The 144,179-nt window shown below is 39.5% G+C and overlaps 5 protein-coding genes across 5 annotated transcripts; 2 read left to right on the plus strand and 3 right to left on the minus strand.

Annotated features, from left to right (window-relative positions):
* Positions 1 to 47,403: 47,403 nt before the first annotated feature.
* Positions 47,404 to 57,082, minus strand: LOC139474457 (TSC22 domain family protein 2-like). The gene is made up of 5 exons (XM_071257493.1): positions 57,047 to 57,082; positions 52,167 to 52,238; positions 50,723 to 50,810; positions 49,974 to 50,135; positions 47,404 to 49,373 (listed from the first exon to the last, which is right to left on the minus strand). Exons 1-5 carry the CDS (start codon positions 57,080 to 57,082, stop codon positions 47,404 to 47,406), a joined length of 2,328 nt encoding a protein of 775 aa, XP_071113594.1.
* Positions 57,083 to 67,573: 10,491 nt separating this feature from the next.
* On the plus strand, positions 67,574 to 69,624 carry LOC139473847 (perlwapin-like). The gene is made up of 4 exons (XM_071256618.1): positions 67,574 to 67,597; positions 67,886 to 67,951; positions 68,684 to 68,780; positions 69,323 to 69,624. The coding sequence occupies exons 1-4, from the start codon at positions 67,574 to 67,576 to the stop codon at positions 69,622 to 69,624; spliced, it is 489 nt and encodes a 162-aa protein (XP_071112719.1).
* A 2,514-nt stretch (positions 69,625 to 72,138) lies between these two features.
* Positions 72,139 to 77,298, plus strand: LOC139473843 (perlwapin-like). The gene is made up of 4 exons (XM_071256612.1): positions 72,139 to 72,162; positions 72,622 to 72,687; positions 74,260 to 74,359; positions 76,994 to 77,298. The coding sequence occupies exons 1-4, from the start codon at positions 72,139 to 72,141 to the stop codon at positions 77,296 to 77,298; spliced, it is 495 nt and encodes a 164-aa protein (XP_071112713.1).
* A 17,909-nt stretch (positions 77,299 to 95,207) lies between these two features.
* On the minus strand, positions 95,208 to 103,709 carry LOC139475849 (organic cation transporter protein-like). Its single transcript, XM_071259053.1, has 10 exons — positions 103,564 to 103,709; positions 102,950 to 103,187; positions 101,295 to 101,398; positions 100,350 to 100,504; positions 99,658 to 99,823; positions 98,827 to 99,030; positions 97,573 to 97,799; positions 95,924 to 96,105; positions 95,501 to 95,652; positions 95,208 to 95,277 (listed from the first exon to the last, which is right to left on the minus strand). Exons 1-10 carry the CDS (start codon positions 103,707 to 103,709, stop codon positions 95,208 to 95,210), a joined length of 1,644 nt encoding a protein of 547 aa, XP_071115154.1.
* Positions 103,710 to 124,157: 20,448 nt separating this feature from the next.
* LOC139475049 (organic cation transporter protein-like) lies at positions 124,158 to 142,567 on the minus strand. The gene is made up of 10 exons (XM_071258277.1): positions 142,422 to 142,567; positions 139,164 to 139,398; positions 138,866 to 138,969; positions 128,478 to 128,632; positions 127,838 to 128,003; positions 127,390 to 127,602; positions 126,476 to 126,702; positions 125,955 to 126,136; positions 124,879 to 125,030; positions 124,158 to 124,295 (listed from the first exon to the last, which is right to left on the minus strand). Exons 1-10 carry the CDS (start codon positions 142,565 to 142,567, stop codon positions 124,217 to 124,219), a joined length of 1,659 nt encoding a protein of 552 aa, XP_071114378.1. The 3' UTR covers positions 124,158 to 124,216.
* Between the last annotated feature and the right edge of the window lie 1,612 nt (positions 142,568 to 144,179).

Consider the following 144,179-nt stretch of genomic DNA (forward strand, 5'->3'; position numbering starts at 1 on the left):
ATATTACTGCTATAGACTGATGAAAAACAGGTAATTGCCTGCCACAACATTTTATATATATGCTAGATGTAATTCAAAAATAAACGTAGGCTCACTGGCTTATTTCAAAAATAAATCTGGTCTTGCAGCTGCAACTGAAAACATATCTAGTCTCCAAACAATATCCCAGGCACGTCACCCCACCCTCCCCACGTCACCCCCCAATCCTGATTATCAAATGGTCGGTACCTGTTAAAACCAACTATCGTATGCTGGAAATAAATCTCACATATCTGGACTAAATGAGGTCTAACAATCACATCACCGGTTCAAGGCTGAGATGAATAGAGCGGTTTATTGCCATTCGGGAGTGTTTATGTTTTTATTTAAAAACTTGGATTCCAATCGGCATGCTCTTTGCATATTCTAAGAGTGACTCCGTAGAAATCCGGGTTAGATTTGGTCTTCAGGAACCCATGCTAATTGTAAGTGGCGACTAACGGGATCGGGTGGTCAGGCTCGCTGACTTGGTTGATACATGTCATGGTATCCCAGGTGCGTAGATCTTAGATCGATGCTCATAATGTCAGTCACTTGACTGTCGGCTCCAGATTCGATTATATATCTGGAACATTGCTGAACACAGCGTTAAACGATAAACAAGCAAACAAACAAACAAACAAACAAACAAACAAACTCAGAGTGGCCTGTCATGGCATCATTCACATGACCGTACACGAAGGCGCAGTGTAGATAGGAACCCGCTTCATCATCTGGTTTAACACTTAGCTCGAAGGCATTAACTGGGCGTGTCATCTCGTGCAAACATCACAGGCCGGAACTGGGCATAAATCCGTCCAGAGTATGCACGTTGTTCAGATAGCAGAACATCTAAAGAGGAACTCTAGTAATTCTTTAAATCATCGGTTTTTACGAACAGTTCGGTTTACTCATAAAAAAATAAGAATTTAGAAATACCTTTCTAAATGTTATGTAGTGTTTTTTTGCAAGCAGACATTTAAAACAAAATGATAATTGGATTGCAGTAATATCTCAAATGGATATCTAAAAGTAGATCATTTTAGTACAACCCTGGTGATTTATGAATTCTGAAGAACTGTTCAAAGCGAGAACTGCATACCATACATAGTTGGACGTCGCTGATTAGATATGAGTTTGTCCTTATGAAGACGTTGAGATAAACGTTGTTGTGAGATGGGAAAAAGGAACATATGCTTCTGGTGCGGTACAAGAGTATAGGCTAGCTTCGACATAAGTGCCTTGTCGATTAAACCGTAAAAGACTTGGAAGTCGAATTAATATCGACAGATTAGCTATTGCTAAGTTATCTGCATTGATTTAATTCCATTATTCCGGCGTATGTGTGCGTGCGTGCCTGCGTTTGATTGTGTGTGTGCGCGTTTGTGTGTGTTTGTGTGTGTGTACGTGTCTGTGTGTGTGTGTACGTGTGTGGGCGTGCGTACGTGCGTGTGCGCGTGCACGCCCAGCGTGTGCGTGCGTGCGTGTGCGTGTGTGTACGTGCGTGTGTGCGTGTGTGTGCATGTGTGCCTGCGTGTGAGTGTGTGTATGCATGCGTACGTGCGTTTGTGCGTGAATGCCTGCGCGTGTGCGAAAGAGAGAAGGGGAGAGATTCATTGTTGAATGAACAGTTCTTTACACAAATCTTTTGTGCATGGGGGGCACTGGTGGCCCAGTCGTCTAAGGCGCTGCGATTCGCTGTGCAGAGTTGCGTCCCCTGGACACGCCAGAAACCTATGATTGGGGGTTCTAATCCCCGTTCTCCCCGAATATGTTTCTAGGTTTGTCAGCAACATACCCGTGCTCGTGGGTTTCACCGAAGTGGTAAACGTCTGAGACCTGCATCACTTCGGGCTTCCCTCACACATTAAGCTGACACGCCGTGATATAACTGGAATACTGTTAAAAGCGGCGTTAAACCCAACTCACTCACTCACTCTTTTGTGCATGTGTGTGTTAGGTAGAGACAAGACCTTTTGGGCCACTGCTTCAGAACACGCATTTGATCTATGCAAGGATGAGCACAACAATGTACTATTTTCTTCACAACACATTTTGGCAGGGTATCCAGCATGTCCAGCAATTTGTTTTTTTTCCGATTCTTCTGGAACTAATTATTGTTTTCAAAAACACCCAAGCCCCCTCACGCATATCGGTCCCTACGTGTGTATTCCAGGGTATTTATTTACTATTTGGTCTAGGACTGGGGTTATTGAGTCGCTCCTGAATAGCGCTCCCGATCTAATCCCCGTGATCCGTCCTCTGTCACGGAGACCAGGAAATTACAGGGGAGGGAGCGCGTTATTTATGACAGCTTCTTTCATATCCGTCAGTAGTGACAGCAATGTTATTATGTGCTCTGACTATATTTACATACGGATGACCACCGTCTGACCATGTCACTGAGGTCAAGGAAGGTGTTGTAAAGAGAAAACACCTACGATTTGTAGTTCCCTTGTCCAATATTTTACTTTGAAGTAAGAACCCGCCGCCGTGTGTTTCTCGAGCTTTCCGCTTTCAAGTAACGCGGATTGATTTATACGTTTCCGACGTTACCGCTGTAAAATATGACTCCGCGCTGTTTCCTAAACAGTATCAGACTGCTGGGTACAAAGAAAATGATATATATTAATTCTAATCTATCCACGGGGTGTCATGGGGACGGACACAAATGCCATGCAACGGAACCAATTTCACGCTTACTTCACCCGCCCCGCTAAAACGAAACCGCATCACAGATACAGAACGGGGTGTAGGAATACAGCGGCGCGCGTGTCCTCCGTGGGTCTGCTCACGCCTGTGACAGGTAAGAGAGTGTCAGCCCTCTCCTACCCTGAATGCCGAATACAATGTAATCTTTCACTCTCATTTGCTCAATCCTGAATCCCGAATACTACTTAACACAAATCTCAAAAGTGAAAAAGTAGAAGTCACTCTGCAAAAGCAGAATGTCAGTTACAGGCGAAACCCTATAGAACACGTTCTTAGGTCTTAAAAGGGTTAAATTAAATTACTGAAAGATATATAGACAAAAATGTGTTATATAAAGGAATTTATTACACACACCAGTATTGCCTTTAAACGATTTTATTTGCGTCCGCGTAACGCACTGGTGAGCCCCGAATGCCCTCAAAATAGAACCCCGAATCCCGGGTACTACAAAAGGGGTTTGTCAGCCTCAGGTGACAGGTTTGGGTATGGCTGGTTGTGACTTATGTGTTGGGGGAAGGACTGGGTGGAGCTGGTGGTGAAATGTGACGCGGTAATACTGGACACACAAGAAGGGGTGGGAAGAGGGTGGGTCTTGGGCGTGGGATGGGTAATTAGGGGTGGGTTGTTGACCATTGACGGTCCTTTTTGGCAGCAGAGAATACTCTGATACTAGTATCACATTCGGAGATCACGCTGATGATTACATTGCTTTATTTAAATTTCAGTAATTGTATAGGGGAATTAGAACGTGGAGGAAGGGCCATCTAAATGACCAGGTGACAGAAGGTCAGAGTTGGTTTATTGGGATTAGTCCTCGATTATCTAGTGTATTATCCAGTTAATAACGTTCATTTCTAGCAGGATAACACCCTGGATCTATTCGACATCACAGCTTCGTTTTGAGACTGATTCGTATGATACGCTGCTAAAAGTTACCATCCAATCATTATCTCCTGAGCGAGATAGATTCCGTACTCAGTTAGACATACAATGTAGGAGCAGTGAGTGAGTGAGTGAGTTGGGTTTAACGCCGCTTTTAACAGTATTCCAGTTATATCACGGCGTGCCAGCTTAATGTGGGAGGAAAGCCCGAAGTGATGCAGGTCTAAGAAGTTTACCACTTCGGTGAAACCCACGAGCACGGGTATGTTGCTGACAAACCTAGAAACATAATCGGGGCGAACCGGGATTCGAACCCATAATCATAGGTTTCTGGCGTGGCCAAGGGACGCAACTCTGCACAGCGAATCGCCCCAACAATGTAGGAGCAGTGGTGGTGATAGACTAAAGCTTAAACTGAAAATAAAGTTTTTATAGAAACAAATAAACTCAATTAAACTGAAAAGGAGCCATAGTGAGATAGGAGATGAACCTGGGTCAAATCTAGACTTGCCTTTTTAGAGCCCTTTCATTACTTCAAGGGATGGGCGGAAGGGAAAGTAATATGGTTCAGGGACTGTGGAACAGACTATGGAGGTGATGGTGCCACTGCCAGCGAACCTATGGTGACGAATGGGTCCATGACATTTAGCATGATAGAATGGAGATAAAGGAGATAAAGGGCTCTTTATCATGGAGTCTCAATGGGATCTTGCGGAGCAATACAAGTCGGGGAAAGCTGTGTGAGTCTGCCATAAAGACCCTGAAACAAATATATACAATACAGACCATGTAAGTCTCTATATAGTTGATAACAACAGTTTATATGTCTTGGCTTCTTTGTATTTATTTCAATGTTATAAAGATTTAACGATTGTTCTGTTTCTGTCAAATATTTTCATTTCAGAGACTTGAGGTTTGTCTCGTGAGTTCTCTTTCCCGGGGAATTATAAAGTTGAGCATATGTTATACGTTTCCGAGTGAATTACGAATTTAAAGTGTCATTTCCGGGGAGTGTGCTGACCAGAAGGAAGACCTGAACTGTGACATCGATGATTCAACACCAGCATTACTCAGTGTTGGATAACACACATACAACAGCAGGTTCAACGCCACAGTAACAGTCCGTACAATTCAATGTTCTGGGAGCTCCTTGGATTGTGTCCTGAGACAGGATATTTCTGTTTCAGCGTTTCTAGACATACATTTTTCTCTCTAGAATGATGGAGCTAAACATCTTTTCAACTTTTACAAGAAAAATATTATTTTTCCGAGTGAGTGAGTTGGGTTTAACACTACTTTGAATAGTATTCCATATCACGGCGTGTCAGCTTAATGTGGGAGGGAAGCCCGAAGTGATGCAGGCCTCAGACGTTTACCACTTTGGTGAAACCCACGGGTTTGTATGGTGCTGACAAACCTAGAAACATAATCGGGGCGAACCGGGACTCGAACCCACGATCATAGGTTTCTGGTGTGCCCAAGGGGCGCAACACCCATGCTCACTTAGTTTCAGAACATCAAGCATGTCTAGTGAACGATGTTTGTTTGTTAAACTTAAGGACAAATATATGTTCTAGCAGTTTCAGTACAATAAAATTAATGTTTTTTTTGTTGTTTTTTTTAAAAAAAAGGTCACAGAGAACCCGAGTGATGTAGACGAACGCTATCAGAGTGATGTAGATGAACGCTATCAGAGTGATGTAGACGAACGCTATCAGAGTGATGTAGATGAACGCTATCAGAGTGATGTAGATGAACGCTATCAGAGTGATGTAGATGAACGCTATCAGAGTGATGTAGATGAACGCTATCAGAGTGATGTAGATGAACGCTATCAGAGTGATGTAGACGAACGCTATCAGAGTGATGTAGATGAACGCTATCAGAGTGATGTAGATGAACGCTATCAGAGTGATGTAGATGAACGTTATCAGAGTGATGTAGACGAACGCTATCAGAGTGATGTAGATGAACGCTATCAGAGTGATGTAGATGAACGCTATCAGAGTGATGTAGATGAACGCAATCAGAGTGATGTAGATGAACGCTATCAGAGTGATGTAGATGAACGCTATCATAGTGATGTAGATGCACGCTATCAGAGTGATGTAGATGAACGCTATCAGAGTGATGTAGATGAACGCTATCAGAGTGATGTAGATGAACGCTATCAGAGTGATGTAGACGAACGCTATCAGAGTGATGTAGATGAACGCTATCAGAGTGATGTAGATGAACGCTATCAGAGTGATGTACATGCACGCTATCAACAAGTCATCACCGTACATACCACATAAACACTTCTATCTCACGACTAAATTCCCTAACGAGTGAATATAATTTTATGCCAACTCTGGCTCCATTTCAACAATAGCACGTCGGAAACCAAAAATAAATGACAAACATTGCACCCAAGTAGGAAATCGAACCACGGTCCTTTGTGCTAGGACAAACACGCTAACCATTCAGCTACAATGCTCTACCACTCGTGGAGACGTTCCAGCCACAACAGCATTATTTCCATTTCCATAGGACTCTCCCATCCTCATCTCCTGACCGATGCCGTCGGTCCTCCATTATCTTGATTGATACATTACCACAACAAGTCCTACATTACCCAACACCGGCAATAACTTGCCTAGATGGCTAACGCCTCGTCGCGAGTGCCTTCTACACCTTGATTACGTTGAGAAGACATGTCGGGACCGACGTTGCCTTGGATGGCGTTAGGTGCGGGAGCTCCAGGGGGCTGATAATGTGCCTTTCCGCGGCATTCTCTTTGAAATTCCGGAAATCAATTTAGCTTTAATGATGATCAAAAGCATTTGCTGCTAACCCGCGGCTCGCCTCCGAGCAGCCATTATGCCAGAACGCAGCACGTGTTGTGACGTCATTGACATTCGCGGAGATTCGGCCTGGATGGTTTTGGGTTCCAGCATATCAGAGATTTGTAGAGGGACTCGGGGGAGGTGTCGGCAGGGTGGGGTTGGTGATCGTGGTGCTTGGGAAAGGCCAGGAAGACAAAAAATCTTTTACAACACAACGTGTTTCGAAATTTGTTTTGTGTGCGGTGAGGAAATTACACCAAATGTCCTTGTGCATAAACTCATGGAGGGTATTGATTATTAATTATTCTAAAAGTATTGATAATTTATTTTTTTTATAGTTGAAAAGGACAAATTGATAAAAAGATTTTTTACCATTTAAACAATCCAACTATTAAAACTGAATAAAAAAACATTTAATATCACATTCAGATAAAAGCAATTTTTTACCATATATTCTACTTACAAAGGATCCTTGAATAACGTTCCATGAAGTTAAGTTGAATCTGAATACTACGATTAAAAGAGCTATTGTGTATATTTATGTGATGGATCTATCACGTATACAGGTTGGTAACATGATTCCTAACTGAGATAATCTAAGCCATACTAAATGTCGAGTAGACAAACATGTCCACTATAAATGGAAACAGAGATGGCATAGAACCAGATCAAACGGTTGATGTTTTCAACAATAGGAAGACAAATACAAATTGGCGAACTACAGAAACAGAGCAGGTGCAGAGAAACACCTTCCAAGTCTTAACTCGTGCTTGTCGTTACAAGCCGGTCGTTACATGTTAACGACATTCTTTATCAGTATGAGTGGTCTCATCAATCCAGTAATCGCTAACAGATGGAATATCTAACGCTTCTCGGAGATTCTGCCGTTTGGCATTAGGATGTTCACATACAGAACCCATTGGCTAAACATATAGCTTTGTCGTGGAGCACTACTAAAACTAGGAACATTTGTTCGTTTTGTAATAAATAAGTTAACGTTTCTCGGGGATTCCGAAGTTTGGCATTGGGCTTTTCATTTACATTACCCACTTACTGTACGCGTATCATTGTCGTTGAGTACTATTAAAACTAGGAACATTTGTTCGTTTTGTAATAAATAAGTTAACGTTTCTCGGGGATTCCGAAGTTTGGCATTGGGCTTTTCATTTACAGAACCCACTGACTGTACGTGTATCATTGTCGTTGAGAACTATTAAAACTGGGAACATTTGTTCGTTTCGTAATAATTTCTACTTTTTTACTATGGCATATGATACAAGATGGCGATGGCATACTTTCGTCCTGATTTTCAATCATTATATTGACTCCTGACATTTATTCCAGACATTTCTCATCATAGATATGTCATTTTGATTAATGGCGTGATCACGTTTCAGAGATATAGCGGCATGAAACAATTAAATATGTCCCCTTCTTGCATCAATATTCAAAGATATATACATAAATGGCAAAAAGTAGAAATATCAATTAAGGTAAGATGTTGACGTCATAACAAAATGAGTCACGATATGGCTGAAATATTGCCGATGTGACTATAAATCTTAACTCACTCACTCACTCATAACAAAATGATATGGAGGAGCGTCTTCTATGTTACAATCGTACCGACGTTTCAGTGTAGATTCTATGATGTTTATATCACTTTCCTGATAACGGTATTAGAATCGATATGGTGTAAGAACGGTGTCGCTGAACAACGATGTCAGCATATATAGTGTTTTGTAACGGAGCGGGTATGTGCAGCGCTTAACAGCGGTGTTCGAGTCTGTTTGCCTAATAACAGTGTCAGAATTGATGATTCATAACAGTGTCAGTATCTGTATAGCTTAAAAAACGATGTCAGAAATTATATCGCATAAGAACGGTGTTAGTATCAACATCGGATGATAACGGTGAAATAATCCACATTAATAACGATGTTATTATCGATTAAGCTTAATAACGGTGTTAATTAGTATCTACATAACGGTTTCAGAACCTCTATCGAAACGTTACTACAATTATCACAAATAAATTGACTATTCATTCTATCTCCAGATTGCATCAGAGAATAATTCAAATTCACCGTTAGTATAGTCATATATTTATAACGTTAATGAGAAATTCAGCATCAAAACAATCAAAACTTACACCTTTGTTCGAAATGTAACAAATCCGCATTTTCTATAAATAGAAACATGCACAATATATTGTTTGAAGAGAACGTAGTTTGAATAATAATGAATTAGTGTGACAAACATTTAGAGATCGTTTAGGCCGATTGTTCGGCTCAATTAGCAAACGAACGCTTCACTGTGAGCTTAGGGGGTCTTTGATCTGCCCGACATGAAAGAAGGAGCAGTATTTGAATTTGTAAATGGAGAACAATTACTCTCGCTGTGTCCCGTCCGCGAAGGGAAGGGAGGCAAACAGAAGTTGACGGACCAGCATGCTTGCCAGGGAGACGTCATATGTTAGCAATGTCAATGACATCGAGACCGACCACGGCAGTGTATTTGAACAATTCACCGGACATATCCCCCTATCGCTAATACATACATGTAAGCTCTTTGAACTTTTCATAAATGATGGTTTATCTGCGAGATGTCTGTGTGACAATGGGTATTAAGAATTCGACTTGACACAAGATAAAGTTGAACAAGTAAACATTCAACTATTTCGGGAACAGTGACCAAGGAAGTGGACATATGTGACCCGTTGACGAGGGGAACAGCTTTTGTAGTCCGTTTAGATTATTTACTCATTTCTGGTTTGACAAATGTTCAAACCAACAAAGGATGCTACTGTGTCCATTGAGATCGGGAGCAAGCATCGCATAGACATTCCCTGACGAAGTCTCTCAACATTTGAATGGACAGAGGAGAAGATGATTTGTCAAACGTGACGGCTCACTCCGTCTCCTCCCAAACACACTAAGGACCCCATGTTTACCGGAGTGACAAAAAGACCTTTTTCAGTATGACCTTGTGCTTGAAGTCGAGCTGTGCTTGCAGAGATTAGAGTGAGCGGGCTTGGTTTAACGCCCCTTTGAAAAGTATTTCAGTTAAATCACGACGTGTCAGCTTGATGTGGGAGGAAAGTGTTGCAGGTGTTTAGACATTTACCATTTGCTGAAACCACGAGAATATGCGTCGTGCTGACAAACCTAGAAACATGATCCGGGTTAATCTGAGTTGAACCTACAATCATAGGTTCCTGGCCCGACAAAGGGACGCAACTCTGCACAAAGAAACCGGGCCACCCGTACACCAGCAGATATCTTAGCAGAGCTTTATTGAAAAAAACCCCAATGAATCAGAGGGTGTATCGTCGTTACGTTTAATTATACATAACGTGGAATGGTCTAACGTGGTATACGCAGTTTCAAATAATTTACTATTTTCTTGTCGAACGCCGCTTTTAACAGTATTCCAGTCATATCGCGGCGTGTCAGCTTGACGTGGGAGGAAAGCCCGAAGCGATGCAGGCCTCAGTCATTTACCACTTCGGTGAAACCCACGGGCACGAGTATGGTGCTGACAAACCTAGAAACATAATTCAAACCCACAATCATAGGTCTCTGGCGTGCCCAAGGGACGCAACTCTGCACAGCGCCTTAGACGACTGGGTCACGCGTGCTCCTTGTACCCATGTATAATACCGAACCAGGGCCACAGGCCACTTAATTCCTGCCTAAGTGAGGATTTACGTCGTCTTTTATCAGTAAAGCAAAATGCTCATAATTAATACCCAATCTGGTGTTCGAACCTACGACCTCGATGTTCCGAGTGGCCTTGAATGTCTAAGTAATTGAATGTTGCTTTCCGCCTTACAGGAATATCAAATTTATTTCACACTAATGATATTCGACAATCCACGGTTGATGTCATGAGCACCTATCCACGCCAGTACATTGACACACACTCAATCAGGTTATACACATTGTGACTGCACGAGACAAGTAATTTTCTTCGGCTCCTAAAAGCATGGCCTGAGTGTGTTCATCTACACTGCCGGCCAAAGGAAAGTATACACCCATGTTTGATGGCGGCTAAAATGAAACAAGAAATGATTATGCAAACAAAGGTGATGTAAAGCGTAAAGTGAAGCAGACTTTGTAAGGACAGTTGGAGGTGCTTCACGAATACCAGACATTCAGCCTAGAAACGGTTAATAACGTTTGAGTTTCTTTGGTAAAAGCCACTTTGCAAGTGTATACTTTCTTTTGCCCAGCAGTTTATAGAGAAATAACTCAAACAACATAATCACAGACAGAGTCCAAGGACTGGAAACGAGCCTGTCATATCACTACAGAGTTATATGCAGGATGTATAGTGCTTCCTGCCGGGGATGAACCCGAATTCTATGAATGCAATGCGAATAAAACACTACAAAATACATTTCATACATTTGGTTTTTTTTCGGTGTAGCTGTCGCGTGTTCCCATATTTATGTAAGCTAGAATTCTGCTGAAAACCAAGTGAAAACTAAACTAAAATTATTACAACATAATAAAAGATACTTCATGTTACTAAGCTTATACATACAATGAACCCTTACTATAGGCTTACAGGGGGCACGGGTCGCCCAGTCGTCTAAGGCGCCGCGATTCGCTGTGCAGAGTTGCGTCCCCTGGACATGCCAGAAACCTATGATTGTGGATTCGAATCACGGTTCACCCCGATTATGTTTCTAGGTTTGTCAGCACCATACCCGTGCTCGTGGGTTTCCCCGAAGTGGTATCACTTCGGGCTTTCCTCCCACATTAAGCTGACACGCCGTGATATAACTGGAATACTGTTTAAAGCGGCGTTAAACCCAACTCACTCATTCACACACTATAGACTTACACATGTCTTTAAGGCAATAATGTTTAGTTGAAATAATAATTTCTATATCATATAAATGACAAGAACAAGTTGTCCCTATAATGACGTCCACAGATTGTACTGCCAACTTCTCTAGACTTGCCTATTAGGAGGATAGAATTACTACACAGCCATGGACCTATCTTTCAGTAAAGACTTGGAGCAAGGCTACCCTTACTACTGTGCTACCCTCAACGACCTGGTCGTGAATGGACTGTCTGTTGCAACATCCAAACATTAGCGATAAAGAAAATGGACATAGCAATGTAACAAGATATTCGTGACAGGTGGAGTTATGCTGTACTGTTTGACTGATGAGCCGGATGTATTGAGATAACCACATATCCGTTAACGTCACCTTCGTCGGCCCAGGTGTACTGCCAACAGAAAAAAACTCAACTTCAAATGATAAAAATTTAAATAAATTTTCACCTCTTAAGCTTAGGGGCAAAGTGCCGCAATTTTGCTAAGCAGCGTTGCGCCCCTTAGACGTGATAACATCTATAATGATGGGTTCGAATCCAAAATTCGCCCTGATAATGTGTTACTGTTTGTAAGCACCAGACCCGTGTTGATGAGTTTATACTAGTAGTAAACATCTAAGACCTGCATCATCCGAGCTTTCCTCCCTGACACGCCACGATATAATTGAAATACTGTAAAGCGGCGGTTTACCCAACTCACTCACTCATTTTTCATTCGGACATGAGAACCCAACACCCTATGGATGCTAACCCTACGGCGAGGCAAAAACAGCTGTAAAATCCGTCTGAATTCACTTATCAAACGAAAACATGTTGGTTAAACTTTATGTACTTGACCACAGTTTACAGAATCATCAAAGAGAAATATTGGGCGTGTATAGCAATGGTTGAATATGAACTCATTATTAGTGTGTTTCAGAAATTGTTCTTGGTACACCGTATAGTTGACCTGAGAAATGTGTGTGTCTGTGAATCATATAAAATATTTCAAATGAGGTTCGAGATAAAAATGTAAATTATACAGTATATAAATGAGTAGGGGTCCAATTCTAGGTACACAACATGTGAATCTCGAGTCAGAGAGTGAGTATGGTTTTACGCCGCTTTTAGCAATATTCCAGCAATATCACGGCGGGGGTCACCAGAAATGGGCTTCACACATTGTACCCATGTCGGGAATCGAACCCGGGTCTTCGGTGTGACGAGCGAACGCTTTAACCACTAGGCTACCCGACCGCCCTGTGAATCTCGAAGATCGAGATATATGTACAAATGTCATGATAGTTGGGTAAGGAGGCGTTTTGGACCGAAGGTTTGGTTCGAGAAGGTTTGGTTTAGTGTGGGTCGCAATCCTTCGTCAGCAAGAAACATCAACATTGACGTCAGGTGTTCCTGTTGAAGCCCTGTCCTCTCTTTCGGGGGACACATTTTCCGTTTTGTTTAAAACTACTTAATTAGTTTCAATGAATATACACTCAGCATTTTTAATGATTTAATAAGCGATTGGTCACTACACCATTAATCCGGATTTCTGTCAGCACCCAGAGACTATATAATAGACTTTTATATGGTCTCTGCAGCACCGTACCCATGCTCGTGGGTTTCACAAAATGATAAACGTCCAAGGCCTGTATCACTTCGGGCTTTCCTCCTCCTTATAGGGGCGGTGGGGTAACCCAATAGTTAAAGGGTCGGTTCGATTCCCCACATGATGTCCCCGCTCCGTCGTGATATTGCTGGACAATTGCTAAAAGCGGCGTTAAACCATTCCCACTCACTCGTGCTTTCCTCCCACATTAAGTTTACACTATGATATAACTGAAATAATGTCCAAAGCAGTGTTAATCCATTCACGCTCACTCGGGCTCTTCTCCCACACTAAGTTTACACCATGATATAACTGAAATAATGTCCAAAGCAGTGTTAACCATTCACACTCACTCGGGCTCTTCTCCCACATTAAGTTTACACTATGATATAACTGAAATAATGTCCAAAGCAGTGTTAACCATTCACACTCACTCGGGCTCTTCTCCCACATTAAGTTTACACTATGATATAACTGAAATAATGTCCAAAGCAGTGTTAACCATTCACACTCACTCGGGCTCTTCTCCCACACTAAGTTTACACTATGATATAACTGAAATAATGTCCAAAGCAGTGTTAAACCATTCACACTCACTCGGGCTCTTCTCCCACATTAAGTTTACACTATGATATAACTGAAATAATGTCCAAAGCAGTGTTAAACCAAACTCATAAACTATTTCCATATTTAAGACTGTTTAAGACCGCAAAAGGAATGATCCGTAGTGTGACTGAAGTTCCAGTCGAAAGTGCCGCTGGGAGACGCCGGTCTTGAAGCGGTGAGTGGTCACTGTGTACACTCAGTAGCCAGATGTCCGCGGGCCCTACTCGGAGGGAAATTGATCGCCATCAGTTATCATTAATTAGACATGTTAAGTAGCTAATTGGTGAGAGTCTAGCTCTCTGCCTCCCCGAGAGTCGAAAGTCATCTTTCATCGCATTGAGGCACTGACAGCTTAAGGAACGGAACCATGCATGTAGAAAATCAAATAATTGTAAATATTTCTCGCTTATGGTGAGTTTCTGGTGAATTTGTCACATGAGAAATACTTGTAAAGAAGACAGGAGACCTGTGCAGCGAGCGTGTGTCCTTAAACCAACATGTACCTGGGTAAAGCAATTGTACAAAGAATGAAGGAGTTTATGCGTGTGTGCAATGTGACGCTCGTGTTGTGGATCTTAACAAAATAAAAAACATCACTGATTGGTGATGCATTCACATTCGCGCACCTGCATACACTGGTTAAACATAGATTGTGTGGTATTTTAACGGGGTCAAATCCCGAACCATTTTGTGGTATGAAGAAACAAAATCTTTTATGTACATTTATTTGTTTGTTTTTTCCAACCTTGGTGGCCCCTTTTCTCCGGAGACAGGATGGGAGGGATCAGTCGTCTACAACACCGCGAGTCATTTTGCGTAGTTGCGTCCTTTAGTCGTACCAGGATGCGCTGAGCAAGAGTTCGGATTCCAGAATCGCCGCGGTTAGTTTTGGTTGTCAGCTATAAAACCCGAGCTCGTCTGTTTCAATGAAATGGTAAACGTCTGATACCTACATCCCTACCATCCCAGATGAAGTGGGCACGCCGTGATGGGACTCAAATACTGTTCAAACTATCTCACACTTTGACCCTGACTCGTCATCTTAAAGCATAAAGATGCTTTTCCATTTTCATTATTTCAGTCATTTTCAGATTTCAAACCAATTGCATTGCCATGTTATGCTTGAAGATCCAAAGACCACACAACTCAATATATAACCTCAATTTGATAATACATTGCCGGCAAAATAAAGTATTCACCTGAAAACTGGATTTGACCAAAAAGTTACAAAAGTTTTCAAAATGTTACTTGGCAGAAAACAGTCACCAAAAGACTACAAACTAGAGGTAAAAAAACACAACAATGATACCCGTATCAAATACATCACGATCGAATAACGTTTTATTTCGTTTCATTTCGAATAGTTTCGTTTCATTTTTAGCCACCATCGAACATGGGTGTATGCTTTAATTTATTTTGCCCGGCAGTTTATCAGTGTTTCCCGACCAGGATTAGAAAGAACATTTTTAATGTCTATATTTCTTATCATGATTTCTTGAACAAGAAACATGTTATTGTTATTTGAAACTTCTAATTCATCCATCAGATTCAAGCATCATGAAGTCATGCTAACCTGCTGGTTTAATGTTGTGGAATACAGTGGAGGAAATAATGATAGGAAATAACCATCTGATCTCTTTATTGTGCTCCTTCATCATTCAACAACTCGACAGAGGTATCAAACTTTCATTGATGCCATTTTGATAAAAACCAATACCGTTTTCGACTTAATAGGCGCCCAGGGGGTTCTAAAAACTTGAAATAGAGGGCTCTTATTAGAATATAATTTTTGTGAAAAATAAACCAGAGTTTAAATATCGTAAATGTCGTGGTTTATGCTGAAAGAAAAGTATGTGCGTATTATACACGTCAGATATATTTTTCCAGAATTTAATTGCCCATAATTAAGGGTGCATACAACACACGAGTACGTATTATGCACAAATAAATAAGTCTTGTGTACATTGATCAATCGGAAGGGGTGCTAATTGGGATTGTCCACTAGCCAATATATTAGCACATATCGCCGTGAGCGCTTTTTAGAATGGGGAGCTTATCACGTCGAATACGGTACTTGAAATGACTGGTCTTACAGGGCTTCTTTCATCTCGGCGTGAAGGTCGAGTGTAACGTACCTCTATCAGTATATATCTTAACGTACAGGACACCACGATATGGTATTGACCGTAATAAGATATCTTCGATGCAGGCAATGTCAAAAGATAAACTGTATGGAGTTACATTGTAGGAAGTTTTAGTGTGCAATCGACTACCGGGAGAAGAAAGTATACACCCATGTTTGATGCTGACTAAAAATGGAGCAAACAAGAAATGGTTATTTAACGGTGGTGAATTTGATATGGGTATCACATTTAGGTTATGGACCGTAAGTTTTCAGTGTTCGGTGACTGGTTACAGACTAGTAACGTTTTGACAACTTTGTAATTTTTAATTATATGCTTTCTTTTGCCTGGTAGTTTAGATAAGCGAATAGCCATTAAGTCATTTAAAGGTAAAAAAAAGGTATGTTGTATTATGGGTATTTTTGTGTGTTCATCCCCATATTACATGTGAGCTCCAGGAGCATGTACCAACTACATGAAAAAAACACAAGAAAAACATGCAAACAGTTCTATACCTTTCAAGACACTAAATGTAAAATGCATATGATCTTCAAACGATAGCTTCAATGACACAGCACATATTTCCAGTGTCGTGCTGACAAGTTTAAAATTAGGTTCCAATAGATAGACACCGTCAGATAGGGCTGCGATTTCACGCTAAAACTGGCACGATAGGATTCTCTGTCGCAGCTCAGGTGAGAAAGCGGCGACATCAAAGAGCAGGAAACGCCACCCGCCGCCGTCAACCGTATCCCAATTAAAGTTGTTGCTCCTGTAATGTGATAACCTCTAATTACTAACAATCGGTTTCCAATCAGGCTATGAATTTGAGCTGTTTTACGACTGCCCATTGTGCGCTGGTAAGGTGATCATGCTAAATAGACATGTACATTGTAGTTCTCTCTTGCCACCATTGCCGTAGTGCTGTCCGCTTGAAACAGCCATTGGTTACATCTACTGCTGTATTTGAGCATTGAAACAGTCATTGGTTATATCTACTGCTGTGCTGGAGCATTGAAACAACCATTGGTTATATCTACTGCTGTGCTGGAGCATTGAAACAACCATTGGTTATATCTACTGCTGTGATGGAGCATTGAAACAACCATTGGTTATATCTATTGCTGTGCTGGAGCATTGAAACAACCATTGGTTAAATCTACTGCTGTGATGGAGCATTGAAACAACCATTGGTTATATCTACTGTTGTGCTGTAGCATTGGAACAACCATTGGTTATATATACTGCTGTCCTACTTGAGCATTGCAACAATCATTGGTTATATCTACTGCTGTGCTGGAGCATTGGAAGAACCATTGGTTATATCTACTGCTGTCCTACTTGAGCATTGGAACAACCATTGGTTATATCTATTGCTGTGCTGTAGCATTGGAACAACCATTGGTTATATATACTGTTGTCCTTCTTGAGCATTGAGGCAGCCATTGGTTATATATACTGCTGTGTTGGGGCATTGAAACAATCATTGGTTATATCTACTGCTGTACTGGAACATTGAAACAACCATTGGTTACATCTATTGCTGTGCTACTTGAGCATTGAAACAACCATTGGTTATATCTATTGCTGTGCTGTAGCATTGGAACAACCATTGGTTATATATACTGTTGTCCTACTTGAGCATTGAGGCAGCCATTGGTTATATATACTGCTGTGTTCCGGCATTGAAACAATCATTGGTTATACTTACTGCTGTACTGGAACATTGAAACACACATTGGTTACATCTATTGCTGTGCTACTTGAGCATTGAAACAACCATTGGTTATATCTATTGCTGTGCTGTAGCATTGGAACAACCATTGGTTATGTCTACTGCTGTACTTGAGCATTGGAACAACCATTGGTTATATCTACTGCTGTACTTGACCATTACAAACAGCCATTGGTTATATCTACTGCTGTACTTGAACATTTATACAATCATTGGTTATATCTACTGCTGTACTTGAACATTTATACAATCATTGATTATATCTACTTCTGTACTTGAACATTTATACAATCATTGGTTATATCTACTGCTGTACTTGAACATTTATACAATCATTGGTTATGTCTACTGTTGTACGTGAGCATTGGAACAACCATTGGTTATATCTACTGCTGTACTACTTGAGCATTGGAACAGCCATTGGTTATATCTACTGCTGTACTTGAACATTTATACAATCATTGGTTATATCTACTGCTGTACGTGAGCATTGAAACAGCTATTGGTTATATATACTGCTGTACTTGAGTATTGATACAATCAGGGTTATATCTACTGCTGTGGTGGAGCATTGATAGAATCATTGGTTATATCTACTGCTGTGGTGGAGCATTGAAATATATAATGCTACTATAAAAGGAGCATGTGTGATTCATACAGATGCAGCTGCAGGCGTCACAGATTGCAGTGTTCTTCACTGTGTGGCGAATGTCGTGGCATGTCTTGTTTGAACTGCCAACAGCCTGAGGCATTTGAAGTGAACTATGATGTGCATACCTGTTACTATGCACGTGTGTGCTGTATTGATAACTTAATGGGTTGTTTCGGTCAGCATATGACCGTTTAATGCTGTTTGGAACGCGATAGATTACTATTATTGAAAGCTGAAAAGAGATTTTTGCTGATTTCTTTGGATCAAAACAAGACAGAATATGGAAGGTATAACATAATGAAACCTGTATTAGTAGCTTTCATTTGATATGTAACATAGTTAATTTGGAGTAAATTTAAAAAATTGAATATTTATATTTTTTCTATGAAAATGCTAGGTAATCGCTATAGTAAAGGTGACTGAATTTGGAAATGTTCCCAATTTAGATTTTTCTAGATATTTGATATGATGTTAAGGAGGGCTTGTTAAATATGAATCAACTAAAAACAATTATGTTGCAATTTGTGGTGGGTCTATCGTTATTTTGACCAGACAAAGCAGATATCACGGAAACACTTCGTGGAAACCTCATGTCAGGTTGCTCCTGCTTCAGAGCAATGTGCCAATGCACACGTCAGAAGTGGCAGTGGCTGCAGCTGCAGATTGTGGCTTGAATTAATTCCGTGCCCCTCACTCTTCTGACCTAGCACTAGTTCTACAACTATCTGCGGCGGTGGGGTAGCCAAGTTGTTAAAGCGTTCGCTCGTCACACCGTCGATTCCCCACATGAGTACAATGTTTGAAACCCATTTCTCGTGTCCGCCGCCGTGATAATGCTGGCATATTGCTAAAAGCTGCGTAAAATATAATCACCCACTGTACAAATATCTAACAAAGCGTTAGCATCACTTTATCAAGTGTATTGAAGCCAAATGAGATTTTATAAAATAATTTATTTACCGTGATACATTACCAAAGATGTATAACATTGTTCCATTCAACGCGTGTCTGTATTTAAGATATGTCTGCACGCATGAACTGTGCAGCGTTAAGATGGGACAATTGTGAGTGTGGCCTCGACTGCTGGGAGGTGGCGTGCGGCAGGACGGACGATGCTATCTCCCTACATTAACATACTAGCGATAAGATGCGACAATCACTCGCGTCAAAGCGGTTCTTATCTCCATCACACAGTACTACACAATGTATAAGTGAATTCAAAGCAGAGCACGTACGAAGTTTGCCCTTAGGCAAGGAGTATTATGCAAATGTAATCTAGTATCTTAAACTCGTTTACTTGTTATATCAAATATTGCTCATCACCAATGTACGGCTGTCAAAGACAGCGAGAGATGCTAGTGATTGTTGTTTTAAGACTCATTTTCTCTCACAAACTGACTTTAAGAACTAAAAAGGTAGCTTTAAACATCTGGTCGCTTTAGAGTATGTGAACAGCCAGGTCCGACTACCTGTACGAAGCGGAACCAGGAACTGGGCCAGCTAAACCAGTGGTTGATACCATGAGCAACGATCCACGTACTCCGGGCACCGCTCACCGCTCACATTTTCGCGAACACCTGGTATAATCCCTAATTGGGGCGGTCAGGTAGCCTAGTGGTTAAAGTGTTCGCTCGTCACGCCGAAGACCCGGGTACAATTTCTGGTGTTTCCCGCCGTGATATTGCTGGAATACTGCTAAGGGCGGCGTAAAACCATACTCAATCACTCACTCATCCCTAATTGATTCATTTACGGGTAATGGTTATGATATAGTCTAAATCGTAAAATGATTCTTAGGATAATGGAAATAAGTTTATCGCTTTGATTTTCAGACAAAATCGAAAGTTTGTACCCGAACGTATTTATGAAGTTAATAATCAGAGGATTCGTTCACCAAGTAATACAATTACACATTTTTTAAATCTGAGAATGGAACACCTAATGTCGTACATTCAAAACATTTCTCAGCTTTTTCGGGAACGGGATAATTTTTCAGAAATATCCCAGCCACTCCTCTCCCCGAAGATCAAATGCCCGCCCCCCACGCGAGTACTCCCACAGAGCTAGCGGGTCGTAGCTCGGTACATGAGATGCTCCGTATGTATCGCGGGGTAGCAGCAGCAGCAGCAGCACAGGGGATGCACGTGGGTGTTTTGTTGTATGATGTTACCACTGCGAGATACATATACTCCTCGTGGGTTTGTAATTAACATGAACTGAAATTAATTTAGTGTGAGAGATAGCGGTAAAGGACACACTGATTAGGCACGGCACTTGACACACGGTGAAAACAGCTGCGGCAGGTTTTACCTTCAGGTTAAACATAGGCGCATTGAATGGTTGCGTTGAGCTAACTTAAAAGACAAAAACACATTTAAAGGAAGCCACAGTGTTTGACTTAATTACCTCCTCATAGTGATAAACACCCTCATCAGGTGCAGATACAAAAGTACATTTCATCCCCGAATTGACTCCCATTGTGACGTCATCTACATAATGGCCAAGCACGTGCAGCACGCGCGCTTTAAGAACTGATCATCAAGAGTCACAAATATCCCGTCAGAAGGCAGGTGCGGAGCTGGAACCACTTCGTTGAAGCATCTTCAAGAGGCTGAGGAGGGTGGGTTGTTATCGCTGTAGCTAAGGTGATGAGAACATTCTAGGGGGCGCGTTTTCGCCCGGTCAATTTGTGTTGAGAGTTGCGTTGTCCTTACAAGTTGGGAATGTTGAGCGTTTGTTACAAACTTGGGGAAATAAACACCCCCTTCAGAGCGGGGGACTTGTACATAAACAGTGACTGGTGTTTCGGATAGATCCTTGTCAGGATTTGCTGGGGCCGCCTAACCTATCCATGCAGGTGGAGCTCCCTCGGGCGTTCTCACATTATCAGCGCGTATCAGATATTTCGAAGAAGGGAAATTGAAATCTGTTCAAAACAATACACATCGGCTGAAATGTCACCTAATTAAATTTGCTTAAAAACTACATCAAAAGCTCAACGTCAAAAGCTGGCAACTGTATTTTAAACGAGTTCAAGGAAGTGTCACAGTGAGAGTTGAATAAACACGTGCAGTATATCATCCGGTTGACAGAGAAGAGGGCGTCTGAATTTAAACCATGTTCTCTTTCAGAGTCAAGAACACAAAAGACCGCCTCTGTGGTCTAGTGGGTCGAGCGTCTGCCCGGAGTGCGGAAGGTCGTGGTTTCGATCCCTGGCTGCGTGATACCAAAAAACGGTATTTGTTGTTTCCCTGCCCATTAAGGGGCTTAAACAAGAAATTGTCGGCTCGGAGACAGTATACTGTGTCTGAGTGGGGTATGCATGTTAAACTGCGGCATGGTATCTCAGTAAACTAGCACTATAAAATCGGCATTGGTCTGCACTAGCAAAGCAGCCACACACATTTTACCCCCAAGAACAATAATCGAGTCTGGACCAGACAATCCACTGATTGACATCATGAGCATCGATCTACGCAATAGGGATACGATGGGAAAGGGCTTCACACACAGCAACGTTTGTAGTCTCTCATAAAACCTGAAACAAAAAATACCCTATTAACCAAGCAAGTTTACAACAAGAAGAACATTTCAGCTTCAAACTGGCCCCTTTCTATTATTCATAAAAACAATGTGGCAAAGAAATGTTAAAATATTTCTTTTCAGAGATGTTTAAATGCTACCATTTGGGTAATCGAACTCATATCCTCGCTGTGACCAGACTTAACCAAACAATTACATGCGTTAGCAAAACGTTACCCGGCTGAAAACAGTCGCCGAGACAATGCACACTTCAGGTCGAAAACACAACTATGATACCCGTATAAAAACATCACCTTTCAATAACCTTTTCTTGTTTGTTTCAGGTTAGCCACCATCAGACATGGGTTCTATACTTTCTTTTGCCGGGCAGTTCAGTAACAGACATGTAATGTTCTGTCAGGACTTTCCTGGATCGTTCTATTTGTAACGATTTGGGGAGAGGAGGGGGAAAGTGTTTTTCCATGCATAAAAATGGGATTTTTTTCTGTTCCATCAGTGGAGGAAATATGAAGTATTTCCGAAGCCTTAGTGTAATTATGGATTGGTTATTCCTTGTTTGAATCTAATTTAGTGATTGAGAATTAGAAAACGGACATGTAGAGTAAAATACTTTGTGCATGCGACTTTGGCTACAACGAATTGGCTTAATGATTCAAACAGCCATTCTTTTCGTGCATCCCAGGAGAGGCGCTGGGCAGATTAGGTGCGTTCATTCTCAATGTTTATGGGTACAGGTTTCTGTATTTTGTGTTCGTGAAATCCTGATAATATCCAGCATCAAGTTTGGGTAATACAGTTAATCTACCTTACAACACCGTCAACACAACGCGGTCATAAACAACACTTATGGGATTCGTTCCACAAAGCGATCGTTGCACTGAGGTGACCCTAACGACCATTCTTCAACAAAGGCTTACGGAAGTCGTAACGCAACGATCACTTTGATTTGTTTGTTTGTTTGTGTGTTGTTAACGCCGCACTCAGCTATATTGAAGCTCTATGACGGCGGTCTGTAAATAATCGAGTCAGGACCAGACAATGCTATGATTGACATCATGAGCATCAATCCACGCCCTTGGAATACGATGACATGCATCACCCAAGTCAGTGAACCTGACCACCCGATCCCGTTAGTCGCCCCTTACGACAAGCATAGTCGCCTTTTACGGCATGCATGGGTTTCTGAAGACCTATTCTTTCCCGAATCTTCACGAGTCACGATCGCTTTGATGAAAGGGGCCCTGCTCTTTCTTGTAGACTGGAAGCAAGCCCGGTTTCCAATATCAATTTAAAAAATAATCTAATTATCTGAATTTAAAAAAATAAAAATATAGCACTTTTTAAAACAATGTTTAAATATTTTTCTATTTGTTTGTTTGCTTGTTTAAGATTATATAAGACATTTTTTACATGTTATTATAATAAAACGGAGACGGATCCAGTCTGCTCTACTTCACTTCATGTAGATGAAGAGAACGTTGTCTTAATAGCCCGAACGTGGACTGAATTAAACAAATTGGCTATGAACTGCAGTTAAACTATAAAACCAGACTTTCACTACAAGTCTCGGTAACTGTGTGTGTGGCCGTATATTAAAAGGAGGTAATTGTAACACATTGTAAGTCGGGCATTCCCCACATATGCACAGACAGGCTCCCAGATGCACATAGTTGTTTGAAGTCTTTAGAATTCTGGAATTTTAAACAAAGAATCAATGACAAAAAAGGGTTTTAATGAACGACAGGAATTCGTTCTGCGAGGTATATTACGTCGGCGAATTCATTGACACTGGAATCAGAGGAATTAAAGAAACGTGTTTTAAAGTCTAATAGTCTTAAAGATGGGTAGCTTGGTTGGATTGTGTTTCAGAACATTTGGCTGGGGATTTCTAGGTTAGGCGAACAATAACAGCCGACCTTTACCAAAGCAAAAATAATATGTGTTTGTTATTTATGAGGCTAGCAATGACGTGTGTTTGTTTGTTTGTTATTTAACGCCGCACTCAGCAATATTCCAGCTATATGGCGGCGGTCTGTAAATAATAGAGTCTGAACCAGACAGTCCAGTGACTGACATCATAAGCATCGATCCACGCAATTGGCATCGATGACATTCATCAACCAAGTCAGCGAGCCTGACCACCCGATCCCGTTAGTCGCCTCTTACGAAACGCATAGTCGCTTTTTACAGCAAGCATGAGTTGTGAAGACCTATTCTACCCCGGATCTTCACGGGTCCATTGCCTATAGGTAGACTGGTACCCTGTCCTAGCGGCTACAGTTGTAGTGCGGTGATGCGAGCTCTAGGGCAGGCAAACCATTCTGGCCTATGTGCCATTTACAGATACTGAAACTTTATAGTGTGTACGTCCACGGCAAGAGTAAGTACTTGTGAGACGGTTTTTTTGGCCACTATGAACATTATTTGAGACATATAACAACGGATCAGCTTATTATTGTCAGTCTAGGAAAACCCAAACGGAAGTGGGTTTCGTAGAGAGTACAGTTTTGTAACCGAGGTACACGTTTGTGTTTTGCAGTGAGTGAGTGAGGGTCGATGTTTACATTTATTATGCAAGGAGCCATACATTGTGTTTTGTTTGATCTCTGCAAATTTGAGTTTATGTTACAATTGCTGTTTTCTTTCTTTTTCAAAATCTAGCCACATAATTTACTATAATAATCCAGCTGTCACCACGTTAACGAAACAAAAATACCTTCCACAAAAGGTAGTTACTCTTTCCAAGAGATTGTCACTCGAATTATCTTTTTTCGCATATGACCACCCGTCTGAAAAATATCGAGTGTTTTTATATATACTGCAGGAATGGCATTTGTACATTTCTTTACTTTCCACCTTGTAGGTCAACCATATTTGGACTCCAAGAAGAACCTTGTGGTTGATAGCATGAGCAGGAATCCCATCTTCATCAAAACCAATCCACTAAATTACACACTGTAACCACCCGTTCCTCACTGTTCGACTCCTGCGACAAATACGGGGTACTGGAAATTATTGACAGAGTTCTGTGTCACAACCTTTCTGTCAGCAATCTCAAATATTTCGATTTTAAATAGTAAACATTCTGAACTTTCGAAAAATCACTCCTAAGAACAGAGTTCAATGCGTTCAAACAGTTTTTTGGTACAGTGGAAATAAAACCCCGTTCCTCCCTCTTCACTTTTGTGAAGTTCAAGTTAGTATCTTGAAAGTTCAACATAGCATTTTGAAATTTCAACTTATTAGTATCTTGAAATTTCAAAAAGAAATAGCAGATGGCCCTAAAGAGATTCTGTACTTTTCTTTTCAATAAAGGGGGCACGGGTGTCCCAGTCGTCTAAGGCGCAGCGATTCGCTGTGCTTTTTTTTCAATAAATTGAAAAAACGTTCCATCTCCCTTGGCTTTCTCACAGTCCCTGAACGAAATTATTTTCTCTTATTTTCTCGCCCAGCCCTTCTATAATGCTAAAGCTCTAAATTGGCAAGTCTAGATTGTCCTCAGGTTCTGAATCTTCCATTTCCCTGGGTCTCCTTTTGAATTAAATGAATATATTTGTAACCATGAGAATTATATATTTTCAGAGACTATGCGTTAGTTTACCACCTCCCTTTTGAAAACAATGTGTTCAAGAAACATTATTTTTTTTATGCAGCCAAATAGTATTTCCTAAGAGAATGTACATAACAATGTGTATTTACAATATTCTTTCAAAAACATATTTGAAAACTGGAAGCAGATAAAGCTACGAAATAGAACAACTTTCATAACAAAGGTGTACAGAGTTGAACTTTTGGTCAGAACGTGACGGACACAACATGGCGGACATCGGTACCTGAATGACAACGACTGATGGATGGCCGGTCTGGTCATGGCATAACGAGGCGAATAGCCAGGTACAAAGAAGCGGAGACGACGTAAATTGATGTTTATGGCTAATTCTGTCTTCTTGCCCTCTCGCCCTCTCTGCCATGTAAGATTTGACCCGTCTAAATTCCTCGCTTCTGCTGGTACGACTTTACCAGACATCGACGATATGCCAATCGCGTCTCTGACATCGCCAGTATGCTGGATGCTCAGAGCTTATACTGTTCTTGCCCGACAGGAGCGATAATGTATGTTTTGCTTTAATTATCCAAGTACTATTTTTACAATTAACCAACGATTCCGCATTGCCTGACTTCTTGGCATTCCCCGAAGCAGAAAGGAAATATGTGTTTTGTAACATCATGTTTGGGATGTCAGTGATTGAATTAAACTTGTTTTTGAAACCTGAAATTACATATCAAATATATTATTGTTTTATAAAAACCTTGATCCACAGGCTTATGTATTTCCACACTAATGATACATGACGTTTTGAAAAGTATATTACATGGAGATATACTTTTTGATATGAGTATGCCAGGTGCCGTGTATACAAAAACCGAAATTAAAATTCTCTGTTATACTAAATATAAAAATGGACGTATTGCTTGTAGAAAGAAGTTCAACACCATGTATTAATAGTTCTTAACATATCAGAAGGGATGAATGTGAGTGTTTAACACATCTTACATATCTACAGTGTTTAACATCTTGCTGACGACACTCTAGCAGAACAAATGGGTGTGTTGATCACATCTCACACTTATACCGTATGTTACATTTTGCGGACGCTTTTAGCAATATTCCAGCAACATCACGGCGGGGGACACTAGAAATGGGCTTCACACATTGTACCCACGTTGGGAATCGAACCGGAGTCTTTGGTGTGACGAGCGAGGGCTTTAACCACTAGGCTACCCGACCGCCCCCGACACATCAGAAGGAATTTGGTGTGTTTAACACTTCTCACACATCTATTGCGTGGTACATCTTGCGGACGACACATCAGAAGAAATAGATTGAACACTTTTCACACTTGCGGACGACACATAAAGACAGCCGGCTGCCTACAACGTGTTTCGGCTCAGAATACTGACTCCATCCCTGCATCGATACAAGCAGCATTATAACTTGCCCGCTGACCCATCCGTGGGGTAATAACATACCAGTGTCAATACTCGCGACATAAACAAACTTCAAAGGAAACCCACCACAGCTCTGACGCCCTAGCTGAGACAATACAGCCGTGAGTTATGCAATTATGACCGTTTTAGTATGTCTGGTGCCTCTGAACGCATATCAAGGCCGGGGATAGGGTCGAGCCACCAGAGAAACGCAGTATATATGGACATGATATACGCGAAGGAAAACTCAAGTAGAATGGCGTCCTGTGTTTTTTAGCAATTACTGACTCGGTTATACAATCTACACCATACATGTATTTGATGTATTGAAATGAGTGGGAGAATATCTTACTGTTAGTGTTATGTATACATGCCTGGCATTTCGCTGAGGGAACGTATTTGTTGGAAAATGAGTTTAATGTAGCAGCGAAGGTAGCTGTTGACAGTTGGCAACAAAAGGGTCATAAGACTTTGCCCCAACATGTCTATAGTCTACCGCTTTACTTGATGTCTTGTTTAGGTTCCGGGAAGTAATTGAAGCCCCGAGACCGTATGTTTCTCGTAACAGGAGCTTAATAGGGATCAGCTCGATCACCGCAATGTCGGATGTGTTCGAAGACGACTTACTTACAGAGCCGCCTTGAAAGCCTGGCTGGGTTCCTGTGTCGTTGTACACGACTGGGTGGATCGATCTCACTCTTGTTTCTGCCTCCCGTGTAGAAATTACACGTTATCCTGATGTAATAATCGGATGCATTCTGGTAAACGGTAAAATGAGACTATATCTGTGTGAGATGGTGGTCCTTTGTAATCTATGTATAAACGTTTTATAAATATACACTTGATAAACTGATACTCTTTTTAATTAAGATAATCCTTAACTGCTAGAGTGATATACATAATAATGTTTATCACTACCATAATATACCAAACAAAGCCTCAGGATTTACTCGCAAAAAAGTGTTCACTGACAACCCTCGACTAACATCTAGTCTCTGATTTCAATGAACACAATTTACATATGTAACAGTGGTTAAATTATAGTTATAAAAAATATAATAAAAAGGAGCCCAGGGACTCTCTTCATTCATTAAGACCACAGTAATATAGACTTGCCGAAGTATAGACTTGCGTAGGCAGTGTTGGACATATTTGTTTCAGGGTGTTTGACAAAGCTTGAGGTCATGAGAAAATATGTGTTGTTTGTCTTAAGACATTGTACGCTCATATTAAAATGAATTTGAATATGTTATTATTTAATATATTTATTATTCAATTTAAATTAGCGGACAGAATAGTGGGTCTGAAACTCTAAATTCAAACAAGCCAGGTTTGCCAACTGGCCCGAGCCAATAGTTAGTCTTCTTTATTTACACCACATCAGAAATTCATCATGTGATCCATCATAGGTCTCCAATTAGGAGTATCAACTAAGCAACATTTACAATCAATGAAATGTATGTTCTCAAGGAATTAATGTTTCCGGATTGTTTACAGTTCGGCCACAAGAAGACGATGAAAAAGAAACCAAAACCGCTTGATGGCCCAGTAGATGCATCAGCACAAGCGAGGCTATCGCTCCATTTTGAAAGCTGCCGGTTTAACATAAGAGTGTAGTCTTCTCGGCGATTACACACAGCAGGGCTTTGGGCATATTGAGCGGAGGTCTATCCGAGGCGGTTAAATATGCTATAACTCAAACGTCCGTATCAACTCCCCCGCCATGTTAATGCACCGGTTACATGTTCCCTCGCTCTCATGTCATGTCGCGACAAGCACGGGAACAGATTGGAGACACACGGGGAGATAACTCCAGGCAACCTTCGCTCTCCGAATTACCACGGGAACAGTTTGTGTCGGTTTGGACGATAAAATACCCACTTTAAGCTTAAGCAACCAACGGTTTGATATTACAGTCGTCCTCATGTCCGGTGTTTGGCTGCACGGTGTTTGATTAAGATTATTGTAAGATTACGCCCGACCAGGAGACGATTGCATGACCTTCACATTGCCAGGCACACAACGTTAATTTTCCTCGTTCAGTGAATACTGTTGCTAATTGCCGAAACACAAGCAGTTGAGTTTGATAACTCATGAGAAGACAGAAACCGGCGATTGCGTATCTGGGTTTAGTGTCGCTGTGTGGCGGGGGTGAGGTGTTTATGTGGCGTGGTTCGCTGGGGAACATTACCTGCCCGACCTCTGGGAATCAAATACATTAGCAGGTAGAGATACAGACACATCGCTTCCCGTATTGGCTTCGTAATGATGTAATGCTGTAATGCCGTGAATTACTGGAAGATAACCACTATCTATGATGACTGATTTAGTTGTGTTTAATTGCTTAGCGAGTGCAGAACGCGCTATTAGTGGCAAGATTCCTTTACGGAGTATCTTTGGGGAAATGTTTTATACCATGTTGGTGTTTTTGATCACCAAATATCATAATTTTTAGAAAACCCGAACGTGTCAATATTGAATATACTTGTCTGGGTGTTTGTGATCCGAGAACACCGTGGCTGAGAACACCACGTGGAAATACCAGTGGGGAACAAATCAGCAGGATGACTAATCTTAAATGTTTGCTCGTCACGCCGAAGATGTGGGTTCGATTCCCCAAATGGGTACATGTATGAAGCCTGTTCCTTGTGTAGCCTGCTGTGATGAATTTGGAACATTGCTAAAAGTCGCGAAAAGATTTGTTCTGCTTTCGTTATCTCTTGCAATTCATTTATTCATATCGACGAGTGACCGTAAATAACATAGCGTATCCACAAAATCACTGCTTCAGTTTATAAATATTTTATTCAAACCTGAAGAGTGGTGAATTTTTTCCAGTTTTTATCAACTCTGGATGACAACTCCAGAAGAAAGTGATGGAGTCAGGTAGCAGTTCTGTGCTATTTCCAAGTTTCAGTATCTGTTCAGTAAATGGCACACATAGGCTAGAATGGTTTGCCTGCCCTAGAGCTCGCATCACCGCACTACAAGTGTAGCCGCTAGACAGGGCACCAGTCTACCTATAGGCAATGGACCCGTGAAGATCCTGTGTAGAATAGGTCCTCACAACCCATGTTTGCTGTAAAAGGCGACTATGCTTGTCGTAAGAGGCGACTAACGGGATCGGGTGGTCAGGCTCGCTGACTTGGCTGATGAATTAGGTTGATCCTAATTTATGCTCATGATGACAATCACTTATTTACAGACCGCCGTCATATAGCTGGAATATTGCTGAGTGCGGCGTTAAACAACAAACAAACAAAGCAAACAAAACCTATAGGCAATGTCAGCAAAGCCTTACATTTTGAGCCCAAATGTCTCTTAATTTCGTTTCGTTGTTTAGTTTAACTCTTGTTTCTTGTTTCCCAATTTCAAATGTACCAACACGGCAGGCAGTCTTCAGCCAGGAGTGTTGACCATGTGCAAGACCTCCGGAAACTACACACAGTCTTGTCCGTTTAATATTGCCTTGACGTCCTACATCCACTACAAACCGCCCTTTCCTCACCAACACATCTAAGCAGCGTGTTTTCACCTACAATGGCACAAGCTGTATGCACCCGGATCGAATGTAGGTGTTACAATAGTCCTCGATGCCGGTGTTTCGACATTGTACTTGGCTTTGTGAAAGGGCGATGTATTACAAGGGCCCACCGGATGAATTACTCAATCACAAAATTATCTAATTATTTTGAAAACATAAATTATCACTGGTCCATATGACTGATAACTAGTTTCTTGTCATCATTCACAAGTTTTGGACAACATTAAGGACAATATGCGGCTGAATAGTATGAAGATTTTTTATTGTGAATAAATTATTGAAACTAGGTACTCTCTTTTCCAACATATGCTAAAAAGCATCTTGGATTAAGAAATTTGCTTATGCCCTCTTAACATTAGGTTACTTCTAGCACAAGACCGATATTCTCAACTAAACTGCCGAGCAAAAGAACGTATACACTTAAAAATCGGATTTGACGTGATTTTCTTCAACACGTTTGTAGTTTTCAAACACAAACAAAAATAATCCCGGTAATACAAATCTAAATCCCCGGGTAAAAGAAAGTATGCGCTTGAAAATTGGATGTGACCAACAAATTACAAACATCAGGACGTTACGAGGATGAAAACAGTCGCCGAAACACTCGAAACTTTAGGTCCAAAGCACTGCTGTAATACCCGTATCAAGTACGTCACCATTCAAAACCCATTCCATGTTTGTTTCTTTGTTAGCCATCATCAAACATGGGTGTTTACTTTTTTAACTTCCACGGGTATACACATCGCCCAATGGTCTGTGTTGCTCATTTCTGCTCTGAAGATATTCTTTTATGTGAAAACAGAAGTCAAACAAATAGCCAGAGGGCTTTTGTTGACTTACTGTAATCTATGTAAGACAGTGATTTAAACAGCTTATTAGACTTTCCCAAATGTTTATGTTATTCTGTGAATGGCGTTATTGTCTTGCTTAATACTTAAAGGTGTGTACAAATAGCTAATTGCTATTAAAATGTTGTTTTTACGTTAGTTACAAAATTAAATTGTGCCCCCCCCCCCCCCCCCCCCCCCCCCCCCCCCATATTGCTGGAGAGGGTTATTAATAAAGGAAGGAGCATCATTACAATGATAGGTTCAAACTTTCGGTGATAGATTATGAAATACTGGGAAACAGGTTTATTATAATTATGATATAAAAAATGCAGTAGGTTGCGTAGGTTAACTGCTTGAAGACTATCCTGGATGAAAATGTCAGATGCTATGTATGTTTGTTAACAAAAATGTTTACACTCTTGAGTATTTGAAGATACTCTCAATGTAGCCTAGGTCGGGGGATGAAGTTGTTTCCATACTGATTGAAGTCAATGGCGACATGATAATACTACAGTGCAAGTCTGGCACTCCCTGGTTTTCTAGCACTGTTCTCATCACGAGAGTTTATCATTACAGTTATGTCACGGCCTGTCAGCTTGTGGGAGGAAATCTCGAATGGAAGTCTTAGACGTTTACCACTTTGGTGAACCCAACAATCAATGGTATGGTGAAGACAAATGTTGAGACATAATCAGACAGAAACCGAGATTCGAACCAACGACCAGGTTTCTGGTAAGGGATGCAACACAACATCCTGTTGATGACTGGACCACCCATCCCCCTGTTTGTCATGGGCGAACTGGAGACGTTTGGGACACAGGGTGTATACTGTGTTGCCAGAATGGTATCTCTTAAGATCCCGTGACAGAAGAAGGGCGAATAAATACACAAAACAGATGTTTCCCGAAAGCAATTCAGAGCAATGTATTACTTTGGAAACGAGTTTCGTCGTGAGGTCAAGGTGTCAGACTGATATCGCCTTACACCGTGCAGTGAATGGTCCCAGTGGAGACTGACCCCAAGCTGGAGTTGTGTTACACGGGGATTTTGTGTGTATGTTTGAAAACAAAAACTGCCGAGTAAAAGAAAGTATACCAATGTTTGATGATGGCTAAAAATGAAACAAACAAGAAATGGTTTTCGATTGCGACGTATTTGATACGGGTATCATAGTTGTGTTTTGGACCTGATGTTTGCAGAGTTTCCGCGAATGTTTTCAGTCATGTAACGTTTTGATAATGTTTGTAATTTGTTGGTCACATCCAATTTTCAAGTGCATACTTTCTGTTGCCCGGGATTTAGATTTGTGTTGAAATACAAACGTGTTGAAGCAAAAGTACGGACAGAAGATGCTTAAACACCTTTCATCATTTTACAATAATTTAACATGATAATAATACAGTGAATTTCGTCATTTAGAGTGTGTGGGGCGGTCGGGTAGCGTAGCGGTTAAAGCCTTCGCTCGTCACCCTGAAGACCCGGTTCGATTTCCGACATGGGTACAATGTGTGAAGCCCATTTCTGATGTCCCCCGCCGTGATATTGCTGGAAATTTCTAAAAGCGGCGTAAAACCATACTCAGTATGATTTTACGCTTTAAGCAATATTACAGAAATATCACTGCGGGGAACACCCCCCCCCCCCCCCCCCCCCCACACACACACACACACACACGTGTGTGGAGTCGTCACAGGTCACTTTATCATTACCATAGTAACTCACAACAGTTTCTTAGCAACCTGGAGGAAATGGTGAATACACTGCTCAGTAATGGTAAAATATTTGTTTTACCCTGTATGTCGTTACACGCTAGTCATCCACACACATCAGTTGCCATGTATAGGGGAAACAGGTGAGAGTTCAAGATGCTTAGCAATTTGGAAACTTATAAATGCTTGTTATTTGTTTCACACATAACAAAAGTTTCCTACACAGAGCAATAACGACGCTTGTTTCCACAGTTTACTGAGTATTCCTCAAAACCCAAAACGAAAAGATGGCAAAGTGATGATGCAATCTTAAACTGTTAAAGGCATCAATTTCATATCAGACGTGTGCTCTAACCGATAAACAATAGTACCTTGCGAACAAGAACTGAGGATTTTACAGGCGCTTTATACATTACGGATTGGCATGATAACTTGAATGTTGTAGAGAGAGTTGGTGTGCGTGCCTACGTGCGTGCGTGCGTGCGTGCGTGCGTGCGTGCGTGCGTGCGTGTTTCTTGAAACATGGTGGATCATAAAATCAGTGTAAAAAGTTGTTGGCAATATACCGCGTCCATTGATAATTTAACCAAATGTAAACCAAAAAAATCTGATTTCGTAGTGATTTAATGTTTTAGTGGGCAAGAATTTTACAATTTAGCATGTATCAGATTCTATTTCACACACGTCTCCTTATGACTTGTAAATCTTGAAATATCTGTGATGTTACGTGCGTGAATTTATGAAACATTAATTGACGGTGTTCTCATCAGTATATTATACAGTATATCAGTATCCACTGCATATGCCATTGTTTGTATAACCACCCAGTGCACTTGACACTCATTAATGAACCTTCTGTTATTGTATATGTTAAATGACCTCTCGCCATTGATGAGCCATATACATATACTACATACATTTTGGTATCTTCATAGGGAAACAGAGATGGAAACGATTAGTGAGTAAAGCTCTAAAATCTCAACATGTCTTGCTGCTGATCCAGAACTCCAGATGTTTAGTCGAATCCATCGACTATATGATGTCCATCCAGCCTGGCAGATCTCCTTAGACGACCCAACTCTGAGACTGAACTCTAACTTTGTGATAAGGACGTGTGCCACCGCAAAGGACATGTGTGATACAGGACTGTGCCACAAATGTGGTCTTGTGTATCTGATCCAGTGACACATGCAGTTGTTGAGTGCGAATGTACGTGTGACATTCGGGATCAGCTCTGGATGGAGTTGATCAATATCGGTGATGGTGACTTTAGCTGCTACCTGCATGGTATGGACTGAATGCATGTTGTCTTGCAGGACAGATTACAGACTATGTGACAAAGATGCTAATGACTTTGCAAGAGTGTGTGTAAAATATGTCAAGCCAATGTTTAAAATGGTGTTCAACTAACTCTCAATATATCAGCATAACCATTCTGCATATTAATGCAAAATAATATGTTGTTCTGTTAAATGTATATCTATTATTTTCTGCTTTTTTGTACTCTTCTTTATGGAGGAATAAAAGGTTATATATCGTTACAGCGGAGACAGTCTCACTGTCGGCGAGGTCGGACGTGTTGTCACTGCCAGAATCAAATATTGTCTGCCCTATTTGCCATTGTTTGGGTATTATCGTTGTAGCAGGGACTTCTCGCACCAAGTGTCTGGTATCAGGTTTCGTTGGCTGTGTTTTGGCGAGCTCGTCGTTGGTTTTAAGTCGCTTTAAAAATAGATAGCGATAATAATTTGACTTTGACGAAACGTCTGCTGATTCGGAATTTGCGGAAAATTATGTTGCCATTGTTTAAAACCCCCCGCAAACATTAAGACATGACTCAAAGTGAAACAACTATGTTCTCATCAAATTTGTGGTGCTGTTTACGACAGCTGACCCGAGACTGGACTTCTAACAATTAAGTCCCATATCTTTAGCTCGTGGTATTCAGAAAAGTATTGATGATGTTGAATTCAAGAAAAAACTTGAAATAGGTGATCTTGTGTTTCAATGTAAATCTTTGTTCAAATGAAAGTAACCTTGAATGTATCCACGTTTGTGACATCCGTGTCAGGGGTCGGGTTCCAAAATGAGTGAGTGAGTTTGGTTTATCGCCGCTTTTAACATTATTACAGTTATATCACGGCGTGTCAGCTTAATGTGGGAGGAAAGCCCGAAGTGATGTAGGTCTCGCACGTTTACCACTTCGGTGAATCTCACGAGCACGGATATGGTGCTGACAAACCTAGAGACATAATCGGGGCGAACCGGGATTCGAACCCATAATCATAGATTTCTGGCGTGCTTAAGGGACGCAACTCTGCAGCGGCGCCTTAGACGGGTGTCCCACCCGTGCCCCCTCGGTCCCAAAGAGCTTGACTCAAAGCAAAAGGGTTATATATAACAATGAAATTGTTGAGCAACTGAAAAATCAAACTTTAACACATGCCAAGCGTTTATTGCTATGCAAGGAACAGGAATTCACTACCTCTGTTTTGTTGACATTTAACACGCCTCATTTTCCTAAACGCGTCAAAATGTATTTCCAATCATTCCGTGTTCGTTTCTTTGTCCCACCAGCTAATAGGTGCAACAATTGGTGTCAACGGTATGATCACGTGTCATCTCGTTGCACACAGAAAAAAACCCCAGTAAGTTCAATATGCAGGGGTGGACCCGGGGTAGAATGTATCCCCAGCACCCAATTGCTGGTTGTAAAAGGCGACCGAGTTGGGCAACCTGATTGCCGTGGATTGCGTCCCTGCGTCGGTGGAGGACGGGAGACTGGTGGTTGGGGGCTTAGGTTCCAGGAACAGTGTTCTTTTGTCCAATACACCACTTCGACCCCTCCTTCTCCAAGACAGGTGGTAGGATGGACCCGGTCCTATCCATCGGCTGGTCATGCCGAGCCCTGTGCATTATCTTATTTAGCACAGATTTGATTTACAAATTCTGTTAAAACTGTTTACGACCCAAATATACATTAGTATATGTTTGTGTGTTGAAATATTTGGAATATTTGCCCAGGGTCTTAAAGCCAAGAAGGCGGTGGCATGGGCCGATCTGGTAGTACACATACTGCTATTGTTTCTCCTTGAGTATACTCTCTCAGTATACTTAGTGTCGCCTGTTGGAGGCCCACGGGCATTTGGCATCGTTCTTGTTGACACTCCATGGTGAGTGGGGAGCCAGGAAGATGAAACACAAACTACACCACCATAGCTGCTCAAAACACACCAAACTACAAAGGCGTTACCATACTGATGATGAGGAATGTCTGGATAACCAGACAGTGTTATTCTGAACGTGAAACCTGGCATCGATTAATTGTTGCAGAGTCAAGTGAGAAAAAGTTGACTTCTTGTTCTCCATTTCTATTGGAGAAACCAATTCAGGTATTGCTGGAACTGTTGAGAATGTAAGCAAAATTATATCTGGTGCAGTTCACCATATCATTGCTCAGGTTCACATATGTCCTCCTCTAAAGAGTGTCAAGTTTGGCAGTTTGAAATGATGACCACCCTGCGCATAAAAACAGAGAAGGATATTAGTTTTTCAGATGGAAGGAAGTTGGCTATTTCAGTTACACCCTCCACCAACATTTACTTGAGAGGTAAGTCAACCTACGCTAAGGCCATGAAACCTTCAACAAAATCTATTGACTGTCAAACTGAAACCAATGAGCGTTCGTGATCTCACCTTTTCAATACACTACCTCAATCTTCCTAACAAAAATATATATAAAACAACAGAAAGTCAAACAACATCATCTCCACTTGATAAATAGAAAAACGTGAATGTTGACTACTCAAAGAAACAAGAAAAAAGTGATCGTATACCAAAAGAACAAAGAGATCCCGCGTCTATTTTCAACAGGTTTGGTATTCTAGATGACATCGGAGTGTCTACCCAAGAAGAAAGGTCGGGAGTGTTCTCCAATAACAAACCCCAAATGACTAATACACTAATACGATGGAATCAGAATTCTACGAAGAATTAAAGCTAATTTTGAAGAAATCAAACTTCTAGCCAAATATTTTAATCCCGTGGCATTCAGGCTCCTGGAAACGTTTTAAAGAGATGATCACTCTTTTAATTTACGCCAGTATGATACCTATAGTTCGTTTACAAGGATTACCAATGGTAAGGCCTCTGGTGACATACGTATACAGAGTACACTACATACCCCTATTGCCCTAACTACTAACTTACAAGCTGCTGCAGTGCGAACAACATTACATATTGCAATAACTCTGTGCTCCTTAATATATATACCTCCAGCACCTGCTCTCCAAATCAGGGAACGTGATAATCTCATTGACCAGCTTCCCAAACCATTCATAATTATGGGAGGCGTAAATGGTTCCAATCCTTTATGGGGTTCACCTGAACATTATGAGAAGGCAAATTATTTGGAGAAATGCTTGATAAGCAAAGTCTATGTCTTCATAATGATGGAAGTAACACCTACCACCATCTTGCATACATACTCTGAGTTGGATTTGTCCATTTCTGATCCATACCTCTTTAATGATTCTTTTCTTGATCACTTTCCTACCTTGCTTAAAATATCTATCCCTTTGTAGATAATTCCCAAATGACAATTTTCCGAGTATGAGTGGCTGTCTTTCAGTTCTTTGTGCAGTACCAAATTGAAAGCTGATAATTTCATAAACAATCATGACCGAATTGAACTGTTTCCTGATACCTTACTGAACATTGCTACTGGAACTGTCTCTAAGACCTCGACAAATGTACGTGTTAGTAAAGCCTGGTATAATGGTGATTGCACAAAAGCTTAAAAACGGAATAAGGTTGAAAGAGTTTTCAATAAACATCCGGCTCAGGATGACTTAAAACACTTAAGAATATCAAGAGCAAAGGCTCGTAGAACAATCAAGCAAACTAAACGTAGCAGCTGGAGTCATTTTGTTTCACTCCACTCAATAAAGTTAAAACATGTTCAGGAGAATAAAAGGAAAAGGGTCCACCAGCAGTGTTCAACACTTAAAAACTGGTACTGATGCATTAACATAAAAAACACATCGCTAATACGTTGGCAGAAACAATTAGTAAACATACATTCTATGTCGATTATGGGTCTAAATTTCAAAGGTATCAAAATCAGCCGGAAAAAAAATATTCGGATAATTCAGAAGATTACAATGAATCTTTTCACTCTCTTGTTCATATTCAGGGGGCACGGGTGGCTAGGGCGCCGCGAGTCGCTGTGCAGAGTTGCGTCCGTTGGGCACGACAGAAACCTATGATTGTGGGTTCGAATCCCGGTTCGCCCCGATTATGTTTCTAGGTTTGTCAGCACCATCCCCGTGCTCTAGAGTTTCACCGAAGTGGTAAACGTCTGAGACCTGCTTCATTTCGGGTTTTCACCTCACATTAAGCTGACACACCGCGATATAACTGGAATACTGTTAAAAGCGGCGTTAAACCCAACTCGCTCACTCATTTTCAATAATATTTGGGCAACGGGAATCTTCCTTCTTCTTGACAAAGAGGCTACTATCATTCCTGTGCCAAAACCAGGGAAGGATCACACGAATCCTTCTAATTACCGTCCAATTATCTTCACAAGTTGCAAATGTAAAACCATGGAACGAATGATCCACGGGCGTCTTGTCTGGTATTTTGAATCTAGTAATGTGATAACTGATATTCAGTCCGGTTTCCAGAGGAGCACCATTGATCATCTCGTTAGATTAGAGTCACGTGTACATAATGTTTTTATTAATAAATAATACGTTGTATCCGTCTTTTTTTTTATTTAGAGAAGGCATAAGATACAACATGGAAATTTATCTGATTATTATTAGAAGATTATATAAAGTTATAATGGGCTCCGCATTATTTGAGATATATGATCGAGAAATTGGGGTCTTTCAGGGCAGTATTCTATCAGTGAAACTTTTAAGCATAAAAATCAACATCCTTGCAAAAGTTTTAAATGATAATATCGATGATTCGTTATTTGTTGATGATTTTAATATATCGTACCGTGGAGCAAATATGAATACCATTGAGAGACAGTTGCAGCTATGTCTCAATATAATACATAAATGGTCTCTTGAAAACGGTCTTAAGTTCTCTGCTGTGTTCATTTTTTTACAATAAACGGAAATTACACAAAGATCCACAATTGACTTTGAATACTATTCCAGTAAAACTGGTCAAAGAAACCAGGTTTTGGGGTATTACCTTTGATTGTAAGTTATCTATTATACATAATATAAAAAAATCTTAAAGTTAGATGCTTGAAAGCACTTGTTATTCTTAAGGTGGTATCAAATGCTAAATGGGGTTGAGATGGGGAAACACTTCTGCATATCTTTAGAACTTTTATCAGGTCTAAACTTGGTTGGACTATGGTTGCTTCATTTACAGTTCAGCTCGGTAAAATATATATCCATTCACTATCAGAGTCTTCTGCTGCGTTTTGGTGCATTTAGGACGTCAACCATTGACAGTTTGTATGTGGAGGCAAATGCAAATCCCAAACCGTACCATACCATTATAGCCATGTCATAGCTTTGTATTGCAGGTGCCTGTTCGACAAAGCTTCGTGCCTCGAAGCGAAGTTAAGACAGTTCATACGTCTCTCGTTGTTAGGAAAATGACATCTTCATATGATAAAAAACAGTATAGTTGAAAACACTGACTGTATTGGCACGAATGAAGTCAAAAGTGAATGATGTTTAATGCCGTAGCTATATTCCCTCCGGGCTTTCGGGCTTTCCCTCCACATCAAGTTGACACGCCTAAGATAAATCTGGAATACTGTTCAAAGCGGCGTTAACTTACTCTTTTGTTAAATAAAACGTTTTTCAGCACCGTTATTATGGTGTTTACAGGATTATTGATTTGTAAGGTATATCCGAAAATAACGTTTACTTTTGAAATATGAATGTTTATTTGCCCTTTATTGAGAAGCAAGGCTGGGGTACTTTCTGATATTCCTTTTGACAACATGCAGAAGTATGTGATATTTTGGATAAGAAAGAAACACTTATGATATGTAAACACTGGCGCTTAACCACATACTCCAGCCAACACCCACACAGGACAACGATGAAAACTTCTGCTGATAAAAAACATGTCCTTGTTTCAGAAGTCACATTCAAGCTAATCAGGAAGAAGGACATATCAGTCATCTGTCAATTAAGTGCTGTGTGGTACAATGGCCATTTGTGTGTAGATCAATCATAATGTCTCGTCATAACACTGAAGTCTGCCACATAAGGCAGGTCTTATAACGGCAAGTTTGGGTTTAACGACGCTTTAAGTAAGAGCTTAGTATCAGGGTGTGTCGGGAGGAAAACATCCGTGAAGATCTGGTTTAAAATAGGTCTTCAGCAACCCATGCTTGCTGTAAAAGGCAACTTGTCGTAAGAGGTGATCGGGTGGTCAGGCTTGCAGACTTGGTTGATGCATGTCATCGCATTCCATTAGCGTTGATCGATGCTCATGACATCAGTCACAGCTTTGTCCTGTCATGTTCATCACTTTGGTGAAACTCACCAGCACGGGGATGTGCTGACAAACCATGAATCTTATCAGAGGCAATCTGGACATTAACTTATGACCGTGAAGTATTTCACGGAAATCAGCGGATCGTTTACCCTGCTATTCAAAGATGAAAGCAGCAATGGTGCGGCAACAAAATATATGGGTCTTTGCTCGTCCAGCAGACATATTCGATTCTCTGATTGGGTTGTAGAGTGCTGCACCTTACATACTCACTCACCCAAACACCTACCGTGCAGTCAATATAAACATGTAATACGACTAACGTTGCAGCGTGCATTCAATATAAACATGATAACGGTTTTTATCTAGACAGAAATGTATTGTAATAAAGAAGTTGTATATCCATAGAACTATCTCCCTTGTTCAACATACCGACTTCTAAAGGCCACTTAAAGAGTTCCCTGGTTTATACCGAGATACAAGAGATATGTTTTGATGTTTTTCAAATATCAGAGTCCCGTGGGAATACCGGGTCAGAATAGGTCTTTAATATGTGGTCTAGTGGAAGAGCGTCCGCCCGGAGAGCGGAAGATCCGGGGTTCGATCTCCGGCCGCGTCATACCAAAAGACGTAAAAAGAATGTACTTGTTGTTACTCTGCCTGACGCTCGGCATTAGGGGGTAAAACAGAGACTGGTGGACACACACACACACACACACACACACACACACACACACACACACACACACACACACACACACACACACACACACACACACACACACACACACACACACACACACACACACGTGCACACACACACATACACGTCGCTATATAAGTGCAAAAATCTTGAACGCGACGTTAAATCCCATTCCACCTCACCTCACCTCACCCAAATATACTGAACCAAATTAAAAACTTCACAATCCTAAAATTTTAACATTTTGACCAGTTATCATTGTGGGCCCTTATTGTGTATTTAAACAGTAATGGCCACGTATTGTCTTCAGATAACACCCGTTTTTGTGCAGGTGAATCGATCAAAATCATGTGTACAGCACTATAGTGGCAAAAGTGTTTTTTCACGTGCAACTGGCCATAATACCGCACGTGTTTTCAGCCATACTTGTTAGCAGTCATTAACAAAAAAAGACAAACACAAGAAAACAAAAGTCTTTACGGCCATTTGTCATGCCACGCCTTTCAAATGAGCAACGTGAACGTGCCATCGGCATGTTTTGTAGTCGACGGACTGTTTATGATTTACAGACGCGTCTACAGCAAACGGGTACCACCGCTGATCGCCCTCGGTCAGGTCGACCACGTGTGACGTCACATGCAGAGGATCATCAGATTGTCTTACGTCACCTCCGTAACCGATTTTTGACGGCTACATCAACCAGAAATGAACTGATTAGGGGTAGCCTGAGTGCGCAAACTGTTCGAAACCGCCTGAGAACTGCTCACCTTCAAGCACGACGGCCATACTGCGGGCCGATTCTGACTCAATAACACAGACGTCAACGTCAATTGTGGGCACAGCGACACTTACGATGGGCTCAAAGGAATTGGAATCAAGTCGTCTTCAGTGATGAATCCCGATTTAATCTTCGATTTGCTGATGGTAGGGAGAGGGCGTGGAGGCGCCGTCATGAACGTTACGCCCAGTGTTGTGTACAGGAAGTTGACAGATTCGAGGCGGAAGTGTCATGGTGTGGGGTGCTTTCTGTGGCAATGCACGTTCCAGGCTTTTTGTCATCCGTGACAACCTCAACGCTGCTGCTTACCGCGACCAGGTACTGGCACCAGAACTTCTGCCTTTTATGGCAGCCCATGGACCCGGTTTGATCTTCAAACACGACAATGCCAGACCCCACACAACGATTTTGACAAGGAATTGCCTTCAGAATGCGGGAGTTAACGTCATGGACTGACCGTCAAAGTCTCCCGACCCCAATCCCATCGAACACGTCTGGGATGCTCTTGGCAGAAGTCTGCGCACTCTCCAGAACCAACCACAGAATTTGCAAGAACTTGGCACCATTTTGCAACAACAATGGCGTCGTCTTCCCAATCATGTGTTCACAAGCATCACAAGGTCCATGCGGAGGCGTTGTGTGGCAGTTGTCAACGCACATGGTGGCCATACACGCCACTGAACTTGTGTGCAATCAGATTCTCGTGCTTGGGACTTATGATTTAAACTGTTGATGTTATTACCGAATACCGTAGGTGCTTGGAACAAATTATGGTTACCACCGTTAATTAAAATCCTTCTTTGGACATTAATGATTAAAAATTACCTTCTCTGATACATTTGTCCGTTGTATATCATATATGGGATTACTTTTAAAAATGTGAAGTTTTTAATTTTAATTGTATATGTAAAAGCCGACTGAAGAGCCATTGGATGGTCCAGCTCGGTGTCTTGATTGCGTGGCATCGTACATGTTAGTAAAGGGGCTGTGTGGCCCCGATTCAATCAATTACAGGTTGTCGTGAAACATCGGACAATGTTGTGTCACTGAGGCGTCGAATTTTAAAATGCGAAAGCTTCACTGCAGCCTTGAATGTTGTATCCCTGTACCTTTCAAGCAAGAGTCGTATGACGTTCTTTGGAATCTCCGTAGAAAGACCATATTCGTTTGCACCTCAAAAGTTTGAAATGTAGACGCCACAGGCTGGTATTATGCTTGACTATTGGAAAGTTGAGGCCATCCCTGTTATCATACCGTTTTGTGGATACAGGTTTTGTCGTTCTGAATCTGTATGCATGTATCTGTATATGAAACAAATGAGGCGGTTTCACTTTTCTCTTTTTTCTAGTTCAGGTAGGAGTAGGTAAATGGCTATTTGATCAGTGTTGAACGATGTGCTAACAGTTGCAGTATCAACGTTATGTGTTTATTGGTATTGCGCCTACAATCCGCTGATGTAAGATTGAGAAACATGGAGCGTTGGGGCAACACACTTCTGACGTGTGTCCACCTGCAACATGCCTGCAGCACGTAAACGTGCAGCAAACGCCGCATGATCAACGCTGTTGCTTCCTTAGTGATTACATGTGTCAAAGTAAGTGTCTTTGAGCGTTTGCTCACAACATGCTTCGGGTCACAACCGAGTCTGAGTGACAATGGTAAATCTGGCATTTGACCCCTTGCACGTCTTTTCTGATGTCACGTCCTTCATAACTGTCACAATGTCGCGTTTTTGGGAGCTTTATATCTTCGGAAATATTCTTGCCACATAAGTCACTTACATTCATTGCCAGACATTGGTGTATGTTCCTGTCGTTTCACCTCAAAACCAAATACGCCATACTTTTTTTTGCATAGTATATAACATTGTGTTACAGTCAGAATATGGCTGAGATACTACTGATGTGACTTTGCATTTGAACTCCTTCACACACGTCAGTACATGGTTCAGGACGTTATAAACAGGTAAAATCTTCAAAACCTTAAAATGAATGCAACGAGCGAAGTGTTGAAATGTGTTTAGAGGCGAACAACTATTTAACGCACTCAGCATTATTCCAGTTGTATGACGGCGGTCTGTATACTGATTTAATTTGGTCAGACAAACCTTTCAATAAATTATAAGTGCATTTGAACGGTTCTTTTGAATATGTGACAACCTGTATATCAGGTAGTTAAGTTTCTGAATCGTAGGAATTTACGATTACATCATTTCAATGTGCATGTAACGTTGACCGCAAGCCTGAATGAAACATAGTACAGAAGATACATAGTAAAGTACCTTCTCATGTTTTCCCACTCATGTAGGCAAGTGTTGTCACTGTTAATCCTCTACTGTTATTCCTCCACCTACTATATACATTCTGTACCATGTTCTTCATTCAGTCTTGCTTGACAACGGCATAAGGATCTTACCGAAACGCTGCCTTTAAGTAATTAAAGAAGTTGTTATCCGAAACTTGTGTCTACTTTGTCATCCGTCTAATTCTAAGTAATGCCTAGTACCAAACAAATGTATTTTGGAAGCCTGTTTGTGGTGGTTGCTGAAGCAATGACCATGCATGCTAAATCAAGTTCAACCTTTAAAGTACCGTGGCTACGACCTGGTAGTGACACATTAATTCTAAATCATTTGTGGAAGCCGAATTTTTGAACCAGGAAGAATATTTTCATACGGTATGATTTTTTAGATGTTTGTTCGTGAATCTACAGCTGGGTGAATTGATGATCAGGGGAAGTTTATTCAGAAATGTTGTGTTTCCGGCAAGCTTATAACATGGAGCGTTTGGGCAACACTATTCTGACGTGTGTACACCTGCAACATGCCGTCAGTACGTAAACGTTCAGCAAACGCCGCATGATCAACGCTGTTGCTCCCTTAATGATTACATGTGTTTGGCTCACAGCATGATTCTGGTCACAACCGATTCTGAGAGACAATGGTAAATCTGGCATTTGACCCCTTGCACGTCCACGACCAGACAATCCAGTGCATTGATCTACGCAATTGGGCAACGATGACATGCATCAACCAAGTCAGCGAGCCTGACCACCCGATCCAGTTTGTCGCCTCTTACAACAAGCAAAGTCGCTTTAAACGGCATGTAACTGCGGAGTTTATATGGTGTTGGGAGGATTATAACCACATGTACGTTTATTCTTTTAGGACCTGTGTGTAGAACAAACACAGAGATGCAAAACACAACGCGATAATATAAGCCTTGTTTTGGAGCACGGGGTGATCACCTTTAAGAATCTACACGAACATGCATTGTTTATGACAAGACGAGCTTCGGTCAGAGGGCTCACGAAATATCACCAATTCACCTTGAACTCGATGTATAACCGTCTCTCCTCTCCTCATTAATAGTAATGTCAAACATAACTGTCAGAGCCGGTGTCAGAATACACATAAGAGCTTGTCGAGGGCAGACGGTCAGCGGGAAGGCTCACAATGTCATTCAATGGCGAGATACAACCGCAGAGTATTATCGACACTCGACCTTCTCCATTTGAGCTATGTGACGACCACATATCCCAAGCTCGTCTATCTTCCAGTAAGACATACTGTTTGATCCCCGCGGAGATTCCGTGTCAGAACAACACATGCTGGTCGTAAGAGGCGACTAAATGGATCAGTGGTCAGGCTCGGTGACTTGTTTCATTGCGTGTCATCGTACCCAGACGGTGAGGGGCGTCTCTCATAACATCAATCACTGGCCCAGATTCTATTATTTACAGGCCATCGCCACAGAATATCGCTGACTGTAACGTTAAACAACTAGTAAATATATGCTGCAAGCATAATACGCATTATGTATACGCTACATGGGCACCTGGGAACTCTTACATGTATCTGACTAAATGGGAACGTTAGGCAATAGATAATTTGGAAACTAGACATTTCATTGAGGATTTGTTAGTTGTTTCAGCAATATGCCAGCTATATGACGGCGGTTTGTAAATAATCGATCTGGACCAGACAATCCAGTGATCCCGTTAGTCGCCTCTTACGACAAGCAAAGTCGCCCAAGCATGGGTTGCTGAAGGCCCATTCTACCCCGGATCTTCACGGGTCGCAGCATGTCCTGATAAGAATTTCTGCTGGGTTGATACATGTCATCGTATCCTAATTGCGTAGATCGATGCTTATGATGTCAATCACTTTATTGTCTGGTCCAAACTTGATTATTTACAGACCGCCGTCATATAGCTGGAATATTGCTGAGTGCGGCGTTAAACAAACAAACAAAAATAACATTTGTACCTTACTGATACTCTCCATCTCTATTTCTGTGATCATTTTAAGAATGCTTGAGGTAAACTCTTCGTATTCTCTTTATTAGGACAGACATTGTAGGAAAGGTGAGATCATTGTAAATAGTTATTGTAATCTCAGTATGGAGAGAATTCGATGCCTGTTAACTTTGTGTTTTCTAACATGCATCAAATACATACAGCAATATCATACCAATGACGTGCTAGAATAAATATGTATGGAACAAAGTAACACATTGACATTTTATTGAGCTTCAGAGATTGTATAAAACTGGAGATACATGCCCTCTTCACATCTCATAAATACAGAAGGACATAGACTCACGAATGAGAAAATCTTCAATGACAAGTCTGAGTGACGTGTGTCGCCCGGGCACTTAAAATGTCGGTACCGGACTACAATAACATATGCCCCAACCCGAGAATGACCTTGTTGCCTTTGAAATACATGGACACAAGTACTGTTGGGCAAAGCCAGCTTTACATTGTAGACGATATGCCAATAACAACCTCATACATGGACAGCAGTACTGTTGTGCAAAGCCAGCTTTACATTGTAGACGATATGCCTATAACAACCTCATACATGGACAGCAGTACTGTTGTGCAAAGCCAGCTTTACATTGTAGACGATATGCCCGTAACAACCTCATACATGGACAGCAGTACTGTTGTGCAAAGCCAGCTTTACATTGTAGACGATATGCCCATAACAGCCTCATCGGAAATATTAATGATATAAACACAAGGGACAATACTGAGTATACCGAGTTTGGAAATTGAAAGAACTGTTAGTTATATCTATTTAACTGTCACTCATTCCTGCAAAACTTTCGAAAAAGTAATCTGTAGCTGGGTAATCTTGCGTTAAAATGTATTGGTTCAGTGAAGACTTGGATAAGAAATAAATTTTCAAACACACGCCCCCTACCATGTTTGAAATTATGTAAATTTGTGCCAAAAAGGCAAATTTATTGATTTTCAGATACGATGTCTAAGATGCACACCAGCAGGTGTGTATTATGCAAATTTGTTTTAATCTTATGAGTTTTAAATATAATTATATTTTAAAAAATAAAGCCACATGTAAAAGTATTCTGTGTGTGCGGACTAAGAGGCAAGGCAGTTCAAACAGGATAAAATCAACTTAGAGATGTAGTTTCTTTTGCCCCTGAGTTCAAGTCACTTGTGAAGGTATACAGGCCCAATATCAAATGCATGACCACTCCAAAATTATCAAACCGCATGTTCCTGAACTGTCAAAGACATCCAGCTATGGGAAATGGAATCTGTTCACATGCGAGGGCACAAAATGAAAGCAAACACTGATTAAGTGCCTAAACAACGGGGATTTATATCGATAACATTTTTCAGGTGTGTACACATGTTATATTCATGATGCTAGATAAAAGTCTATAACAAAAGCAAACTCCTCAAAAGAACACATCTACCCAAATCATTTCAGTGGAAATGCAGTTTAATTAGCATAACCCACAAGACACCAGTATCAGCAGGACCGGTCTATGTACAGGAGTAAGATCGTTCGAATAGAATCTAACATCCACCAATCATCCTCTTTTCCCAGCTGCAAGTAGTAGGGGCCATGTCGGGGTGCATGCATACAGTGCATGGTCCAATGTCACAACATTTGTAATTTGCCAAGCAGTTAACATCGACCATGCACGTATTCTGACATGTTCCCACGGCAGACATCACAGGACAGGTGCCTGGCTTCGGGGGTCCTCCGCTTTGGGGCATAGCTGTGAAGGTGGCCGATGGCCTATCTGGCTGGGTTAGTTGGGCTACTGGCGTAGGATCAGCTGAACTTGCCTGGGATGAAACTGGACTATTTTGTGATGGTGGCAGAGGTGTCGCTAGGGTAGGGTCGCTAGTTGTTTCGGTTTGAGAACTGGTAGACGTTGTTGCAGGCTCAGCTGTTGATGTGCTCGTTGTTGTATCTGATATATCAACAGCGGTGCTGTTGGTCTGTGGTGTCCATTCACCTGCAGTTGCAGTTTTGGTAGGATCTGTTGTACCCGTTGACGTCGGCGCTGATGAAGTTGCTTGACTGGTGGGTACTTCTGTTGGTGGTTCTGTTGATTGTACTGTTGGTTGTTGAGTAGAGGTTGTAGCTGGTAGACCTGGTTCAGTTGATTGACTTTTGGGCTTGGGATGATTTTTAGCCATGATGCTTTCCAGGGCAGTCTGAAGTGCAGTCTGCTGGTCTATGTTGGAATTAGGTTGAATGTCTATTAAGAATGTTGGTTCTGCTGATTTGGGAGTTGACGGTTGTTGGTTTGTAGAATCGGGTACTTGTGTATTGCTTACAGTTTGGGGAGCAACTTGATTTGGTTGCTGAATTCCTGATGGCGCAACTGTTTGTATTCCTGACTGGGACCCTGTGGCGGGGATAAATCCAGAAGGCTGATTCGATTGAACTCCTCCTCTCTGAGCTGGTTGTGCAAACTGTTGTTGAGGTTGTCTTGAGAATCCTTGCTGAAAGTTATTTGGATAACCGAATGTCGGTTGAGATCTTGTTGGTAATCCCATCTGAGCCCCGAGGAATCCCATCGGCGAGAATATGGATCTGTTTTGAAATCCCTGCTGGGATATCATGGGATATCCTTGTTGAGATCCTGTTTGATACCTTGACTGGGATCCTGGTGGAAACATAGGCTGCGATTGCATAGGAAAACCTCCCTGAGGCCCTGACGGGAAATTGGATTGACTTCCAGTTTGGAACCCTTGTGGAGCAATTGTTGGAGGTCCAGATTGAGTTCCTGAAGATAATCCAGACTGAGATCCTGTTGGGTACCCTGGTTTTGATCCTGTTTGATATCCTTGTTGGGATGCCTGAAAACCTGGTTTAAGTCCAGTAGGATATCCATTTTGCATATTGTTTGGATATCCAGATGAAGGTCCTGTTGAATACCCTGACTGGAAAGGCTGGGGACTATTTGCCATACCTTGACTATAACCCGGTGGCATTCCTGACATTTGGTTTTGTTGCATTGATCCAGATTGACCAGGTGCCTGCATTCTGTTAGAAGCTTGCTGTTGCTGCCATGATGTTTGACTTGGGGGAGAATTCATTGGACGAAAAAATGAATCCATTTGAGAAGGTTGAATTATTCCTCCAGGATTTTTATTACTGAACAGGGATTGAAGGCGTCCGAGGAAGTTCTGAGACGGACCTGAAGGAAGACCTCCGAGAGACGTCATTCCGGGAAGGCCCATTTGTGTATTAATACAAGTCTGACCACACGAGCTGGGACAACACTTCATCATGCCTCCACACATGAAGTCACCCATGCACATCGAGGAACAGGGGCCATTTATTGTCGGTGGCATCATGGGGCAGTTGCCAGGCTTTGAGTCTGACATAAGGGGCATGCGGTCCATACACTGAGTTCCACATCCGTTGCTGCAGCATTTCTGGTCACCAGGACAACCACCGTCGTCCTGGCACATCCTTGCACAGAACCCAGGACCTGTGGGCTTGGGGCACTGTCCTTGTTTGTACACTGCAACATATATCAGGGAGTATCGTAGCCATGGAATAACATTATATTTGTATAGAGTAGCTTCTTACAATAGACTACTTAGGGACCATATGATATCGCTGAGATACGGTTCAAAGGGAACTAAAGCCCATTCACTTACTTACAATGGATAAGAACAAGACTGAAAAATTTAAGTATTTCAATATTATTTTTTAAAAACCCGTTTGATGTTTTGTGTTATTCCAGATGCTACGGTTTTAGAGCATTATCATCTCATATAAAAGTCATATAAAAGATGGTGATAATGCAATCATCAAGTAAAACCGTTATATAATGAGGAGCAAAAGAGACTATGCCTTTCTGGTGATTTTATCATTTTTGATTTTCATTTGAAACTATCTTAAGTTATATCATATTATATCCAATAAATGAATTGTATTGGCACTCTGTCAGCACTAGAGGAATACTTCTACGTGGTTTTCGTATTTTTTAGATGTAGTTTAAGCAATAAATAATACGCAACTGGTGATCGTTATCTTAGACTTCTTATCATAAAAAATCCATAAATGTTCTTTTTCGGTTTAATGTGAATGAAGTGATCAATACATGTACATGTCATACCTTTCCAGCAACACACAGCGGTGCTTTCGGAGGCATCAAAGAAACACGTGGACTCCTTCGGACACTGCCGTGCCCCGGGGGTGCAGGTCATCTCCGTCCGCCGGTCAGCGGCCATCACAGGGAACCCGGACGGACATGACGCCAGTGCCGTCTGAGGGGGCTCTGGTCAACACGAGGACAGACAATACATGTACTCAGAGATGTCACATTTCATGACAGATTCAAATTGTATATTTCAAGCACTGTCGATAAGTACAGTAAATACGATGTTACATTCTACTATATAATGTATAACCATCACCACTACTACTACTACTGCTATTACTACTGCTGCTACTACTACTATTCCACAACAACCACCGCCACATTACCACTACCACAACTACGTATACCGCTGCTTCGACTACTACTATTACTAAGTACTTGTACTATTGCTGCTATTACTAATACTAATAATACTGATGCGAATGCTGCTACTACTACTACACTACTGCTACTACTACTGCTACTACTACTACTACTACTACTACTACTACTACTACTACTACTACTACTACTACTACTACTAGGCGTCATCGATACCTTAAATAGGCTTCTTGCAAAGTCATATGGGACAATATAATATGTTTCTCATAGTTGTTTGTAGGAAGTAACGGCAATGCCCTGTTCTAAATGCCATGACCAAAATGTTTCAGCAACTACAAAATGGATTCTGTTAAAACAAACAATACCAAACCATATAGCCTTACCCACACACGCCATAACAGCATCACAGGGTGGATTGAAACAAGTGGTTGCCACCATCCGGCAAACCATGTCTCCTTGACACTGCTTGTCCTGGGCGATGAGAAATAGGTAGAGGAGTCGTGACATCATAATATCGTGATGGCAACGTTAGGAAAACAAGCTGCAGTATATAGGTTAAAATAAGCGACAAAACCCGTTCCATAATCATGAGAAATTTCTGCTAAAACCGAGTCTATTGGACGATTCCGACAAAATAATAAGCATGTGTTCATGAATCACTGTCAGTGATGATACCATTTGTTCTTGGATAGGTAAGCATACCCTGCCCCACCGGTGGAACCTGTCAAATACTACTAACACAGGAACATCATGGTATAAGCCAAAATAGGAAATTGCATCGGACATCATATTTGACACTGGTGAGTTCAATATTGGATTGAACGGAATTATACCAGTATTTATCTATCTCAAACACTACATTACTTTATGAGGATTATAATTAGTTATGCAGGTTATCGAGGCAATGATTGCGTTTGACGTACCAAGTTAAAGGGAATTATACAATCAGTTATATAGGTTACCGGAGCAATGATTGTGTTTGACGTGCCATAATATATGACAATTATACAGTCAGGTATATAGGTTACTGGGGACATGATTGTGTTTGACGTGCCATAATATATGACAATTATACAGTCAGGTTTATAGGTTACAGGGGACATGATTGTGCTTGACGTGCCATAATATATGACAACTATACAGTCAGGTATATAGGTTACCGGGGACATGATTGTGCTTGACGTACCAAGGTAGTGGGAATTATACAATCAGTTATATAGGTTACCGGGGCAATGATTGTGTTTGACGTACCATGATGTGAGAATTATACCATCAGTTATATAAATTACCGGGGAAATGATTGTTTTTGACGTACCATGATGTGAGAATTATATAATCAGTTATATATATTACCAGGGCAAATATTGTGTTTGACGTACCATGATGTGAGAATTATACAATCATTTATATAGATTACCAGGGCAATGATTGTGTTTAACGGTCTATGATGTGAGAATTATACCATCAGTTATATATATCACCTGGGAAATGATTGTGTTTGACGTACCATGATGTGAGAATTATACTATCAGTTATATATATTACCAAGGCAAATATTGTGTTTGACGTACCATGATGCGAGAATTATACAATCATTTATATAGATTACCAGGGCAATGATTGTGTTTAACGGTCCATGATGTGAGAATTATACCATCAGTTATATATATTACCGGAGTAATGATTGTGTTTGACGTACCATGATGTGAGAATTATACAATCAGTTATATAGATTACCAGGGCAATGATTGTGTTTAACGGTCCATGATGTGAGAATTATACCATCAGTTATATATATCACCTGGGCAATGATTGTGTTTGACGTACCATGATATCACACGGATAACCTTGTGGCATGGGGAAGTTGGCGGGCATGTTGAACATGGCATCCACCGCCCCCTGCAAAAGACAAAAAAGAAAAGTTGTGTGTTTGTTAACATACAAATAATGCTATCTCCAATATACTTGAGTACATGAACTACTTGAAGAGGTCCGCGTAAACCTTCAGATGTTTTCGTAGTAAATTCAATACCCCATCACCAGAGAACATAACTAGTTATCTGCCGTCACAGATTCCATTTAACGGTTCAACGCCGCTTTGAACAGTATTTCAGTTATATCACAGCGTGTCTGCTTCATGTGTGGGTAAAGCCCGAAGTAATGCAGGGCTCAGACATTTACCACTTTGGTGAAACTGACATACCTTGAAACATAATCGGGGCTAACCGAGATTCGAACCTACGATCATAAGTTTCTGGCGCGCACAAGGGACTTAACTCTTTATAGTGAATTGCGGCTCCGTACACAACTCGGCGAAAAATGCCCCTTAAAATATAAACTTCAACAACGCAACATTAGCCAATCACTTCTTTTAGAATAATGTCTGAGTTGTATTTCTTCAAGTTCAGTCATTAGTTTAATATCCCCAAATAGAATTATACATTTTCATAAGGAAAAGATTATATTTACCGGTTAACATATTGTTGAGATTTCTCGAAAACTCGAAGGAATATTTCTGAAAATGTATCGTTTTTTAAACTGTTCTTACAAGAAATGATTGTACATTTTCTTCGGGTGTTTTCTTCAAAGATAAAAATAGTTGAGAACAAGATGTTTTTTAAGTTGCTGAAAATTTGAAAAAGCCCAACTTTCCCTTTATCAATGTATGTATAAAACATACAACAAAGCAGTTTACAGACAAGGCTAACAGAATATTATCTTTCTGAAAATAGATGGCCATAAGGAAGACATTTCATGCCAGGATTTCAGTAACATGTTGAACCGCACACGTCCCGTGCCCGAGTTGATTTCCATATGGCGAGGTCACACACAGTGTAAACGATCCAAAAAGATTAGCGCGAAGGGCATGAACGTATATTTTAGTAATACAGTCATATACCTTTTTTCATGTTCATTTTACACAAGAAATTTTTTCACTAACATATGGTTACAATAAATATGTCTATTCTACCGTAAACCTTATTTCCGGTATACAATGTATTTTATAACAGGTTTTCATCCTATTACATTTTTTTTGTGTTTTAGAGTGGAAGAAGTTTCAACATTTTTTATGATTTTAAAATACACCAAACGTAGTAACATTTACAGCATCCCGACAGAACAGCAACGTTAAGTATCAGCTAGAATGTAGCATGCAGCTATGTTTAGAACATCGTGACATCGTGGGCCTATTTCTATTACACATGCCTGTCAAAGGAATGATGGACACGCGTCACCAGGAATGAAGTTATTGTATTCTAGCTGTGGAGTTGCCTGTAGCAGGTAATTAATTTACAGTGAGTGAGTGAGTTAGTATGGTTTTAAGTCGCTTTTGGCAATATTCCAATGATATCACGGCGGAGACACCAGTGGGCACATTTTACAGACCGGTAAGACCTTATAAACGATAGAAATCTTATGGCTAATGGGTACTTTTATTTAGATAGGAAAAGGTGCCACATTCGAATACAGTGATAGGTATTATTTTAGTCGAAGAATGTTATATATTATTTACGAAATGTATTAGCTTGGCTAAATAAAAAGTGAAACAACTACAAATTAGGCTTCTCAGTTGTCAAATTAACTCAAGAAAATAACATCCACTAAATGTCCTACCACCACCACCACCACTGATGATGATGCGAGGAAATGTAAACTGGACTAGCCACAGAGAGACCTGTGTAGCGAGATTTAAATAAAGAAAGCTTATAAAAGACACAATATGAAATAAATACAACCGTCCCCAATTCAGTGTTTCAACTTTTTCACTGAACAAATAAAGAAGACAATATATTACACTGACACACTCGCAATTAACCACTACGCCTATAAACTTTTCACAGCGTCTTCACAAAAACAATCCATGCTATAAACCAACCCCAATATTTAATAGTGCGTATGGGAGTCCTAAGCCTATAGTCTCGAGGAAGAAAGGAACGTGTACAATGTCCCCCGGGGCACAAAAACCTCCTCCTGTGTGATACAGTGTTGTGACAGTGACGTCCCGTGTTGATGGATACTTGTCCCCCATAATGCCGGATCTCGAAGCCACGAACTATTATTTATGTCGACGACGTTCACATATGTCTCAGCCATGTGTATCTTCTACGACGTCAAGATGAACCATAAGAACTGTACAGTTCATGTTCAGGGAAAAACCTGACATGTTATTGACAAGTAACATATTACTTTTTAAAGCATTTAAACAGTTTACTTACAATATCAAATTTAGAGGAATGTTAAAAATGAATGAAAAGGCCAATTATCAGAGATTACGGAGAGTCTGTGATGCAACCTGATTTTTTTCTATAGAGATGTAGGCAATGACGGTGTTGCCATGTGCAAAAATATTCAATATTCAACATTGGTCAGGGGTTTAGTCATAGTTTGATTTTCGTAATGTGTCTTTTCACACATATTATCCACGAAAATCATATTATAATTCATATAAGCAATACAGCTCCGAACTGCTTCCCATATTTCAGACCAACTGTTATTCCCAGCGTTCAAAAGGTTGGCCAAACAAAATCTGCATCATACCTCGTCCTTTGTTATGTTTCATAAGCAAATTGATAAACAGGTGCCTAAATATGTCTAAATGTTTTGTCAAATGATTAGTTAACATTGTATTAGCTGCATACATGAAATCAAGTATAGAGCAAATCAACTAATGATAATGAATGATCGCGTAAATGAAAACCCAATCAACTTTTATATCTGTATCGGCAAAAACTTGTAAAATCTGCAAAGGTCGACAGAAATCATGCGAGTACGTTTATCTCTGGTGGTGACAAAGTACTGGACATCAATATTATTATTTGGGTTTGTCCTTGAAGTACATTCCATACGCTGTGAAGTTCAGATATATCATAGCCAAAGCGGTTATAAAACTGGGAACAACAAATGCATTACCATTATTTATCACGGGATGATGGATAGTGCACTCATCCATTCACTGTGTTAAACTCATAGCTGGTGAAAAACCCAAACCCCCGATTGTGCTATTCCAAATACCTCCGAGTATGATAAAAGATAAACTAAGATGGATGAAATTTGCTGTATTCATAAATTGAAAAAAACAACACTTTCTATATTAACAAGAAATCTCTGCTTAAGGCATAGTCCATTGTACGAGTTCGACTATATCATGTTTATGAATCACTCAAAGTCTGGAGCTGCTGGAGCTGCTGGAATATTGTTCGACAAAAAGGGAAAGTTAACAATTTGAAAAAAGAAGTCATCACTCTTGACAAAATCTTATATTTTCTTATATATTTTTTACTCTGAATTTGAATGTACACACTACAGATCTAAAGCAGGTTAGGCAGTTTCACTGGTTTCTCGTTCATGTGGGTAAACCAGTGGCCGAGAATGGGCTATTTACCGTTATTGAACGATACCTGATCAACGATGTACCTGAAGATTAAGTTTAGGTTTTTGGCCCGAATTCCCTTCTTTTCTATTTGACAATCCGAGCAAAAATTCCGACTCGTGTGCATAAAGAAACAGATCGGCAAGGAGTGGGACACAGCACAGGAATGCGACGACGTCTTGATTCAATCGATGACATAGGCTTACGTAAACCGCTTGTTTAGCAGAATATGAAACAAGCCCACTAAGTCGAAGCTGTCCTGATAATGTTGATCAAACGGAATGTTGGCTGGGGGGGGTGGGGGGTGGGGGGGGGGGAGGGGGAGGGGGAGGGGGGGGGACATATATATTATATTATGAAACAATCAACTATACTGGCGCTTAGTCAGCACTCAAAGAATACTTCTACATGGTTTTTCTTTTAATTTCTTTAAAAAAAACCCATCAAAACAATATATTTGTTTTGCATAATACACAACTGCTAATGGGTATCTCAAACAAATTATCTTTCAAAATCAATAAATTTGCTTTTCTCGGCAAAATTTTACAGCATTTCAAACATGGTAGTTGCATGTGGTTGCAAACATGTGGTTGCCAATTAATTTCTTACACCAGTCTTCATTGAACCAATCAATTCAATTTACACAACATTTCTCAGCCACAGAAACTGTTGCAGGCATGAGTGATGATTTAATGGACATAATCAAATTCAACGAAAAATAAATAACGGTGTACTTTCTTTATGTGGCATCCATTTCGCAAAGTAGAATGGCACGTTTTTCAAATTTGAGAAAATTAACGAAAAAAGATACCTTTACAAAACAAGTTTTGGGGTTATTTACAAAAGTTGACCCGAGGAACACATTGTTAGAAACATGGTATATATTTGCCTAAGGAACCCTAGTCTATATGTTGTTATGAAATGATTTAATGAACGCATCTTTACAAATGTCCAGCGGTAAAAGGCCCGTGCGTATTTCGGGTCACAATTGGCCCCTAGCAAACCTTGAAACACAATCGGGGCTAACCGGGATTCGAACCCACAATCATAGGTTTCTAGCGTTCCGTAGGGATGCAACTCTCCACTGCGAATTGCGACGCCATAGACAACTGAGTCACCCGTGCCCCCAATAAAACAAGTTACATTAAGTTACAGCCAAAATAAACAGATGTTGATGATTAATACATAATTTGTTTTGAAAAATAATCGAGTTGTATTTGGCTTGAGATGAATGTCTTGGGGGTTACGGCAATATTAACCTTATTAAAACTCATATTCATATTCATGGTATCAATGACACCCCCTGATGACACATCAACTTATCGTGCATACGTACCATCAGTAACACGCTTGCTAATACGCGAATGTCCATGCTTATTCCAGAGGAGACCCGTGTAGTCCACTAGTCAAGCTTGGGACTGTCCCGAAAGTGATGGCTGTGAAACAAATATCCACTTAAAGTTGACGTCACATGTCTACGCGTCATCTCATTACGAATGGGCAAGCGGGAGGGACGGGGAGGGACTAACGTCGGGGTATGGGGAGGTGACTGGTCACAAATAGCTTTAACTGGAAGTGATGGAGAAGGGAGATCATGAAGCTCACCTGGGCATGACATGTGACCGGTTGACTGTTGTTGGTATGTTGTTCTTCTGACGATGACTAGGGAATTATTTATGTCTGGGATGACCCCAGTATACGGCTTTGTGATTCCAGAACCAACGCATAATTTTAGACCCTGTCACAACATTTGCGACGAGACTGACAAGAGGAGAAAGGAGCCATCTTACCTTCTTCACTACTTCCTGGATGTCGGTACGGTTTTAGTCATGGTATGTGTACATGGATCACAGGCATTAGCAGACACTGACATGGATACTGAGCCGGCAAATATCCCCAATGTATATGTATAGCAAGCATGCTCAAACATAACCCCTTACAAATAAAAAAGAACATAAAACAAATATGGAATATCGCATCCAACATGTTTCCGAGATTTTGAAGAGTATTTCCCCTCGGGTTTTAGGGGGTTTAAAAGCCAAGTTTGTCCATTTTCGATAATGTAGGCATCCCTATTACATAAATATAGCTGTTTCTTATTAATCACACACCGTATCATATACACCACTCTCAAAAGAATATCAGATGCACCATACTAAAAAACAAGGCCCCAATCGAGATTCCAGGTTACAATTACAGATCCTGGTTTCTTAATCTAGTGCTGTATGTACGGACGACTACTTTGATTGGGTGGAAAGACACGGCACCTTGATTTGTGTTACATTACACCTACGATGTGGGGTGTTGCTCATGATATTAATTACCAGTTTAAACTATCCAATGCCCGGGACTGAAAACTGAATTGTAGTCTTGGCTACCAACATAGCCAAGCAAAATTCCAGAGCATCTTAAACATATTAACGGTTTTTTCTCAAGCTTGCCAATGATGTAATTAAGGGCGGATGACAATTTCAAAATCTTACATGTACGTGTTCTAAAGTACATCAAGAACTGAATGGGAACACTTATGAGTTTGTCGAATATGACACATACAGGAACATACAAATTCAACGAGATGGAGAAAAGGTAATTTATTTCATGTCAACTGTGAACATTTCAGTATTGGAACACAGATCCATCTAATGTTTCTAATAGAAATGTAATTCTGTCTCTTTCAAGTTTGAAACAAAAACGTTTTATTACTTTTTTCTATCGTCCATACCTCTTTCTTTGCATTTTGTCTTGACATTACATAAACATATGAACATGATATCTGTCACTTCGATGAATTACTACAGACATGCCTAAATTAAAGGTTGGTACGTTAAAAGAATTGGCATCTTTGGCAAGTTTTTCCTTGGAATGAAGGTAAACCTCGTCGCCAACTATCTTTATAACGAAAATGTCCATTCAGCACAAATCAACCTTTTTGAATACAGCCTGGACGCAATGGCTTCGAGTCATGCTGCCGTTATGCCATAGAGGTAAACACTCTCTCTATGCCCATCCTGGAAGAGTGTCGGTAAATGCGTTGATGAATGTGCATGTGGCCTGAAGATAGTCAACATAAAAGCCTCTGGGTCAGGCATTCCAAATGTCCCAATGCACACTACCTTGTTACAATCAATTAGTGCCCTCTAAGACATCTAAGTATACATGTCGCACATACATACAAGCTTATGTTCCTGGGCATTGTTTAAGGGTATCAGTGGGTTAGCATCTATTAGTTAACGTCCATTTGCTATACGCCTGACACATGTGTGTACCATGTGTAGAGCTCCAGGCATAGGGCAATATGTTATTGAGAGAAGATTGATGATAAATCTTCAACATGACGTTCTGACTAAATATACCTTTAAACGACAATGAATTAATCGGTTGGTAAGATTTAGGGACCCATTAGAACAAGTATAAGATAAAAGTGGATTTCTAATTTCTTCGTGACCATATTGGAGATTGAGTGATGATAGTTTTACGCCGTGTTTAGCAATTTCCCAGCAAAAAAACGGCGGGGGACACCAGAAATGGGCTTCACATTGTATCCATGTGGTGAACCGAACCCGGGTCCTCGGCGTGACGAGCGAGTGCTGTCACCACAAGGCTACCCCACCGCCCCCTCATATTGAAGAAGATTGCCTAAGCATGGTAACGACAAGTTTATACATTGTTATTTCAAGATATTCTGCGAAATAATATTTACTTTCAGTACTTTATCACCAGTTGTACACAATGAAACTGTTTTCTTCCAGTTTGAAACAACGTGTAAAATATGTATTCGGTGGATATTTGGCCATTTGCACACATAATAGATAGTGTGGTCAACTATTGCAGGAACTACTTACAAGCACCATGATTCAACAACTGCTTTTCCAATTCACGACTGACTTACCTTTCCAATGATTCAACAACAGTTACTGCTTTTCCAATTCACGACTGACTTACCTTCCCATTGATTCAACCACTGCTTTTTCAATTCACGACTGACTTACCTTTCCAATGATTCAACAAATGCTTTTTCAATTCACGACTGACCTACCTTCCCAATGATTCAACCAATGCTTTTTCAATTCACGATTGACTTACCTTTCTAATGATTCAACAACTACTTTTCCAATTCACGACTGACTTACCTTCCCAATGATTCAACCTCTGCTTTCACGATTGACTTACCTTTCCATTGATTCAACAACTACTTTTCCAATTCACGAATGATTTACCTTCCCAATGATTCAACCACTGCTTTTTCATTTCACGACTGACTTACCTTTCAAATGATTCAACCAATGCTTTTTTCAATTCACGACTGACTTACCTTTCCAATGATTTAACCACTGCTTTTTCAGTTCACGACTGACTTACCTTCCCAATGAGTTTAGATAAGTGTATATATGTTTCTGCATCTTGTCAAACGTTATTATCACTTCGTATGGTTAATGATCAGCTCGGCTCCATAAAAGATTTACTAGTATAAACAAATGACAGGAAGGGGTGAGTGACTGTGATTTTTCGCCGTTTTTATTCCAGCAATATTCCGGCGGGGGCTTCACATAACATTGTACTCATATCAGAGATCGACAACGGTCTTCAGTCTGACGAACTAACGCTTTAACAACTAGCCATAGGCTACCCCTATCTAAAAGAATCGGGTGATCCTTAACTTCTTTTGAGTAGTATATATACACCCAATGTAAATACATGCTTCAAATACATTGCTTAACGACTTGACAACATCTTCATTGTTAGAATTCAACAAATTTATCGTTAATTGATTGTGTGTGTAATACTCGTATATTTTTTACAAATAAAAAGAACATGAATTTCGTCTTTATTCTCCTGGTTGGCTAGAACATATAAAATTTACAGAATCAATATCCTTGGTCTACGACATTTATTGACATGTTATATCGTCTGCTTGGAGACCTAAAATGTGGAATAAAAGAAGTGATAGACCTTGGCAACTGATCCACATAAAGATACTCCCTTGGTATTCATAATAATGTGAAAAAGTGGTTCGTTTGGAAATATTTAATGTTAACGCCAGGGACAAACCAGTATCCCTTATCCACCAAAACAGAATCCATTGCACGTTAAAGGCAAAATAGCGGTGAAAATTATATGAATAAACTGTTATTCCTTATCAGCAAAATGAATAAAACATGATTCAAGTATTATTTGTGAAGTAAAAAAAAAATACGACCCGCGTCAATGAGGGCATGACAAGTCGCCGCGAGCTTATGTTCTGACACTCGTACATCTGTCGTAGACGCAGGTGGTCTTTGAGACTGTTGTCAAATACAGTCGTCAGCACTCACTGAACCAAATGTCACTCTGTATTTATGAAACATTGACATTTAGTAGAGTTGATTTTGATAGATATGTTAATATAAACATACATACGATATTATATCATTATAACACTGTCACTTACCATGGCTAATTTAATTTATTGATATAAATTTGATAAGGAATAATACCTGCGTTAAAAGAAATGACAACTTGTTGATTCTTGTTCTTCCCTTCAGCTCTCACGTACATTTGGAGGTAACATGTTCGATGTCAGAGATGGAATGTGTTTTCTCTGCTTTCAATGAATTACACGGGGAAAAGACATTTACGTGAGAGAGATAGAGAGAGAGAGATAGATAGATAGATAGAGAGAGAGAGAGAGAGAGAGAGAGAGAGGGAGAGAGAGAGAGAGAGAGAGAGAGATATTCTTTATTTCCTCCAGAAGTTAATCCGAAGATTATACATAATTAATCAAACGTATTCACACAAACTCATATTACCTGTACATATATACAATACAAGACAGTAGCACCAGTGTTATGCCATTCACACAGTACAAAAGGTTAGATCAGATGACATAATCAAGGTAAGGCTTTTGTGTAAGTACATAAGCAGAAAATATCAGTTTAACAGATTCCCATGTAACTATATCAATACATTGTGAGAAGTGATTATCAGCACCAAAGAAAAATGACAACATATCTTCTTCATCTTGTAATTCATACTGGACATAGGTTTCAACATCACGCAGATCAATAACAGTTGAAACAGTTCATTTCTTTCCTGCAGTAGAGCTTCACAATGTAATATGATGTGATTATCATAATCAAAGGCATGCTTGTTACACAATAAACAGTCCCTTGAAGTCTTGTTTCGTGATGACACAAAATTTAAAACTTGACCTCTGTTCGGGGTACAGATATGCTAGTCGCCATAATATATGGTGAGAAAGCTTTGTGTGTATAAGCATGAAGCGTGAAAGACCTGTATTGACAGAAACTTTTCTGCGCCACATATTTTCGTCATATTCATGAATGGTTTTATTAACCAGTTGCTTCCAGTTTCTCTTTGTAGGAAATACATCACAGATTCAGGATTAGTTGGATTTGCAATGTATGCACAAAAAAGATGTTTAAAAGATCGTTGTCAGAGATGGAATGTGTTTTCTCTGCTTTCAAACAACGCGTTTTGCTCATTTCATGATATACTTTGTCCAGCGTGCTGGCATTTGGAGATGACCGGGAATAGTTTTGTTTGTCCGTGTCGTTTGTTTAACGCCACACTCAGCAATATTCAAGTCATATGACTATGATTCAAGTACATAATCGAGTCTGGACCAGTGATTGACAACATGAACATCGATCTACTTAATTGTGTACGATGACATGCATCAACCAAGTCAGCGAGCCTGACCACCAGATCCTCACACATCAAGCATGCCTATTGGGTTGCTGAAGGCAATTCTAACCCGGACTCTTCACGGGATTCGATTGGTGATGTCTCTGTGGCGGTTGATAATATTTTATCATATTTGAAGTCACTTTAATCATAGATCAAAAGACATATGTAAATGTAAATGTAATTTCAACTGCTGTTCAAATGAACCTAGGCATCTATAGGTGTTTCAAACTAAATTATTGATAAAAGCGATATGATAATACTTAACGATTTCACGATCATTTTCATTTTCAGTAAAAATTCCAAATTTAACAAATCTTATTTTGAAGTCTAAAATGTTTCAGCATAAGTATTTATGGGTATCAGCCAAATAATACACACAATGACTATATGAAATATGGCATGCTCATCTGTTTCGAGTTTGAATACGACCATCAAGATCTGCTTTCGAGGCTTATTCTCCAGTGAAGGGGGCAGTCGGGTAGCCTAGTGGTTAAAGCGTTCGCTCGTCACGCCGAAGACCCGGGTTCGATTCCCGACATGGGTATCATGTGTGAAGCCCATTTCTGGTGCCCCCGCCGTGATAGTGCTAGAATATTGCTAAAAGCGACGTAAAACCATACTCACTCACTCACACCAATGAAGGGCGAGGTCACTTTACGACTGACAAGTTATACCACGATCCTCCAACTCCGGGAAATAGTTGTCTTTCAATCAATTACAACTGACAGGTGCATCCCGGTCCCTGAATTATCATTGATTAGAAGCGCCGTATGTCTGTGCGTTATTCAACAGCCCTGACATGGATGACAGCGCCCTTGAATACAAGGCGTCGTCAATTATTTGATGAAATAAACAAAGGGAGAAACGACACACCGATATTCCGATGGCATCGCGATACTTGACCAACGATACGATACACGTGGGTCTATTTATCGATACGCCAGTATACGGAATGCACATCTTAGTAAATGTTCCCTGGCTATTGCACCATTCAATATAGCGCTAACTTTGTTATAGAGCTCGGTAACGCATGTCTTCCATAACTTTCTTACATTTTAATAAGCTCAGGTTTCTTCACTGACAGGATGTTTTTTTCCCAATCACAAAAAACGTTATCAGTGCAATAGCAATCACATAAATACATAAAGTAACACGATATTGAAATATGTTATTCCTGATAAAACAATAATTTCAGATACTATTTCCGACCATTGCATCCAAATTCTTCGAAGTTATATCACTGGGTACTTTTTAACTGAATCACCGGTATACCACGAAGGTAGACTACACACATTTGTTTACTGTAAGTGAGTGAGTGACTATGACTTTACGTCGCATTAGCCATTTCAAGCTATTACGACAGGGGACACCAGAAATGGGCTATACACATTGTACTCATGTGTGGAATCGAACCCAGATCGGTGGCGTGATGAGCGAACGTTTTGGCCACTAGGCTATCCCACCATCCCTTACTGTAAGTAGTAATATAATTGAATATATTGAAATATGTACTGGTAGGGAAATACTCATGCAGAACGACAGCTTTGAGGTGATTCAAATAACTGTCAGGCCTCGATATGGGGAATTAACTATTGGGAGCTACCCTTAAAACAAGAGAGGGAAGAGCTGTGAGGTCCTTAGGGTTTATTCAAGCAAGTGTCTCATATCATTCAAGTCACAGTAATTAATATAAAATAGTGAAGTACAATGATAATAATGATAATACTATCCTAACAGTTTCAATCTAAATCTTGGAATAAAAGCATTGTATGTTATATTGGAGTATGTACGGTATGCACGGATGCAATATTTACGAGAGAAATAACGGTCATGCCAAATAACATTTCTTAACAGCTAAATTGAGTAATTGTAACAATTTAATAGAGCATGTACGGTAAAACCTACATGACAATTCTATGTGTGGTATGTCGCGCCTTTTTTGGGTAACTACGGTAAACAATTTATTGCTATTCACATTAAACGAAAATAAATTCGTAGAGCATATACGGTAGACTTCGCAAACTGTTCAGATGAGGAACATGACATATACTTATAAAGACGGTAAACATTCATATTTGTAGTTTTAGTAATAATTTTCAAAACATATTAATTTCGGTAAATAAGGAAGGTAAATATTTGATCCAAATAAAGATATGAATGTAGGCGGTAGAATATATAGCGGTTTTAGTTGGTGTAACTATTAGTTTGATTAGTGATTATTTTGGTGACTATGGTAATGTATCAAGACGGCTAAGTTGCTACTGACTACGCACATTTCCATAAAATCTACGGAGCTAGACGATAAGGACTAATGGATTGAAAACGGTAATTGTATACTTAAACGGTGCGCATTTGAATGCACGTTGTTATGTAGTATAAAGGATGCCTATAAATGTATTTAATTGACTACGGTAATGAAATTGTTGTGTAGGCTGTGTTGTACCGTATACAACTGTATCATTGACGGGTCTAGTTACAATATATTCAGATAGTTGCTTCATAAGGATAAAACCTAAGAAATATTAAATGCGTCGTTATAGCCTATTCTGTAATCGCGCAAGGAAGGCAAAACTGCTCATATAACCTTTGATCGGTGGACTGTCTGAAAGTATGGAATAACCGACCTACGTATAAAATAAATCTTGATTGAAACAGTTGTGTTAACTCTAGGAGCCGTTTTCTGACTAAGCTACATGTACGCTACGCTACTGCACGGAAATATAAACTGTATATGCATCTGGTATGTTGAAAGATATTGAAACAAGAGAGAAGAGAGCTGTGAGGTCATTAGGGTTTATTCAAGCAAGTGTGCCGAGGACCATCACCCAAGGAGTTATTTACCCCCACAGCTCTACTCGTATCACATTAACAATTACTTTGAAGTTGTAATTTCCGTCTATGTTATCTGCCATAGGCTGTCAAAGTTGACTACACAAAACAGGTGGTAACAGAACAATTTCAGTATTGGGTAACAAGTGTTGATTTTGATTACAGTTTTAGACGATGGTCAAAACCTGCGCCAGGTGGTAACAAAACATTTATCAAGAGAATGGCCGCGGCGGAAGGACACGCTGAATTTATCTATGATTACGTACTCTAATGTTCGCGTGAATGAACTGACCAAGGGGCAGCCGTCATGGCAGACAATAAAAACGAGAAAGACATATTAGAAATTCCTAGGTGAAGTTTAATTTGTGAAAAATATAAAAAGGTACAATGAAATATATGCACTGTAATACTAGTATCCTGCGGTAGCTCCGCTATCCAGTTGCTTCTAATATTATTACATTGCAGTTGCTAAGATCCTGCAGAAGATCTAGACACACACTTCAAAGAAAAACAACAACATCTGATTCACATGCAGTCTGCATGTCTGTATGTATACTGGGACATTGTAGTAATTAGCATGTTTGTTACAAATGATCATACAATGACGTTTGATAGACTCTTAGAAGTTGGAAGAACGTGAATACATGACATTTTTTATAATATCTTCTTTTATTCATTATAACGACGTTTCAGAGCTACTTCTTGACCAATCATAAGATGAATAACGAGTAAGCATATACATATGTACAAATATATGTGCAAAGATCAAAATATAATGACGAAGCCAATTAAGTCTAATGAGGGTGTGGTGATGGGGCTGGGTGTCAAAACAAGGCGCTGACTATGGTAGCCCTAACAGTCACAATAAGGCAATCAAGCTTTCCATTTGTGGTAGATCATATGATTAGAGCACAGTGGAGTACACGCTGTGTTGGTATATCGCGTTTTAATGGTTGTCTTCTCTGGATTTCATTAGTTTCATACAATGTATATTCTTAATCCCAAGGGGAGCACGGGTGACCCAGTCGTCTAAGGCGCCGCGATTCGCTGTGCAGAGTTGCGTCCCTTGGCCACGACAGAAACCTGTTGGTTCGATTTCCGGTTCGCCCCGATTATGTTTCTAGGTTTGTCAGCACCATACCCATGTTCGTGGGTATCACCGAAGTGGTAAAAATTCTGAGACCTGCATCACTTCGGGCTTTCCTCACACATTAAGCTGACACGTCGTGATATAACTGGAATACTGTTAAAAGCGGCGTTAAAATCAACTCACTCACTCACTCTTAATCCCAAGAGTAACACTCATTAATCGGTGTCATGAATCATAGTTTACATCATAGGTACCAAGTTTATATTTAATATGGCAGAGAAGACAACTGGATTAACAAATTGGTATGATTCAGACACTGTTTCATTGAAGTCTTTTTCTATTATTTTGAAGCAGGAATTAGTGAGAACCGTTCCAGTTTGAAAATATGTAATTTCCTGGTCAATCTTGTTAATATTTGCTAAGGTTTGACACAATGATTTACTTCAGAAAGGACATTATACGTTGTAGCAGCATCACGGTTTTATGCGTCCCGCGTTGGGTTTTATACCACGAGTCGTAGGCATACAAGGCTACATCCCGCGTTATACTGCCACAATATTGTTTTCTTACCGACATGTTTTAATATGACATTGTAAAAGAATTTAAAGCAATTCAAAATTGATAGAAAACAGCTGTTCGATTGTGTGGTTAAGTCTGCCACTTGACTTTCATTGACTTTTTGCTTAGAAGCGGGGTATTAGGGATATATTCTCCCTCTCAGAAGTCCACGCGCAACCCGTCTTGTTCGTGGAGGGGTGTAAGGGATATATTCTCCCGCTGAGAAATGTACATGTATGTTATCAAGAGCACGCAAACCAATCAGATCTCATTATTCTGACATGGAGGAATGATAAAGTGTATTACACTACATAAACGAAAGCCTCTTCCGCCACAAGTCTACATCCAGTCCCAATTCTATCCTTAAATAAGGACAATCATACAATAATACAACAATATAACTACGAACTAACAACACACATGTTATATCATTCTGTCGTACAGTTTTCTTGAAAACGACATATGATTGAAATACCCATATGACGTTAATACCTTGTTTCAGACTCAATAAATGTACGTCAATACACATACACCCTGCGGCCCTTAGAAAATACGTGCTTATTGTCACGTCCGCAATACGTTTGATTGGGTCCTCGTTCCATGAGAGAATTGATGCCACGTTGGCAGGATTCTGTAAATCTATATAAAGTTGCCTTATCCAGCTGCAGCTTCATTAGTTCTTCAGCTACACGAATCAGCATGGCAGGACCTATCTTACTTTTGGTAAGTTCCATTTAATCCTCAGATCAATTTAATCATATGTGGTATAGTTATGTAGGACAGTTATTTGTTTTCACAGGATTACGTTGTTTCCATTTCGTTTTAACTGTGGGTCTCTGCTTTGATGGTCCGTAGTTTATCTTTGCGAAGAACCGTTCATGTACATCTTGATGGTTCTATGTTAAACAAACGTATCTTTGAGCTTTTCCCACATTTAGCTGGATCACAGCTATTTTATTGAAATAATGTTTACAATATGACCTTAACACTCACTCACAATTGTATTCACAGGCAATTACGTTGCTCGCTACTGTGGTCTCCGCAACGTTACCTTCACAGCCACCTAGTTCTTGTGCCGTAAGTAAGAATCAGACTGTACATAAACTAATGATCCCCGTGGTCATGGGGAGAATTGGTCCCCAGCAACGTATCCTGTATGTAAGAGGCGACCAGGTGGTCAGGCTCGGCGTCATCTTACCCCGAAAGCATTGATTGTTGCCCATACTATGGGTCGCTAGATTGTCTGACCAGACTCAACTGTTCACAGACCGCCGTCATGTAACTGGACTGTTGCACATCTTCCCGAGGCAAGGATGTTAACTGACTACAAAAGTCCAGTTACCACTCTTGCCGAACTACGCCAGAATTCCGTAGCTCGATCGTCTATTACGAGTAACGTCCCTTCTATGACCACCCTTTTGACCAATCAGATTCCACCTCTCATAATACTTGCATTTGCTTCAAAGAAAATGGTGGCGCCCAGTCAAGACGATCTGATCGATAACAAAGATATATGTTTAATAAAACGGGTCTTACCTCGTGAAGTGCGCCAAATCATTTAAGCATCTTGAATTAAAAACATAAAACAATTGGACAATATCCTGCATGTTGACAATACAAATGCTTTGCTTCAGAAACCACGTAAAAATGCACTGTCTGAGTGAATATCTCTATGTATTTAATTTGACTTGTTAAGTTTATCACTTAATCAGGCAATTACATTGTTCCCAAAGGCTACACGTTTTAAAGGAAACATAACAATCTATAAAAAAACATATCCAACGGTTCATTATTAATTTTTCTGTACAGGCGGTCTTGTGTGGTCCAGGAACTGCGTGCCAGGTACAGACAATTTTCTGTTTTACAACTCCATGCCCACCACCCGTTGCAAGATGTGTCCCAACGAGTGAGTAAATGGAGTGAGATGGCTTTTGTTTGCTACCAATACTGAACAATATGAATGAGTTATACAGTGCAAAAAAAGTAAGGGGTCATGAATTTGTTTAGGGATAGGTTTTTGATATTTTCACTACCAAAAATATTCATGACCCCTTACCTTTTATCATTATAATATTCATTAGCTGGTTTTCCATATAATCTTTAAGGACAAAAGAGGGAAGATTATACAGTGCCTTTACAACATTAGACAAGAGCTAAGATATGTAGCAAAATATGCTTATATACCTTTTTCAAAACATGCTTTTCTTTGTAATGACATGTAGTTACGTATCTAACTGTTTGATTCATAAAACATCATCCGATATAAAATCCAAAAATGAAGATAATCAGTTTTCTTTTAACGGCAATATTCAAATGTAGTGCATCAATGACTGCTCAGATTTCAATTACAGATCTAGATGCAACCCAACCCAAAATCTATGCAGATTTTAACTACAGTTGCTCCAACTAAATCAACTATGTAGAGCGTCTCCACGGTGTTTGTTTCAGATAAACCAGGATCATGTCCAGTGCAAGACGGTCTCATAGGTGCTTGTGTAGTACGGTGCAACAATGACGCTGACTGTTTTGGGAACCAGAAGTGTTGTGGATCCTGTCCCCGACAGTGTACTGATCCAGCCCCTCCTTTAGACAAACCGGGCTTCTGTCCCTACATCGCGAACCCCTACCCAGGGTACTGTCCCCTCCCACACCGATGCAGGAGCGACTTTGACTGCTATGGCCGAGCAAAGTGTTGTGGGTCTTGCCCAAGGAGATGTGCTAGTCCTTACCCTTTTCTCACCAAAGGGTGAAGTGCTGGAAATACAATTTGGTTATTAATGTGACCTTGTTATTTTTCTATCTGTCAAACCAGCCTTCTGAAAACAACAATTTACATGGCTGAACATCATGTTCTTTATACGTTGATATTGTTTTATTTCATATTTTTAGGAAACAAAAGAAAAGCAATTACCAATTACAATAAAACGTTTTAAATTACTAGCACAAGTGGATGTTATATTTTCTTAAGGTAGAGGAGTCAGATGTTGCCCAGTCTTCAAAGGCGCCGCTATTCGCTTTATAGAGTTGTACCCCTTAGCAGTGCCAGGATCGTTTGTTTGATTGTCAGTTTCATCCTGATTATAACCCATGGTTTGTTCGCGCATTACGTGTGGTTTCACCAAGGTGGTAAACGTATACATGATCACGTTGGACTTTCCTTCCTCACATGACTCAATTCTGGCTGTCTTCCCTGGGATATTCAGCCTGATTAAAGATGTCCCTTACAGTGTTCCTTACTGATGGGTACTCAGCTCGTATATTGCATGAAAAGAAACATAGTACAAGTTATTGTTATCTACATCTCTTGCTTTCAGTGACCAGCCAGGTGAACGAAACAAGTGATCATTAATTTTCCTGCCCACCCTTCGTGAGTAGAGTTTCATTTATCGGTAGTGATCCATAAACACATGATTATCATATAGTCGGAATCGTATAGCGGACAGATTTCTTATAATTGTGGAACTAGTTTATTCGCTTTTATTTATTTCGGGGCTCCAATACCCTTCAGGTACAGGGAACAGTTTTCACTTCGGGCTTCCCTACCACATTAAGCTGACATGTCGTGATATATAGTTTACATCATAGGTACCAAATTTATATATAATATGGCACAGAAGATTACGGGATTAACAAATTGATATGATGTTTTCTGTCGTGCTCATTCAGACACTGTTTCATTGAAGTCTTCATTTTCTATCCTTTTCTAGCACGGATTAGTGAGAACCGTTCCAGTATGAAAATATGTCATTATCTGGTCACTCTTGTTTAGATTTGCTAAGGTTTGACATAATGATTTATTTCAGAAATGACATTATACGTTGTTACAGTATCACTCGTAGCATACAAGCCTACATCCCGCGTGATACTGCCACAATATTGTTTTCTTACCGACATGTTTTAATATGACTTTGTAAAAGATTTAAAGCAATTCAAAATTGATAGAAAACAGCTATTCGATTGTGTGCTCAGGTTGACTCTGTCACTTGACTTTCATTGACTCTGAAAAATCGTGAGGCGTTTTGCTTAGAAGCGGGATATTGGGGATTAGGCTTTCCTCCCACATGAAACTGAAACGCCGTGGTTTACTCAGTATACTGATTCCGAGCCGACCAGTCCTTGTTTTACCCCCTTAATGCCGAGCGCCAGGCAGGGTAACAACAAGTATAATCTTTTATCGTCTTTGGTATGACACGGCCGGGGATCGGACCCATAACCTTCCGCTCTGCGGGCAGACGCTCTATTCACTAGACGCCGGAGGCGGTCTGTAATATTGTAAGAAGCATAGCAAAAAACTGAGTAAATATAAGCAGTTTTCGTATAAATTTATACAGGTATGTAGATTTACCTCAACCTCTTGATAAGAAAACCAGATGGCGCTCACAGCAATTGGTCGCAAATAACATCCAAGCAAAATTCATCAAAATCGTAAGTAAAGTGTCCAATTCAACAACAGGTCAGAGGGAAAAAGAAACGAATGAATCTCAGCAAGCTGTTCAGCAATCAAAGTAACGAGAAAATAATAGAAATTTCGACCAAATAAACAAATAATTCAAATAACAAGAAATGTCGTTTCAAATAGATACAATTAGGTTACCAAAGTGACACCAGTAGGCTTTTGTAGATTATAGCCCGATCAACCCCATAAGTCTTGGAAATAAACATATTAATCATCATTTGATATGTAATTTTCTTCATGAGGAAGAAAGTAATATAATGCCACATGTAATAACCATGACTCTAGACCTCCTTATAATTAAGAAGTAACGAAATGGGGTCACAAGGTGTGTGACGTCGATATCGTGAGACAAATGGGTGATGTTATGATCTTGCTTGACGGTGTTTTGTGGAAACTTACAACAACATCCGCCATTTTTCACTAACAGCCTCACGTTGTGTTTTCTATTTACATTCATGGACACGGAAGTGCAGTGGAATACAATTGGATGGATGGATGTATAGTATTGAAGATCGCACGTTTACATCGTTAACGTCCGAACTGTAATATCCTGATGACGGAGAAACATACCCTGCAGCTATCAGTTTTTCTTGTTTTACATTTTAAATTGCGTATGTCCGCATGGCATTTGATTGGATCTTGTCCTCGGAGAGACGTACACACTGAAACAGTCTTCTGTCCAAGGCTTTTGACACAGCTTCTGTGACAGGCTTTTCCTGGGAATGACGTAAACATCCAAACAGGATCTGTGCCAGGCTATATAAGCCGCTCTAGGTCCACATCTAGTCTATCAACTCCAGGAAACAACATGGCCGTCTCTAGCTACACTTTGGTATGTTTAATTAAATTGTTGTCTTATAAATATGAGAGTTGTGAAATTGATTTTTTTGCCAAAGGTTTTCATAGTTTCCATTAAATCTAGCGATTTGAATCAATTCAGAGTTTATTTATTTTCAGTCAAAATCACAGCAACATGCCAAGCAATACGTTTTGCAGAATCGGTTCAATACAAGAATCAAATAATCAGTTAGAATCCAATATTCGTCCTGCCTATGATCTTTGGTTTGTCACCATTCCGAGCTTGTGAATTTCACCAAACTGATACAGTGTTAAAGCTGCATCACTTTGACGTTTCTCCCAGATGAATGAAACTGATGTGTCGTTATGTAGCTGAAATACACTTCGTATGAAATGTAGCGTAAAACTGACTGAGTCACTACTACTCTTAACCATTATTAGCCTACAACTAACATTGCCCTTTCAACCTAATTCATTCATACTGTATTCTCAGGCAATTCCGTTGCTCGCTGCGGTGGTTTCCGCTAACATCCCAACACAACAACCTACTTCTTGTGCCGTGAGTATGAATTTGATTTTACATATACAACTTCGACACGTTGACCGAGAGGAAACCTCAAAACATCTTCATATCTTTCTCTGAACATGTAACATAATGAACATATAATGAGCCGCTATGATCCAGTGTCCAATTATTGAAACTGTTGACTTTTTACAACATTCAGACACTCAGATCAAAATGCTCTCTCATATTTAAACCATTGCTAATATTCAAAGAACTCTCACATGTAGGCAGCTTCAATGGTTGAACAACCATTCTCCACAGTTCACTGTTCCATGTTCAGAAAATAGAACTCTGATCAAGAAAATTACATTTTCTTTTTCTGGTCATTTGTTTTTACGAAAATCAACAAAATCACACGTACATGTACTTTCAGTAAAATACAAATGTCTCATTCCATGAACGGCTTAGATCTTTGTCTTGGTATTGGTAAATATTGTGTTGTGTTCCATGTTGTCGTGGCAGAAAAGTATATTCGTTTGCCTGCGGTTATAGACTTCATAGGTACGAATGCCGCAGGCGACAGACACATTTCATCAACTCACCCTCATCAAACTTTAAAATTCAAAAAGAAATTTTGCATAACAATTTAGTTATTTAAAGTCAAGCCAAAGGAGCCATGGTTTAAATACGATCACACAGGCTATGAATCCACCCACCCACCCCTGACTATATCAACTTTTTAAAATTGATTTATTTATGCATAATGTAAAACATTAAACATCAATGCTTTAATTGTGTTATATTATTTCCGTTTTCTTTCTGTCAGTAACTAAACATATTTATAAAGTTTTTCTGCTGTTTACCGCTGAGACGAACTACAATATACATGTATACATGTATGTTAAACTCTCTTTAACCTGGCTTTAATGTTTACTTGTAACTCTGGCCTCCAATCCGTGCTTGTTGTATGTTCCAAAGTGGTTGATGTCCTCTATCATTTAGGCTTTCATCCCACATCCAGCTGACACACCGTGACATGACTGGAGTACTGTTCAAAGCAGTGTTAAACCTAACTCACTACTAAGTTTTCTGATGGCAATGAATAAGGGAACACTTAGTTTTAGACACAGTAAAATGATATGTTATCATGGGTTCCATCCTTGCCTACCAAATACGCGTTGGAAACAACATTTGATTATGTCACGTTGAATTTGTATGCACGCAATGTAAAATGTAATGAAAGTAAAGTTTATTTCCCTATGTTTTTTATTGTTCCCTAGCTTGTTCGTTTCTATCAATATATATTATATATAAAGAGCTCATTGTTTTGTTTTCTTTCAGGCAAATGTTCAAGATATGAAACTGCATTCAATGAAAACCTCTTTCTATTCTATATTTCCAGTTACTATTTGTGATCCCCACATATAGTGTAGTTACATGATAATGATTTCTAATTGACGTACTGTTTTGTAATGGCACCGAGGACATTTGGATATTGCAAAAGACGATTTGATAACATAAATTTATCAGTTCAATTTTGAATTTCTTTCCTCAACACCTGCAATCCTATGTCTCCACCAGAAATAAATAAACATTTCCACCGGTCCATTATTTGTGTCACTACAGGCAGTCTTTTGTGGACAAGGAACTGTGTGCAGGGAAGAGACTTATAATTGCGTAAAGGCGCCATGTCCAGGACGAGTTGCACGTTGTGTTCCAATCACTAGTGAGTAAAGGGAATGACATGTACACAACATGTATACAATCATGAGGAGTAAAGGGAATGACAAGTATATTGCATGCATACAATCATGACGAGTAAAGGGAATGACATGTACACAACATGTATAAAATCATGAGGAGTAAAGGGAATGACAAGTATATTGCATGCATACAATCATGACGAGTTAAGGGAATGACATGTACACAACATGTATACAATCATGACGAGTAAAGGGAATGACAAGTATATTGCATGCATACAATCATGACGAGTTAAGGGAATGACATGTACACAACATGTATACAATCATGACGAGTAAAGGGAATGACAAGTATATTGCATGCATACAATCATGACGAGTAAAGGGAATGACATGTACACAACATGTATACAATCATGACGTGTAAAGGGAATGACATGTAGATTGCATGCATACATTCATGACGAGTAAAGGGAATGACATGTACACAACATGTATACAATCATGGCGAGTAGAGGGAATACCATGTACAAAATATGTATACAATCATGAATAGTAAAGTGAACGACATGTACACAACATGTATACAATCATGAATAGTAAAGTGAATGACATGTACACAACATGTATACAATCATGACGTGTAAAGGGAATGACATGTAGATTGCATGCATACATTCATGACGAGTAAAGGGAATGACATGTACACAACATGTATACAATCATGGCGAGTAGAGGGAATACCATGTACAAAATATGTATACAATCATGAATAGTAAAGTGAACGACATGTACACAACATGTATACAATCATGAATAGTAAAGTGAATGACATGTACACAACATGTATACAATCATGACGTGTAAAGGGAATGACATGTAGATTGCATGCATACATTCATGACGAGTAAAGGGAATGACATGTACACAACATGTATACAATCATGGCGAGTAGAGGGAATACCATGTACAAAATATGTATACAATCATGAATAGTAAAGTGAATGACATGTACACAACATGTATACAATCATGAATAGTAAAGTGAATGACATGTACACAACATGTATACAATCATGACGAGTAAAGTGAATGACATGTACACAACATGTATACAATCATGACGAGTAAAGGGAATGACATGTACACAACATGTATACAATCATGAGGAGTAAAGGGAATGACAAGTATATTGCATGCATACAATCATGACGAGTTAAGGGAATGACATGTACACAACATGTATACAATCATGACGAGTAAAGGGAATGACAAGTATATTGCATGCATACAATCATGACGAGTTAAGGGAATGACATGTACACAACATGTATACAATCATGACGAGTAAAGGGAATGACAAGTATATTGCATGCATACAATCATGACGAGTAAAGGGAATGACATGTACACAACATGTATACAATCATGACGTGTAAAGGGAATGACATGTAGATTGCATGCATACATTCATGACGAGTAAAGGGAATGACATGTACACAACATGTATACAATCATGGCGAGTAGAGGGAATACCATGTACAAAATATGTATACAATCATGAATAGTAAAGTGAATGACATGTACACAACATGTATACAATCATGAGGAGTAAAGTGAATGACATGTACACAACATGTATACAATCATGACGAGTAAAGGGAATGACATGTACACAACATGTATACAATCATGAATAGTAAAGTGAATGACATGTACACAACATGTATACAATCATGACGAGTAAAGGGAATGACATGTACACAACATGAATACAATCATGACGATTTAAGTGAATGACAAGTATATTGCATGTAAACAATCATGCCGAGTAAAGGGAATGGCATGTACACAACATAAATACAATCATGAGGAGTAAAGGGAATGACATGTACATTACCTTTATACAATCATGACGAGTAAAGTGAATGACAAGTATATTGCATGCATACAATCATGAGGAGTAAAGGGATGACAAGTATATTGCATGTATACAATCATGACGAGTAAAGGGAATGACAAGTATATTGCATGTATACAATCATGCCGAGTAAAGGGAATGACATGTACACAACATGTATACAATCATGAGGAGTGAAGGGAATGACATGTACATAACATTGATACAATCATTTGAAGTTAAGAGGAAAAACAAGGAGAATACGCACTGCTTTTGGAACTTGACAAAAACATTTGAACGTGAAAGAACTACGGATAATCTCTAAGTAAGATCACGAAGAGATATGTTCCAATCTTTGAGTAAAGAAAATAAAATGTCTCTAGTGTGGTACACGACATGTATTTGACCATGAGGTGTTAAATCCCAAAGTGAGGCAGTGTATCCCTTATCTAACATTAATCTCAACCATATAGGTCGACTAACTTTATTCCCAGAAATAAAGTCCTCTCATTTAAAAATATAGATATCTTCAAAATATTGCGTAAAATTCAAATGAAGCCCAGAACAATGCTCAATTTCAGGGCTGAGATTTGCCAAATCATTCTAGACTTGAATCGGATTCCTTTCGCAATATATTCTCTTGGGTATGACAGTATTGAATCCAATTATAGAAATACCTTACTCTCTCATCTCTACATGTAAGAGCTGCATTAAGTCCCCGACAAATGTACCTACATTGGATTCCTCCCTGTTTTAGCTGAGAAACCAGGATCATGTCCAGTGCAGGACCTGGGCCATATTGGTATCTGTCTAGCGCGATGCTCTACTGACGCTGACTGTAATGGGCACCTGAAGTGTTGTGGAAACTGCCCAAGAGAATGTACTCCTCCGGCCCCTCCTATAGTCAAACCAGACATCTGTCCCAAGAGTCCAACCCCATACTGGTATCAGCGAGGCAACTGTCCCCTATCACACAAGTGCAGGAACGACTCTGACTGTGGCCGGAACTCAAAGTGTTGTGGAACTTGCCCACGGATATGTGTCAATCTCACAAGAGGATGAAGAATAAACTTAAATGCAATCAATCCCCTACTGGTACCGGTGGGGCTATTTTCTCAAACGACACAAAACGTGCAGGAAGGACTTTGACTGTAGCGGCAAATCAAAGTGTTGTGATTCCTGGCCACGAAAATGTGTCAGTCCTTACCCTCATCTAACCATGGGATCAAGAGCTCTAAAATAAACTTAATGCAATCAGGTGATGTGATCTAGTGTTGTTACTTTCTGTCCCATAACAGAGGTTGTCTGCTTTTAGCTGTTATTGCTTATGATTATTGAAATTGTTTTGTAGCTTTAATTCTAAAAGAAGCACCACAAATAGTTGAAAAAAATGTATATCTCTGTGGTCTATGTTAAAGTAATAGTATTGTGTTTTTCTCATTTAATTAAAAGCAAGCGAATGTGATTACTTATAATTACAAATGATTTCATTTGGGTGTTTTAATGAGTGCAAAGCTGAGAATATGTGTATAATTCAAAACCTGAAGGGTATGCAAATTTTTTAATTGCATATATCTCGGTGAGCCTAAGAAATCTCAGAAATAGCACAGCTATATGACAACGGTCTGTAAATAATCGAGTATGGGCCAGTCAATCCAGTGGTTGACATCATGAGCATCGATCCGTCCGCCTAATTGGGGTACGATGACATGCATCAACCATCTCAGCGACCGTGATCACCCGATCCCGTTAGTCGCCTCTTACGACAAGCATAGTCGCCTTTTACGGCAAGTATGAGTTGCTGATGATCTATTCTACCCCGGACCTTCCCGGGTCTCCTCTTTAATGGAAAACCAGTTTATACATGGTAACTTGTCAATCTGCACAAAAAGACATACGATACTTACTAACGTTCTGCCCTTCCTACACTTTTAACTAAAAGCGACAAAACCCTTTCCATGTTCATCAAAAAATCTCTTCTGAAATAAGAGTACACTGTTCGATTCCGACAATGTGTTGTTATGAATCACAACCAAAGAGTTATGATACCAGGTTTTCGCGAAAATGTGAGCGTATCTTGTCCCAACAGTGACACCCGTCACGAACAAAAGGTTATTCCTAAATGGAAGGTGTTCACATCTGATCATGGATAACAGCTAGCAGTCAGTTGTTAGCTGAGTGAGGTGCAGTGTGGTAAAATGGGGTTTGACGTCGCCTTCAAGACTATTGCACTTATTTAGCGACGCGTGAGTGTGCGTGTGTGTGTGTGTGTGTGTGTGTGTGTGTGTGTGTGTGTGTGTGTGTGTGTGTGTATGCGTGTGTGCGTGTGTGTGTTTGTGTCTGCGTGTACTAGTCCGGAATAATGCTGGTTTTAATGGATTTCCCATACATGTACAGTGTATGGGAACCAATCCGTCTTTTATCCCTTTAATGCCAATCGCCAAGCAGGGTAACAAGCACCATCTTTAACATACTTTTGGTATCATGTGGTCGGTGATTCGATCACCGGCTCTTCGTGCAGACGCTCTAGCCACTAGATCACTGAGACGGGCTGTTAGACGGGACATCTAGCCACAGACATCTCGACATTTGGACATCTAGCACACACTAGAACACACACTTGTTTGATATAATACTGAAGAGCACTTTCTCATTCCGACCAGATGTAGTTTTTTACATTATTATCTCAATGCATTTTAATAATGCTGAAATGAACATTATGATAATATATATTCTATGAGAGAAACGCTACACTCAAGGTCAGATTTAATGCGAACATATGGCACACAGGAACAACCAGAAACGGAATGATAATGGGCAACATCCATGTTGGTGGTGGTGGTACATCAGCTCCACACCATGTTGATGGTCGCTCTGGGCACATTCGTGGTCCTAGAAAGAAAATCATTGGTTTATCAATACTCCAGATGTCAGCTGACAGTATGCCGCTGTTCTTTTGTCAATCTTGGCATTTTCTTTTAATTGTCAGATTTAGTTATTTTGAGGGCATGTGGGGCTGCCCACCCCTTGCACTGGAAGCACATAGTTATCCTACATATTTCTAGTACAACGGGTTTTTGAGAGTATATTAGAAACAATTGCTATCGTCATGAGCGTTCATATATTTCTTATATCACAAGAGACGAGAAATGATAGTTATCATCAAATATCGTTCCAGTTTATGAAGGAATATTTTTTCATGAGAAATTACATTACAACGATATTAACGGCAGGGTAATTTAGAAACTGTTTATGAAAAATCACAGACGAACTGCACACTGATATTAATTAAACAACATAGATAGTTCAAGTATATTACACCCCTTGTAGTATTATGAAGGTAACGTGGTTGTACAATGACAAACGTCAACAAGTTTGGTAACTGCTGGGTGAAGATTCCGAAGTGACACAAATCACAACGAACAGTAATTGAGCTTCTGCACATTGGAGTGTCTCATGCGTTGATGTCGTGACACATGTTAGTCATCAGTGTCACTGTCAAACTCGGGTCGTCGACGTCTTCTTATATAAATCGATTTGACCTGTGGCAGGATTGATGTCAGTCCGATCTCAAGGACGAAATCATCATACTCAGTTCCTTAAAGTACATTTTGTTACATTCATTTTGTCAGCAGCAGCTACACATGGTCAGTTGATGTTTAGTTCACTTGGTAGAACTATTTGTTCATACGTCAAATTTGTTAATTATCATTTGATCAAAGTTTCAACCAAACACAAGTAAATTACACACTAGGCAGCCAACAAAATGTTGGATAAAGATGCACATCCAACTCACAGTCTAAACATCGCCATAAATCTTGTAGTGAGTGAGTGAGTATGGTTTTACGCCGCTTTTAGCAATATTCCAGCAATATCACGGCGGGGGACACCAGAAATGGGCTTCACAAATTGTATCCAGGTTGGGGATCGAACCCGGGTCTTCAGCGTGACGAGCGAACGCTTTAACAACTAGGCTACACTACCGTCTCCGTATATCTGAAGTAAGCGTGCGTAAGGTCAAGCTCACATGATAAAGGGGTGAACATATGATGTTACCATGTTGAGTGATGCTGTGTATAGTCCTTGTGATCTGATGCTATCTAGCATGTCCTCAAGCGGTCTTTCAATTAAGACAGATTAATGTTTGGTCAGATCACTTGACAAATGGGTGAGCTCATTAACATGGAGATTGGCAGTGTTCCGTAGGGCAGTTCATAATATTACGAACGCCAAGTTATTGGACATAGCGTTAGTTTCAAGCCACTTTTATGTTTCTGTGACTCAAGTGGTTAAAACGTTTGCTCGTCTCGTCGAAGGCCCTGATTCGATTTCCCTTATGGGTTCAATTCCACAATTTCAAGAAGTATTGTGAAAAGTAGCTTAGTACACATTTGTTAACATCTAGATGTGGACGGTGGGGATAGTCAAGCTGTTAAAGCGTTCACTCGCCGCGCCGAAGACCCCGGTTCAATTCCACACATGGGGACAATGTATGAACCCAATTTCTGGTCAACCGTCATCATATTGAAATAGTGAAGAAAGGAGGAAAGATGGCGAGAGAGAGAGAGAGGAGGAGAGGAGGAGGGACGTTACGACTTCTCCCTTGATATTATATTCCGAACTAAAGCTAAAGACACATATACATTGTAACATCGAGACTTCATGTTACATAATAGAGTAAAGATGACTAAAGATTTTATTTCGTATGACTTATAATAAAAATAAAACCACAAAAGTCTGTCGCTGACTGACTGACTGATATAGAAGATTTAACGTGCACTTTCCGACTGTAGCGTATTTCGCACACGGGCCTGGCCAGACCATTTAGTGTATTCCGAAAAGGGTGAAAGTGGTGTGTTCAACCCAAGAGGGGGCTTTTAGGGGTTGCTGAATTATATTGAATTTTTGGAATTTTTAAATTTGGAATAAATGCCGAGGTGGGTGGAGGAGGGAACTAAGGGAGCCGGGTGAGGTGGGTGTTTGAATGTTTATTGGATTTTGGATTGGTAGATTAATTATTTTTTAGATGCGCTTAATTAGGTCTGTTTTGATTAGGAATACGCCTAGGGCCTTGGTTTTCTAGTTTATTTTGAGGGTTTAGTATTTCATCTAGAGTAGGAACCTTATTTAGATTGAGGGTGGTTTGTAGTGTGGTTCTGTGTGTTTTGTAGTGGGTGCAGTGGATGAGTGCGTGTTCTGTGGTTTCGGGTTGTTTGCAGTGGGGGCAGTTGCCTGTGGTGTGCCTTTTAAGTTTTTTAGGTGGTTATTTAGGTTAGTGTGTCCTGTTTGGAGTTTTGTAATTAATCTGTCAATTTTTTTTTGAGGGGTGTAGGATTTTAGGTTTGGCTAGTGGTTTTCTGAGCACTTTTTTGATTTGGCTATTTGTGTTTTGATATTGATTATGCCATTTTTTGGTTATTTTTTGTTTGTTAACACTTTTAATTTCTGATTTTGAGATGGGTAGGTTTAGGCTTATTTCTGGTATTTTGAGAGATAATTTAGCTGCTTTATCGGCGCTTTCGTTGCCGTAAATTCCTACGTGGGCGGGGATCCAAAAGAAAGTTATTTGTTTGCCTGCTTTTGTTAGGTCGTTGGAGCTTTTAAGTACATTGTATTTGGTTTATTAATTTAGGTCGTTTTTGGGTGTTTTTGTTTTGGAGGGCTTGTAGTCCACTAAGGGAGTCGGTGAGAATTAGGATTTTATTGTTGTTTTTAGATTGTTGGTTATGCAGGGCTGAGGCCATGCCCATAAGTTCGGCCGTGAATATAGATTGGTTGTTTGGGAGTCGGTAAGATTGTGTGGATATAACTGGTTGTGTGGTATGGACTCCGAAGCCTGTGTGGTTGGAGATTGGGTCTGAAGATCCGTCAGTGTATATGTGACACCAATTTGGCCAATTTTCGTGTATGTATGCGAGTGTGGTGGTTTTATCTATGTTTGGGTCGGTTTGTTTATTTATTTGGTTTGCTAGCGTTGTGTCTATTTTGGTTATTTTGAGTTTAGGGGTGAAGATATTTGATTTTTTGCAGTTTTGTTTAAGATTTTGAGTTTGGTGTTCATTGAGGTAGTTAGTTATTCTTTGGGATATTGGGGTGGGTAAGGGGTGTTTGCGAGCTAGAGCTTGGTTTCTTGGGCTAATGTTTTGGTTAATTAAGTTTTGGATGAGAGGGTTTGTTTGTGACGCGGCCCAGAAATTAAGGCTTAGATGTTCCCTGCGTAGATTTAGTGTCTGTCGCTGCTATAGTTTTCAGGTTTATACCTACAATCGGTTTGGAGACGTTAACGAAGTTTAACGAACAGGCAACGGGCGACGGAAACACAACGTACAACGCGCCATGACATACCACTGATCATCGGTCCCTGGGAGATAATGAAAACAGGGGTTATCTCCCATTAGTTACACGTCCCATGTGTCACACACCTCCATATTCCTAGTTGTTACACAGCCTGGGAGGAGGCCAGCATGGGATTAAGTAAGACAACACGTACCGAGTAATGGACCAGTCCTAACTGGAGTACATAGGATTACCACAGAGACCAAGAGAAATGTTTTCATATGACTAAAAGGCAACTAATCTGTATTGAATGTATGGTTAATCTGCTTTACAACAATATAATTGTTTATGTATATATTTTATTTTACTAGATTCAGGTCTCTACTCCAGTTTTAATCTGATAACTCAATTATGTTACCTGGGAATATAGGGTTTGTTTCATTAGTTTGGGTCAATACCATGGCAGGTTTAAGGTTAGTTGAGTATGCAACATCGCAGCGAGGCACACAACAGGTTCTTTTTCAAGGTTACATGTACAGCAAGAGAACCACTCGACAGGCTTGTCAACACTGGAGACAGGGTTGGAGTAAACAAAGACTATTCGGAGACATCCAGTTTAATTAATCAATCAGTGCTACTTCCAGTGATAATAAAGAATGTTTATATATTTATAACATATATATGTCTTTGTGTGCATATACTTCCCATAAATTAACTACAAGTTCATTTTTCTACAGTATCTTATGTACAGTAAACTATGTTTATAACAAACATGCTTACAACGAACTGACGGATATAACGAGCTATTTCTTGGTCCCGTTTATTTGCTGTATATATGTTGTACATATGCTTATAACGAACTACGGTTATAATAAGTTCAAATTAGTGGTCCCTTAGAGTTCGTTATAACCGTAGTCTATTGTATATATCTTTAAATAAGTACATAAAGTACAAGATTACTTTTCTACATTTCTTGGCTCACTCCATTCTGATACTAAGACAACATAGGGTAGACCTGTCAGTGCCTTCAGCCATGACCTATGTTGTTTTAAGGTGTGTGACAAATGGGACGTGTAACTAATGGGAGGATACCAAAACAGGAGTCATGCTCCATTAATGAGACACACTGCTATAGTGTCTGCTTCTCCACTCCAAGGCAGAATAGGTAACAGTAACGTTACATTTCCAAAAGTACATTTTCTAGTTGATAGTAGTTTCTACTCAGACCTGTGGTACGACCTTTGGGAATTAGCATCCCAATATACTCTTTTGCAGATGTCCTCTGTCAACTAGTCCGTACTCTTAATGTGGAACGATTGGTCTATTAAACCACTTGCCGCCTTCTCATCACAAGTGATTCACCGAAGTTTTCGCTATAATGTTAACCACGGGAATATTCATGCATCTTGTTATGTTATGCATTTTTGTATAGTTTGTGCGTCTTACAGGCCATATGACCTGACAGTGCATACTTTTTATGATTATTTTTATAGTCATATTATACAATCAGTGACACTTTAATAAAATAATTTTCTTTTTCAGAAAAAAAATCTTCAAGCGTTCTCTTCGGTCCTTTCTCGGCCTGGAGTCAGATGGGTGTTACGTCAAGATTACGTGACATAGGGATGACCCAATACTCTATTGATTGACAGCGTTTGGAGGGCAACTTGTAATTGTTCTTCAGGTTCACGTCACGTGGACGAACAGACAATCCTGTCTAGATTTCACGGACATTAGTGTCAGGTCACGTATTTGAAACAGGGCCTCGGGTACTTGCAATTGGGCGGCGGGTTAGACAACTGGTAAAGGCGTTCACTCGTCACGCCCAAGACCCGAGTTCGATTTATCATCAACACTGAAGGTACATGTACAATGAGCGACACCCTTTCCCCCACCCTATTATGGATACTTTGCAAAAAAGCCATGAACATTGCTTTATGAAGTCTTTGAAAGACATTTAGAAGTGATACACATAAGGAAGAGAATTTATGGATGTCAGATTCTTTATTGTGAGAAACACAACGTTTCGGGGTTTATGCTTCCTCCTTCATCAGTGAATGGATGCTATGAGACAGGGGGCATATCTATGTACATGTAAGAACAACAAAAGTAATAAGATAACAAATGGTGGCAACTTAGCTGGAAGCCAGGACTTAAATTGAAAATGATTGGTAATTGGAAATGGACAACGGGCAACGGAAGGCCGGGAGTATTTCTATTGTTTTACCTATCAGTGCTTAATTACCCTCATAGCATTTATTCACCTGACAAAGGAGTAAGCTTAGTCTCCGAAACGTTGTGTTGCTCACAATAAAGAAGTTGACATCTATAAATTCTTTTCCTTGTTGCTTTATCAGTCGAAATATATATTATGAATAACAGCTTGTGCAGATTTGTTAATATCTACCTAACTGTGTGTTTACCAAATGTAATGGCAAAGGTCAAACGATCTTTGCAACGATCTCTTCTCTATGGGCATGTGTGTCTACTGTATATATATGCGTTACAGTGCGCATACTGTGTATATATGCGATACACTTACAATAGGGAGGTAGTTAACTAATGTAAGTACACATTAAAGTTAAAACACATACATACAATGAAACTAACACTACATACACATAAAAAGTATAACTGATGTAAAATAGATGACTAAAAAATTCTATATCTTCATTAAGTTAAGGTTTTCGCCTTCTTGATGAAAAAACATATCAGAATGACCATATTGTAAAATTGATATTACATTTATAACCTTAGCAAATTCATTTGAACAAAGCGTCAAGAATAAAGACACGTACAATACAAACATAAAACAATGACCCTGTCGTTGATAAACCTTGTCAGACATAATATATTATAGTATTGCCATACATCTTCACAACATGGACAGCTTGCCTATGTGTCAGTGTTCAAATGAAAGAGCGATTCCCCCCTTACGCAAGAAACAAGATCTGTGGCCTTTATAAGTTGCCCGTACCTCATCAGTTCATCAGGCCCAGGAAACAAAATGGCAGGAACGAACTACCTCTTTCTGTATCTGGTATGAATGTATTTCTAATTTTTAAATGCCAGAGTTTATCTAATTGTTTTCATAGGATTCCATTTTTCCCATTTACTTCAGCACCAAGACAGTGTTTATAGTTAAAGTCCAGAAACTCTACGGTCTTTGCCCAGTCTGGGTCAAAGGTATTTACAAAAATAAACATGCTGTTTTCATGGGAACATACTAATGTAAATTTCTTTCAAGTGTCATGACACAAAATTTAACTCATTTTAACTTAATTCAACGATTTTATAGCGATATTGAAATATTTCGCCCTTGGGCTAGAAAAAAGGTTTGGCCCATGAGCAATCCCATGGGCGAGAATATTTTTCTTTATTCAAAACTCATGTATTTGTTTCGCAAATACATAAATGTATTTCTTTCATGTGTCATGACACAAAATTTAACTCATTTTAGCTTAATTCAACGATTTTATAGCGATATTGAAATATTTCGCCCATGGGCGAGAAAAAGGTTTGGTCCATGGGCGAGAATATTTTCCTTTGCTCAAAACTCATGTTTTAGTGTCGCAAATACATACAGGTGTTCTTGAAAGTTTCATAACACATATAATGATTCAACTATTTTATAGCGTTAGTGAAATATTTCGCCCCTGGACGAGAAAGTTTGGCCCAGTGACAAGTGTTTAAAATTGAGGTATGGTCAAAGGGAAGCAACTCTTCTTCAAATTTAGAAGTTGCAAATTAGAGTTATCTCCCTTGATTATGGAGCAGACGACTTTTCCTGATATATGTCAGAAGTGAGTGCAGAGGAGAAAAGAAGGTTGATTCTACAGCTCCATGATGAAGGCATCACTGATGCTGCTACATAAGCAAAGAGCACAGATACTCCTCTTTCTACAGTGTATAGAGTTATGAAGAGTATTGAGAATGGTTCAGGAATTGAGCACAGGAAAGAAGCGGGGAGACCTCGAAAACTGGTGTTTGGTGATCGTGTGAGACTGGGTATTTTGGCTTCTAAAAACAGAAGTGGTACATAGAGGGACAGTAAATGTATCATAAAAAAGAAAGGATTTGCCTCTCCGCTCTAGAAACAAGAACACAAGGATAGACGTGTAGAGTGGTGTTTGGCCCCTGCAAACTTTGACTGGAACAGTGTTATGTTCACAGATGAGAGCTCTGTATGGGTGTATCCTAACAATGGGGAGGGATATCTTAACTTGGAACGACGCCCATGTGTGTCTTTGAAGGTAATTTAACCAGTGAAAGGTATACAGACATTTTGGAAGCTCACCTGATCCCAAATGCAGATTATTTTTTATGGAAATACTTGGATTTTGCAACAGGATAATGACCCCAAACACACCGCAAGACATGCGCGGCAGTGGTTTGGGGACAACGTTAACAATGTGACCGTTTTGGACTTGCCTAGCTACAGCCCGAACTTAAATCCTATAGAAAATGTGTGGGGACTCATGAACCAAAAGGGATTGACAAAAGTTGATGACATGAAGCGCGGGGTGGTGCGATATTGGAAATCTGTCACCCACGAGACTTTAACCTCTCTCATAGGAAGTATGCCCAATCGTATAAAACTGTGTTTGGAAGCAAATGGCGGTCTGATAAAATATTGATGTTACTGTGATGTGATTAAAGAAGGTTTATATATTGTGGATACATGTATTACATATTTTCGTTAATTTGTGGATATATTAAGCACATAGACAACAGGTTTATGGAAGATGAATTGGTGCTTTAATATATTAAAGGAGAACGAATCTTGTATTTTCTCCGCGATCCTGATGTGTATAATCGTTTAATGGGTCATTCGTTAAAAGTTTGTTGTGAGGCGATATCAAAGGCGCCGCAAAATACACACAGTGTCGTCCGTTTCGCGTGAACTACCACCCCATCCTGTCAGTAAGACTTATGTAATCGGTACACAAATATCTTTGATGAGGAGGGAGTAACAGCGGGTGTCAATCTGTCGGCTACAGCTACCATACCATCATCCCTGTTGTAATTTATTGTATGCAATACATTGTTGAATTAGCTATAGGTAATTCAGATGTAGGGAGAGGTGTTTAAATGGGTTGAACCTGTTCACCAATCCCATTCCTTTTTTCTTTGAAATAAATATTGTTTAAATCAATTCAGATGTCGACAAAAATGTTTCATGTGTTTCACGTGACAGTGTGTAGTTAGTTTATTGAATTTCAGTCAATTGCATTGTTCGTCTTAGGTCAGTTGCTCTATATCCTTTCACGGTTGCACTAGGGACTACATGTAAATGTACATTGTTGCACTAGGTGCTACATTCTACACAAGCATATTTTATTACATCTAGGGTAAGCCAGTATCACTTATGAAAGAGAGGACTAAGTTTCTGGATATAAGTTGTACATGTGGGGGCGATAAAAACGTTAATTATGTAACGTAGATGTGTAGTGAGAATGATATGTCATATATATTAGTTTATCTTGACTTGATTCTGTATACAGGCGTGTTTATTTTATTCACAGATTATACCACTGCTATCCACGGCAGTTACAGCCTTCTCCCCAAACAACCCTTCATCATGTGCGGTAAGTAGGATTCAACATGCAATAATTCCGGGAAATATTGTGTTAAACTCATATTCCGCTTGTGTTGCACAATGTTTCCTATATTCTCGAAAACAACACGTTTGATTGTATTAGGTAGTGAGTTGTTGTTTTTTCCTAAAACAGTGTATTTATCAGACGCTTCAGTGATTCAAGGCGGACTTATTAAGAAGGAAGGGTTATTCTAAAGGTTTCTGTGCTACGTTTCCTTCAATTGACTCATTAAGTCACTTGGACTTCCCATAAACTAAACTCCATCATTTCAAAGATTCAGCAAACCTTTTCGCATCCATCAATGCAGTACTCCTTCCCAATACTTTATTATCAATACTTTTCCTTGGCTAATATTTCTGTGTGAATTGTATAAAATCCTGTTTTGCTCGACGGGTTTTCGGTAGGACTCGAAACAAGGACAATACTATCTACATAGTCTAAAACATAGTTTACCAATACGGGAATACGGGTTAGTTCTTTTAATGCCACGATACGTCTACTAAGTTGGTCTTGTAGATGGCAATTGTCGCTAAAAAGGTATCGTTATTAATAAGTAACCATCACGTAAGACATGTGTTCATTCTCTCAAAGAGACTTTCTTGTGAACACTACTCTGGACGTGTTTGTTTGTTTGTATGTTGCTTAACGTAACACTTACGATATTGAAACGCCGTCGGTGTGCTCCAAGTCTTCGAGGCTGGCCACCTTAACCAGTAAGTCGCCTCTTACGCCCAGCATAGGTTGCTTAGGACTTATTCTATTCATTATTCTGGTGCCATTTTCGTGATATTTCCTATATTATCTTCAACACAGGCGATCCTATGTCCAGTAGGAAGTATTTGCAAAGTAGAGACCACTTTCTGCTTTACAACACCATGTCCAGGGCCAACTGCACGCTGTGTTCCAAGAAGTGAGTACGAAATATTGGCGTGTGTAGTTTCATTTCATTGTTTCGATCGGCCCGAACATGTTCCTTGCAGGGTAAACTTGCAGTTTGGGTAACCACTTGGTAGGGCTGAAATCGTTCTGCTGGTTAGTGCACCAGGCATCGGGATCAATCGATCTCAACGGATACATAACCACGAGACCTTTCATCAGCTCAGTGATGAGAGAGTGAATGTTGTTTTACGCCATTGTCAGCAATATTCCACGAAAGACTGCAAATAACCTAGCACGGTCCAGGGAAACATTTGGATGACACATAATCACTCACACACACATCCGATCTTACCTCTAGTCACTTCCCACCACAAGCATTGGACACTGGGGACTAATTTTGTCCGGAATAACCACTAGATTATTGTCGTGGTGGCAGCAAAATTTGGGAACTGAGACTGACTACCAGATCTAGTCGCCTCTTACGTCAAACTGGGGACCTATTACATTTTAGAGTTGTCAATGCGTTTTCCATGATTTACGTCCTGAAAATAATCGTAACAATATTCAAAGAAAATACACTAGTTTTGTTGCCAGTACATGGACCATTTACCCTCTCCCTGTATAATCCGAAATGTCATTGGACTCAACAACGTCATCCATTTTCCACAGGTTCTGGACAAAATATATCTACATTGTATTAATTCGGTTTCAGATAAACCGGGATCATGTCCAGTGCAAAGCCCCATCACAGGCATCTGTAGTGTGCGGTGCACCAGTGATGCTGACTGTGGGGGGAACCTGAAGTGTTGCGGAAACTGCCCCCGACAATGTACTTCTCCCGCCCTCCCCCGTGATAAACCAGGCGTCTGTCCCAGGAATCGTAACCAGTTCCGATTCCGATTCTGTCGCCGGCGACACCGGTGCAGTAACGACTTTGACTGCAGGGGCTTCTCCAAATGTTGTGGAACTTGCCCACGGAGATGTGTCAGTCCTTTCGCGTTCTTCAGATCTAGTAGATCTAGTAAATCAGACAATGACCGTTAACAATATAACAAGCTTGTGTGATCTACGCTAGCTTAGTTAATTTCAGATGGAACTTAAACAGAAGTAGTCGTTTGAATGACACTCTTCATCTGGATGTGTATCCGATCTTACTTGTATTGTATATACGATTCCTGGGTTTTGTGTAATAGGATACAAGCAGAACATGAAAATGAATTTATTAATGACACTAAAACGTTTCATCTGGCACTTGTCTGGTTTGTCTTCTTTGTTCACATTTTCCGGTCAACATGTAAAGCAGGCCTTGTACCACAAGCGCAATGATCATAATGATTGATCCGATGATCGTGGGTTCGAAACCCAGATGGGCCCTTTAGCTTGCTGTCGTGTCCGTCAATATTTTCCGGTGATTTTTCCGGGGTCTTTATGTCAAGATTTCTTTTGTTTCTATTCCGATTTTCTAAGATTTCTAAAGCGAGTTTATTACACTTATTCCGAGCAGCATTTGACATATCCTTTCTTCGCTTGTTACTGAGGCAGTAGGCTTGTCCAGGGGTTAAACAAAAGCGTTCGCTCGTCACGACAAAGGCCCTGGAGCGATACCTACATGACTACATTTAGTGACGCCCCTTACTGGTGTCCCCTGCAGAGATATTGCTTGGATACTCACTCACTCACTCACTCACTCACTCACTCACTCACTCACTCACTCACTCACTCACTAACTCACTATGCTTTTTACTTTAGAACACTTCTTGTATTATTTGGACGATTATGTAGTTTATTGGAATCTGATTTCTGTTCTTGACAGCTTCGCATTGCTTTATGAAAGGTATTTCATTTTTCTTTACACCCTAACACAAGCCATTGTTCAAAACGCAGGTGTTCCAGTGTGGTGTTCTTCAGGCCGAATATTTTCCTTCGGCTTTTTTTAGGAATTGGGCGACTTCATTCTCTATTTGATTGACCTGAATGATGTCTTCAGCTGGGTCATCGTGACCCCTTCTCGACTCTTGTAACTGTGTGAACTTTGAACTGATTTCTGTTTTGATGTTTTTGATAAATAAGTGTGTCTTAAAAACAGTGTATGTATTGTGGATGCGAGATTGTTCTTGTTGGCTATGTTATATTATGAGATGGAACATTTAACGGGACTGCATAGTTGAGTAGAAAGAGTTAGTGAGTGAGTTTGATTTTAACGCCGCTTTGACCAGCATTTCAGTTATATCACGGAATGTCACCTTGATGTAGGTTGTGAAGAGATGTAAGTCTCAGATGTTTACCATTTTGATGAAACTCACAAGAACGGGTAGGTTCTGACAAACCTAGAACACAATCATGGCGAATCTGGGTTTTGAACCCACGTTCTCATTGATTTATGGCATACCTAAGGGACGCAACTCTACAAAGCGAATTATTGTGTCAGCCGTGTACCCTGAGTAGAAAGAGCAATTTAGAATTTACCCTTTCAAATAAACATGATGTTCAAGCTTACACATTTCATACCCTGAACTATTTACACGGCCCATGTCCCGATTACCTCTTATATGTGGATATGCACTTGTACACAACAGATGTGATTCATTTTTTTACTTTTAAAATAGACGAGTAAACGCACTATCGTGTCACTTGATTGTCTGATCTCTTTACAGGCCGCCGTTACATGGAAGGAGTACTGCCCGGCAGCGTTAGCCGACAAACAAACATTTTTTTAAAGCAAATTGTGTGAGTGACGAGTGCTACCGGTAGGACAGGACATGCTATCTCTTTTCGCGAACACCTCGTGTCAACACTGATTTTCATATAACTGTCAACGCTATGTTGCCTTTTACTGAATCTGTTTCGGCGGATAATCGAGACTGGTTATTCTCTGGCGTTCACGTTTATATTATGATTATTTGATTATTTGAATCGTATCGTAAATGTCATATCTTTGGAATCAACATTCTATAATGGGAGCCATTTAATATATATAACAGAACATAACTTTACTTGGTTGATTGCGTGTCACCGTAGCCCACTGTTCATTTTATTAATCACTGGATTGTCTGTTAATAATTTCTATTATTGACAGGCTGCCGTCATTTTGTCAGAATAATTCTGACTGCGGCGTTAAACAACAAACAAACACAACAATCATGAAAGAGATTATTTTAAACATTCTTTATTCGCATGAAAAGGACTGGGTATAAAGTTTTGCATACAAATATTTCCTTTCAGAAGAACTAAATCTAAATTAGAATAATATGAATTAAAATAATATAATATAATATAAATATAAATCCAACGACTCATATATTATTCAATAAATGCACTGAAACATTAATGCATCCATACCTGTCAGCACTAAAGAGGAATGTTTAAATCTGAGCACTAAAGAAGAAGGCACCTGTAACTGTTAGCACTTTAACAGGTCTTATCGTAACTTTACGGAATATCACACAACGTGCCTATATTTATACCATGAAACAAACACACAGCACATAAGTTCATCTATCCCAGGTTATGATAGGAATAATTATTTAAAACATGTTCACGTTTACTGAAGAAATTGACGGCAATAAATGCTAAATAAAATCTGTTTGTCAAGTTCTAAATCTTAAGGAGAATTGTATAAAGCTCAAACGGGGCATGGATTACCCAGTCGTCTAAGGCGCCGCAATTCGCTATGCAGAGTTGCGTCTTTTGGGCACGCCAGAAATCTATGACGTGGGTTCGAATCCCGGTTCGCCCAGACTATTTTTCTAGGTTTGTCTGCACCATACTCGTGGTCGTGGGTTTCACCAAAGTGGAATACGTCTAAGACCTCCATCTCTTTGGGCTTTCCTTCCACATCAAGCTAACACGCCATGATATAACTTGAATACTGTTCAAAGAGGCGTTAAATCCAAGTCACTGCCTCATTGCATCTTGCACTGTCTAGACATTGTACATAGACGACGTTCCCAAAGGTGTCTGTTATGATTTTATGATTATTTGATTATTTGAATCGTATCGTAAATGTCATATCTTTGGAATCAACATTCTATAATGGGAGCCATTTAATATATATAACAGAACATAACTTTACTTGGTTGATTGCGTGTCACCGTAGCCCACTGTTCATTTTATTAATCACTGGATTGTCTGTTAATAATTTCTATTATTGACAGGCTGCCGTCATTTTGTCAGAATAATTCTGACTGCGGCGTTAAACAACAAACAAACACAACAATCATGAAAGAGATTATTTTAAACATTCTTTATTCGCATGAAAAGGACTGGGTATAAAGTTTTGCATACAAATAATTCCTTTCAGAAGAACTAAATCTAAATTAGAATAATATGAATTAAAATAATATAATATAATATAAATATAAATCCAACGACTCATATATTATTCAATAAATGCACTGAAACATTAATGCATCCATACCTGTCAGCACTAAAGAGGAATGTTTAAATCTGAGCACTAAAGAAGAAGGCACCTGTAACTGTTAGCACTTTAACAGGTCTTATCGTAACTTTACGGAATATCACACAACGTGCCTATATTTATACCATGAAACAAACACACAGCACATAAGTTCATCTATCCCAGGTTATGATAGGAATAATTATTTAAAACATGTTCACGTTTACTGAAGAAATTGACGGCAATAAATGCTAAATAAAATCTGTTTGTCAAGTTCTAAATCTTAAGGAGAATTGTATAAAGCTCAAACGGGGCATGGATTACCCAGTCGTCTAAGGCGCCGCAATTCGCTATGCAGAGTTGCGTCTTTTGGGCACGCCAGAAATCTATGACGTGGGTTCGAATCCCGGTTCGCCCAGACTATTTTTCTAGGTTTGTCTGCACCATACTCGTGGTCGTGGGTTTCACCAAAGTGGAATACGTCTAAGACCTCCATCTCTTTGGGCTTTCCTTCCACATCAAGCTAACACGCCATGATATAACTTGAATACTGTTCAAAGAGGCGTTAAATCCAAGTCACTGCCTCATTGCATCTTGCACTGTCTAGACATTGTACATAGACGACGTTCCCAAAGGTGTCTGGGTCTGTTTTTAATGTTAAAAATGGCATTTAGATTAGGTAATAAACCATCTGCATGTACAAGGTGAAGTTCCATGTGATCTACACACACAACCTTCAGCGACAAAGAAAGGACACACATGATGTGAATAAATTAGAGCCGTCAACTGACCCAGAGGTTACAAAGAAGAAATATGAATGTCGTGACAATTGCCTGACCCATATTTCACCCCCCAAAAATCACAGATCCCCAAAACTTTAAATGGTTGGTCATCTTTTGGACATATCTTTTCATGAAACGAATCTTGTTAATCAGAAAAGAGAGTGGCATACGTGCCATGGAGTATCTTGTATAAGTCTCTGTTGTAAGTTATATCTTTGACACATGTGTCTGTATAGTACAGATGCAGGCATCATTATCATATGCGGGAGGTTCTCGATTTGTCTGCACCATCAGGCCTATGCTCATGCCTTTACAGAAGTTGTAAAGTCTTTTACCCTCATCACTTCAGCCTCATTTCAACACCAAACTGACATGCCTTAATGTAACTGAAATACTGTTCAAAGCAGTGTTGAACCCAGCTCATTGTCATCCATATATCGTGGCCAATATATGCCACTTTATGAACTACTTACACTAAAAACCCACCGCTCTTCGTGCAGACGCTCTAGCCACTAGATCACTGAGGCGGTCTGTTAGACGGGACATCTAGCCACAGACATCTCGACATTTGGACATCTAGCACACACTAGAACACACACTTGTTTGATATAATACTGAAGAGCACTTTCTCATTCCGACCAGATGTAGTTTTTTACATTATTATCTCAATGCATTTTAATAATGCTGAAATGAACATTATGATAATATATATTCTATGAGAGAAACGCTACACTCAAGGTCAGATTTAATGCGAACATATGGCACACAGGAACAACCAGCAACGGAATGATAATGGGCACCTGCTCTAAATGTACTAAAATTTAAAGAAATCAATATTGTAATACTTTTAATACATGTTAAAACTAAATGACTAATACATCCATGCGCATTATTTTACTGAAACATCTGCAACTTGAGCTAACGCATGTATTATTCTAAGCATCATAGTACTAATTATACATCTATATAGATGACTTTAAGAACGTATAGATCCATAACGTTTTCACGCTATGTTGGCATCAACCCAGCTCAAGGGGATTAGCAGTCATCTTTCCTGTCCAGGAGAATCGTGTCTTGTCCACGTGTTGTACCATCGTCATGGGCAGCCCTGTGGGCGAAATAGCTCTATGGCTAATGAATAATCGAGTCTTGACCAGAAAATCTGAATTATAGTTCAAAATTTAGTAAACAATTCACCCACACACTCCATACTTAACTAAAAGGGTAATCCTTTTGGGCCAGGTTAAGTTAGTAGTTCATATTTCAACGCAAACTGTCTGGATATTATGATATTTTCACATGCATTATCCATCCATATCATGTTTACTCACGTTCCGAGTTCTTCTGCTTCTTTAATTGTTTCCGGTAGTGTCGTACTTTTCGTTTCGGGAAGAAGAAGAACCAGAAGTCCTGATAGTGCCGTCACTCCTCCAAATACCAACATGGGTAGTATCTGACTGTATCTGCCACTGATGTGCATAGTCTGAAGAAGGCAAACGCATGCTTAGTTCAGTCATGCTTCATTTACAATTAAACATTAAGCACTACACTGTGTACCGCCATCCTGACTGGTTGTAAAACGTTGCTAAATGGATTCGAAGCCCGACAGTCTTCTGTTCCTATGAGAGGACATTTTAACATTTGGAGCCACCGGTATACACCGCTGATTTCAGAATGATTTTCCGGGCATCTAACGAATACAACTCAACACATTTTATATAGAAACAATGAGACGGGAGGGGTTACATACTCACCAGATCATTTATGTACGGTGATGATAAACTACCAATTCTACAAAACACAGAACTCATGGCCATGCCAAAGTTTCTCGATGTGGTTGGCAGCAACTCTGCCGTGAAGACGTACACGGAGGCGAAGCCGGCTGACACACAAGTGTTGCCTAGACACGCCAAGCTGTTGATGATCCATTTGTTAGCTGGAAGTATGAGTTAACGAGTGAATCTGTGAGTGAACGACGCCAAAGTCAGCAATATTGCAGCTATATCATGACGCACAGTAAATGGTCAGTCTGGGTCATGTAACTAGTTGCTGACAGAAGACCGAAGATCCATGCAATCGGGTTATGGTGACATGCAGTCTCCGAATCTGACCACCACGGCTGATACAATATGCAGGGTCATGTACCTGTGACCTATTCTGACCCTGAAATACGTCAGGGAAAAGGTTGAAAAATATTTCTTAGTAAGATATTGCAGAATATTAATTGATGCCTGCTTCGAATTCGTTCGCAACTGAAAAACAAGTATTTTGCACTGGTGTTTGGATTGGGAGAGGGGATGTTGTCGATTTTGGCAATCTGATATGTCACTACGACATTGGGGCCACCATCTGGACAAGTGGTTGACGAGTGGAAGTTCCACGTATGATACGTATGATGTCAGATCACACAATCATCGTGATGGTACATTCAAACTACTTTGAGTACCGAATATATGTGGTCTTCCCTATTATCCTCAGACCCGTGAGGATCCGGGGTAGAATTGATCTTCAGCAACCCATACTTGTCGTAAGAGGCGACTAACGGGATCGGGTGGTCAGGTTTGCTGACTTGGTTGATGCATGTCATCGTATCACAATTGCGTGGATCGATGCTCATGATGTCAATCACTGGATTGTCTGGTCCAGACTCGATTATTTACAGACCGCCGCACACAGCTGGAATATTGCTGAGTGCGGCGTTAAACAACAAACATCATCATCATCATCACCATCTTCATCTATAATCCTCAAGTTGTGAGGTATTATGTTTGAAGGTGGACATCGGAATTGTAACATGATACGACACTAGGGCATGACATTATTGACACAAAGTCTCGTGAATACATAGGCAATGGTAACGTTTGGTTTGTTGGTTTGTTGTTTAACTCCGCACTCAGCAATATGACCAGACAATCCAGTGATTAATAACATGAGCATCGATCCACGCAATTGGGATCGATGACATGCATCAACCAAGTTAGCGAGCCTGACCACCCGATCCCGTTAGTCGCCTTTTACGACAAGCATAGACGCCTTTTACAGCAAGCATGGGTTGCTGAAGACTTATTCTACCCCGGAATCTTCACAGGTCGATAACGTTTGGAAATAGGCAACTAACAACTTAATATAAGTCGAACTGTCCAACCTGCTTCCATAAAATCCTAAGCATGGTTAACGCGTTGTGACAAACACGACATTTCCTTTCTTCGAAGTTAACGAGTTCACTACCTCGTTGACATAAATGCAAAGTTTCGAAGTTTTTTGGACATGATTCGAAAAAGAGAAAATACTTATAGTTCAGACGGACATGCTGATCGCTGTGTTAGTTCACACGAATATACCATATATTACATGTAAAACATATTTACCGAAAGGTGATTTATGAGACTGAATGGTATCTTACGTTCATCCATGGCCAAGAAAGGGACAAATGTGAGAATACACGTTGCTCCTGCCGTTAGCATGGAAGCACACAGCATCGTCTTCCGCCCAATGCGCCCCATAAGCAGAAGACAGATGACGTAGGCGCATGCTTCTAACAGGACAAACAGGAAGAAGTTGAGGTAGACGTTGCCAGAGAGGTTGGTGACGTTCATGCTGAGGCCATAAAACCCCATTCCTATGGCAAACCTTAAATAAAAATACACTGTATTTATTTCAGCCCCTGACTGAATCAAATTCGAGTCTGTCCACTTCATTTATGGTTTTCACCAAGAAAGTCGTTATTAGATATCGGTTATAAAGTAAGGGAGCCTACATTCGAAACTAAACGCACTTGTAGAGAATATGAAGTGCGTCCAAAACATGTCTTTATGAACTTCTATTTACATGACTGGAACTACAACAGAGCTCTATAGGCTCGAGCTTGTACACACATTGCAAACTAGGCCGTGGGCGCATTAATATTCATGAACTATTACTTTTATGGGACAAGTTCCCGCAATATATAGTTCATTGAGTTTGATTCACGTTTACACGTAACTTTCCCGTTCACATTATTCTACGACTTTATGCTTTGATTGATTTGTTGTATGTAAAAAGCATTACTGTTGCCTATCGAAATTAAATGAAACGATTTTTGCAGAACTTTTTTTTTATCGAATGAGAGTGACCAACAACAACGTGCAGTTTGACGTCATCCGCAAATCCGAAAACAACGGAGATAGAGTAATTAGAGTGACCCCCCCTTCCCCAATATCAACTACCGATATTGCGGTTTTGTCGATGTTCTATTTCCACATTATAATAACCAGGAGAGATGTATTATGTGTATCATGACGATCCATTCAAGGGTAACGTGTTAGCATTCCAGAGTGATGTCAATGCGCTTGAAATGACTGATAACCTTTGTACTTTACAATGTCGTAGATTGACATGTGTTGTAAAATTTGCGTGTGTTTACATAATATTAGATTGATTGAAATTGTAACGCCTTGGGGTCAAAATGAAATTTCTGATTAAATCTTCTAAAATTATTTTTTTTAATCACTTCAAATTGGAAAACAAAGAATGTTTATCTCCAAGTGAAATGTCTATAAAATATCATCATGTCACACGCGAGCCCTAGTATAACCATCTAAACTGGCGTGTTCATCGTGGGGTAGTTATTGATTGCATTTTACAGTGAATCATCGTGCATTACACTAATGACACTTACCAAGCGTAGAGTATGATGAGTATTCGCTTCACCATAATGGGGGATTTCAGTAACTCCCAGAATTGTTGATCTGTATCATTGTTTGCGTAAGTGAAATGCTCTAACAGTTTGACCTTGTTCGCCTTTGCCATCTTCATCACCATTTTGTTAGCTTCCTCAACTCTCCCTCTACTGTACAGCCATCGTGGGGATTCCGGGAGGAAACTACAGCACCATAAACAGAGAGACTCTTCTTAAGGTGGAGATACTATATTGCCTGAACTTACACACTACTTACCAACAATGCATCATACAATTAATGTCTTAACCTTTCATTGAGTGCCCTGTCTTCTATGGCGATGCACCTGGCTGTACAGATTTGTTTCTCTCAGTCTTAGGATTTACTGATTTTGGGTGTTAATCCTTGATATGACTTCATAAACAAAGTGTCAAACATTTATGTCCCACAACACTTTAGCTCTGAGCTTGATTTTCTTCTCCCACAATGTGCTATTCATTTTGTAAATAAGGATAAACCATATATGTTTTAAGCCTACGGTATTGAGTAAATGACTGTGAGGGACGAAGTAGGTAGTGAGCTTAGTTTAACGCAGCTTTGAACAGTATTCAGTTATGTCACGGCATGTCAGCTAGATGTGGGAGGAAATGCTGTGGAAGTGATGCTGGTCTCGGACGTGTAGCACTTTGGTGAAACCCACGCACACTGACAATCCTAGAAACATTATCAGGGCGAGCCGGGTTTCGCACCCATGATAACAGGATTCTGGCGTGCCCAAGGGCCGCAACTCAGCACACGGTAGATGGTGAAAGTGCAGATGATGACCTCCTTACTATAGGTAGACGAACATGACGCCCGGGATGCTGACGACAAGCTGTCGGATCTTCCAATCTCGGAGCAAGTAGACGGACAGAGCAACAATCGCGTTTCCCGCACTCCAGAACAGATTCTTGGCCACACCCACCAACATCCGTTTGGACGGGCCTACAATCTCCATGCCTAAGGAGAAAGCTACACTAGTTACAAACATGTTGTTCATACTTCCTTATACCATACAAAATGTCATCAATGCGCTGTACGAACACAACATCTACAATTACTTGGTGTACATATTGTTGCATAGGACATAAATACTCACAAACTGTCAACATAAAAAAAACATCCTTGAAATCTATAGTGCCGATACGAAGACCTCCAGGATAAAAGGGTTACATCGCCTCCAAAAAGCAACCATCAAAAGCTCATTTCACCCACTGATTAATCCCCAAACGAGGCTTACATGCTACATTTAATATCAATGTTTTTTCGATACATACAACTGTTTAGTCGTGCCATATGCAGAAAGCAGAACAAATGTCAAATGTCACGTGTTACTTCAGGTCTTCCTTCCCACTTATATCGCTCGATGGCGTCCTTTAACGAGGTGGTTCTAATTAACCAGGTGTCACTGTATATGCTAATATGAGGTGGTTCGAGTTAACCAGGTGTCACAGTATATGCTAATATGAGGAACTGAACAACGTACTAAATACAAAGGTAGTGAGGTACTGTGTGTTGAAGCTGGCTGTGATGACGAGTATTATTGCCAGGAACAGGTAGAAATTGGTGACCCAGGGGAGACAAATGCTGTGGAGGATACCAATAAACATGGCGACGAGGATCACCTTCCGCCGACCAAACCTGCAACACACATATATACTTGGGTATGCATCCCATCCTAGCTAACATCTGCTGTAGTTGACGCCTCCAAGGAGATGATATAGTGTTTCGATGAACATTAAATGTCTGCCAACTTCGATTTTTGCGCCATGCCTGTTTGCAGCATACCCACGGCGCATTGGCGTTGATTTTCAGCAAGCTGTGGCATTGCGTAAGCTTTATTTAGGGTTAAACAAAAGTGTTTTAGGAGCACCAGATAGCTAAACAATCATTGTGTGCTGTTCACATTCAAAATCCACATATGTGAGTATTATGCTCCCAACAAACACGCAAACATCCAAATTGTGCGCCACGCACGAACATGCACGTGCCAATTGTGAATCACGACCTGAAAGTCGAGGATATGTCTTCATGAATATGTATTGAAAGATTCTGAGTAAATATATTTTTATTGAATTTTATATGAAGCAAAGTTACGTTATCCCGTTGGTAAATGTTCAACAACACAGACCCCAAATATACAATGACTGTCGTAGGAACCGGTTATCTTTTTTTATCAATATCGATGCCTTGCTTGCTCCTGTGTTGGTAGTTGCTCAAACTATCAACGACTGGTTTGTATAAAGCTTGAATATCGCCGGCTGCTGAAGTCGTCAAACAACAAATAAACAAAACAAAACGAACAATGTCCGTTTTATTCTTCATATTGAGATTTTCAATCTGTCGCCGTCAAATAACTGCTATAGTGATTAAGGCGGCGTTAAACAACACGCTAACAAATAATAAACAAACAACAAACAAACAAACTTACATATCCGAGAGTGGTCCGCTGATGAGTACCCCAATCAGTTGTCCAACAAACGCGGCCATCTTGGCGTGACTTACATACAACTTCCGGTCGCACACAAGGTCCATCTAAATATAAGACAACTGACAGTAAACATCTTAATCCTACTGGTACCAAATCGCGTTCATGTAAGTTATGGTTTCGTGGGATCTGAAACTGTCTTCCATCACGTCCCGCTGATGGAAAGACATCCATGTAGTTTGTTGTTTTCCGTCACACTCAGCAATGATCCAGCTGTATGTGGTAGTCCGTAAGTAATCGCGTCTGGACCAGATGAAACAGTGACTGATCGTGAGCAATGATCCACACCGTCGGGGTACGTTGACATGCTGTCAACCAAGTCGTGTAACATCACACACTTCTATACTTTAGAGAATACATTTCTGTCGACGTTGGATTACAAATATTTATCGCAGCGATCTGTTCATACCTTCACTTAAGCTTTACCACGGGGGTAATATGCCTTACAAATATGCACGAGATAATCATTGGAGAATTAATAATGTGGCGAACTAGGAAAATGAATGTATTAAGAGAATGGTCAAGGCCTTTCATTGATTTCGTATGTATAACGTTTCTCTCGTAATATTACGTCCAGGCAATTCATCAGATCCCTCTAGAATAAACTCCATCTTCATTTCTGTTGATGTTATTTTGGAATTGTTACCAGATTCGTTCACAAAAAAAATGACAAACACTGATCAACGCAGATTTAAGGTGACACTTTGAATATGGTAGAAGAACGTGTGTTTTCTCTTAAACAAATAACCAAGACACAGACTTGTCATGATCTCAAGATATTACATCATTAATAGCAATCAATTCATCAATTATAATAATCAGGAAAAAAGATCAAATGATATATAGATCTTTTCTAATACATACTAGTATTAAGTTGGGGATTATAGTATTTGAGGTGGAGCAAAAATGGATTTTGTTGCAAGATTATTGCACTATACAGATGTAACGACATTCATGCACGCGCGTGTGTGTGGTTGTTTGTGCTAGTCCTGACTTATGCACATTTTATAGTGTTATCACACTGAGGTATCATGCCACAGTTTTATATGGATACCCCACTCAGACACATTATACTGATTTCGTGTCGACCAGTTCTTGGTATAATCCCGTTATGCCAAGCGCCAGGCGACACATGAAGATTCCAGGGTAGAATAGGTCTTCAGCAACCCATGCTTGCTGTAAAAGGCGACTATGCTTGTCGTAAAAAGCGACTAACGGGATCGAGTGGTCAGGCTCGCTGACTTGGTTGATGCATGTCATCGATCCCAATTGCGTAGATCGATGCTCATGATATCAATCACTGGATTGTCTGGTCCAGACACGATTATTTACAGGCCGCCGTCATATAGCTGGAATATTGCTGAGTGCGGCGTTAAACAACAAACCAACCAACCAACCAACAAAGCGCCAGTCACGGTAACAAATACCATCTTGTAACGTCTTTTGGCATGTCGTGGTCAGGGGATCGAGCCGTCGTCCCTCCGCCAGACCACAGAGGCGGTCGATTGCGGAATGTGGGTAAAGGTATTTTACCATTGTCATAATTGCTCGGGTAATAGGTGAGGTATGAGTATGGGATCTATCTAAAGATAACTTACAGATTGAGCAGCAGTTGACTGGTAGACCGTTTGGTCATATATCCACTTATGGCATGTCTCGGTGTTGTTATGCATATAACCTGATGAGGCACTCGTAGAGGTTTGGAAAACTAAGCAGGGCGAGTACTCCAAATCCCCATTGCTACCCTTTGCGTAGGGTATGGTCACGTTGATAAGAGCGGCATGAGCCTGGTTCTGAATGTTGAAGGTATCATTGTTCAATCCGGGAATGGCGCACCTGCAACTCAGATTCAGGTAATGTTTCCAACAAGGGCCAATTTTCTGTACATTCTTATCTAGTATGGACAAGATATATGGTAGTCGCTAACTGGAATCGCTAGAATTCCTGTGTTCAGGTTGAAGAAGAGTTTTTTTAATCGATGTGAGTATGTTGTATGCCGATTTTAGCAATAGTCTAGCAAAACGATGCCAGAAATGGGTTTCACATATTGTACCAACAGAATCGAACCACGGCCTTTAGCGTGATGAACTAACACTTTAACTACTAAGCTACCCCACCGCCCCGCCGTCGCGTTTGTTTGACCTTGTTGCTTTTCCGATAAAGAAATGTATCAAAGGCAACGTTGCTGTTATTCAGCTATTGCAGGACTTACCTATGCTCTGGCACAGCGAATAGAAACACGAAGATACCCATACTAATAGCTGAAGTCTGGATAGCCGGAAGACTGAGCAGTATGTACAGACGTTTCTGGGAAGGTCCAAACTCCCCCAATGTCACAAGCAAGTCATCGAACTTCATCACTTAGATGACAGGTGAATTCCTTCCAGAAGATATTGACGAGGCTTGTAGAGTACCGTCTTTCAATGAAGAGAGCATACAATGCACTTACATGTATGTGCCGTCTTGGATATGTTGAATCGTGAGTTGGCCATACAAAACCTGACAACGAAAACTGAACAAGTTATCTTTGTGTGTGTGTGTGTGTGTGTGTGTGTGCGCGTGCGTGCGTGCGTGCGTGCGTGCGTGCGTGTGTGTGTGTGTGTGTGTGTGTGTGTGTGTGTGTGTGTGTGTGTGTGTGTGTGAGATAATATTATTTAGCACTATTCCAGGTAGTGCACATTACAGTCTTCAGTACGATTCCGACCATACCGTGAGCATATGTTTCTGAATAACTATCAAATAGTTATGATACCGGGTGAAAAATGTGAGCGTATATATCCTGCCCCGCAAAAGGCGCCCGTCACAAACAAATACAAAGGCAAAACAATTGTTCACCTAAAAAAATAAGGGAACATAATTATGGTATAAGTCAAATTAGGGAATTGCATCAGACTATAAGGAATGAACTGAGGGACAAAAGAAGATATACCTAGTTTTGTGTTTTATGTGATTGAAAATTGAAAGAACAGTTGTTAAATTTGATTAAGTCTATTAAACCATCATTCATTCCTGCAACAGTTTGTAAAAAGTAATCTGTGGCAGGTAATTATATGTACAAATACATTGCTTCAATGAAGACTTGGGTAAGAATCAACTACATGACCATTAATAATTTGAAATGTAAATTTGTGCCGAAAAAAGCAAATTTATTGATTTAGCTTAGATGTCTCGGATACCATACATAAGTTTAAAAAGAGTGTTGACTGAGCACCAGTACAGTTCATTTAGGGATATGATATCGAGAACTTAAGATATTTTCACTTAATATAAACATCAAATATGTGATAAAATGAGCTAAGAGGTACAGCTTCCTCAGTTAAGTGTTCTATTCCCCACATGGGTAATGTTATGTGTTTGAAACTCAGTGTGGTTCTACGCCGACGATTGCTACATTATAACAAAAAAAACCAATTAATTATTAACAGTTTTAATAAGATAATTCAAAACTAAGTGATTTACACATACCTACTCAGAGCACTTCAACCTCAATACACCCAAGGAGGAGCAGTGAGAGCGCAACAAATGCATTATACCATCATTTGTCCACATGAAGTGACGTCCCTTGCAATCAAAATGCGGCATCGGCTTGATGTTGAATATCCATGCACGTCTATTGCTGACGCCTGCACACTTTTTCATGTGACTAATTAAACACGTTAAGGTATGCCAAACACGGGTGGAAAAGTAGCCAATCATTATAGCTCTATATAAGTCACGTCCGAGACAAATTGTACTTGTAATCGGGTCTGCCTCTGTATCGACATACTGGTAATACCATGGGCAGATTCTCTATCCACTAAAGATATAGTGACACACTGGTAAAGCCAAACTCTGCCCAATTATAACATACCAGCACAATTTGTCTACATCTAAAGACTGTCCCCTTGAAGGACCATATTTACCAAGGTATATAGTGGTTAGTTTTCGCTAACACCTATTTGATAGTGATTCATAATCACATGCTCGTGATATCATCGGAAGCGTACAATCGACTCTGTTTTGGGCAGAGATTTCTTGGAAAGGTTTTTCTATTCACGGTCAGGCTGGTTAGACTGTATATTCACAGAAAGTCCAAGGATTTCATTGATTTTTTGCAATCTTAGAAAAGAACCAAATTCAATTCTGTCAAAACTTACACTGCTATCCCACACACCAAACTAACGGGAAAACATAATTCCTTGATCCATGAGGCTTTTGTTACTAAACGTGGTGACCATAGATATAGTTACATTTATATCTTTAGATGTCCAGGACAAGTAGTCGAAAATGAAAGCAGTTTATCATCGACAACATCAATGTGAAATTTGGGGGCAAGACATTTTGGCAAGAAGTCATCAATGGGCACAACGCCAATTATGCTTCACTTCTTGAAAATATGTTTCTTTATGCATATGAATAGGAATTTCTGCTAGGATTAGCAAAATCAAAACAAGAGAATGTGGCCAAAAAGTTTTAGCCGCTATCGTTCTATAATTGTCAAAAAGCATATTCACATAGAATTCGCATTTACCTTCGTTAAATAGAAATAAAAGAGACCATTGAGATCTGTTTCATATTTAGATCAATGTATAAAGCTCTAAATAGTGAGAATTCCGGGGTAGAATAGGTCTTCAGCTACCCATGCTTGCTATAAAAGGCGACTATGCTTGTCGTAAAAGGTGACTAACGGGATTGAATGGTCAGGCTCGCTGACTTGATTGATGCATGTCATCGATCCCAATTGCGTGGATCAATGCTCATGCTATCAATCACTGGATTGTCTGGTCCAGACTCGATTATTTACAGACAGCCGTCATATAGCTGGAATATTGCTGAGTGCGGCGTTAAACAACTGGATGGTATTATCAGAACTTCGAATTATGTAAAAGCTTCTGTATACATATTGTCAATGGGAGATCAGTTAGTGACAAAGAGCGGAGTTTTACATGTGTCAGTAATAGAGGTACTAGCTTGGTAGACTACTTTATCGCATCATCAAACATATTCCAATGTATCATAGATCAAGCTGTTCACTCAAGGCCAGATTCTGATCATCTACCAGCTTCATGTCAGCTAACACTTCCATGTATTTCCCACAGTGCGCCATATCACAGGCAGAGTGATCTTCATTCTGAAACATTACTCAAGTTCTATGGCATTATTACGGTAACGAAGAGTTTAAAAGTTGATTTAACTCTGATATGCGGAGTCATATAGTTAAATTAAATGATTTTCTTGATGTTGTACATACGAATGTAAATGCATCGACTGCTAAAATTGTCGAATTACTCCAATATGCTGTCGATCACTTTAAAGTTATCAATAGAAATACATCAAATGATAGAGTGAGACAACCTCCTTGGTTTGACTCTGAATGTTTATGTGCCAAGAGAAAGAAACATATGTGTTTAGATTTTATAAAAATTTACATATCTGGAGACCATTTAGAAAATTACCTGACAGCAAAGAAGATATACTATAAATTGTGTTATGAAAAGAAAAAATCTTTTAAAATGTCTGTCGTACACGAGATTGAATCTGCTGTACAGTCAAACAACTGTAAAGTGTTCTGGAGAAAGATAAATCCTTACAGTGCTCTGACAGTTTTCACAGCAGTGTATCAAGTTCTGATTGGTACAAATGCATGCACTTCAGAAAATTGCTAAATATCAAAGATGCAGAATCACATGGTGATTATAAATGTGAAAGAGTTTATTATCAAACATGATTATGATAACTGTGACTATTGTAATACAGATACAGATAAACTGTCCAAAGCAATTACTGACGATGAAATAAGGGGCAACCATTAGAAGTTTAAAGTCTGGTGAAGCACCTGGTACTGACAGTCGTTCTGACGTGACCCGTAATGGGATGTCCTCAGATCTTTGTTTAGCGGCAGCAAGAACTGAGATCTGATTTTAATGGGATTGAGTGGACTATAGAACTGACTGTCCCACTGTATAAAAAATGGTGACGCTCGAAATTCGGACAATTACAGGGGTATTTCCCTTTTAAATATTGTTGGTAAAATTTTCACTTCAGTCCTGGAACTGAGAATACGAAACTGCGTTGAAGGTAATGATATGCTACACGACGCATAAGCGGGATTTAGAATTGATTATTCCACCGCTCATCATTTTTTTGTTCTTCAATCCCTATATAGTCAGAAATATCTTAGAACTCCCCCTCCCCCGGGGGGATATAGCGATCAGCCAGTCTGTCTGTCCGTCCGCAATCCGGGGCAGAATTCGAAAAGCATTCAGTGTATTTGATCGAAACTTGGCAAATGTATCAGGCACATACTGAAGTGGTGCCTTTTGATATTTTGGGAGTTTTCTAATTTTTATTTTTTTTCAATTTTTATGGAATGAAGTTGGACATAGACTCAATTGGGGATGGGGTTCGTTTCCGGGGCAGAATTCGAAAAGCATTCAGTGTATTTGATCGAAACTTGGCAAAGCTATCAGGCACATACTGAAGTGGTGCCTTTTGATATTTATTTTTTTTTTACGAATTTTTATTTTTTACAATTTGTATGGAAAGAAGTTGGACCTAGACTCCATTGGGGAACGGGTTCGTTTCCGGGCCAGAATTCGAAAACCATTCAGTGGGTAAACAATGTTTGTTTCTTAATGAACATTCAACTGTTGATATTATTATTTTTTTACGAATTTTTATTTTTTACAATATTTATTGAATGAAGTTGGTCATAGACTCAATTGGGGATGGGGTTCGTTTCCGGGCAGAATTCGTAAAGCATTCAGTATATTTGATCGAAACTTGGCAAAGCTATCAGGCACATACTGAAGTGGTGCCTTTTGATATTTTGGGATTTTTCTAATTTTTATTTTTTTCAATTTTTATGGAAAGAAGTTGGACATAGACTTAATTGAGGATGGGGTTCGTTTCCGGGGCAGAATTCGAAAAGCATTCAGTGTATTTGATCGAAACTTGGCAAAGCTATCAGGCACATACTGAAGTGGTGCCTTTTGATATTTTGGGAGTTTTCTAATTTTTATTTTTTTCAATTTTTATGGAATGAAGTTGGACATAGACTCAATTGGGGATGGAGTTCGTTTCCGGGGCAGAATTCGAAAAGCATTCAGTGTATTTGATCGAAACTTGGCAAAGCTATCAGGCACATGCTGAAGTGGTGCCTTTTGATAAAAAAAAAATACGAATTTTTATTTTTTACAATTTTTATGGAAAGAAGTTGGACCTAGACTCCATTGGGGAACGGGTTCGTTTCCAGGCCAGAATTCGAAAACCATTCAGTGGGTAAACAATGTATGCTTCTTAAAGAACATTCAACTGTTGAATCATTACATACAGAATTGCACATTTACTAGTGGTTACTGTACAGACAGCTGCCGGGGGAATGTCATCTTTCTGATGACTCTTGTTAGAAAGGGTGGTTATCTGAGGAAAACTGACAAATGGTTCTATAAAGGTTCGCAAATTGAAGTTGTCTCATATTTCAAATACCTTGGTTTACTTTGCTCTTCAAGGCTTGTTTGGACAAGCGACTTTTCCTGTGTTAAATATGATAAAGAAAATCCCATCTCCCCCATTTTCTACTTCTGCTAAAATATTTCATTCAAAGATTGCTCCTGATGTTTTATATGGCTCAGAAATTTGGGGATGTGCCAAAAAAAAAGCATTGAAAGGGTTCAGAGTAATTTCTTTGAAAGTGTTCTTTCCGTTGGTAAAAGAACATCAACAAATGCAGTTCTAGGAGAGCTGGAAAGAACATCATTGTGTTAACACTATTAGAGACGTTTTTAAAGTACTGGCGTCGACTCCTTAGATTAAACGAAACAAGATATCCTTATGCCTGTTTCCATATGCTCAAACTAACTGGGTTTCTTATATGAAACAATTATTGTTTCAATCTGGGTTTTCATATGTGTGGTTGTCTCTGGGTTGCGGCGATGTGAAATGCTTCATGGTTATATCCAAAGATATGGAATTCCAAAACTGCCATTGCAAAATCACCAATTCTTCTTTCCTTGATGTTTATTCATCTTTAGCATGTGACAGAGATCTTCTTTCAGCTTTATGTAAATTCCGTTGTTTAAGACATAATCTAAATGTACAGAAAACTCGATTAAAAACAACCACAGAGTCATTGTTAAGTTTATGCACGAAATGTAACCGCTATGAAAGTTTTGTTAATTTGTCCTTTTTATAAAAATAGTAGAGAAAATATATTTTCAAAATGTTACCGTGTGCAAAATGTTCCAAACTTTAACAGTCTTCTATCTACCAGAAATGAATCTGTTCGTAAAAACGAATAAATAAATACGAACGTTTGTTGTAAGGAAATATGTGCATGTACATTGCATATATTATTTATGTAAATGAACTCTGGGCCATGTACATGTGGCCTTCATTCATGATAAAACTTCTTCCTCTTCATAAATATACGCCTTTTATATAGTTGGAATCGTACCAGATATTTCTTATGATTATGGAAATGTTTTTTTTCACATTTTTGTAGCTGGTAGTGAGCACAGCCTCTCCATCTTTAGTAAGTTCACTGCTGACATCCTTAAATAAAACTAACAGGAGTTAAAATGCCCCGGTTAACACGTCCCCGGTTTTGAACCTGTTCGTGACAGTGTCACAAAGAAATTCCTAACTGGCGTTAACAACCTGTGTGATACTACAGCCGCACCTTGTTCCCATCATGAATCAGGTTCACAGGTCCTGCCGTAGCCCCTTCAATCGCCAGATTTGACCACAATAAAACACGTGGGGGCATGAGCTGAATTGCCGCGCATGATTGCGTCTTCCATGTCCAAAACATTCCTAAATGAATATTCCAGTTATATAACTGCACTGTCAATATAATCAAAGATGATTTAATGCTCATCCATTAAGTTGATTTTAATGCTCATCCATTTAGTAGATTTAAAGCTCATCCATTTAGTAGATTTTAATGCCCATCCATTTAGTATCTATGTGCTTGTCCTAAAGTTGAAATATTGTGCCGTTAATAAAGGGAAACTGAAATTAATAAAACCTGACTTTAAGATCTCAGACACTAGCCCATATATCATCATTGGCGGCGGCTGGTTGATGAGCGCAGGGAGTCGAACCGTTTGGAGGTATGGTGTCATGGTTTTGGATGATCATTATTAATGGGCAGCAATATGGATGCACAGCGACACATAGGTGAAGTCCCTTGTCGTTTACTACACCTGTGTTTCATACAGCTGTACGCCAACTATTTTCGGCTTCTGACTTGTACCATTGGGTGACATACTGTGTATATTACTAAATGTGTGTTCTACGGTGTCATCAGTACCCCTGGTAAATCATGTCCTCTCACAAGGTGACTGGACAGTGCGTGGTTCACCATTATCAAATATATATATATTGGTGAGACGGGGTAAGGGTACGGGCCTACGGGCCTACGGGCCTATAGACCTAGGCGCCGAATGCGTTACAATTCGTTATGCAGGATCATATGACAGTGTGTTGAAATGCACCTCGCAACACTTATTTTACTTCCGCATTAAGCGATATTTCTTTGATCTAAATCACTCACACTATACACAGCCAACTGTTAATATAATTTAATATCCTTTTACTATACTTATATTTCACATATTGCCGATATTATTTTCAATATGCAAAGATCAACAATAATTGTTATCAAGATACAACTATTAACGTAATCATTTGAAATACAGCTGTTACGACTAGATGTACATGTCGATTATAAATAATTCAACAATATTTTTTATTCATCAGATAATCTGTTCATCTACAATTAGTATAATCAGACAATCGGAACTGTGTAATACGGTTATCTCCCATTTGTCAGACAGACACTTATCAAACCAAGTCTGAAATGATTGAACACAATACACATTTATGATAACGTGAATAGAACAGCTCGAATCAGCAGGCTCTACCCAGGATGGACGGCTTCATTCATATATTTTTTTTTATAAAGCAATATCTCTCCTCGTGTGTGCTCACTTTTATAGGAAAATTTGGGGAGTTGGTTATATATTTATTCAGAACCCTTGTCAGTATGGTTTAATTACGATAATCACATTTCCTGAATATCGAACACGGTGATAGGGCTAAACTTGTCCAGCTTGACTTTGACTGTGTACATCGTCGCATGAGAGTCTAGCCAGTCTCTAATAAAGTTAGAGTAAAATATATTTTTAACCCCTTTATGATACAGTGTTTTTTGTTTGTTGTTTAACGCCCCACTCAGCAATATTCCAGCCATATGACGGCGGTCTGTAAATAATCCACGCAATTGGGATGCGATGACATGCATCAACCAAGTCAGCGAGCCAGTAATTGCTTGCTAAAGCGAGTGAGTGAGTTAAAATTTAACGTCGCATAGATATTGTCTAGCTGCTAAAATATTCCTGTTGTTATGTGTAATATAAGTATGTGAGGTGGTTCACATATATTTACATTTTCGCGATCATCTGGTATCATCACTATGTAATAAATATGCTTACATGATATAGTTGGAATCGTAAAATGGACTCAATGAGTATGGAAGGGGTTTGTGGCTTTGATTGTCTTATCTCCATGAATATGTACATGCATGTGGTATGAACATACTCACACTACTTCATACTCTTATGTGGCAATGCTCGTACGACAGCTAGCATATATGCTTATCCTTACAGCGCACATGGAGAGACACTCTGAGCAGCATGACCACACAGGTGAGAACCATATTTGCACTGCATTTGTATTGAGCCACTAAGTCCCGACAGCTTGCATATAATGGACACACCAGATCAGCGATCCACGCCAACGGGGCACGGTTATAAACAATCAGCCAAGTCATCAAGCTTGACTATTTGATCCAATAGTCTGTCACGACCCGAATATATTTGCAGGAAACCTAGCCTTACCGGGTCATATTAGGACCACACTAAAGACTGTCGATTTCCAAAATAGGTTCAAAGTGCAAGGCCCATTTATCTTCACATTCATATCACGGTTGGGGGCAATCTAATGAGATATCACAATACAATCACGTGGTGCACAGTTACCTACTGTCGTCTACGACGAAGCAGGCAGACAAAATTATTTCGTGCAGCACGTGCATTTATTAAAAGTGTAATATTTTGCAATGGTGGAGGAATTTTTGAACAACAAGCACAACACCAGGCAGTTGGTTATAAACACATGCGCTCATACATGCACATCCAGGTTGCTGAGCATTTGGTAATATATCTGTAACTCCATACTTACATGTATAAATATTACACAAAGTTCATAAACTGTTTTTACATTTATTTCGAGGTAAAAATCGCACTGTTTTGGCAACGGAATGAGTTATTTCATATCTATAATCATAACAATACTTGATTAAATGTGTAACATTGACACTGACCTCTTCATAGTTGACAACAGTGAATTAATTGCTTCACAATTTTTAAATAGTTGGTAAACAAAGATCTGGGTCTTATAAGTCAAAATTAGCACTCCTGAGTCCAGCACCTATTGTCTTATTTGACAATATCGGATTACAGAGAGATTGATCAGCAAATATATATGGATCTCACAGAAATAATGTACATAAAGGTATATATTACTCACTTAAATGAAATTCACTTTTGGGGAAGGGATGTCGATGTAAACATCTAAGTCAAAGACTGCATTGGAATAGGGACCGACTATTTGATATTTTGATTTCATCAACAACCAAAATTGTCCCAGAAAATTCTTGACAAAAATAATTATTTATTATAATAATTGACTACTGGTGAAGCAACAACATCTAAATGCTGGTGGATGCACTAATATTGCTTCAACCGACATTATTCCGAACTTGTTTACGCTGATGTTAAAGTTATGATGCCTGGGAATGTTCTGAATTAATCAGTGTTGTCACAACACAGTCACATATTTGAGTGTCACAGAAATGTGATCCCGTGATCACGGGATACCGTATCCATAAATTAGAATAAAATAACAATGAAAACGTGGTAATAGGTTCACAGGTTTATTAAAAGCACCTAACTGAACTAATAGATGACAGACCCAATATTCTGCGCTGATAAAGATCACTGATTAATTTAATCAGCAAATCTCGAATGGGTTAAATAACGGAAAACAAACACAGAGGGCTTCTCCCCCAAATAAGTCACCTGGACTACAAAATAGACGGGTACGACTGAATATCAAACTTGTCTCATTGACTAAAGATTCAGTCTCTTTGACTAAACAAGGTAAAACTAAAATTCCCAAATAGCTAGAAAATCACGGGAAGGTTAATTATCCACTGATTACTAGAAAAATGGTGTATTACAAACCCTAGCTACTAAGTGTACCTCAATGCAACAAAGTAAGTCAGTAGACGTTCAAAGGTGTCCCGTACCCACTTAATAACGAAACCTGAGTTTCGAACGAGACCACCCCGTAGCTTAACTTTATTTACACTCAGAGGTACAAAATTATTTCAACAACATAATACATATAAATATAGAATATATACAAAAACATCTTGGCCGAGCTTGCATGCATATTTATACAGATTTACTATGGCAGCAATATATGTGCAATTCAGAAAGAGGGAGAGTTACTTGATAGGTTAAACAATGACATGATGATGTTACAGAATTTTGACAGTTTTCACAATGTTCCCAGTCGTGAATTATTGAAAAGTATATTCATTTTATGCATATTGGGTTTAATGTAGTAGAATCTGTGTAAAAAATGTTTTCTTTCGTTTTCTAAAGATGGACTCACAGTTTCAATAGGTAGATTATGATTACAAGTTCTAAACTTGAGTAAGACTCGCCAAGCGTTTTCCTGCAGTACGTTTAAATAATATTCAAAATTTAGGCAATCATTTATTATGATACTATACATTGTGCCTTTTGAAGACTTATCCCTTGCACTGCTCCAACACTGTAGGTTAATGTCATTTAATTTTTCATGGACTAGATGTTTTAGGTATGTGGGATTTTTGAAACTTTGTGAAAACCAAATGTAGCTGAATCCAAGTTCAAAAGTTCGTTTGATATATGTAATCCATTTATGTTTACATTTTCCAAATAGGTCGTCATTAAATAACAACTTGTATACAAGAAAGGATCATTTTGATTATTTCCCGGAATGTAATTTTGCCCCAAAACTTGTAATTCTAATTTTGACGATGTTTGATAGATGGAGTCTTCCAAGTTCCCAAAATTTGGAGTACATTTTCTTAATTATAAAAGGTATTTTAGGAAACGCAAATGTAAACTTTGTGGAGCTGAGATGTTTTCAATCCCCATACTTCGCCTCCGTAGAGAAGAACTGGTACTATCATACTGTCAAAAAGCCGCAGTTAACATTTAAATGACAAATTTAACTTTCGTCCTTGGCATAAAACATAGAACATAGCTTTCGTTGCTTGTTCTATTAGCTTTTTCTTTGTTAAAGTGATTTTTTTGAACGATAACACCAAGGTGGTTATAGGAATCAGCTTTATCCAAAACAATTATAATGGCCAATTTTGAAATTATGTTTATAAACAGTTTTTGATCCACCAAATAGTTTTGGTAGTATTAACCTTAAGCCTCCAGTGTATACAATAATTATGAAATGAGTCTAACATATGTTTTAGATCATAAACTTTTGTGGCCAATAGCACTGCATCATCTGCGTACAGTAATACAAATAGTGTGATAATATTTTCTATTTGATCATAGAATTCATCTGGTTTCAATCGGACACCTTTACATAGATCCTGTACAAGAGATGCCTTGAGGTCATTTAAAACTATTGCAAACAAGAAAGGCGACAGGTTTTCTCCTTGTCTTACTCCAGATTTACATCAAAAGAAACCTGTTAAATTACCATTACAGGAAACATATGATTTGATATTCTGGTACATATTATAAACAACGTTAAAACAGTTTATAGATATGCTATTTTCTAATAGTTTTTGCAAAACTGTGTCAAATGCTTTCTGAAAATCTACAAAAGCACAAAATATTTATTTCCTAACTTTTAATAATTTTATGAGGTTATATACTGCAAAGATGTGATCACAGTTAGAATAACCCTTTCTGAAACCTACCTGAGCTACCGACAATATGGAGTTCGTTACGTTTCGATGAATGTTTGCAAACGGTTATTTAAAACTGCTGTAAAATGCTTACCAAAACTGCTTAGCAGGGTGATAGGTCTGTAATTTTCTGGGTCACCTTTACCCTTAAAAATGGGTGTGATAATATCTACTAACCATTTTTCTGGAAATGTACCAGTATCAAGAACCATGTTAAAATGTTTGATATAAATATCTATGAAGACATGGGGGGGGGGGGGGGGGTAATTAGCTCTGATAGGAGTCTATTGCTAATAACCTATACACTTACACCTACATTTAAGGGGAAGAGAGAAACCATATAGCATATTCCGAGGATATGGCTATTCTATGGAAATGCTATACGTATTCATGCTTCATAGCAACGGCTATACCGCCTGATTTTGTTCCAGTACTTGTAATTCTAGGTTTATAAAACATTGCATGTCCAAGAATGTCAATACACTATCAAATTCATCTAGTTTTGTTTCAACAGTGCATAACATTTCTTAATTTGTAATAAAATTCAGGGATATGTAATCTAGATTTCAAACCACATACATCTAAGTAAATCAGTTTAAAATGAGAACCATCATTGTTACGTGATATGAAAGCGTCTGTTGGCGAGAGCTTGTTACGACGTAAATTGTTATAAAAAGGTAAATTGTAATACTTGCAGCAAATTGTAAGGGTACAGGGTTTATCGTACATTGTTGTATAATTATATGTATATATAAACGCATTGGAATTTCATTTCTATGGTTGTCCGGAAGAGGATTAATTACTAGAATTAACTTAGTTTTCTTATTCATTTGAGAAATACTCTGTGTGTTTTGTACTTAATTGTAATATATCCTACTGACGATTTTCATCATACTTGTTCATATTTAACCTAATGGAATCATATTTCAATTGGTAAAGTAGGTAGTAATATACACAACCGAATAATTATAACGTAACAAACTTACACAAATATATTCATGTGCAAATGTGGAAAGTCTGACTTTTACTGACTGAAGCAAATTTATTTATTTTGCAACTGTATATTTGTACATATTTTATGCGGAGAGGGGTTTACTAGGTTGCAAGAACTTGTCCCCAATACAATTCTCATTTTGTTCTGTGAATAAAATATGTTTAAACTAAACTAAACTAGCAAATGGATGACATGTCATTCTGCAGTAGTCTGTGTGCAAGCTGATTTATACATGTCCATATACATAATATCAATTTATTATTATTCAAGTTTCAATTTTTTAACGTTGCTCGGAGGATGTAAAGCAAATAATGTCAATGTCCTGGGCGATGTTCATGTAGGTATGTGAACCCGCAAGGACTACCTTAAACAATTATTTTACGTGCAGCTCGCTTGTGTCATGTCTGTATTGTTAGAATGATACTCCAGCAACTGTACACATCGAAATTTATGACTGAAAGATCCATCCTCGGGTTAAAAATGATGGATTACATTAGGTACGTCTATTCGACAAATAGGTTAATTGATTTATCATCCAATAGTAGCTTAGCTAGGAGTCCATTGCAATAACATTGAGTTACGAGTTACCGAAGAGAGCTCTGTGCAACCGGACCCTGAAATTATGCGATTTGCATTGGGGGTTTACTTAATTTGATAAGGAGCACATGACCGTTTCTTTTAAATAAACGAGACAATTTAATCGTATTTATACATTATATCTTGACGAAGAATTCAAATACAACACATGAGTGACAGATCTCCTGTGCAAAGTCAAAGGAAAAAAACAGTCGTCAGCAAATGCAGTATAGATGTCCCATGCATGGGAAAGGAGAATACTTAATACATAACATTATATACAATGTTTTTATTAATATCAAAGAGGGACGTGGATATTCTTTACCTACATTGCATATACTAATAGATATTGTGTATTCTCGATCTCTGTGAACTTCTCACAGATAAAGAAATAATAATGAATAAATGCAAACCATGTTAACTTATGCAATATTTGTAGCAATGTATGATTAACATATTGATCATTAATATAACATAAAATATTCCTTTCATAGGAAGAAGTATATTTAATGAAATAAATGAATAAATATAACTCTCTGGATTCCTTTCATATGTCATGAAGAACTAACAACAACTTACTGACAACTTTTGCTGGGATAATAACTCCTTGCCCCAACAACAAAAACAGAATCCATCATGATAACAGCACGAAATCATAATTCAAAGCATACACAAATAATATCCGGTATCTTCGGGCATATCTTGCTGAGTTTCAATGAGGATCAGAATGTATGATAAATTTGTTGCGATCAATTATTGCTGAAATATATCTGTTTTGGTCAAAATTGAAAGGATGGAAAATAATGAAAAGGGTTTTGCCACTGACGTAAATATTCTCTTTGACCTTATACGAAGAGTATTCTAAGATCGTTAAACTCGGCAATCGTTGGTGGATTGCGCCAAGCAACCTTGATATCAAATTTGGTACCTCACGTATAATGCGGTTCATAATTTTCGAGCAGATAATTACGTTTTTCATAAGTTATCACTAATTTGTGACATATATATATGGACAAAAATTACCTCAGAGGATAATCTTCTCTGGGGGTTTAAGAGGATTAAAATGATTCCAGCTAACATCAAGCACTGTAATAAAATATTGAAATTATAGCATACCTTCTTAACATTCCAATGAAAAGAATAGTGACTAACTAAGAAACCAAATTATATTTATCTCCGATACTATGCCCTCATCAGTATACACACACACACACACACACACATACATGCACACATATACACACCAACACACACATACATACAAACACATACACACATAGGTATGTATGTATGTGAGTGTTTGTGTGTTTTTATGTATGTATGTATGTATGTGTGTATGTATGTATGTGCGTGCGTGCGTGCGTGCGTGCGTGCGTGTGTGCGTGCGTGCGTGCGTGCGTGCGTGTGTGTGCGCGCGTGTAGGTGTGTATGTAATGACAGTAAATGTGAGCTCTCTGTCATGGGTATCACATATGTGACTGCAATTCTACATACTATAGATGACAGTATTATGTACGTAGATGAAAGTATGTAAGTGGACGATAGTATCTAGATGGCATACTATCATCTACGTAGAAGTTACTATCATATACGTAGATGATAGTATCTTCTACGTAGATGGGTAGTATCTTCTACGGAGTACATATATATATATATATATATATATATATATATATATATATATACAAAGATATAAAACTGTTTAGTTAAGTTTGGTACAGCATTTATCGTACAATGGTCATTAAATATGACTTAGTGTGGGGTGTGAGAACTTTTTGAAACTTGATATATCGAACATTGTTGTATATATATATAAACTCACTGGAGTGTTCTTTCTGTAGGTTAAGTACGTGGTTATCAACATAATGTATTTATATTAAAAAAATATGTTTGGGATGCTTTCCTTGCATTTAAAGTGTGTTGGCAGTAGTTGAAAAGAGCGATTCAGCATGAAACCAAATTTGAAATGGGGTAAAACAGTTGTTACATAGTGTATGAAATACCCTCTGAAGACATATATTGCAGTCTCAAATTTAGAAGTTTTAACTCAATTTTAGAAAAAGGTGATAAGGGTAGGCAATTAGAACTAGGTAAAAAAATCGGAGCAAAATATAATTTGACTTTTTGGTAAGTCACCAGTCATTTCATTGGAATTTTAAGAGAGGATGTTATTACAGTGCTTGATGTTAGCCCAAATTACTTTAATCCTCTTAATCTTTCAGAGGAGGTTATGTTTTCAGGGAATTATTGTACGTATATATTTCGTATCAAGGTTTCTTGGCGCAATCCACCAACGATTGTCGAGTTTAATGATCTTCAAGTACGTTTCAAGGTCAAAGAGAAAATTTACTTTAGTGACAAACATATTTTCATTATAAATTTTCAATTCCTTTCTATTTGGATACAAGCAGATATATTTCAGCAATTGATTGCAAGGAATTTATGAATTTACTCTTTGAAACTGTACAAGAGTTATCCGAAGATACCGTGTGTTATTTGTGTATGCACCGGATCTGTCAACTCATTTGTTGTTTTTAAATTCTTCGTCAAAATAAAATGAATTGTATAAACATGATTAAATTCCCTCGTTTGTTTCAAGAAAAGGATCATGTACTCCTTATCAACTCGTATAGCGTTTCCACTGCAAATCGACACACTGGTTGACCAGCCTGTGTTTGTACCCTCCGTCATCACTCGTTCAGTCGTGTCGAACTGGTCAACGTACTGTTGAAGCAAGTCATGCAAAAAACATCTTGAATAGCATTTATAAGAGTATTGAACAATATGTCACAATTAAGTTATTTGTCGATTATACGGTTGTGTAACCCATCATTTTGAACCCGAGGATGGATCTTTCAGTCATTTAAATTTATCGATGTTGACACCACTCTTTATTGACGATTGTAGGATAAAGCCTATACCAACCATCCCTAACTTAACAGTTTGTACGTTTGTCTTCATACACAGTATTTCTCGAATTGTACATGTGAAACGCAAGCTCAACTGACAAAGATCATTTCTAGTCAATTGGCGTCTTGGACACTACGGTAGTAAGGTTATTACAATTTACGTAAGAAGTTATTACATTTTACCGCAAGTAGAGATTATTATAATTTACGTCAATTTTTATTACAATTTGCGTATTACAATTTACGTCAAATATTATTACAATTTACGTCAAAATTATTACAATTTGCTGCAAGTATTACCATTTACCTTTTTATTACAATTTACGTCGTAACAGGGCTCATACACAGGTTGCTCTGTTGGTATATCATTATCTGCATGAACACAAATACCGTCACAATATGATTCACATGCCTTTTGTTATTGTAATTTGTAACATACACATCACAATGGTCTTCACGCACAACATTTAGCGATATATTTACATTGTCATTTGCATTGACAGTGTTAGGCCTACGTTCATTGTTTGCCTAGAGGTGTGTTATGTCACGGTTCTCTTTGATTCGTTGAAATTAATGGGACTGTAACATCAGAACATCTTTGTAAATGCAGGAAAACAATATCTGTGATATTTACAGTTTGTAAAAGTTGTATCATATTGTTGTTCATACATGGTATCCTTGTGTATTTTAAAGTATATGTAAAGAAATGTAACATAAACATTATGATTTTCCTGACAATCTGTTGTCCCTAACATAACATTTCATTCTAAATGTGATAATCCATAATATAACATTTCATTCTAAATATGATAATTACATTTAAAAGATATTGAAGCATATTCTTTTTGGGTTATTTATTGACGAATGAACTAACATCTAAATATAGCAGAATACTATGTTTGTGTGTTATTCTCTGCCTTCCTGGGGCAGTTGAGCTATATTTCACTGACGAGACTGCTCATCTCTCTAATCGGCCAGTTTGAGACATCACATTTGCCATTCTCAAAGCGAGGCCATGAAAACGGGGGAAAATTAAGGAAATGGGGGATGCCCTGCTCAGAGTGTAGGCTGAGTTGCAGTATCATGAGCTTGTGCTAAGGCAGTGTGTAGTTCATGGAGTGAAAACACTTCATTATAATATTCACCATTATCAGAGGTAAAATTAATATTTTTCTTTTCCTCTAGCTTCTGGTATTTCTGAAACTTCTGGAACATAATGTGTTGATGAAGATTGTTCAACAAGTGTTTCGCCCAACCTATTTGCGATATCAGTTTTATTTGTTAGTATATGATCACCATCTTTGAGGTGGTGAACGCTACATTCCCTTTAATCCTTTGAATCATATTCCACACCTTGGACATAGGTGTTCGGGAATTGATCTTCGAGACATACTTTCTCCATGACACACGTTTATTCTGTTTAAAAGTACGTCGTGCTTTAGCATTTGTAAATTTAACATGATTCAAATGATGGAGGAGGAGGCGTTTCGGCGAAAATATTTTTCTGCCCTTTTCCTTATCTTTCTAGCTTGTTTGCATGTATATGTGGGTTTGCAGAGGACTAAGGTATCATTTCAATTCTATTCAGTTGTTCCGAGATAAAGTTAATAAGGTCAGAAGCATATTCGAAAATGTCACGTGTTAACTTGTCAGTACAGAGGATTTGAAACAAAGACCAGTTGGCCTTATTAAAATTCAACCGTGATGAGGTCAGAATGTCAGATGGCATGGGCGGATACAGAGGACCCTCCCTCCCCCCTTTATTAATTACCACCAAAGACAATAAATGGATCTTAATTGTGCAACACACCCCCATCCGCCCATGGATGGGTTATTAGATTTTAGTATCATGGTAGGGAAATGGTCGCTTCCTTACAGTTCATCATGGACGAACCATGTGGGTTGGATGGTTGGTTGGTTGTTTTACACCGCACTCAGCAATATTCCAGCTATATGACGACCGTCTGTAAATAATCGAGTCTGGACCAGACAACGCAATTGGGATTGGTGACATGCATCAACCAAGTCAGCGAGCCTGACCACCCGGTCCCATTAGTCGCCTTTTAGGACAAGCATAGTCACCTTTTACGGCAAGTATGGGTTGCTGAAAACCTATTCTACCCCGGAATCTTCACGGGTCGACCGACCATGTAAATTCATTTAACAAGTTAGAATCTGAAAGCCAGAGGTCTGACGCAGAATACGTCCCAGTAGCAGGATGTAAATATGTATTCAAACCATCATTAAAAATACATATGTTATTATCAGAGATAAAACCCTTAAGGAGATGTACACCTCCACTCCAATGCTACAATAACCAGCTTTGATCGATTGTTGATTCTTTAAACGGGCGAAAGTGAAGAGATATGTTGGTCTGTTCAACAACACCATTCTTCTTTACAGTAAACCGCTCAACAGCAGTGACTGACTGTTGGACAAATTCTTAGACAATTTGTTCTTCGGCCATGTCGGACAGGCAGCATGCTCTGTCATGGACAATGCCCTTACATGAGTCTTGAGTTCAGAAACAACAACCTTGATGTTGACAAACTCTTTCAATGAGTAGATTGTGCAAAGGAACAGCAATCTGTCACTTTACAGTGAGAGAACCGGAAGGAAGTGACACTTGAAAAACTCTCTGCAGATACCTGCAACACCTTTGAGGATTGCAAAAGGACTTAGCTTAATTGTTTCAATTACCAAAAAAATGTGGCCAATAGTCAGATCGAAAGGATGTATTCTTGTCAGACGAGGTATTGTCGAATTCTTTGTGTCTTCATTTTGAACAAGGGTCTTGGAAAGCCATGTCGATAGGAAAAGGATTCAGCACCTCTTTTCCCCACCCACCACGGAGTGTCAACAAGGACAGTCTTATGCTGCAGCGGACCTCCTAGCCGCAAAGACCGAGGGCAGCGGGGTGGTATACCCCAGCTACATGTACTTGCAGAACTGTAATTATCATACTGTCAACATGTTATGTGCTTTGTTTGTTGTTTAGCGCCGCACTCAGCAATATTCCAGCTAAATGATGACGGTCTGTAAATAATCGAATCTGGACCAGACAATCCAGTGATTGAGATCATGAGCATCGGTCCGCGCAAATGGAATACGATGACATGCATCAACCAAGGCAGCGAGCCTGACCACCCGATCCCGTTAGTCGCCTCTTACGACAAGCATAGTCGCCTTTTACGGCAAGCATGGGTTGCTGAAGACCTGTTCTATCTTCACGAGTCTCACCATTTTGTACTTTATGCAGTGTTGAAGTTGAATCTATTATACATCAGACCCGTGAAGATTTCGGGGTAGAATTGGTCTTCATCAACCCATACTTGTCGTAAAAGGCGACTATGCGTGTCGTGTTTCACTTTAAAAAACATTTGACACTTTAATATCAACCTTGATGATCAGTTTTTGCCAAGTTTCATCTTTTTAAGTATGTTTACAGTGTTTGGACAAAAAAGGTTTCTCATATATCTATTCGTGGTGACGTTTCAGTTCGGTTCAGTATATTTAAATCAGGTAAGATTTTTCAAATGTCCAATGTTTACAAACACCGATAATGTGAAATATCAATACCCATAGAGAGTGCCTGTTCCAAACAGAAACGAAAAAAAGTGATAAAAGAAGGTTCCATAGTCAAACTACAAATCGGGCACTTCTGTGATCTAAATTGCCATGGTCTTTTGAAATCGTTCGTTCGTTCTTTGTTGTTTAACGCCGCACTCAGCAAAATTACATCTATTCAACGGCGGACTGTAAATAATCGAGTCTGGACCAGACAATCCAGTGATTGACATCTTTGCCATCGATCCTCGCATTTTGGATACGATGACATGCACCAAACAAGTCAGCGAGCTTGACCACGAATTAGACCAATATCTGTATGTTACCGATTACAAAGATATCTTAAAAGGAGGCTAGAAATGACCTTTCAACTTGTGACAAGATGACAAATGACAAAAAAAGCGTGATTTCCGGATCTGTTTCCCAATAAGCAGTTATGTTTGAAGAATACAGAAGATAGAAACTAAAACATTATAAATGAAAAAAATATATATCTAACTCTAAACCATAGGTGCAAATATGAATTGTTACATCAAGTGTCTTGTTCCTCGTGTGACACGCTCACGTACTTGCACGTCCCTATATAAGTGCATTAATTTTGAACCCGACGTTAAACGCCATTTCATCTCACAGTCGATCATACAAATCTGGCCCTTCTGTCACCTGAGAAACGGTGTCTGTTAAAACTAAAAAAGACAACAGGGTCAGTAATATATCGGTGATATGTAAATATGTCTCTGAGTCAGTATTTTAAAAACCATGACACACAAACTTGTGACAAGGTGGCCTGTTAAAGACAAGTGTCGTGGTTTTCTTTTTCGGCAAGAAGTGTGATATCCGGATCTGTATTCGCTTCCCCATAAGCCATTCTGAAATTGAAAATAAATATGAAAAATATAAACTAATAAATGTATATGAATAAGTTTCTTTCTAACTGAAACAGCCATAGGAACAACATGACCTGTTACATTAGGTGCCTTCTTCCTCTCAGTATCCAACATCCCCTTAATTATTTGAATTGCATCTCATTTAATCTTAATCTGAAAATGTGAATACAAATGTAACACAACCACGATGCCGTGAGTTTATGAGAACTGTTGGTGTCAAGATTCATATTTCATAACATATCACAACTCATGCAGAAAGGCTTTCTGATGCTGCTCCACTAAAGGCAGTACATTTTTTTCTTCTGACCGTCTGTTTCTATTGAAACTAAGCATAGAGATGAGAAACACAAATGTTTGGAGTCATTTATGTATGAGTGAATGAGTGAATTTGATTTTACGCCGCTTTTAGCAATGTTCCAGCAATATCACGGCGGGGGACACCAGAAATGGGCTTCACACATTGTACCCATGTCGGGAATCGAGCCCGGGTCTTCGGCGTGACGAGCGAACGCTTTAACCACTAGGCTTCCCGACCGCCCCATTTATGTATGAATTAATAACTCACGTTCCGAGTTTCTCTGCTTCCCGAATTGTTTCTGGAAGCCTCTTGTTGAATGTTTCTGGGAGGAGTAGACATAGGAGTCCGGCCAGGGTGATCATGCTCCCGAATATCAGCATAGGCAGGATCTGACTGTATCTACCACTGATATGCATTGTCTGAAACAGGAAAAAATCTTCACTGGGAAATTAAGACAAATCATTCAGACATGCTTAACATTTTAAACAAATATTTCATATTATATTATATTTCCGCCATATCAAGGCCGAGAAGCGGTCATGTGTCATTCGACAGAAACGCATAATGACTCCATGTCTGGTCTGATAAGTTATGGCGTTGAGCTACTGAAAATAAAATGGGGATTACCCGAAAGTAGTATATCCAAAACCTATGCCAGATATGCCTTTCAGATAAGTCACTGTTTGTCTGAACATCCAAATGATGTTATAGATAGAACGCGATTTTGATATGTTAAATCTGACTTTGTCTTTTTATTATAAATTAAAACAATCATGGACTTTATGTAAGGTCAATACCCGATGTTTTGTGGATATTGCATTTATCGGGTCCATAAACCGGATTTGCCTCATGAAGTCCATAGTTGTAAAATGGCGCCAAAGGCATTATCAACGTATTCCTGACCTTGTTAGCCTCTCGAAAACAATTTTAACACTGATGACACTACTTCTTCACTGCGGCCAATAGAGTGTGTAAACTAGATATTATCACCTTTGTGTGAGCGACCCGCTGATAAGTTGGAAAGAAGAACAAAATCATTTCGTGACAAGAAAGCAATGAACGAAGATATGCATGCAGCTCCTCCCTTCAGCATAGTGACATACAACAGCTTCCTCCGACCAATCCGACCAGTGATGAGAGCATAGGAACACGCTTCTACCACATGACAGCAAACAGGAAGAAGTTGAGGCAGACATTGCCAGAGAGGGTGGTGACGTTCATGCTGAGGCCAAAGAAACCCAGACGACATAGATTGTGATAAAAAATATGTTTTGCTCCTTCATTTAGAAAATTGTGTTTGCAGCAACAAGAATCCCTTTTTCACTTGAAAATTTATCACTCACCAGATCATTGATATATGGTGACGAAATACTACCAACTCTACAGAAAACTGAGCAAAGCCCCGTGCCGAAATTCCTTGTTGTCGTCGGTAGTAATTCTGCTGTGAAGACGTAGACGGTGGCAAAAGCCGCGGATACAGAACTGTTGCCAAGACAGGCCAGTACTGTGATGATCCATGTGTTAGCTGGGGTAAAACCATAAAGAATCACACTTATTCATTGCAGCAATTTAGGAAATACTCCAGTTATGACCACATCAACCGTCATCTCTCCCTATCTTTATTTTAGTTAATCATTAACTTGCCCCCATACTGAGCTGACCTTGAACGGTCTACCTTAATAATTTACACTCTGCTTATGCCTAGCGACAGGATGAACACTGAACATGTATGTATTGGAACTTCATCAGTGTATTAGATATTAGGATCTGCCAGCTTAAAATGTTCATCAGTGAACTCCATCACTTGACGTTGTTATTAAAATAACGAGAAAACAAATTGGAAAGAAGAACACAGAACTCTTACGCGTTTTCGTGACAAAGAAGGGAATGAAAGTAGAAAAGCACGCAGCTCCTGCCATCAACATAGTGGCACTCAACAGCTTCCTCCGACCAATCCGGCTGATGAAGAGCATACAGAGAGCATATGAACATGCTTCTACCACAGAAAACAGGAAGTAATTGAGGTAGACGTTGCCAGAGAGGTTGGTGACGTTCATGCGGAGGCCAAAGAAACCCATTCCGATTGCCAACCTGTGTTTAACAAATGTGAAATTGATTATCCATTTAATATTTTATTTGACAATTTGTGAAAGACTAAAAAGACTATCACATGTTACAACTACATCGAAGTAATTCCTCATTAATGTACATACGTTGTCCTGATCATAGATAACTAGTCATCATTAAAGATAAATCAGTTTGTACATCTGTATGACATGAGAGAAACATGCAGAATAGTGAAATTTGAAGAATATTAGCCTTTAGACAAATCTGAATAATATTAGCCTTTAGACATGACTTCAGATGGACTTTGTTGGATGTTGTTTGCCGCTTGTAGTGTCGTCTACTTACTTCGTTTTGCAATTGCCCATAACATGATTCTTGTTGTGAGCACATATGCTAATTGAATTCGCGTTGCAGAATTAGAATAACAGTTTTAACATCCGCTCTTAAAGGGCAAGTAAATTCAAACTGTTGTCTGCATTTCTTTTAATAGCCCAAATCATACTAAATGAATCATGTGTTCTCTTACTCATTGATATATATATATATATATATATATATATATATATATATATATATATATATATATATATATTACCAAAAAAACAGAAACTGTCCCAGAAAATTCCTCAAGAAAATAGCTCAACAGTACAGCTAGCACTATATATTAACATTTGTTGAGGTGCTGAGTTTTAGAACGTAATCACGTCTTACCAGTTACAACAAATTACAACCATCCTCTTCAGCATTATAGGTGATCTAAACAGCTCCCAGAAGCGCTCACTTTGTTTATCGTTACAGATGACATTATCTAGTGTGGCATCAGGGATTTCAACTTTGTTGCATTTGGCAATTTTCAACATTGTTGTCTTTGCAGCTTTGTTCCTGCATTTGGTAATTTGCCATCTTGGAGACTCCGGGAGAAAGCTGAAACCATTTATAGACACCATCTAGGCTTTATTGAAATATATTTCTCAGCAAATTTTAGCTGCTTTGTTTTTGGACAAAACGGTTAAACAAAAATAGTTCCAATTCTTAACTCCAACAACCAAAGTGAGAAACTCAACAAACAAAAGAGACAGAAGATAACATGTTACAACAAACCTGGTGAGATTGTCCATGATAATGATATTAATTTAGAAAAATGGGAAAATACACTCACTACAAATAGACAAAGATGATACCAGGTATACTGATGGCGAGTTGTCTAGTCTTCCAGTCTCTCACCAGGAAGGCCACGAGAGCCAGAATCATGTTCCCAGCACTCCAGAAGAGATTCATTGCTACTCCTGTGATCATTCTCTTTGACGGGCCGACTATCTCCATGCCTGTGGTGACATGACGTGATGTGCATTCCTTTAGTTAACACAGATTTCGTCTGAGCATGGCGGATTTAGTTTTTGTTTTAGGCACACTCAGCAATATTCCAGCTAAATGACTTCGGTCTGTAACCAATTGAGTCTGGACCAGACAATCCAGTGATTGATATCATGAGCATCGATCTACGCACTTTGGATACGATGACATGCATCAACCAGGTCAGCGATTCTGACCAACCGATCCCGTTAGTCGCCTCTTACGACAAGCATAGCCGTCTCTTAGGACAAGTATGGGTTGCTGGATCTTCTCGGGTGCTTAATGTATACTGATTTGTTGAACCGTTTATACATATCACCCAAAACAATCTACATGTGACTACTCCAAACCAGGTGCCTACAAAATGAACGAAATTTTGATGTAGATTATTGTCAGTGAACGGAACAGATCACAGTCAAAGTAGAGGATGTGTCTTCCGTACTTACTGTATATAAAACAAGATAGGAATTGCGCGCTGAGTGTTCCAATCACAAGGAACACACTTGCCAGGAGAAGATAGAAGTTGGTGACCCAGATGAGACAGATGCTGAAGCTAACAGCACTGAACATTGCAACCAGCATCATTGTCCGACGTCCAAACCTAGAAAATATATTCTTATGAAATACCCTTAAAGCTACTTGGTACATGTATGTGTCGGGAATGTTGGCTCAGCATTTATTCACAACTACCAAGGGGCTCATAATTCCAGTTCAAACTGGACACAGGTGCGGTCGGGTAGTCTGGTGGTTAAAACGTTCTCTCGTCACGTCGAAGACCAGGGTTCGATTCCCTACATGGTTACAAAGTGTGAAGCCCATTTCTTTTGTCCCCCGCCGTGATATTGCTGGAATATTGCTAAAAGCGGCAGAAATGTGCTTCACACATTGTACCCATGTGGGGAATCGAACCCGAACGCTTTCCTTGCCCCCTTAGGAGAAACAGCCGAGTCCTTCATCTCTGACTCCACGGACTTCTGCTCCAAACTCAAGAACATCACCGATCCAGATCAAATCATCAGTTACGACGCAGTAACCTTCTTTACCAAAGTTCCCATAGATGACACTCTGCATCACTGAAACTCCTCTTGATACTAGCCTATCCAAAGAATCTATCATCACCCTCAACATCTCCTCTACCAGTAGGAAATCTGAAATCTACATGACCTACTTCGAACAGCAAGCCCTCGCCACATCACCCATCCAACCTATTTGCTGGTATAGGAAATTTGACGACACCTTTGTCGTCCTAAAACAAGACCGAAACCCAACCCCGCTACGACAACATCTTAACCAACAAAACCCCCGAGTACAGTTCACCATCGAAACAGAAAAGGACAACCAACTACCCTTCCTAGATGTCCTCGTCTCCAGAACCCCAACAAACAGAATCCAAACCATGATTACCCGGAAGCCCATCCACACCCACCAGTTTATCCACTTCAACTCCAACCACCCCCTTAGAACTAAGACTGGCATCATATCCACCCTCACTAAACGAGCCATCAACCTTTCTTTTGCTGACCCCAAACCTGAGATCGAACACCTCCGCAATTATCCACCCAATCTCGTCGACAAAGTCATCTCCTCTGTACTCCATCCCACGCCCAGATCTGCAACTCTTAAACCCGAATCAGCCATTCCGCATCGCCCTCCCGTTCAAAGCAAACGCCTCCCACATCATCAGCAGCCTCCTCAAACAGCACACCAATATTGACACCCACTTCACCAGCTCCAACTCCCTCAACACCCTGCTAAGTGCCAACGGCTGCAACACAACCAAACCTCAAGAGCCTAAAGGTGTAGTTTAGAAAATTGACTGCAACTGTGGACGATCAACTCAGAGAATCAAAGAGCACAACATCTGAACCATTAAATCAGACAGCAAATCAGCCATCTCGGAGCTTTATCAGCAACTGTCCTCTTCACAACATCAACGGCGACAACGTCCAAATCCCCTCCAACAACCTCCATGATTTCACTAAAAGAAAACTAACAGAAGCAGTCCACATCCGCCGCCACAAGCCACCAATCAACAGAGATCAAGGTTGTTTCATCCCATCCGCCTACTATGAACTCATAAAGCAATAATCACTTATCCTGTCCAAATGGCTTCCACCTATGTGTTCTCTGTCCATTGTGTTGTGACAGTATTATTCTTCTGTTGTCAACACTTTCCCTATGTTATCCAACTCATGTATGCAATTGTCATTACTGTTAATCCTCCACCTACTATATATGTTCCGTACTCTGTCCCTCATTCAGTCTTGCTTGACAACGGTATGAGGATCTATACCGAAACGTCGCCTTTACAGTATTAAAGAGGTCGTTATCCATAAAATTGTGTTTACCTTATAAATGTATTACTAGACACTCAATAGAGATGATAAAATAATAGTAATTAATGAAAATTATTGAGATACATTGTAAAAGATGGAGGATCGACACCATGTATACCACTGATTTATACCGATGCTAGCTTGGATAAGCCTTTCACGTTTATCGATACTGAAAAGGCTGAAGTTCTCAAAAGATTATTTTGTTTCCATACGTAATCTTGAGGCTAATAACCCTCCTTTACCTCCCTTTGATCAGGCTTGTGAATCCTTCCTAACTGATATCACCACACAAAAACAAGAAATTAGTGATCTTATCAAATTTTTACAATGTAACAAATCCAGTGGTCCTGATAGCATTAATCAAAAGCTGGTGAAGCAGCTAGTAATACAATTGCAATACAGTTATGTATCTTCTTCAATAAATCTCTACATTTGCATCTCCCTGGAAAGTAGCACATATCATGCTGCTGTATAACAGAGGAGAAAAATCCCTATCCTCGAATAATAGACCAATATGCTTATCATGCATACTTGGACAGTTACTGGAGAAACTTGTTTTGAAACATTTATGTTATCATTTTCAAAGAAATCAGTTTATGTGTGAGTTCCAATCCGGATTTATTCCAGGCTACTCTACTGTCTCGAATTACTTTGTTTCAACTGTTGACAAGCACGGATTTTATTGTATGATATTCTGTGATGTTTCCAAAGCGTTTGATACGGTTTGGCATAGAGGCCTACTATATAAACTTTAAAACATATGGTATAAATGGTAGTTGAAAGGTTAATTTTAAACACGGAAAAAAACGTACATGTATGTGTTAAGTATTCCAGTCCACTCTATTGTCTTGCAATTACTTCAAATATATAATAACATTGTTTTAACTGTTGACTAACACGGATTTTATTGTATGATATTCTGTGATGTCTCCAAAGCGTTTGATACGGTTTGGCATAGAGGCCTATTATTTAAACTTGAAAAATATGGTATAAATGGTCAACTCTTATCGTGGTTAATAGGTTACATTTCGAGGCGGAAACAATACGTATATGAAAATGATAGCCTGTCCTCATTGAATTACACCTCAGCTGGGCCACCTCAAGGTTCTATACTGGGTCCTTTTCTATTCATTGTATACATAAACGATTTGGCGGATAACCTATACACATTCAACTCCTTTATTTGCTGCATGCGCGTCTCTTGGTGCATTGTAAAACTTGACCCAGACAAAACAACATAATATTATGCAGCCACACAAACAATATTGCCAAACCTAATTTGGTCTATGATAATACTCCGCTTCATCACTGAAACACCTCGATGTTATTTTATCCCAAGATATGAAATGGTCTGCCCATATTGACAGTGTAATCAACTCTGCATCCAAAATGATATTTCTTTGCGAAAACTTACATATGTACTCGATAGACCAACATTATGTCAACTCTACAATGTTTTATACGACCAATTCTCGAATACGCATCTGAGGTCTGGGCAAACTGCACCTAGGCAACTCTGATAAACTTGGAAAGATTCAACTTGAAGCAGCTGGAATAGTTACTGAACTTCCTAAATACGCATCTCGAATTAGTTTACATTATGAAACAGGATGGGAGACACTCTCAAGCAGACATAAAACTAAAATAAATATGTAAAAAGGTATTAACAACCTATGCTAAGCTTAATGATCTTTTATCACCAAGAGTAGCCAACATTAGTCACCATAATCTTAGAAATAGAAACAATATTAGTACTTCACACGCTCGAACTGTTACGTTTATACTCTTTTATACCAGACACACTCAGGTGCCTTCTACACTTTCGTGCTTTAAATGTAGTGTTAAACCATATACAATATGTACCTCCTCTTTACTTCTTATCTGGGGAGAGAAGAGCAAATATTCTCCATACAAGTTTTAAGACATTCCTGTAGTTCCTTCAATGGGAATTTATTTGAAGTCAATTTGTCAGAAAACTTAACACGCCTGTGTGAAATCCACCTGAAAACGTTTATCGCCTTTTTATCGAATGTCCTCATTATAATGCCATTAGAACTTCATTATATAACAATATTTTATCAATTGGAGGTCAATTCACGATAAAACAATCCCCTATCGTAATAGTTCATGCACATGATAACATATCATATTTATATTCAAAAGCTTGACCCGCCGTGATATTGCTGGAATATAGCTAAAAGCGGCTTGAAACCAAACTCACTCACTCGAAACTTTGCAAAAACAAGAATTATATCATGTCAACAAAGAGATTTGATTAACAGTTTTATTAACTACAATTTATGCTCATTGCCATCTCGTATTTTACATTTGTTGTTCTACCATTGACATCCTCTCTCCAGATGACTGGTACCTTCATCACAGCAATAGTTGGTGTAATTGTTCTATTTAAAAATGTTACTGTTTATTTGAAAGTATCGGACTTTGTTTGCAGGTTATTTATTTCAATGTTTAACATTTACACTATTGTCCGCTACGTGTAAACCCGGGGTAGAATGTGTCCACGGCACCCCATTGTTTGTCCTAAGAGGCGACAAAATTGGGCAACCTGTTTGCCGTGGGTTGCGCCCCTGTGTCGGTGGAGGAAGGGATTCTGGTGGTTGAGGGCTCTGGAGCCAGGAACAGTGTTCCTTTGCCCAACACAGCACTTTGACAATGACTTCACCTAGACGGTTGGTACAATGGGCCTGGTTCTATCAATCGGCTGGTCACGCCATGCCCTGTGAATGAAACACGTTCATATTGACATATTTCAATTCATGTGAATGTTGGGTATATATGTTGTTAATGAATATTATATGATATCAACTTGCCTAGAGTCCCACGTCAAGAAGGCGGTGGCTCATGGGCCAATCTGGTACTATCAACCTCTGAGTTCTGTTTGTCTCCAATTTTTTGTCATGGGCCAAACAAGCCTGGCATTATATTTGGTAGACAAATTCAGCTATTCACGTTGCTTTTACTAGAGTATACCACCTCTGTATCCCTGATGTTTGCATGTTGGAGATCCGGTGCAAAAAAACTTCGCTCTTTGTGGCACTCCATGGTGGGTGTGGAGCAGAGGTGCTGAATTTTTTTCTTTCATCTCTCCCCAATAGCCTGGTTCAAACCGTTCCAAACGTAGACATGTCGATCTAGACTAAACTGATCAAACCGGAAATTCATCTCCTGTTTTGAATTCATGGGTCCGATTTGTGGTCATAGAAGCAGCTAATAAACAGCCAATTAAACTCATATCCCTTTGCCATTTCCAAAGCTGTATCTGGAATTTGTGGAGAAGTGAAGAATGTGACGCGTCTTCGTAGTGGCTCGCTCCTTTTTGAGTGTTCACTGAGACAGCAATCTCTCAATTTATCATTAACTACATTTGCCAATATTGAGGTTGCTGTGTCTGTGCACAAATCTTTGAATTCTTGCAGAGGCATTGTTCGTCCCAGAGCCAATTGCCTGTCCGACATGTCAAAACAGGAAATTACGGAAGAACTCAAACTCCAAGGAGTCAACATCGGAGTGGAGGTGTATGTCCCCAATCCACTCCGAACATTTGGTCATGGCTCTAAATATTGTGACCACTCTGTGATTTGTCAGTGTTGCGGCGGTGGACATGAGAACACCGATTGTGATGCAGAAATAAAATGTGCAAATTGCAAAGGACAACATCTGGCATCTTCGAAGCTATGTCCTGTGTGGCAAACCCAATCCCAAATTCTGAAGGTCAAGCATGAAAATAACATTTCATTTCATGAGGCAAAGAAACTTGTTGAAAATAAATCTCCTCCAACAGCAATAAATAAAACTTATCCTGCAGCTGTTGCTCATTCTGCTTCACAAACCTCACCAATCTCTATTCAGTTGTCCTGGGTAAAGTCAGATCAACCTGTCAGCATAACTTCAATCAGTACTTCAAACTGAATCTCTCTGAACCAGACAATGAGGTGTCTGATGCTGAAGTGCTTGTCACTGTAGAATCTGAGGCTCTTGAACCAGACCTTTGACCAGAAAAGAAAGAAAAAAACTTAATAGAAAACAGACAACTAGGAACTCCTCATCTTCAGATATAGTTGTCCATAACTCCTTTGATGCTCTGAACATGTATGTAACCCCATCGTCACAGAGAAGTAGTGTCCTTCCTCCTCAGGTGTACGTGAGCGTTCACCGCTTGAGCCACCATGACTCAATCGTCCAACATAATTCAATGGAATTGTAGAGGATTTAGGAATAATTTTAATGATTTACAACTTTTAATTCAAGATTTAAACCATCAGCAATGTGTTTGCAGGAAACCTATCTTAAAAACACAGATAAATGTGATATTAGAAAATATGATATGTATAATTTCTTCTCACCTCCAGGAGCAAAAGCCACTGGAGGTTCTTCCATCTTAGTCAGACAGGACGTATTTCATAGAGCTATTCCTCTCATCACCAATCTTCAAGCCGTTGCAGTCCAACTAACATTTCACATCACCTTCACTCTTTGCTCTTTGTATATTCCACCATCTTCTCCTCTACAGCAGGCCGATCTTCAGTCTTTATTTGACCAACCCCCTCAATCCTGTGTCATCATTGGTGACCTAAATGGACATAACCCTCTGTGGGGAGTGTTCATACCAACGCGACCGCCTCCGTGGACTAGTGGTAGAGCGTCCGCCCGGAGAGCGGAAGGTCCGGAGTTCCATCCCCGGACGCGTCATACCAAAAAACGTTAAAAGATGGTACTTGTTGTTACCCTGTCTGGCGCTCGGCATTAAGGGGCTAAAACAAGGACTGGTCGGCTCAGAGTCAGTATACTGTGTCTGAGTGGGGTATTTATGTTTAACTGCGACATGGTATCTCAGCGAGGTAGCACTATAAATCGGCACCAGTCCGGTCTAGTACAAGCAGCCACACACACACGTGCATGCACGTCGCTATATAATCATGATGACCTGTGTGACCACACTACTAAAATCTATTCTCCCAACTGATGAGCCACCTTCAACAAGGTGGAATTTTAATAGAGAAAATTGGCCCTTATTTCAACCCGTTGTTTTGAAACGCTGAAACCTGAAACTTCTCAAACTATACCAGACCCTATTCAGATGTTCTCAGAACAGACACTTTCAACTATATTTGATGCTATTTGGACGTAAGGGATTTTTCCTCCTTCGTGGCATGATCCAATTGTAGTCCCTATACCAAAACCTGGACGGGATCATACAGATCCATCAAATTACCGTCCGATATCTCTCACTAGCTGTGTTTGCAAAACCATGGAGCGTATGGTGAACAATCGATTAGTTTGGTATTTAGAAACCAATCATCTCAGATATACAATGTGGTTTCCGGAAAAATAGAAGTACATTGATCATCTAGTGCGTTTAGAATCGTTAAAAAAAATCCATTGTAAATAAATAACATGGTGTATCCATCTTTTTCGATTTAGAAAAAGCTTATGATACAACTTGGAAGCATGGCATTTTAAAAGATCTTCATGATTTTCGATTGCGAGGTCGTTTTCCTCAGTTTATATCCAGTTTTTTTCATTTCAAGTTCGTGTGGGTTCAACCCTGTCTAACCATTACAACCAGGATCAGGGTGTCCCACAAGGCAGTATCTTGTCTGTCACATTATTCAGCATTATAATTAACAGTCTCTCCAAGGTATTAAATGACTCAATTGATGGGTCACTCTTTGTAGATGGCTTCAACATATCTTGTCGTGGCAAAAACATGCAAACAATAGAAAGGAAACTGCAGCTATGCCTAAATTAAATCCAAAAGTGGCTTTTGAAAATGGTTTGAGATTTTCTAAAACAAAGACAAATTGTATCCATTTTTGAAGAAATTATAGACCACATAAAGACCCGGAACTACTGTTAAACGTCGCCCCCATCAAGGTTGAGGAGGCCAAGATCTTGGGTCTTATTTTTGATCGCCACCTAAGGTTTTTATCTCACATAAAATATCTTAAAACTAAATGCTTGAAGGCTCTGGATCTACTAAAAGTTGTTGCAAACACTAAATGGGGTGGGGATCAGACAACCTGTATAGATACCTTATTAGATCTAAACTAGATTATGGTTCAATTGTATATGGTGGAGCTGCTAAAAGTAATTTAAAGAAATCAGATAGCATACATCATCAAGAACTGAGACTCTGTCTTGGATCATTTAGAACCTCTCCTGTAGCAAGTTTGTATGTGGAGGCCGATGCGCCTTCGCTTGCACAACGCCGCAAAAAATTATCCCTCCAGTATGTAACTAAATTACGTACAAACCCATCAAATCCTGCTTATAACTGCGTCTTTCATCCTCTCAATGATGAACTGTTTTACAACAAGTCAAAGCTTATACCGCCACTTGGCATTTGGATCAAGCCATACATTGCAAATGCTAAAATTGACTTCGATATAATATCTCCATGCCGGCTTTTGTCTACTCCTCCCTGGCAAATAGTTAGTCCTATTAAAAATCTGTCTTGTACACATCCGATTTTAATCAAAATTATTGAATTGTTCAATGATCTTGCTACTGGCCAATACGACATCGTTTTTTTGTTGTTTACCGAGCGATGTTGGAATCATTGGTAACACAATAGCTGCTGCTGCTGCAAAAGCAGCACTCACCAAATCTGTGACACCACTTCTTATGCCATACAGTGATGGATTATAAGCCTGTTATTAGATGTTACATGAGGGATCTCATGCAGAAGAAGTAGGACACCCAAGTAGGTATCAATAAATTACATGAAATTAAACCAACTATCGGTTACACTTGCTTGGGCTGTCAGTCCATATTTGAAGAAGTCATTATGCGACGATGTCGTATTGGCCACAGCAGATATACCCACGAATATTTATTGAAAGGTGAGGATCCTCCATTCTGCATCCCTTGTGATGAAAGAATCACGGTCCAGCATGTCCTGCTTGACTGCATTGATTTTTCCATCACAAGGGATAAGTATTTCAATTTATCATCCATCAAAGATCCTTTTAGTCAAATCAGTGCTCTTTTAATCATCGCTTTTTTAAAAAAGAAATAGATATAACAGATAGATTTTGATCATAATACATGTATGTATACTATATAGAAAGTGATTTTTCATTTGGTAGAATGAATTTATAACTGAGATTGTTAGTGGCTGTATCTTCACAGCGGGTTGAAGTATTGTAAAACAATTGTCCCCATGAGAGGGTATGCAAGTCCGGTATCATTCATAGTATTTTTTCTTTTCTCTGTGATTTTAATCATAGTATTTTTTGTTGTTTTAACTGTTTGGCTAATAATTCTGACCATCGCTAGTTGCCAGAGGGACGCTGTAAATCCTGCTGTGGTGCCATGTAAGTAGCAGAAGTACTGTAAGTCCCCATGGTCCCTAGTATGGTGGCCTAACTTTGGTTGCTGGTGATCTGTAGCTCATTCTTATATTGTATCGTGACATAAAGTGATATCTTTTTTATGATTACATGCTAGTTTTAACGATTTATCTGTGATATTCTAGTTATTTTACAGTCCATTGATGACAGGTTTTTATTAATTGATAATATATAATAACTTCTCGTCACGATATGGCTGAAATATTGCCGATGTGACGTTAAATTTAACTCACTCACTCACTCAATCACTCACTGTCCTTGTGACGAATATGAATATGTGATGTGTACATCCCTGGCGATTTCAACTCTCGTGCATACAGTGACTTCACCAATGTATTATAGACCAGAAACGTATATTATGTCATGGAATACAACACTACTCATAGACTGTCTATACAGGTATCTCTTTGATTTGACGTCACTTGTTTCTTACGTCATAACTGAACCCGCTTACACTCCTACATTACCATACTGAGAGTACGGTGGGGTTCTCAGGATCGGTCTAATTGTCGGTCTAATTGTTTCACCGAAAGTAAGCCTATATTTCAGTTTACGGGCCAAATAGTCGTGGATAATCCCGCTATTGAAATCAAAGTTACTAAAACACTTGTGAATATCCTTGCCCACACGACCCGTGAAGATTCCGGTGTAAAAGGTGACTATGCTTGTCGTAAAAGGCGACTAACGGGATCGGGTGGTCAGGCTCGCTGACTTGGTTGATGCATGTCATCGATCCCAATTGCGTGGATCGATGCTCATGATATCAATCACTGGATTGTCTGGACCAGATTCGATTATTTACAGACCGCCATCATTTAGCTGGAATATTGCTGAGTGCGGCGTTCAACAACATACCAACCATCCAGCCAACCTTGCTCACACATGGGAGATAACATTTATCAAATCAACATATGATAAGAGCATGAGGTTAAAATGCTAGGGAATTAAGTTGACAGACAACACATTATAGCCTAGCAAACACAAAGTCAAAGATCTGAATCCTAGTGGCAAACTGCCTGGCAGTGATGAGTAGGTGAGGCGCTGATATCAGTGAACCACTGAGGTGGGTTCTACGTCACTGTGACAGTTATATAATATCAAAGTGGGAAAGAGATGATTCCTCACATGTCTGAGAGAGGTCCGCTGATGAAGACAGCAACAAGTTGACCCAACATCCCCATCATCTTAGCGTGGGTCACATATCTCTTCCGGTCACACACAAGATCCATCTAAAATATAAGCCGTACATGTGAATCCTGATGAACATATGAAACTGGAGGAACGAGAGGACAGCTTAATAGATTCATGTCTGCAAAACCGATAGTACTGGTACTGCAGCTGACATATATTTACAGATGACTATCTCATAAATGTTACCCGGAACTGTACAATCGATAGATCTCAAGCAAGTATGACCACTCACAGCCTGTACAACTGTAGAATCGTACACCGTCCTGTCGTATACCCATTCGTGACACGTCTTAGTGATGTTTTTGTGATTGCCGGAACCATCATCTGTCCAATTGGAGGAAGAGAACACATCACATGATGAGTACTTCAGGTCACCGTGGCCATGTGGAATAGTCCTGTTGATGAGGTCGGCGTGAGCTGCATCTTGGACTGCATATGAATCATTCCTTAATCCGGGGATGCTGCACCTGTGCAATACACATATAGTCTAGCATCAACTCATCGTCAATGCACGGATTTGTAAAAACAACGACCGCCTCCGTGGTGGGGCTGACAGCGCGACAGCCAGGGGATCTGAAGATGGATGGTTCCATCTCATGCAGCGTCATACCAAAAAACATTAAATGATGGTACTTGTTGTCCTACAGTGCTCTATGCTTTTTCATAGGATCCTAAACAAACATTTTATCGATCACTTATAATTAGATGTGTTCATTGATGTTCCTGCATTCTGATTAGCTGAATTGGTCACGTGTTATTGCATTCCATTTGGCTCCATTAAAAAATTAAGCCACGCCCACCGAGGCGGACTACTTTCGTTACTACGGAATGTCGGGGAATCCCAAAATTACATTTGAGGCAATTTCATTTCTGCTTAAGAGTATCGATAGTCATGCACAAGACATTTAGCAAAATTCCTGCATATTCCTACTTGATTGTTCAATACTCGTTGTACACAGTGTCATACCCGTGTGTCTTGAGCGTAAGTTGAGGCTTTATGCATAAAACAAGTAGTTTAACACAATGAAAGCCTGAAACGTGACCACGTTGTGAAAACATCGATTGATTCAGAACATTCCAGGTCATCATGACCATGACATCACTGAATAATGTCGATCGAATCTGTGCGTTAATGTTCGAGTCATTGCATTCCCAAACATGAATTACATGTATGTCATCTATTATTGTAGCAGGTGGTATTGTCGCCACATATGCTCATAAATTATGACTGCTTTCTTGAAAAATGCATAGAACTGTTTACATATTTCACATATCTCAGCTACACGTATGACATTAGACAAACAGTATAATAATTCAAGTTTATTGATTTAAATAATTATGCCATACATTTGTATTAATATTTCTTATGATGTCACTAATATTCTTAAACTAACATGATGCAGTTCATTTTAAAGCTAAATAACCCGATAAAGTCTTTGACTTAGGTTTTTATAACGAAATATCCTCCCCCAAAGTGAATTTCATTCTTAAGTGAGTAAAACATACCTTTATATACATAATTCTCCCAGATCCTTATATATTTGCTAACCGCACCTTCTATAAGCTATCATTTTCAAATAGGCAATCGGCGTTAGAATCTGCAGTACAAGTTTTGACTTTTAATATCCAGATAAAAGTATCTTTGTTTGCCAACTATTTTAAATTGTGAAACAATTAATTCACTGTTGTAAATTATGAAGAGATCAATGTCAGCGTTACATCCTTATCAAGTATTGCTATGAATATAGATATAAAATAACTCATTCCGATGAAAGAAATGCAATTCTTACTTCGAGATATATATATACTGAATCGCAAAAGAAACGTCAACCCAAGTAACATTGCATAAAAAGTTGTCATTTAAATATCGGGGTAATTTTTGTCAAAGTTTCTAAAATTTAACATAACCCTGTCCAAAAAAATGAAATTTGATGATAAAAAACAAAACAGATGACAATAAAACCGATCGCCCAAACACATCACGGCAACGGCCATGGTAACCCGATGCACATGAGTTCCGTGCAAACTGAAATGCACATGCGTTCCCCAATTTCTTGCCCTATAAAAATCCACCCCAGATCGGATAACATTCATTCGTTATTGAATTGCTACCGCATGCCAAGATTGACAAGAAATCAGCGACACCAAGCCCTTGGACGATTGCAAGCTGGACAAACCGCCCGGCAAGTAGCCAATTTATTTCAAGTCCACGTAAGGACCATATATAGGCTTCAGCAACGCTACCAGACCACCAACACTACAGATGACCGACAACGTAGTGGAAGACCAAGGGTCACCACCCGACGTCAGGATCTTCAAGATTGCTTTGTTACTGCTGCGGAAACTGCTCGACTGACCATGGGGACACACCAGCGACACATTAGTGCGGACACCGTGCGTCGACGATTGACGAGCAGATACCTCCACTGTCACAGGCCACAACGAGGATCCATTGTGACACCACGTCATCGCCGGGACCGTCTTCAGTCGCCAACACAGCACCAGCATTGGCGCCGCCAACAGTGGAGAAGAGTCCTCTTCTCAGACGAGAGCCGTTGATGTATGTCAACGGCATATGGCAGAGAGAGAGTCTGACGACGCCGTGCGGAACATTGTTCAGATGCTTGTGTTTTTAAGAGAGACTCGTAGGGTGGTCCGAGCATCAGGGTGTTGGGTGGAATTGGTCTTGCGCAGAGGGTCGGCCCTGTGGTCTTCGAGAACATCGGTCCAGGGAGAGGCAATGGTGTCGCAGCAGCTCGGTACATTGATCAAGTCTTGAGACCACACGCCAGACCTCATTTAGCACGTCGCCGCAACCACGAGTTTCAGCATGATAACGCCCGTGCCCACACTGCGAGAGCAACAAGAGACTTCCTCCAGCAGAATGGCATCAGAACCATACAGTGGCCTGTCCTCAGTCCTGATTTAAATCCCAATGAACAGTTGGGCGTGATTCAAAGACGGCTGAATGACGTCCGACCAAGGCCGACAACTGCAGCTGAACTGCGTCAGGTGTTCCTCAGAGTGTGGGCTCAAGTGCCTATGGCTTTCATCAACCGCCTCATCCATTCAATGTATCGACGTTGCACGGCAGTCATCAATGCACATGGCGGACACACGAGATACTGATTTGGGATGCCATTTTCTCAGAGACTATTGTTGGGTTTCACTTTAAGAACATTTAAAACTTTAATTTCAACCTTGATGATCAATTTTGCCAAGTTTCATCTTTTTAATATGTCTCAAAGTATGTTTACAGTGTTTGGACAAATATGGTTTCTCATATAACTATCCATGGGGACGTTGTATCTTTTGCGGTTCAGTATATATGAAACAGTTGATGAATGTTGTATACTTTTATACAAGTATTGAGTTATAAATATATTCCAAAATACTCAGCAACTTGGATCTGTATGTATGAGCACATGTATTTATAACACAATTAAAACTCCTGATAAAATAGCAAAGATGAAAAAGGTGTGATGTTTACCTGTGTTGAGGGACGTCGAAGAGAAAGACAACCAGAAGCATACCAACGACAGCATTCTGAACAGAAGGGAGAGACAGGAGGAAGTAGAGACGTCTCTGGTAGGGACCAAAGTCGCCAACTGTCACCAGCAACTCGTCAAAATGCATCTATAACTATAGGAACAACATCACATATGGTGTTACTGTGAAGGCAAAGTAACCAGCTGCCTGGTTCTGTGCTTGTAATTAAAAATTCCTAACCGCGCCCAATATTACAACGTGAATAAAATGCACGAATAGCAGGACGTCATGTGTATGGCTGTCTCGTCGTTATTGTTGATGCATGTACACCACGAGATTGTATTGCGATCTCTCATTGGGTTGCCTACAACTGTGTTAAAAATGTAAATGATAATTGGCTTTGCACATTGTACCAGTTTAGGGAATTCAGAACATGGTCAAGCTTTGTGACTTGGCTGGCTGCTTACAATCGTTTCAATACACGTAAATCGCTGATCTGATGTGCTTGCTCCACACTTCCGCTCGATTCCTTACAAGCTGCCGTGATGCAATGATGCAATGATAACAAGAGCGTTGAAACATTATTTACTCTGAAGCTTTTGCAGGATGAGCAAATGTTAAGCTGGTGTAAATAATGTATGAAGGAAGTGTGTTGAGGCATCCACAACTTCCAGCATGTCCGTGTTCTGTTTCTTTTGTGCTGCTATACCTTGCATTACATATCATGAGAAGATTCAGACGGATACTTTCTGTAATGCATTGTATGAGGATATTATCATCAACGTATTCATTTAAATATTAGAGTGGTCTAAGAGTTGTGCCTTTTAGAACTGACAGGATCCGCTGACTGTTGGTTTGAATTAGCCACGGTTGTGGCCTTTGGTCCCGTCAGCACATTGTGTGACACCTATTGCTACAGTTCAATATCGTCATAATTCTTAAAGGGAAAATATACAGTTTCCACTCGACCGATTGTTATCCTTACACAAGCGTTTTTTTATTATTATGTTACGTAACACATGCCTGCATTAATCATCTTATAATATGGAATTGCCTCCTTCCTGCGATGAAGTGGCACAAGCATACTGTGGAAAATAATACAGGCTCGTGATATGTGTAAGTAATTTTAGTGGCGTCAGAAACTGTTGGAAATACATTTGTAGTGAAGATCTTCAGCAACCTATAAGAAGAGGTAGCGGGATCGGGTGGTCAGGCTCGCTTACTTGGTAGATGCATGTCATCGATCTCAAACGAGGCTAGGGCGAATCCCTTGTGGTAACTAATCATGGGAAATCTTCAACTACAAGCTCGACTTTTTATGGCGTATTATTATGTGAGAAAAGGGATTAACCACTGTGTTCGGTTGTTACCGAAAAACCTACACACGAGTGATTAATCTTCCACGATCAGAACGAGGCTTTGCCGTTAACAGCCGAACACAGTGGTTAATCCTCTATGTATACATCCTGTATTCTAACTTGTTCTTCAATTCAAGTGTTAACATCCAGTATTGTTCCTCGTTCTTGACTTCGCGCATTTACGTCCGGTAATGCTACTTGTTGATGACTAGGTGTGTTTACATCGTTACCTTGCTTCCGCGTTGCGAGAAAATCAGATTTAATACAATCATGTAGCTTTCTTACTGTGTATTCTTGTAATTACTGGTAACACAGTTCCTGAGTTGTCACTGGTAATTATCTCCTTTTGCAAAAAAGTGTTGCTTTACATTTGCTATACATTCATTTGTTTCAACGGACGT

Source organism: Haliotis cracherodii, unplaced genomic scaffold (assembly GCF_022045235.1).
Source record: "Haliotis cracherodii isolate W230 unplaced genomic scaffold, xgHalCrac1.p SCAF_3, whole genome shotgun sequence".
In the NCBI taxonomy this organism is placed as follows: Eukaryota; Metazoa; Mollusca; class Gastropoda; order Lepetellida; family Haliotidae; genus Haliotis; species Haliotis cracherodii.

What these genes read in the sequence shown, in the direction of transcription:
- LOC139475049 (XM_071258277.1), bottom strand. Translation starts at nt 142,567, where the DNA reads ATGCATTTTGACGAGTTGCTGGTGACAGTTGGCGACTTTGGTCCCTAC. An exon ending in AGCGGACCTCTCTCAGACAT is followed by an intron (nt 128,633 to 138,865) that starts GTGAGGAATCAT and finishes TATATTTTCTAG; the next exon opens with GTTTGGACGTCGGACAATGA. An exon ending in CACCATATATCAATGATCTG is followed by an intron (nt 125,031 to 125,954) that starts GTGAGTGATAAA and finishes TTCCTGTTTCAG; the next exon opens with ACAATGCATATCAGTGGTAG.
- LOC139473843 (XM_071256612.1), top strand. Translation starts at nt 72,139, where the DNA reads ATGGCCGTCTCTAGCTACACTTTG. An exon ending in CCGTCTCTAGCTACACTTTG is followed by an intron (nt 72,163 to 72,621) that starts GTATGTTTAATT and finishes CTGTATTCTCAG; the next exon opens with GCAATTCCGTTGCTCGCTGC. An exon ending in AACAACCTACTTCTTGTGCC is followed by an intron (nt 72,688 to 74,259) that starts GTGAGTATGAAT and finishes GTGTCACTACAG; the next exon opens with GCAGTCTTTTGTGGACAAGG.
- LOC139474457 (XM_071257493.1), bottom strand. Translation starts at nt 57,082, where the DNA reads ATGGACATTCGCGTATTAGCAAGCGTGTTACTGATG. An exon ending in TAGCAAGCGTGTTACTGATG is followed by an intron (nt 52,239 to 57,046) that starts GTACGTATGCAC and finishes TGTCTTTTGCAG; the next exon opens with GGGGCGGTGGATGCCATGTT. An exon ending in GTTATCCGTGTGATATCATG is followed by an intron (nt 50,811 to 52,166) that starts GTACGTCAAACA and finishes CTCATCGCCCAG; the next exon opens with GACAAGCAGTGTCAAGGAGA.
- LOC139473847 (XM_071256618.1), top strand. Translation starts at nt 67,574, where the DNA reads ATGGCAGGACCTATCTTACTTTTG. An exon ending in AGCCACCTAGTTCTTGTGCC is followed by an intron (nt 67,952 to 68,683) that starts GTAAGTAAGAAT and finishes TTTTCTGTACAG; the next exon opens with GCGGTCTTGTGTGGTCCAGG. An exon ending in TGCAAGATGTGTCCCAACGA is followed by an intron (nt 68,781 to 69,322) that starts GTGAGTAAATGG and finishes TGTTTGTTTCAG; the next exon opens with ATAAACCAGGATCATGTCCA.
- LOC139475849 (XM_071259053.1), bottom strand. Translation starts at nt 103,709, where the DNA reads ATGAAGTTCGATGACTTGCTTGTGACATTGGGGGAGTTTGGACCTTCC. An exon ending in CTCATCATACTCTACGCTTG is followed by an intron (nt 97,800 to 98,826) that starts GTAAGTGTCATT and finishes TTTTTATTTAAG; the next exon opens with GTTTGCCATAGGAATGGGGT. An exon ending in GAAGCAGAAGAACTCGGAAC is followed by an intron (nt 95,278 to 95,500) that starts GTGAGTAAACAT and finishes TTTCGCCCACAG; the next exon opens with GGCTGCCCATGACGATGGTA.